General features: G+C 43.3%; 2 long non-coding RNA genes and 1 other non-coding gene across 4 annotated transcripts; 2 read left to right on the forward strand and 1 right to left on the reverse strand.

Annotated features, from left to right (window-relative positions):
- Window positions 1–4,262: 4,262 nt before the first annotated feature.
- Window positions 4,263–71,509, forward strand: LOC138752868 (uncharacterized). 2 transcript variants are annotated; one of them, XR_011350994.1, is made up of 3 exons: window positions 4,263–4,385; window positions 13,297–13,425; window positions 71,438–71,509. It is a non-coding gene; the product is annotated as an uncharacterized lncRNA (long non-coding RNA). The 2 variants fall into 2 exon arrangements; XR_011350993.1 differs by lacking the exon at window positions 71,438–71,509 and adding an exon at window positions 34,489–34,683.
- trnaa-ugc (transfer RNA alanine (anticodon UGC)) lies at window positions 28,017–28,088 on the reverse strand. Its single transcript has one exon. It is a non-coding gene; the product is annotated as a tRNA-Ala (tRNA).
- Window positions 71,510–113,209: 41,700 nt separating the features above from the next.
- On the forward strand, window positions 113,210–115,008 carry LOC138752879 (uncharacterized). Its single transcript, XR_011350995.1, has 2 exons — window positions 113,210–113,346; window positions 114,839–115,008. It is a non-coding gene; the product is annotated as an uncharacterized lncRNA (long non-coding RNA).
- Window positions 115,009–144,179: the final 29,171 nt, after the last annotated feature.

Genomic DNA, 144,179 nt, shown 5'->3' on the forward strand with positions numbered 1-144,179 from the left:
TATCATGTGCTAATGAACAAAATGTAATAATACACAAAATATGTCAGCTTTTGTTTGCGTGAAGGCCAAAAAAGAGATGCTATGTGCATTGACTGACATCCCTAGTAATAAGAGAGAGAAGCAAAAGAGAGATCCTTCAGGGACACTGAGTGTCTGTGGATTCACCTCCAGCCGCTCCTGCAACCTCTGCAGCTGCACTGACTCCTGTTCGATCCATTGGCAGCCACAGCTCCAGGTCCAAACCTCTGATACAATCAGGAAGCTTTCAGTGCTTGAGGCCCTTTGGGACCCCTTCTCGCCCTCAGCATTTTCTCAAGTCATTGTCTGAAGAGGGCGCACAAAATCATTGAGGACCCTTTCCACCCTGCACACAGCATCTTTCAGCTGCTCCTGTCAGGGAAGAGAGACAGGAGTATCAGAACCAGCACCACCAGGTTGAGGAACAGCTTCTTCCCATGGGCAGTGAGAAAGCTGAACGATCAAAGGAACTGCTCACACCAACCATCTGGGACTCTCCTAAGCACAAAACAACATTTATTTATTTATTTGTATGGATAAAATACTTGTCCTGCATATGTATTGTTTGTCTGTATGTATGTTATGTCTGGTTGTGTGTCTGCAAGTTTTGCTTCGAGGACTGGAGAACACTGTTTCATTGGGTTGTACTTGTACAATCAAATGACTATAAACTTGACTTGACTTGAAATTCCAGTTCCAATACCTGGTTCCCATGAGCCAGTCTCCAGCAGTCCACAGCCTGGCGTGAGTCTTTTGACTGCAAGTCACCAAAAGTACGTTTCAGCTGCTGACCCCGCTCTGGTCCACTGCCATTGTCTCCTTCCCTGTAGGGTCAACTCCCATTCTTCACCTTCTCAACAAGGGGTGTTCTCCCTTTTCTGGTGCCCGGCATTGGTTGCTGCTCTCCCGGAGTCTGCGACCCCTTGTGGTCTTGGGTCATTACAGGATGTTTAAAAAAAAACACCATTTGCTCCTCTAACAGGCTATTACAGGCCTGTACGGAGCCATCAGCATCATGACTGCGCACCAGATCATCGCTCGCTTCCTCTCTCCGCATTCCCAGGTCCACATAAGCCACAAATTGTTATTACAGTAGCTATCTTCACCTCTGGTTCCATTTGCTTGTTTTTCACCTGTTATCTGCTTGCCTCTAGCTGCTAACACCTCCCACCTGGCTTCCATCTGCCTACCATCCTTTATTCTCGTCGATCTACCAGTCACTTCCTGGCCCCTTTCTCACCCTTTCCTCCTTACACTGGCTATCTTCTCTCTCTCAAATCTGTCCTGATGCAGAGTCTCAACCCGAAAAGTCGATAATTCTTGCCGCTGCCCCCGTCCCCTCCCCCCCTCACAGATGCTGCTGGTCCCACAGATTTCATCTAGCACATTGCTTTTGGCTCCTGGTTCAAAATGGGCCTCTTGCATCAGCCACTCCGCTAGTCCTTTACAAGAGAACCATGTAATTTGGGTTAATTTCACAGATTGTCCAGACAATGCAGACTGTGGCATTTTCTATTGAAAATGATAACCATATATTAACTGATAATCCAGGAAATTTCATGCCTTTTACAAGTGCCAAAAACCTCAAAACTACCAGATGTAAATTCATTTCACAATCATTAGTATCATTTTTAAGCTTGTATATAAGTTCACAAAACTATTGTACCATATATGTAATTTTCCTCAACCAGTGGAAGAATGAATACTCTCGTTCAATTCCTTTGCAAAGAAACTCCAATGCATAATGGGGTGTGCAAGTTAGTTGGTGTTTTTGGACACCAATGAAAAATGAAATGAAAGATCATAACATTTAACTGTAGTTGGTCTAAGGCTTGCCAGAGAAGAGTGCATCATAGAAGCTTTGCTGCAACACTGTGAGGATTTTAGGAGTTATGCACCATTTTGCGTGCTCAGACGACGGAGTCCACACTTGCACATTCGTTACATTTCAGCTTACTTGATGTAAGAGAAGCACCGTTTTCATATTTTTTTGTAAACAAACTTTGTACTTATAAATATCTTCAGGATTTTTGAAAGATATTTTATTCAGTGGCTTGCATTTGAGATGCATTGGAATCCTTGCTGTGCAGGAGAAAGGTGACGATTTTTTTTGGTGCTGTCAATGACCTGTTGTGAAGGCAGTGCAGGACATGTGATAAGATTTACTGCGAGAAATGATCCATGTCACAGCAGAGAAGGAGTATTTACTCAGAAAATGGCAAACATTGATGATTCCTCTGGCAAAATGAAACCGTTTGAGATTAATTAGAGATATTGTATGCATTACATCAATCTCCATCTGTATCTTCCACTGTCTTGGGAAAGTTGCCAACATATCAAAGGACCCATCCAACCTCTGTTCTCCTCTTCTGTTGGGCAGATGTTATGTGAACTTGAAAACACAAGGACAGTTTCATTACCACTGCCATCAGATGCTTAAAGAGATGTCTGACTGGTAAAGGATGATGCCCCTGCACAACTTTACTGTATTTGTTCCTATTCCCTGCACTTTGACCTTGTCATGCAATACCCTGCACTCTTTGACTTGCTCTAACACTACCCCCTAAACTTATTTTTTATTGCTCTCTGGCTATACATATGTATGGGTTGACTTAGAACATAGAACATGACAGAGCAGGCCCTTCAACCCATAATGTTGTACTGAGCTATGGAAACTGACTCCACAACAATTTAATCCTTCCTGACCTCACACCCATAACCCTCTTTTTCTTACACCCATGTGTTTATCTAAGAGTCTTTCGAATGCCCCCATTGTAGCAGCCTCCACCACCACCCTCCAACAATGCTATCCAAGCAACTTACCACTGACATCTCTGTTAAATTTTCCTCCATTCACTTTAAACAGATGCCCTCTGGCATTTGCTATTGTCACCTTGGGAAAAGGTGCAGACTGTCTACCTGCTCCAAACTTGTCATAATCTTATTAAGTCACTTCTCACCCTTAGTTGCACCAAAGAGAAAAGCCCTAGCTCTGTCAACCTAGCCTGGACAGTACACAAAACAAAGCTTTTTCCTGCATCTTGATACACATGACAATAAACAATTCAGTTAAAGATTCTTAGTCATTTACAGTAAGGTGCTATTCCAGTACAATTAATGTGGATGTTGCCCAACCATCTCCTCCCTTGACAGGACTCTAGTACTGGGATTGCCTGGAAGTGATGTCTACACTGATCAGTTAAAATTAGTTAAAAGAATTGGAATTGAAGCCAGGACATCCACTCAGCTACTTATAAAAACTCAAAAGATTCCAAAAAAACTATTACCGTTAAACATTCTATAAAATGATTTCTACATTGAATTTAATAAAAATTATGTCAAGTCAAGTCAAATCAAGTTTATTGTCACCTGATTGTACAAGGACAACCTGATGAAACAGCGTTCTCTGGTCCTCAGTGAAAAACATGCAGGCAGACAACCAAACATAACACACATAAAGACAAATAATACATTTGCAGGACAAATATCCATCAATATTGTTTTGTAGAAATGAGAGTCACTGATGGTTAGTGTGAGCAGTCCCTTGGGTTGTTTAGAATTCTCTCTGCCTGTGGGAAGAAGTTGTTCCCTAGCCTGGCGGTGCTAGTTCTGATACTCACGTCTCTCTTTCCCGACAGGAGCAGCTGAAAGATGCTGTGTGCAGGGTGGAAGGGGTTCTCAATGATTTTGTGTGCCCTCTTCAGACAACGATCCCAGTCGATCATGTCGATTTGGGGGGGTGGGGGGGAGGGGAGGAGAGGAGGGAGTCTCCAGGGATCCTCTCTGCCTCTCTCAAGGTCCTGTGGATTGACCTCCGATCCATTTCTCTGCAGCAACTATTATGCAGCCAGTCAGAAAGCTCTTGAAAGAGTTTCTATAGAAGGTTGACATAATGGTGGCTGGTAGCCTTGCCTGCTTCAGGCTTGTCGCTGTTGCACTTTCCTGACAAATGAGGAGATGTTGAGCATCCACGATAGGTCATTAGTTAAATGAACCCCAAGGAACTTGGTGCTCTCAACTCTCTCTACTACAGAGTTGATGATGTTTAGTGAAGGGTGGCCAATCCTGGTCTTCCTGAAGTCCATGATCATCTCCTCCGTCAGGTTGTTACTCTTGCACCATTTCACGAGGTTTTCCTCTCCTCTCTGCAGGGTGATTCATTGTTGTTGCTGATGAAGCCAACTATTGTTGTGTCATCTGCAAACTTGTTGACACTGTTGGAGCTGGATCTGGTGATGCAGTAGCATGAACAGGAGCGGGCTGAGCACACACCTCTGAGGTGTGCCAGCGCTCAGCGTAATGGTGCTGGTCGTTCTGGTGCTGACCGAGGACTTCCATTAGGAAGTCCAGAATCCAATTACAGAAAGGTGTGTTCAGTTTCGGCAACTTCAGTTGAAAACATCTTTGTGGGAATTTAGTCATTTAGTCTTTGTTTTTAACGATTGTGCATCACATGAAAACATTTTTAAATCATTCAATACAATTTTAATTACTTTATGGGGAAAAAATCCTAAATGATCTGAAATTGCCCTCTCTCCTTTGCATTTTACTCTTGCAAATTTCTACAGGTATATTGTGGAGAGCATTCTGATTGGTTGAATCAATGTGTGGTTATGGAGGTGGCAATTCATAGGACAGGAAAAGGTAACGGACAGGTGAACTTGGTCAGTGCCAAGGTGAGCGGAAAGCCAGAGGACTGGGAAACTTTTAAAGAGCAACAGGAGAGAACTAGTAAGGCAATATGGGGTGGTGGAGGGGGGGAAGATGAGGTATGAAGGTAAGCTAACCAAGAATATAATGGAGGATAGTAAAAGCTTCTTTAGATATGTGAAGAGGAAAAAATTAGTTAAGATCAAACTTGGGCCCCTGAAGACAGAAACAAGGAACATTATTATGGGGAACAAAAAATGGCAGATGAGTTGGGGAAACAGAGGAACTGAAGGAAATTCACATTAGGTAAAAAATGGTGTTGGGTTAACTGATGGTTGATAAATCCCCAGGGCCTCATGGTCTGCATCCCAGGGAGGTGGCTCTAGAAATAGAGAATGCATTGATAATCATCATGTTCCATAGATTCAGGATCAGTTCCTGTAGATTAGAGGATAGCTAATGTTATCCCACTTTTTAGGATAGAAGGGAGAGAGAAAACAGGGAATTATAAACCAGTTAGCCCGACATCAGTGGGAAGATGCTGGAGTCAATTATAAAAGATGAAATAGTGGCACATTTGGATAGCAGTAATAGGACTCGTCTGAGTCAGCATTGATTTACGAAGGGTAAATCATGCTTGTCTAATCTTTTGGAATTGTTTGAGGATGTAACTATGAAAATGGACAAGAGAGAGCCAGTGAATGTAGTGCACCTGGGCTTTCAGAAGGCCTTTGATAAGGTCCCACATAAGAGATTAGTGAACAAAATTAGAGCACGTGGTATTGGGTGTAGGGTACTGACATGGGTAGAAAATTGGTTGGCAGACCAGGAAACAAAGAGTACGGATTAATGAGTCCCTTTCAGAATGGCAGGAGGGGTAGAATGACTAGTGGGGTACCACAAGGCTCGGAGCTGGGACCACAGCTATTTACAATATATATTAATGATTTAGATGAAGGGGTTAAAAGTAACATTAGCAAATTTGCAGATGACACAAAGCTGGGTGGGGTGTGAATATGAGGAGGATGTTATGAGAATGCAGGGTGACTTGGACATGTTAGGTGAGTGGGCAGATGCATGGCAGATGCTGTTTAATGTGGATAAATGTGAGATTATCCACTTTGGTGGCAAGAACAGAAAGGCAGATGACTATCTGAATGGTGTCAAGTTAGGAAAAGGGGAGGTACAATTAAATCCTTGTTCATCAGTCTCTGAAAGTAAGCATGTAGGTACAGCAGGCAGTGAAGAAAGCTAATGGCTTGTTGGCCTTCATAACAAAGGGAGTTGAGTAAAGGGGCAAAGAGGCCGTCTGCAGTTGTACAGGACCCTGGTGAGACTACACCTGGAGAATTGTGTGCAGTTTTGGACTCCAAGTTTGAGGAAGGACATTCTTGCTTTTGAGGCAGTACAGTGTAGGTTCACGAGGTTAATTCCTGGGATGGTGGGACTGATATGTGTTGAAAGATTGGAGCTACTGGGCTTGTATACGCTGGAATTTAGAAGAATGAGGGGTGATCTGATTGAAACATAAAAGATTATTAAGGAATTGGACACGCTAGAGGCAGGAAACATGTTCTTGATGTTGGGAGAATCCAGAACCAGAGGCCACAGTTTAGAACTAAGTGGTAGGCCTATAGAAAGGAGATGAAGAAGAACTTATTCACCCAGAGATTTGTGGATCTGTGGGATGAACTGCCTCAGAAAACAGTGGAGGCCATGTTTTCAAGAAAGTATTAGATAGAGCTCTTAAAAATAGTGGAGTCAAGGGATATGGGGAGAAGGCAGGAATGGGGTACTGATTGTGGATGATCAGCCATGATCACAGTGAATGGTGGTGCTGGCTCAAAGGGCTGAATGGTCTACTCCTGCACCTATTGTCTATTATCATGGTCACTTCAAGCAAAAGTTCAAGAACAGTGGAGCCCCCAGAAAGAGGTTCAATGTTGGAAACTTGCAGTCAGACGTAATGAGAGGAAACTTCCAGGCAAACCTCAAAGTAAAGCTCGAGGATGCAAACTGCCTCACGGACACATCTCCTGAAACCCTCTGGGATCAGCTGAAAACGGCAATACTGCAATCCACTGAAGAGGTACTGGGCTTCTCCTCCAGGAAAAACAAGGACTGGTTTGACAAAAACAACTAGGAAATCCAGGAGCTGCAGGCAAAGAAGTGATCTGCCCACCAGGCTCACCTTGCAAAGCCTTCCTGGCCAGAGTAAAAACGAGCCTTCCGTCTCGCATGCAGCCACCTTCAGCGCAAACTCTGGGAGATCTAAAATAAGTGGTGGACTAGCCTCGCCAAATGAACCCAGCTTAGCGCCGACATTGGCAACTTCAGGGGTTTTTATGAGACACTAAAGGCTGTGTACGGCCCCTCACCCCAAGTCCAAAGCCCTCTGTGCAGCACAGATGGTGAAGTCCTCCTTAGCGACAAGATCTCCATTCTCAATCGATGGTCAGAACACTTCCAATCCCTTTTCAGTGCCAACCGCTCAGTCCAAGAATCTGCCCTGCTCCAACTCCCTCAACAACCCTTGAGTCTAGAGCTGGATGAGGTCCTTACCCGGGAAAAGACATATAAGGAAATTGAACAACTGAAAAGTGGCAAAGCAGCAGGTATGGATGGAATCCCCCCCCAGAGGTCTGGAAGGCTGGTGGCAAAGCTCTGCATACCAAACTGCATGAGTTTTTCATGCTCTGCTGGGACCAAGGAAAGCTGTCTCAGGACCTTCGTGATGCCATCATCATCACCCTGTACAAAAACAAAGGCGAGAAATCAGACTGCTCAAACTACAGGGGAATCACGCTGCTCTCCATTGCAGGCAAAATCTTCGCTAGGATTCTCCTTAATAGACTAATACCTAGTGTTGCCGAAAATGTCCTCCCAGAATCACAGTGTGGCTTTCGCGCAAACAGAGGAACTACTGACATGGTCTTTGCCCTCAGACAGCTCCAAGAAAAGTGCAGAGAACAAAACAAAGGACTCTACATCACATTTCTTGACCTCACCAAAGCCTTTCACACCGTGAGCAGGAAAGGGCTTTGGCAAATACAAGAGCGCCTCGGATGCCCCCCCCCAGTTCCTCAACATGATTAACCAACTGCACGAAAACCAACAAGGTCGGGTCAGATACAGCAATGAGCTCTCCGAACCCTTCTCCATTGACAATGGCGTGAAGCAAGGCTGCATCCTCACACCAACCCTCTTTACTATCTTCTTTAGCATGATGCTGAAACAAGCCATGAAAGTCCTCAACAATGAAGACGGTGTTTAGTAGTCTCTTCAATTTGAGGCGTCTGCAAGCTCACACCAAGACAAAAGAGCAACTTGTCCATGAACTACTCTTTGCAGATGATGCCAAGTTAGTTGCCCATTCAGAGCCAGCTCTCCAGTGCATGACGTCCTGTTTTGCGGAAACTGCCAAAATGTTTGGCCTAGAAGTCAGCTTGAAGAAAACAGGTCCTCCATCAGCCAGCTCCCCACCATGACCACCAGCCCCCCCCACATTTCCATCGGGCACACAGAACTCAAAATGGTCAATCAGTTTACCTACCTCGGCTGCACCATTTCATCTGATGCAAGGATCGACAAAGAGATAGACAACAGTCTCGCCAAGGCAAATAGCGCCTTTGGAAGACTACACAAAATAGTCTGGAAAAACAACCACCTGAAGAAACACACAAAGATCAGCGTGTACAGAGCCGTTGTCATATCCACGCTCCTGTTCGGCTCCGAATCATGGATCCTCTACCGGCATCACCTACGGCTCCTAGAACGCTTCCATCAGCGCTGTCTCCGCTCCATCCTCAACATTCATTGGAATGATTTCATCACCAACATCGAAGTACTCGAGCTGGCAGAGTCCGCAAGCATTGAATCCACACTGCTGAAGACCCAACTGCGCTGGGTAGGTCACGTCTCCAGAATGGAGGACCATCGCCTTCCCAAGATCGTGTTCTATGGGGAGCTCTCCACTGCCACCGAGACAGAGGTGCACCAAAGAAGAGGTACAAGGACTGCTTAAAGAAATCTCTTGGTGCCTGCCACATTGACCACTGCCAGTGGGCTGATATCACCTCCAACCGTGCATCTTGGCGCCTCACAGTTCGGCGGGCAGCAACCTCCTTTGAAGAAGACCGCAGAGCCCACCTCACTGACAAAAGACAAAGGAGGAAAAACCCAACACCCAACCCCAACCAACCAATTTTCCCTTGCAACCACTGCAACCGTGCCTGCCTGTCCCGCATTGGACTTGTCAGTCACCAACGAGCCTGCAGCAGACGTGGACATACCCCTCCATAAATCTTCGTCTGCTCAGTCAAGCCAAAGAGAAGAGTCTTCACTCCATTAAGGACATCTACAAGAGGCGGTGACTCTGGAAAGCAGCCTCTATCTCCAAGGAGCCTCACCATCCAGGCCATGCTCTCTTCTCACTGCTACTATCAGGAGGGAGATACAGGAACCTGAAGACACAAAAACACCTTCCTTCCCCCTGACAACGGCCAATGAGCCAAAGACACTAGCTCGCCTTTTCTCTTCTTTTGCACTTATTTATTTTATTTTTTTAAATGTAATTTATAGTAATTTTTTCACCTATGATGCTGCCACAAAGCAATGAGTTTTGTGTCACATGTTCATGACCATAAATTCTGATTCTGCATCTCTCCATTGAAATGAATACAGGAACTGATCCTGCAAAAGGTTTAAGTGGTGAACAGAATTCCCAATATAAGAGGCTGAGAAAGTGCAGGAAGTTGTCGTTTCTCCAGTTGACCCTATGGAAAGCCCAGTGTCTGACTACATCTGGAGCAAGACTGGCAATGACCTATCAATAAGTTCAAGATTTCCACAAAGAGGCACACTTATAACCTCTTGCCTGTTAGTCTGTGCGTCTTCCCCACCCTTTCTTCCCTCCTTTCCTCTCCCCACCTTTTTATTCAGACACCTGCCTACTTTTTGCTCATATCTTGACAAAGGGCTCAGGCCCAAAATATTAGTGATGTCAACTCGGTGAGAGATCACCTTTGGTCTGACTGAGAGTTATTTGTCTTCCAGCACACAAAGGGAATGCTGCAAACTGGCGCATTCCAGGTTGTAAAGTAGGTACCGAGGCTTGATTTAGCCATCGTGAGGGTGCCATGGTGAAGGACTGCAGTCTAGAGTCATTGAGGGGCTCAGACCGAGGGGAAGCCCCTCAAACAACAGTGGGTAGTAACGAGAAGTTGCCGCAGAGATGACAATGGTGTAAATAGAGAACGAATGTAACAATATACAATGTATGGATATGACACAAAGCATGTGAAAAGACTTTTTTTTGATAAAAAAATTATTATGAATAAAGTTTATTTTTGGAAAAAAACAGTTGGTTTTATCCCTTTGCTTCCGATAGATACTATACATCCTGTTGATTCTCCAGCACTTTTGCATATTACACTACAATCACAGTGTCTGCAGTCTTTCCTGTTTAACTACAAAGATAGAGGTCTGGTTTAGTGTCAGTAATTGAAATGATAATTTGAAGAAATTAAATTGGAGAAACATGACAACCACACTGCCCCTCCTCCTCTCCTGCTCACCTTCCCTCTACTTTCTCAGTCCTGAGGCAGGGGTTTCACCTGAAACATTCCCTCCACAGATGCTGCCTGACCTGGTGAGTCCTTTTAACTATTTACTTTTTGCTCCAAATCCCAGCAACTGCAGTCTCCTGTGTCTCCTCAATCTCAGTAACACTATTGGTGGAAAACCAACCATTATCATTCTTCAATGGTTTCTGTTCCCATGTTCCTTGATGGTCCCTGCACTTACATTCACTAATGACCTGCACCCACTCTCTCAGCTGACCTCTGCACCCACATTCAACAGTGACCTGGGTTCAACCCTGACCTCAGGTTTACCCATTCTCCCTGTATGGGTTTCCTCCAAGTGCACCAATTAACATATCAAACAGCTGTAGGTTGGAAGGTTAGTTGGCCTCAGAACATTGCCCCTCGTGTAGAATCTGGAGGAAGTTGATGGAAATGTGGGCAAATAAAATGGGATCACTGAAGGATTGTCAGTGGGATTGGTGGACCAAAGGGCCTATTTCTGACTCTTAAATTCTGCAGCTTGCAACCTTCATATGATACAGGGGAGCAGGTTGGGGACACTTTACAGCCCTGGTGTGGAAGTTTCCCCAACTTGGTGAATAAAAGGGACTTTCGTACCCTGGAAGGTTGGGAGTCCCTGATGATGATTTCAAATTTAAATTTTATATTTAGACATACATCACGATAACAGGCCATTTCGGCCCACGATTTTGTGTCTCCCAATTTGCACCCAACTAACCCGGTACATTTTGAAAGGTGGGAGGAAACCAGAGCTCTGGGGAAAACCCATGCAGACATGGGGAGAATGTACAGGCAGCGCAGGATTTGAACCCTGCGCTAACCACTACACCAAATCCCATCTTTTACCCCTTTTCAATTGGCTAGAGTTTAGATTGGAGAAAGCAATAGTAGGGAAGTAACAACAAATTGACTGACTGCTGTGCGGTTCCAACCACATCAACTAACTGTTATTCATTTCTGTAGAAATCAACATCAATTAACAGCAACTAGGAATCACCCAATGAATTGCCCATTTATTGCATATCTGTGTAGCTATTGGTGTTACCTTGTGTTTAAGCAGAGCCTATGAATGACTATAAGAATGAAATGACAAGCTCGATGCAAATTATTTGTGCGCAGTGAAGTTAAATGTTATTATGACCTTTTGTGCTGTTGCATCTTCAAAGACCAATCAGTGTCACCTGGTTTCACACAGGATTGTTCAGTTGTAAGAAATACTGAAGTTTTAAGTTAATTTGTCACATTATGCCGTGTACAGTCAGAAGGGTTCTTCTGAGAGCAGTCTGGCAGATGAAGTTGAATATTCATACAGCCATATGGAATGGCAGAGCAGAAATTACAGAGCATGGAGTTACAATGATCAGGAAAGGGCAGCATGAGAGCAGTGTGTAGGGTTCATTCAAGATCCTGATGGCTGAGGGGGAAGAAACTGTTTTAAAGCCTGTTAGGGTTGCTTTCATGCTCCTGAATTTTTTTCCATGCGGTGAGAGGAAGGTTTAGTGATGTGTGCAGGGTGTGATGGTTCTTCTGTATGTTGGCTGCCAGCCTATGTCCTCTGAACTATTACCATTGCTGTAGCAGTGTAGTAAAAATATTGTGATTCCACTTGTTGTACATTTTGATGACTGTTGATACCCTGTGGTGAAGGTACAACTTCATTCTCAGGATTTCAATGTTTTGATTCGTGTTTGTACAACTACATTTCAAAATGTTGCTGTGCCTATATTGTGAATTGCTTCACTTCTCATATCTCATGGTTGTAGTTCTGTGGAGCTTGTTGAGTCATTTGGTCTAGTCCGTCAAATCTATTCCAAGTTGTGAACTTTACATGCAGCAAGTTATGTTTCAAAATCTGTATGGTGACTTCTTCTTAAAAATATCAATGGATTTCGTTCATAGAAAAGTACAGAACAGCAGCAAGCCCTTCTGTCCACACTGTCTGGGCCAACCAGGATGTCAAATTAATCTAATTCCATCTACCTGCACATGCTCGATATCTTTTCATTCCCTGACAGTTCCCTGAATGCCTCTGGTTGCGTTGTAGTAGTCTATTGCATTGTAATAGAATCATAGTGTCACATCGAAGTAAAGCCTACTGCTTCGTAATTACAGGCTTCTAGTTTGATGCCAGATTTTGCAGAATTAGCAGCTTGAAAGTGGGATGAAAGCAGCAGTCTTTCAGTTGACCTTGCTGCATTTCAGTGAAGGCAAATCATGGTTTGCAGTCCTGATTCCCCCACACAAACTGCCACTCATCACCTGGCTAGATTCTGAATCAAAGAAGGAAATAGAGACTGGCCAAGATGTAAGTGGATCAGGTTAAAGACAGTGAATGGCTTAATCCCGGTCTTGTGTTGCCTTCTTGGGTGAAAGACTTCTACAATTCCACCAACTCCCACCTTAACGACACCCCTTCATATCCTGTCCCTTGTAAGGATTCTATTCCTTTCGCTTATTTCTTTCATCTCCTTCGCATCTGCTCTCAGGATGAGGTCTTCCAGTCCAGATCATCCGAGATGTCCTCCTTCTTCACAAAACACGGCTCACCCTTCACCACCATTAACTCAACTCTCACCTGCATATCCTCTAGAACCTGCACATCTGCCCTGGCCCCCTGCGTCCCCACATGCAACAAAGATCGAATGCAGACATTCAAAGTTGTATTCCTTTGGGAAAAAAAAATACATTTTTATTTGAGAAATAAATATGCTATATTTCTATAAACTTGGTGCCCGTTTACTCAAATATTACATTTAAATTTATAATGTTGTGCTTCCTGTGCCTCTGGACCTACGAGAATCTCTTCTAAATTGTATTAAAGAATTCTGTTTAAATATGTGTGTCAGATGACATCCCTCTGTGCAATCCTGGAAACTTCTTTCTTTTACTTTATATAACTGTATTATATCTTTATATTAACTATTTAGCGGGGTGGGGGGGGGGGTGACAGATTGTGTTATATTTTATATTGTATATAGATATGTTTTAAAGGAGAAAAATTGTGGTGTTTTTTATTTTGTAGGTGACAAGCAAACACAGTTCACAACGCAGATCTCATTTAAAATGTCGGAGCTCTGCTCAAGCCAGACAGTCCAGGCTCCGAGTGCCTTTGTAAAGACAAAGGAAACTGCTTTGCTGAAGGACTTCACAAGTAGGTGTTAATTGGACATGCTGTGGAGTAATGGCTTATTGTTTTGGAAAGCAGCAGATGAATGGACTCAGAAGATCGGGTCCAGTGCCGCAATCTGTCTGAATGCAGTTTGCTGATCTAAGAAGCTCTTGTTGGTTTTCAGAGAGAGATTTGTTGCTCGTTGGACACAAACTGATTCCTCCCGATCAGCAACTTCAGTGTTTTGCCGAAGAAACTTGCCTCATCTCCTTTCTTTCTTTCAGGTCACCACAAAGTTCCTTTTGTGTTTCCCTTATATCAGACAAACATTATACAGCCAGCCATCTCCTCTTGTATGGACCACAAGGGCTTTGAACAGGCTGAACTCAGAACTCACAACCTGTCTTCAAAATGGGGTTTCAAATAAGCTGCCAGCTTGTCATGCTGGAGAAACCAGTTCTCTCTCTCTCTCTCTCTCTCTCTCTCTCTCTCTCTCTCTCTCTCTCTCTCTTAGAGAAAGGCTGTTTGTTCTCTTCTCTCTGCTTGCAAACCCACATGACCTTTCTAGAATAGCAAACTGCATTCAGACAGATTGCGGCACTGGACCCGATCTTCATCTGTTGCTTTCCAAAACAATAATAAAACCTTCGTGGGGAGCAGAGGATGGGACACCTGGCAGTGAAAGAGGAGGTGGGAGAGCTTCTGGCTACTTACAGATTCCTGCCTTTGTAGAACAAGTGATTTAGAATCTATGCACTTGAAAGAAAACTCTGGCCTCTCTAAAAACTGATCCACCATTTTCCACATTGGTCTCTGCCCTCACCCCCAATCCCTACCCTTTTGATTGTGGCATCCCTGCCTACTCTATACTTCTGGGGGCCATCCCCAAGGATTGTCTCCTCTGCCCCCTGTCACTGGTCTTCTTTCATGGCTGCTTGTTAGGCTATCAATTCAGTTGTGCTGGTCTGGATGTAAAACATCAACACACGTCAAAGAGCGATACCTGCTAAGAGACCAAGCTGCACTGGTAATGTGTGTGTATTAACACAACTCTAGCGATGAAGTCTGAAATTACCTTGACTTGTAGAATTGTAAATGTTTTTAAATTCGTTTCAGCCTTTCCTTTCTCTCAAAAAGGAAATATAGTGGAATGTATGTAAATATCTGAAACATTTGTCATCTCTGTGGATCACTTTGTGTGTAGTTTGCTGTGCATACATGTACTGTTCAAGATAAATCTTGAACAAACCAAACACATTATGCAGCTCTCTGTTTCCATGTACTACTGACCTTATTATTTCAATTTGAATGAGGAATTTATGTTACTGCAATATTTGTTCAAACCTTCCCTGTCTGACTTCTATTTCGAATAACTTGTTCCCTTTCTCAATCCTTCTCATCCACATTCTTTTGCACACCTCTTCTTTCCAAACACCACCCCCCAGCCTCTGCCAGCCAGTTCGCCCCTCGCCTACCTCCTTCCCTACCTTCTACACCTGTCCATCACCCGTCTCTTCCCTAATTCCCATTTGGCCATCATCCTTTCCTTGTATAGCCCCACCAATTTCTTTCCTTCACCAACTGTTTCCACCTTTCACTGCCTGCCCCTGTTTCCCCTGTCTGCTTCCACCTCTTACTCCCCTTCCTCTGTCTCCCAACTTTCCCCTTCTCCTCGACTTGGGTCCAATAGTGAGTTATCCTTTGGTGCACCCAATACCTACTGACCTCTTTTCCTTCTCATTTCTCAGCTCCAAGGCAGAGTTTCGATCTGAAATGTAGACTATATTTCTCTCCACAAAGGTGGTCTGTTTTTATATATGTATTTATCTCTCTTTCTGTTTATCTGTCTGTCTGTTATCTTTCTGTCTATCTAGTTGTCCTGCAACTTCTACTACTGAAGACTGGTATGTTTTTCTTCTTTTTCTTCTCCAAACCCCCCTTCCCCACCCATCCACACTGCCCCCTCTATTTTTGTTCTCACGGCTTTTCCCACTGTCTTTATTGTAGTTTCTGGCACCTTTGACTATTGTAATAATGGACAGGCACTGCCCTTAAGCAGTGGCAGATTAATTACCACTTAGGCTCCCCCTGACCTTGCCCTCCACCTCCCTATTCGTTGAATAGAATAAAGTAACTTTAGGTTAAATAACATATTAGGGATTTCCAAAGTGGTCAATATCAACCCCTGGGGGGTCGATGGGACTATCCAAGGGGTATAAAAACACTGGAGGATCGATTGAATTTTTGGGGTTGAAAGAATTGTAAAGCCTGAGGTCCCTGCTCCAGCCTGAGTGCCCGACGTCCCTGCTCCTGCTGGGACCCCTCCCTTCTGGGCCCCGAGGCTTAAGACTACTCAGCCTAATGGTTAATCCCCCACTAGCCTAAGCTCAGTAGAGTTAAACAAGAAAGTTTGATGATGCTGTGGTCGAGTGCAATACACAAATGTGCTGGAGAAACTCAGCCGGTCATGCAGCATCTATAGAGTAACCAACAATTTAGGTCTGAACCCTTCAAGGTTTACTCATTTGTCCATTCTGCAGAGGGGTCTGCTGCTTTTCACCTTTCTGCTATTTGACATTTAAAGAAACAAAAAAATTGCTCATACTTGACGATGGGCCCAGGCCCAAAACATTGGTTACCCTTTACTTCCTATGGATGCTGAGTGACCTACTGAGTTTCTCCAGCACTTTTGTGTATTGAACCAATTGAGCTTTTTTGTTTGAAAAGGAAGAGTTGTTCCAAAGCTTGCGAGCGGCACTTTGATTCAAACCATGCTGTTCCTTCTTTTTTTTTAAGGTATTTTTCCAAAATAATTTTTGGGAAACTTTTGGTCCAATCTGCTGATGGGTTTTTTTTTTAATATGTATCCTGAAGCGGTGGTATCACAGCCAGGATTGTTACTGAAGCGGTGGAAAGTTTCTCTCTTCTTGCTGCACTAATGGCACAAAACAAGCATTAATGCAACACAAAAATAAGTCTTCTGGATGATTTAACACACAAGATTCCTGTTCTGTAGTCTAGAAATAAAATAGATTCTTCGATCCTGATGAGCCTATTTGTTGGCCTCCGATATTGTGGTTGGTAATAAGCTTGTATTTATCCCATCCCTCTCCCATCTCTCTCATTCCCCATTCCTATGTCTCTTCTTGTCCATCTTGCCACTCCTTGTATCTCTCTCTCTCTCTCTCTCTCTCTCTCTCTCTCTCTCTCTCTCTTTGCCTATCCCTTTGTCTCCTTTGCTCCAGCATTCACAGAGTGCCCTCCTACCCCCATCAATTTCCAGCTTTTCTCTCCTTCCCTCATATGCATGTCTAGCTATGGCCTCTTGGCTGTTGGCCTGTGACCCTCCCTCCCCTGCCCCTTCTCCCTTTTTCCTCCACCTTTTTATTCAGGCACCTATCTGATTTTTGCATGTACCTTGATGAAGGACTCAGGCCCAAAATGTTAATGAATTATCTTTGCTTTCTATAGTTAATGTGTGACCTGCTGAGATTCTCCAGCACTTTTGTGTATTTACTACAATTACAGCATCTACAAACTTTCTGATTAAAATCCTTTAATTTCCCCCAGTCTTGCAACGTCATATGGGATGTAAAATCAGGAAGGGAAAATCTGTCGTTATTTGAGGAAAGACATGCTTTAAGAGACCTATTTCTCTTTAGTGCCCTACTGACAACTCCTTGACTATAATGGCCCTTTCTGAAGGTTGAAGAGGAAGGGACCCTTCCTGGGGTACTCTGCACTCCTGCTTTTCCATCAGTGTTCGAAGGGAACACCAGTGCTGAATTCGTCTGGCCTTTGGGGTCAACATGTCATCCAGTGAGCCTTTGTTCCAAAGCCTCTTCCTGCAGCATTTCTTTTCAGATACAAGACTGCAATTGCCCGTAGTGAGGATGGGAAATCACCACATGGCCAGACTGTTGTGAATGCAGCTCAGAACATCACACAACAACCCCCCCTCTCCCACCCCCCTTTATTGACTCCATCTACACTTCTACTGCCTTGGAAAAGCAGGTAACATATTAAAAGACCATCCAACCTCAATCACACACTCTTCACCCCCCTCCCATCCTGAGTGTGAGATTGTAGTTGCAGTAATTTACCCAGTATACACACAATTTAAAGAATATACTCGCTCGTTTTTTTCAGTACAAAATGGGGTTGGTTCCTTTTATTCCTCTCAGACATAACACTCAATTCTTCATCCCACTAAATGCCACCCAGCCAAACCCTTCTGAGCATTTCATTGGCTCTCCACCACACGGGTGATCTTGACGCTCTCACTGTCCTCCTCCTGCATCTGAGATGCATCACAATGTTCGCAACCTTTTGAACTAACCTGTGCATGTGCGCTATTACTCCTGTGTGTCATCTTGGATATGTCATCAGTGGTGACTGGTAAGTACACGATTGCGACATCCCCCCATCCACCCCATCACCTTCTAAGCCATGCAAGGAGGTGACTGATCAGATCTATCCTGCTATGTAATGATCTGGAGGGCTGACAGTCCAGCCCGACATCATACGATATTGCAAGGCAGGTGGTGTGCGACTCGACTGGCAGGGGTGCAACTCTTTCTCCAACTCTGGCACTGGTGCAGAACATGCACCCTCGATATATGCTGGCTTCAATCTTTCAATGGAAACCGTGTCAGCTATCCCATTTTTGCAAATCACAGAAGTTTTCAGGTGGCGTTGTAAGATTTCAAAAGGCTTGTCGTAAACAGTCTGAAGTAGACCTACCAAGTCCAAGTGCACGTGATGGAAATGGGAACAGCAAAATCTTCCAGCCTGGATTTCTGGAGACTTTAGAGTGTTGACACGGCAAGCAAGTCTTGCCCATAATCCAACATAATGCTTAATGTGAGGCCAGCTAAAGCATTCTGTAATCAGTTTGATCAATGCTCTTCCACCAGGATGAGATAGATTATGAAGAGCCTCAAAAATGTCCCGCCACATTGTCGCCAACACAAAAGGCCTAGGTCTTCTTGTGGGGGAAAAACTCACAGGCCAGTGTTTCACCTGATTCATCTTGGCTCATATCTTGTAGGTGGAGATACCAGATGAGATTGGGATTGGTGTGTTGTGCGCAAGTCACGGCAGTGAAATTGATGACAGTAGTTGTACGTAAGACGTCAATGTTGTGTCTAGAAAGGGCATTGGCCTCGGCATTTGCCTTCCTTCGGATGTGCTGAGTGTCTGGGGAAAATTGTAACACAAAGTCCAAGTGGTGAGTAGAGATACACACTGGTATGAGCGGTATGTGTAAGAGGCTGGTGGTCAGTATAAATAGTGAAAGGGTGACCTTCCAACAAAAAAAACAGAAACTTTCACTGAGAGATAGATGGCTAGGAGTTCTCAACCAAATGTACTATACTTTGAATGGGTGATGGCTGAAAAGAATACCAGAGGTTCCAATTGCCCACCTCGTTGTTCTAACACTGCTCCTCCAGTACTGATGGAGGGTTCTGTGGTAAGAGCGAGCAAGGCATTGGACTTTTGGTACATGAACATCATTGCATTCAGAAGCACAGTCTTCACATAGTTGAAAACACGAACAGTATCATCTCCCAAACTCAATGATCTTTTGGTAACTGACTTATTGGATCCTTTAAGTTGTTTGGTAAGGGGCAATAGAGATGCTGCAGCATTTGGCAGAAAATGGTGGTAGAAGATGATCCTCTCTCAAAAATATAGTAATTGGCAAAACATAACAGGTGTGGGAAAATCTTGCACCTTTGTTTCATCAGGCAAGATACCATGCTGTGTAACTCTCTGTCCCAAAAATACAAGTTCAGCAGCACCAAAAATTCATTTACTCAGATTGATCACAATGTCAAATTCATCAAGCCTCTGGAACAGTGATGTAAGGTGGTCCTTGTGCTTCTCTTCATCCACACTCACTACAAGAATATCATCGATGTAGACAAATACAAAATCGAGGCTGGTCCATAAATCACTGGAATGTCTGAGCTGCATCCTGCAGACCGAAAGGCAGCACAGAAACTCAAACGTGTCGAAAGGAATAATGACTGCTGTCTAGGCAACATCAGAAGGCTCTACTGGAATCTAATCATGAGCACGCACTAGATCTATATTTGCAAACATTAGTTTGCCATGGAGCATGGAGGTTCGCTGAGTTGTCTTGTAAATTGAGAATGTTGTATTGGTCAGGCACAGTGGAATTGTTCAGGGCACGATAATCACCACAAGGCAGCCAATCCCCAGCAGACTGGTGATGCCCAGCAGCTGTCAGATCTGAGGACTACGTCCAGCTCCTACATGTGGTTGAATTCTGGTTTTGAGATTTTAAAATGGCCTGAGGGTGATCTACGATCCCGTGCTGCAAGCGGAGGACCCCGAGTCTCTATGTGGTGGGTTGCTCCATGTCTAATGTCTGTATGATGATACGATGGGGTCACAAGACAAGGGAAACACTTGAGCAAGGCTTGGAAATGCAGGAGCCAGGTTGGAGGCTCATCAGGCAGGTGATGACATTGGAGGGACGACAAATGCAGCTCACTTGTATATAAGTGCTGTGGTCCACGACACAGTGATTTTAAAAATCCACCAGCAACGAAAAATGTGACAGGAAATCCACTCCCAAAATGGAATTTGCCGCATTTGCAAGTGTGAAACCCGCTGAAAAGGTTTGTTGAGTCCAAAGACTAGTGTGAGTGACCTCTGGCTGTATATTTGAATATGAGAATAATTTGCGGCTGAAAGAACACATGACATATTGGGGGGTCTGCGTTCCTCAGGAGTTTGAGGGACCATAGAAATTTCTGTACTGGAATTGAAAAGAAATTGAACACCCGAGAAACGGTCTTTGAGGAAGAAACAGTGGCCGACGTGTCCATAGGCAGCAGTTGCCTCTAATGTTGGACCTGGTTGTTTCCCAGCTGCCACTTGTAGAAGACGCAAGGAGGCTGACAGGACAAGGTAGCAGCACCAGATTTTCCAGTGCTTCTAACAAATACGCTGCACGTTGCCTCTAGCACATCCTCATTCAGCACGATTCCAACCAGCTGATGGACCTGCATTGTCAATGCTGCCATTTGCTGCTCCGACTCAGTTATCTTCAGTTGATAAGGTGCAGGCGGTTGACAAGGTGCAGTAAGCAGTTGTTCCAGCTCCATCTGCTCCTGCTGACTAGGGGGAGTAGCCAATCCTTCTATCTTTATTGCAGAGGTCGAGGACATAATGAGGTCGGCATGATCCACCAACTCATCGAGGGTGGACGATTGAAAGACACTCACCAAGTGTTCTTGAACTCGACGAGGTAAACATTGGAGGTAGCTCTTCTTCCATACATCCCCTTCAATATGGCCCACCACAGCTAGCCTGCTCCATCTTTTCAGCATCTGTGATGGTTTCCTTTTGCCTAGGCTGTCGTCAGCTAGCAACTCGGCAATACGAGCCTCCTAAAATGGCTGAGCACACTTCAGAATAGCAGCCTTAAGGTTATCATATGGGGGATTATCATCCAGATAATCTAAAACATCCTCCACTTCACAGGCAATCTGCTCTGGAGTAAGAGCCACAATTGAATTTTGTCTTCTGTCTTTTCACACTGAGGGTGGAGAAATGTGAGTCGAGGATCGTGAACATTTTATTATTAATAAAAGAGGGGGAACCTCCAACTGGTCCCATAAAGGGTTTTTCCTCATCTCTTCCCATTTTAACCTAGAAGATTTTGTGAACCCATGGGTTCACCACCTGTAGCTGCAATAATTTACCCAGCATACATACAGTTTAAGCAATACTCACTAATTTTTTAATACAAAATAGAGTCAACTCTCTATTCCTCTCAGAAACAACTCAGAATTCTTTATCCCACCAAATACCACCCAGCAAACCCTCCTGACCTTTTCTTTTTTTTTTTTTAAATTTTTTATTTTTCACACCATAAATCACATTAGTCATGATATACACTATTTCTTTTTCACACATATAAAGTGACTTTTTCTCCCCCCCCCCCCTTTCCTCCCAAACCACCCCCCAATCCCCCCCTCTCATCCATTTTAGGTATACAATCTAGGTTGCATTAAGCCAGTCAGACAACGTTGTCATTCCACAAAATTACACCAGAAATTCTACTGAGTCCATTCTTTTCTTTCCTTCTCCTTCCATCAACTTAGGAAATTTTTGTCCCCGGTAGGTTTTCGCTATTGTATTTAATGTAAGGCTCCTATACTTGTTCGAATATTTCAATATTATTTCTTAACCTATATGTTATTTTTTCTAATGGAATACATTTATTCATTTAAATTTAGTAGTTTCTTCCTTTTAATTTGGTTATGTATTCCATTAATATTTAAAGACATATAGTTCAGCGTAGCCCTTTTATATTTTGTTTATCTTCTCTTTCCGTTTTTCCATCATTACCTTTCCTCCTTTTCCATTTCTGTTTTCTTATTTTCAACTCTTTATAAGACAACATTCCTACAACATCCAACATTTTCCTTATTCTCCTATTTCTATCTTATTTATCCCCAATCTCCCCTTCCCCTCCTGAGTTGTCCTTTATCCCTTGTCGGACAACCACATCTCCCCTCTCCATTTGGATTTGCGAATCCACTCGCAAGCGTCAACTGATTTTGCAGTGACCGCTATTTCCCCCCACCCCGCCTCCCCCAGAAAAGATTTCACTTTTCATATGTCACAAAGGTCACTCTTTTAATTCCCTCCTTATTCTCTCTATTCCATTACCTTCCCTTATTAATTCTTGTCTATACTATCTATATTTTCCTCTAAGCACAGATACATTCATGTATGCTCATTGTCTCTATTCACTCTTATACCTCTTTACCCGCATATATATCAATCGTGATCATTTTTACTCTCATTACCCGTCTTCATCCCTCAGTCTATTTTTGTCTTTACCCACATACATATCAATCGTGATCATTTTAACTCTCATTACCCGTCTTCCTCCCTCAGTCTATTTTTGTAATTGTTCTGCAAATTTTTGTGCTTCTTCTGGATCCGAGAATAGTCTGTTTTGTTGTCCTGGAATAAATATTTTCAATACCGCTGGATGCTTTAGTATAAATTTATACCCTTTCTTCCATAAAATTGCCTTTGCTGTATTGAACTCTTTTCTCTTCTTTAGGAGTTCAAAACTTATATCTGGATAAATGAAGATTTTTTGCCCTTTATACTCCAGTGGTTTGTTGCCCTCTCTTACTTTTTCCATTGTCTTCTCCAGTACCTTTTCTCTTGTAGTATATCTTAGGAATTTTACTACAATAGATCTTGGTTTTTGTTGTGGTTGTGGTTTAGAGGCCAATACTCTATGTGCCCTTTCTATTTCCATTTCTTGCTGTAGTTCTGGACATCCTAGGGTCTTAGGGATCCACTCTTTTATAAACTCCCTCATATTCTTGCCTTCTTCATCTTCCTTAAGGCCCACTATCTTTATGTTATTTCTTCTGTTATAATTTTCCATTGTATCTATTTTTTGAGCTAGTAGTTCTTGTGTCTCTTTAGTTTTTTTATTAGATTTCTCCAATTTCTTTTTTAAGTCTTCTACCTCCATTTCTGCTGCTACTGCCCGCTCTTCCATCTTGTCCATTTTCTTTCCCATTTCTGTTAAGGTCATCTCCATTTTATTTATTTTCTCTTCTGTGTTGTTTATTCTTTTTCTTAAATCCTTAAATTCCTGTGTTTGCCATTCTTTAAATGACTCCATGTATTCTTTAATATGAGCAAGTATATCCTTTACCTTGCCTTTCTTTTCTTCTTCTATTTCTCTGTACTCTTCCTCTTCCTCTTCTTCTTCCTCTGGGTTGACCATCTGTTGTTTCTTTGGTGCCCTTTCCTCCTCTTCTTTCTTGTTTCTATTGTCTTCTGTGGTCTCTTCTTGCTGCAGGTATTCTGCAGCTGTCGTTGCCGGCTGTGGAGATCGACTCCCCAGCTGGTCCCCCCTCCCGTCGGTGTGTTTTTTTTCATTCGCGTCGCGCACTTTTACTCGGCTCAGTGAGCCATTTTTGTAGTCCATTATTTACCGACCTGAGGGAGCGGGTTTCTCTCTCCGCAGCGGGCCTCTTCGGACAGGTAAGGCCTTCACCTTTTTCCTCCTTTGTCTTCTCTTCCTCTCTTCTTACCGTTGCTTTCGATTTTTCTTTTTTTGTCGCCATCTTCTTTCCACCTTTATACTCACTTTTCTGTAACTTTTATTTCTGTGCCTTTGTGTTTTCCTTTGTTTTTCCCGACTTTTCTGGAGAGGGCTGTAGTTCACCGTCCGGCCACTACTCCATCACGTGACTCCTCCTCCCCTCCTGACCTTTTCATTGGCTCTCCGCCACATTGGATCTCGACACTCTCACTCTCCTCCTGAGTCCAAAATCCATCACAACACATGCAACCTTCTGAACTAACCGGTGCATGCGTGCTATTACTCCTGCATGTTGCCCCAGATACATCATCAGTGGCAACCGGCACTGCTTCTGACTGATTCAAGGATAGGCTCTTTCCCACCATTATCAGACTCTTGAATGAACCCCACACGAGTAAAATAATGTTCCCTTTGCTCTGTTCTAACTCATCTCCCTATAACTGTGACTTTGCTCTCTAGTTTACTGCTATGAATGGATAGACTAACTGGACCTCTCACAAAACAAACCTCCTCACTGTACCTGGGTACACGAAACAATAAACTTGAACTTCTCTTTGCATGCAGCTAAGTCCCTGACCCTGGTGTCCCATAGATTTGGCAGGAGACCTTTTAGGCATGTATAAAAATAATTGTGTTCATTCTCTTTACTTCCTCACCCACTCCATTTTGATGAACTGAATGGAACCGTTGTTTCCACACAGACTGACCGCCTTACTGAGTTCACACCATTCATCACTATTCCATTCATGTTCGCCCCACATTCTCTTCAGCTCTCCCAGATTCTCTCGTTCTCCTACACACAAGAGGCCCTTTACAGTGGCCAAGTAACCTTCCAACCTGCATGTCTTTAGGATGTGGACACCTGGTGCTGGTGCCTCTCATCAGAGGGAGAACATGCAAACTCGACACAGTCAGGAACTGAAGTCATGGTTGAACCTCATTGCTCTGAGGTAGCTGCTGTACAATTTTCATGTTACTGTGTGCTGGCCATGTCTATCTGCCATGGCTCCCATGGAGACTTTATCTCATTTTATTGTTTCTTCCCTCAGATGAAGTGAAATGAGAGAAATCATCCAGGAATCTCTAAGTTTGGTTACTGCTGATGGTTGTAATAGAGAGAACTCCGATGATAAACTTGGACATTAGTTTTAAAAAACGAGGGGATCATTAACATGATCTGGGCAGGGATTTGTTTTTACCCTGTCTATGTGACAGTTTTATGGTGAGGGAGGCAATGCCTCACCACAAGGAACTGACCTAATTCCTGACACCCACATTAATTAATATTTTCACTCAGACTCAATGGCTAAAAGCCAGGGGGTTCTCTCCTTGTCCTGTGACCAGGTTCCTGATACTGGTGGGAGTGGTTGGAGTGTCAGGCATTTCTCTAAGAGCACTGGGTACTTTAACAAGGATTCCAAGCATTCAGCCCATACACAATGAAGGCTGCGAAGACTGGATCCAGTGGGCTCAGCCCTATCGCTGCTTCCTCTGCTCCTTCCACGTATACCTCCCTGCCCCTAGTCCTGCCACTGCTTTTGGTGTCAGCCCGGAACTCCCCTAAATTGCTCCGCCATCTGAAGGTCATTCATTCAGCAGGAAGGCAGGAGAAGGAGCTTCATTCTCACACAGGTCACGACCTGAAGCATCGACCATTCTGCCTCCATAGATGTTGCCTGACCAGTGAGGACAAGCTCCTCCTGCAGTTTATTCTTTTACTCCGGATTATAGCATCTGCGGTCTCTTGTACGTTTAGATCTTTGTTGGCCATGTTGAAATGTCACTTTTTTTCTTGCACTAACTGCAACTGTGAGTATTTATTTATCTATCCTTTAATATTTATTATCAAAATGATAATTATTCCTCCTCCACCTGGTGAGTCACCCTCCACCCTCCACCCACCTCTGCCTGGCATAACTTTTTCTCACCTTTAATAACTTCTCCTTTGATTCATCCCACTTTCTCAAAAACAAAGAAGTTTTCATGGGTACCCATGAAACAGCTATGTCTGCCTGTTTGTGGGCTTTATGGAACTATAAGCTAACACAGGCCAGGCCCCTCAGCTCTTCCTCCACTACATTGATGACTGCATCGGTTCTGCCTCATGCACCCGTTATGAGCTTGTCAACTGTATTCACTTTGCTTCTAACTTTCACCCTGATCTCAAATTCATTTGGCCCACTCACCCCTTTCTTGATCTCTCTCTTCATCTCGGGAGACAAGCTTTCTACAGACTTTTTTTTTTACAAACCCACTAACTCCTTCAACAACCTCGTCTCCACCCCAGACCCCTGCAAGGATTTATTCCTTTCTTTCAATTCCTCTATCTTCATCGTAACTGTTCCCAAGATGAGCTATTCTAATCCAGATTATCCAAAATGTCCTCCTTCTTCCAAAAACATGGCTTTCCCTCCATCACCATCAACTCAGCCCTTACCCACATCTTCTCCATTTTCTGTTCATCTGCCCCATCCCCCTCTGCCCCATCCCCCTCTGCCCCAAGAGGTGACAAATACAAGATTCCACTTGTTCTCACCTACCACCCCAGCAGCCTCCACATCCAAAACATTATCCTCCATATTTTCTATCGTCAGACACATCTTCCCCTCTCCACCCCTCTCTGCCTTCCACAGGGACCTGTTTCCTCCATGACTTCCTTGTCCACTCATCCCTTCCCATTAATTGTTCCCTTGGCACCTTTCCCCTGTGGCTGCAGGATGTGCCGCTCTTGCTGCCACACCTTCTTCCTCACCACTATTTGGGGCCCCAAACATACCCTTGAAAATGTACCAGGGCCATAGGTTAATTGGGCTATTTGGGCAGCCGGGCTTGAGGGCCAGAAGGGCCTGTTACCATGCTGAAATTAATGAAATAAATCATGTTCAAGTTCCCCTTTATTGTCAGGGTACATACATGACATCACATACAAGCCTGATATTCTCCAGGGAGAACAACTGGTCTCCATTACTCCATGCCACCTCTGACTCTCCATTCCCCATCTGTGATGCCATTCTCCTGGTCCCAGATCTGGGTCCACAGTCCCCTAGGTACCACATTGGGGGCCCCACTCCCCCAAAAGAGCCTCTTGGACCCATTCTCCCAAGGTTTCATCTGAGGCTGCTATCTGCACCTCTGGGAACCACTGGAGTTCAGTGTCCATCAGATGCTGGGATTAATCTTTGGTGATAAGGACTGTTCCAAACCAAATAGCAAGGGGTCGTCATCTTGTGTGCAGAAGTCAAACGAGGACAGAGACATAGATGAACTCGGCAGTCAAATGGTGATGGAGATGAAGGCAATGAGAATAGTTTGTTGTTTGATGCAGTGAATGGTCGAAGCGCACAAAGTCACTGCCTCTAGGCAAGACAAATTGGGTAAGAAGAAAATAGCTTTGAATAGGAATTCCAGCATCTGCAGGTCTTGTGTTTATTGGAAACAGAAATCTTGGTTGTCATGTGTGCACATTATACTCTCAATGTAAGCATTCACAAGGCTGTCAACACTGACCTAGTCTTATCTGAAGTTTACATGTGTGCTTTGGGAGAAATTAGGAGCAGATTACCTCTCCACAAAGCCACATTTCAGGTGCCAGCCCTCAGGGATTGCTTTGAGTAGGCAGGAGTTGAAGACTAATCTCCTGGAATTTATGTATAGAAAAAAAAATCAGATTTACATTCAAAAAACCAAAAAATAAATCTCAGAGCACTGTAATTGTTTAATTAAAAAAATTTAGACATACCGCATAGTAAAAGGCCAAAAGCCCATGCCCCCCACCCCGAAAATACACAAATTAACCTACTAACCCCGTATATCTTTGAAACATGGGAGGAAATCGGATGGCCCAAAGGAAACCCACGCAGACAAGATATGAACATACAAACTCCTTAAAAGCAGTGTTGGATTTGAACCCTTGCCGCTGGCAATCTAATAGCATTGCGTTAATCGCCACATTAACCATACCACCTACACAGGTCTCCTCTACATCGGAAAGACTGGACGCAGACTGGGAGATCGCTTTGTTGAGCACTTTGGCTCTGTCCGCTACAATAGTGTGGACCTCCCAGTGGGCAACTATTTTAATTCCCCATCCCATTCCCTTGCTGAAATGTCTGTCCATGCACTGCCAGACTGAGACCACCCACACATTGAAACAACTCGTCTTCCGACTGGGCACCTTCCAACTGACTTCTCTGGCTTTCATTAAACCTCCCCCCCCTCCATTTCACTTCTTCCCCTGCTCTGTCTCTCCCTTCCCTATTCCCTTCCGCACAGACATGATAAAATTTTAACTCCTCCCCCCTCCCCCACCCACATCACATCCAATTGATATCTTTTGTTGGAACTGGATTCGTCCCCCAGCCAGCAATATCTGAATTTTCAGATTTTCTGCTTCTAGATCATTCTGCCTATTCCTTGACAAAGGACTCAGGCCTAAAATGTATTTTTGCTTTTTATGGACTTTGGGAAGACCAGTTGGAATCACAGCATCTGTTTCACTCACCCAAAATTCACATGGAGATGCTGGGGATTGAACCCAGGACCTCATACATGCAAAACATACACTCTACCACTAAGCTACATCCCCTACACCTAACTTAATAGTTATAAAACTACTAGAGATGGAGAGTCACTCAGAATAGTCTGTTCAATTTACAATAATAGGTTAGGAAGGCATCCAGACTTCAGGCAGGCAGAACCCTGTTGACATTGCCTGGGTTGTGCCTGGCTGGAGCACTAACCATTAAGGATGGTACTCTGTGTAGGCGAGAAAATACAAATCGTGTCTTGTTCCTCAACATGGTTATCCAACTGCATGAAAACCAACAAGGTCGGGTCAGATACAGCAATGAGCTCTCCGAACCCTTCTCCATTGACAACGGCGTGAAGCAAGGCTGCGTCCTCGCACCAACCCTCTTTACTATCTTCTTCAGCATGATGCTGAAACAAGCCATGAAAGACCTCTAAATGAAGATGGTGTTTACATTCGGTACCGCACGGATGGCAGTCTCTTCAATCTGAGGCGCCTGCAAGCTCACACCAAGACACAAGAGCAACTTGTCCGTGAACTACTCTTTGCAGACGATGTCGCTTTAGTTGCCCATTCAGAGCCAGCTCTCCAGCGCATGACGTCCTGTTTTGCGGAAACTGCCAAAATGTTTGGCCTGGAAGTCAGCCTGAAGAAAACTGAGGTCCTCCATCAGCCAGCTCCCCACCATGACCACCCCCCACCCCCCACATCTCCATCGGGCACACAGAACTCAAAATGGTCAACCAGTTTACCTACCTTGGCTGCACCATTTCATCTGATGCAAGGATCGACAAAGAGATAGACAACAGACCCCCTCCATAAATCTTCGTCCGCGAAGCCAAGCCAAAGAAGAAAAAAAAGAAAGAATGTTATTGTTAAAGAGGAAGGAGAGGTGACTTCCGGCCTGCTCTGCATTTAAACTGAGGTCAATCCCAGAGCTCTGAACATTTTGGATTTGCTGTCTCAGCAGACACACATTTCATAGTAATTTTTAAAAAATCTATACCATCTTCAATTTGCAGTGAGATTGGATACTAACTCTGGATTTGTGTCACCAGTTTTGTGTTGCTTTGTTCTGACAAAAATGAATGCAAGGTGTGCTATTAATGTTGATGATTTATTGGAGTAACACTGGCAGTAAAGTGTGACCGAGTTAAAAAAGCACCTCAAAAGCTAAGCTACAGGCACATTCAATCAGATCATGTGGTAAGGGAACCATGAAAGTACACAGACAAAATGTTAGAATGGCCACTTTCAATTCAACGCCACCCATTGCAAATAAAACTACACTGGGAGAAAGAATGAAGAAGTCATTCACTCCAAGAGTTTTGTCACTGCATTCAGTCAAGTTGAGATGGTCTTGATCCTGTTGCCATATCAGGAGTGGTGCTGAGATTGTGCAGTGCTTTCTTGTGATTTCTTGTGCAGGGATGAAAACATATCCACTCTACCTCTTGAAGGATGGAGTCCATATTATGAAGTGACAGGAGCTCTTAGTCTCGAGAGGAGGCGGCAGTTTTTGAGGAGGATTCTTGCAGTATTATTTTCCTGTGGCAGACAGCAGTTAGACTTCTCTGTAAGCAATACAGTTGAGCTATTTCTCCTTCCTCGATCATGGCCAATGACTACAGTAGATCTGAGATCTTCCCTCATGCCCTCCTCTTTCCATGAGAGAGAGTTGGGAATTTGAACCAGGAAAACTTTAATTTAATTTACTATTTAAAAAAATTCAAACATGCGGGCCCTTCCAACCCAAGAGCTCGTGCTGCCAAAATTAACCTACAACCTCCGTAAGTTTTTGAAGTGTTGGAAGAAACGGGATAACCCGGAGGAAACCCACACAGTTATGAAGAGATTGTAGAAACTCCTTAAAGTCAGCACCAGATTGGGGAGGAGTCACGTGATGGAGTAGTGGCCGGACGGTGAACTCCAGCCCTCTCCAGAAAAGTAGGAAAAACAAAGGAAAACACAAAGGCACAGAAATAAAAGTTACAGAAAAGTGAGTATAAAGGTGGAAAGAAGATGGCGACAAAAAAAGAAAAATCGAAAGCAACGGTAAGAAGAGAGGAAGAGAAGACAAAGGAGGAAAAAGGTGAAGGCCTTACCTGTCCGAAGAGGCCCGCTGCGGAGAGAGAAACCCGCTCCCTCAGGTCGGTAAATAATGGACTACAAAAATGGCTCGCAGAGCCGAGTAAAAGTGCGCAACCGCGCATGAAAAAAACACACTGACGGGAGGGGGGACCAGCTGGGGAGTCGATCTCCACAGCCGGCAACGACAGCTGCAGAATACCTGCAGCAAGAAGAGACCACAGAAGACAATAGAAACAAGAAAGAAGAGAAGGAAAGGGCACCAAAGAAACAACAGATGGCCAACCCAGAGGAAGAAGAAGAGGAAGAGGAAGAGTACAGTGAAATAGAAGAAGAAAAGAAAGGCAAGATAAAGGATATACTTTCTCTTATTAAAGGATACATGGAGTCATTTAAAGAATGGCAAACACAGGAATTTAAGGATTTAAGAAAAAGAATAAACAACACAGAAGAGAAAATGAATAAAATAGAGATGACCTTAACAGAAATGGGAAAGAAAATGGACAAGATGGAAGAGTGGGCAGTAGCAGCAGAAATGGAGGTAGAAGACTTAAAAAAGAAATTGGAGGAATCTAATAAAAAAACTAAAGAGACACAAGAACTACTAGCTCAAAAAATAGATACAATGGAAAATTATAACAGAAGAAATAACATAAAGATAGTGGGCTTTAAGGAAGATGAAGAAGGCAAGAATATGAGGGAGTTTATAAAAGAGTGGATCCCTAAGACCCTAGGATGTCCAGAACTACAGCAAGAAATGGAAATAGAAAGGGCACATAGAGTATTGGCCTCTAAACCACAACCACAACAAAAACCAAGATCTATTGTAGTAAAATTCCTAAGATATACTACAAGAGAAAAGGTACTGGAGAAGACAATGGAAAAAGTAAGAGAGGGCAACAAACCACTGGAGTATAAAGGGCAAAAAATCTTCATTTATCCAGATATAAGTTTTGAACTCCTAAAGAAGAGAAAAGAGTTCAATACAGCGAAGGCGATTTTATGGAAGAAAGGATATAAATTTATACTAAAGCATCCAGCGGTATTGAAAATATTTATTCCAGGACAACAAAACAGACTATTCTCGGATCCAGAAGAAGCACGAAAATTTGCAGAACAATTACAAAAATAGACTGAGGGAGGAAGACGGGTAATGAGAGTTAAAATGATCATGATTGATATGTATGTGGGTAAAGACAAAAATAGACTGAGGGATGAAGACGGGTAATGAGAGTAAAAATGATCACAATTGATATGTATGCGGGTAAAGAGGTATAAGAGTGAATAGAGACAATGTGCATACGTGAATGTATCTGTACTTAGAGGAAAATATAGATAGTATAGACAAGAATTAATAAGGGAAGGTAATGGAATAGAGAGAATAAGGAGGGAATTAAAAGAGTGACCTTTGTGACATATGAAAAGTGAAATCTTTTCTGGGGGGGCGGGGTGAGGGGAAATAGCGGTCACTGCAAAATCAGTTGACGCTTGCGAGTGGATTCGCAAATCCAAATGGAGAGGGGAGATGTGGCTGTCCGACAAGGGATAAAGGACAACTCAGGAGGGGAAGGGGAGATTGGTGATAAATAAGATAGAAATAGGAGAATAAGGAAAATGTTGGATGTTGTAGGAATGTTGTCTTATAAAGAGTTGAAAATAAGAAAACAGAAATGGAAAAGGAGGAAAGGTAATGATGGAAAAACGGAAAGAGAAGATAAACAAAATATAAAAGGGCTACGCTGAACTATATGACTTTAAATATTAATGGAATACATAACCAAATTAAAAGGAAGAAACTACTAAATTTAAATGAATAAATGTATTCCATTAGAAAAAATAACATATAGGTTAAGAAATAATATTGAAATATTCAAACAAGTATTAAATACATTAAATACAATTGCGAAAACCTACCTGGGACAAACATTACCTAAGTTGATGGAAGGAGAAGGAAAGAAAAGAATGGACTCAGTAGAATTTCTGGTGTATTTTTGTTGAATGACAACATTGTCTGACTGGCTTAATGCAACCTAGATTGTATACCTAAAATGGATGAGGGGGGGGTGGGGGGGTGACTTGGGAGGGGGGGGGGGAGAAAAAGTCACTGTATATGTGTGAAAAAGAAATAGTGTATATCATGGTTAATGTGATTTATGGTGTGAAAAATAAAAAATTTAAAAAATTTAAAAAAAAGTCAGCACCAGATTGAAACCCCCATTGCACTAACCAGGCCGTCTTTCTCGGACAGGTTCTAGTACTTGAGCTGGGATCGTGACAGTTCCAGGTGTCTGGCCACTTTCCAGTAGTCAGATGACAATTTCAACCTCTTACTGGACTAAGGAAGCTTGGGAATTGTAGTAAATAGCATACTATGTGATAAGGGCAAAGACAGAGTCTTTGCTGAGGTAATATTTGTTCCTTCCTGGAGGTGCTGAATACCTCTTGGTCCTTGACATGATCTCTTCTGTTCATGATAGGCAGTGGATAGGGCAGAAGGGGTCTGTTTAGGCTGTAAGCTGGATCCGACAGTGTTGAAAAATGGCGAATGTCCTGGTTATTGGCTGGGTACTGGACCTCCTGCTATTTTTTCACCCACTATTTTATTATGGGGAGGAGGAGACACGCCCTCTCTATGTGCCATCATGCAAGAGGGAATATAGAAAAAGTCATCACCTTTGTCCATGTGTTCCACTGTAATAAGTAAATCTTCATCCCGACCAATGGACTGACCACAGACCTAACCCCATCGCAGACTGGGGTCAGGCAAAGCTACAGAAGGGAAGCAACAATTTTTTTCCATCTTTGCTGTAATGATCCACCTCTCCTTTATTCCAGCCTTCTCCTTGGAATGAAGTTAATGCACAAGACTGTTTAATGTTTGATGCATTCACTTCAGAACTAAGAACCTTCATCATTTTGTTACAAAGTTCTATTGAGTCATGAATATCTTAATTGAAGATGAAGCTCTGCTCCCAACATCATGAAGTTGCAGTACATTGACAACACATGTGTATGTGCACATAATGCAATGCTGGCATTCATTTCAAAAGGAATAGAATATAAGAGCAAGGATTTGATGTTGAGCTTTATAAGACATTGGTGAGACCTCATTTGGAGTATTGTGAACAGCTTTGAGCTCCTTATTTAAGAAAGAATAAGTAGACATTGGAGATGGTTGAGAGGAGTTCACAAGGACGATTCTGGGAATCAAAGGGTTATATATGAGGAGCATTTGACAGCTTTTGGCCTGTCCTTGTTGGAATTTAGGAGAATGGGTGGGGGGAGGGGGGAAATCTCATTGAAACATCTCAAATGTTGAAAAGCATGGACAGAGAAGATGTAGAAAAGTTGTTTCCCGTAGTGGGAGAGTCTAGGACGAGAGGGCACAACTTCAGGACTGAAGAGTATCTGATTAGAACAGAAATGCGGAGGAACTTCTTTAGGCAGAGAGCTGTAAATCTATGGAATTTGTTGCCATAGTCAGTTGTGGAGGCCAAGTCATTGGGTGTATTTAAGAGACAGATTGGTAGGTTCCTGATTAGCCAGGGAATCAAAGGTTATGGGGAGAAAGCTAAGGAGTGGTGACCGAGTGGGAAAATGGATCCAGTCATGATTAAATAGTAGGGCAGACTCAATGGGCAGAATAACCTATTTCTGCTCCTACATCTTGTGGTCTTATCGTTTTATAGTGATTGACCTCCAAATCATTGTCGATTCTCCCACTGAAGTGTTCAACAGGATGGGTCTTATACTGGACAGTCTTGAGACCAAAATCTTGTATCATCCTGTTGCTGCCTCACTTTACTGTTCCATGACAGAAAAAAAAGATCCATGATGAGATCCTAGTCAAGATGAATCACTTACCATATCCCAGAAGCCACCTGTCGACACAGCAGATATCGATGATGTCATTTACTCTCACTTCCAATGGCTTCTGATGGAAACCTCAAACCCAATGCAAAGTAGCAGTCCCTGCCGTTGAACACAATACACAACCATACTGGAGAAACTCAGCAGGTCACGCAGCATCCATAGGAAGTAAGTGGTAACCTCTCCTTCAGGCCTGGGCTTTTTGTCATCTGACGTTGGGCTCTAAAGACACAGTCAGATGTTAGAATAGATAAAATTTTGATGGGTTCCTTGGGCTCCTATTTCATTATGTGCCTGTATGTTTAAGAGAGGGATTGATAGGTTCTTGATTATCCAGGGCATCAACGGCTATGGGGAGAAAGCCAAGGAGTGGGGCTGAATGGGAAAATGGATCAGCGCATGATTGAATGTTGGGTCAGACTTGATGAGCTGAATAACCTATTTCTGCTCCTATATCTTATGGTCTTAAAATTGCTGCCCCACATCTCTTGCTTCAAAGGTGACAGAACTAGTGGGAAAGTCAGATGACGTGGAGCATGGATCTCGCACTTCACTGCCTTGGCTTCAGTGTAGAGTGATATTTTCCTTCTCAGAAAATGTAGTAACACATGGAAGAAAACTAAACTTTGCAAAGAATCTGTGAGTCACGGAGTGCTTTTAATCGGCACCTGGAAACTACATTAAATGTTTGAGACTATGAGACTTTTCACACTTGATATCTTTTTCTGGTGTAAAATATCAGTTGCAGAGACTGAGAAAATAAAGCAAATGCAGGTAAATTTTCCATGGAATATTTTGTGTTCCAATCCATTCCACATCAAAACTGTTTATCTGAATGGAATCCCATCTAGTATAATGTCTTGGCACCACTTCAATGGATCACTGCAATTAACTGAGGAAAAGGAATTTAGGTGCATCTTAGAGGGTGGTCTGGAATGTGCTGCCGGAGTAAATTGTAGAGGCGGGCACAATTTCAACATTCAAAAGATATTTGGACAGGTTTATGGATAGGAGAAGTAAAGAAGGATATGGATCAATGCAGGCATTGGACTAGCCCAGAATGTCAAATTGGTCGGCATGGATAAGTTGGGCCAAAGGGCCTGCTCCATGTTATATGACTCTATGATTCTATGATAAGGGAAACCTTACCCCTGTATGGGTTAGGTAACTATATCCCTTCATTCTACTGGTGGAAAGATCTTAACTTCTGACCTGTCATATCCCTTAATGGGCACATCTTTCGATAAGGTCATCCCTCATTCTCCTACACTCCCAATGAACGTAGATCTAAATTCTTTCGATGCTTATGATAGAGGCAGCACTTTCATGGAATTAGCCAAATAAATCTCTCATGGAACTGACTATCCTTTCTTAAATAAGTGAACTAAATCAGTATACTAACTCAAAGTATGGCCTCACTGGTACCCTGTTGGAATTGTAACAATTCTATCCATTTTTAAACTTCAACCCTCTTACAATAAGACCAATCTGCTATTTGTCTTTGGACCAAGATGTGAGAAAAGTAAAGTCGGCAGCAAAAGTGTTGAAACTTTTGAATCTTGTAGAAAGCAAACGGTGGCACCTGTGTGTCAGAAGAAGAGGTGAGAAGATCCTGAGAAGAATGAAGATATGTTTTCATTCTCCACTGATGCAACCTGACTTGCTGAGTTTTTCTTTATGTCATAGTTCCAGCATTCACGGTGATTAACTTCAGCAAAACTAGTTGTCTTGTCCCTGCTCTTCCAAAATATTAAACCAACACTCCATCTGTCCAGTCAGGAATATATTAAGGATCTCATGGCACTCTTCCAAGGGTTTCAATTCACCTTCTTTGCCAAATGTATGATGTCGTATCTTCCAAAGGAAAAACATCGTGGAAATGCAATTGAATGTGCATCATTATTGCCCTGCACTAAACAGAAGATAAATTTCAGGCCTCAGGACTTCTTTATTGTGCCCTGGTCAAGCATTATCCCTCTCAATTATCAGTGAAAAACAACATATCTAATCAGGGTTAAAAAAACAGCACTTCTGACAGTGAATTATCCCTCACTTTCACACTAAGGTATCATCTACTCTTTTATCGTTGTATCTGGTCAAAGTCTCTTCCCCTCCCCTCCTCAGCACATCTGACATCATTTCCATAAATCAACCAAATATTTGAAGTAGATCTCGTACATTTTTTCCAAGATTTAAGATTCCTTTATTATCATGTAATAAAACAGATGTAATATTATATGAGATTGCCTTTAGCCTGCTATAAGGCAGACAGACAAAGATTTGCTGTTGGCAGAAATTGTCTGGCACATCTTACAGTTAGAGAAAGAGAAGCAAAAGAGAGTCACTCAGAATCACTGAGTGTCTGTGGATTCGCCCCCAGTGCTCCAACAGTCTCTGCAGCCATGCAGGATCCAGTCCAAACCATCAACAACCCCAGTTCTAAATCCAAACCTCCGACATGATCCGGAAGCCTTCAGCACCCTCGGCACCCTCTTGCATCCCAGTTCCGATACCTAGCCAGTCTCGAGCCAGTCTGGAGCAGTCTGCAGACTGATGTGAATCCTTTGATTGCAGTTGCCAACAACTTGCAGCCTGCATGTGTTTCTCTCCTTGAGTCACCAACAGCCCAGTGCCTGTGTGTTCTACAGCCGCAAAGCCCATCACTAGTCTACTGCCATGGTCAACGTCCCATGGGTCATCTCCCCTGCTTCTCCTTCTCAAACTGGGGTGGGGGTGGGTGGATCTCCCCTTTCCTGGTGCCCTGCGCCAGTCCTCTGCTTCCCCAGAGTCTGCAACCCTGCTGATCATATCCACCATCCTGGCCCCAGACCCCGCGGTTGAATTTCAAATAAACCATCAGGTTCTTTAACAGGCTGTTTATAGCCTGTATGCATGGAGCCATTGGTTGTTGGACTGGGCGGTAGAACCCTGCACAGTAGCACTGTGTCTCCTCTCCTCACACGTCAGAAGTCCACTCCAGTGGTAGTGCTGCCATTTTTTCCTTCTTACAGTATTAAACGTGGGGTAAGAAGCAGAATTATAATCTGAAAGAGCAAATAGTTAACATTGCGTATACACAGATGTGTTGGAGAACCTCAGCAGGTCACGTACCATCTATAGAATGTTTCGGGCTGAAGCCCTTTGTCAAGGTATGAGCAAAATACAGGCATGTGCCTGAATATAAAAGGAGGCAGTAGGGAGAGAAGATGAGGGAGGAAGAGGCGGGGGTGGAGTGCAGGCTAACAGATGAGGTCATAGGTGGATGTGGGTGGGAGGGTAGAAGAGAAGAAAGCTGAGAAATGATAGGGAAAGGGGGTAGCTCTCTGAGTGGAGAACTGGAGGAAAGGAGACAGGAGAATAGGGAAAGATAGAGACATGGGAGAGGGTTTTAATGGAAATTGGGGAAGTCAGTGTTAATGCCATCTGGTTGGGGAGTGCTCAGATGGAATATTAGGTGGTGTATCTACAATTTATCTGGTATTTCAGCAGAATCAACTAGCTGGGAGTGGAATGTAAGTGTAATATTAACCTTCACAAAGAATAAATGTGGTTGGGTTAGAAAAATAAAGGGACATCAGGAAGTGACAATGAGCAGTAACTGAGGTAGAAACTGATGACAATAAATGGGAGTGATCATAATAAAACCACCAAATACCTTCATTCTCCCAGAACCAAACAGATTGGGTTAACTCAGCCTTTAACCTAAATAAGGGATTACAAGAAGCTAATAGAATAACAATGCATTTCACACAAAGCGGCGCTGTAAAAGAAAATGAAATATAATTCAATTACCACAACAAAAAGAAATCTGCCAGAATGTGATAAAAGACCTTTCAGCCTACAACAAACATATCATTTTTTAGTTATTATAGAAGCTGGAAAGGATTTTGTACTTCAAAAACCTTTGCAAACTCAATGAAACATTGGGATATAAAGTTTCTCTGTAATGAGAGTATCTGTGCCTTTGCAAGGGGATGACTCAATTTAGTTAAACATGAAGGAGGAACAAATATCATGTTATTTTTGCAGCAGTTTTCATCTGAATGAAATCAAATAAGAACTGGTTCATAAAAAGGTTGATGGAATGGAGGAATAAATGCAGTACAAATGCAGGGGCCACCCCTGCCCTGAAGGTTCCCACTGACAGCCCCTGCCCTGAGGGGTTCATGGGGGAGATGGGTGAGTGAGATGGGTCTCGGGCTGACGACGTCACTGCAACGTCATCAGCCCGACGCTTGCAGCGGCAGTACATTCAAGCTGGGTAGCGAAGTGCAGCGCTCCACTGCTGACCCTTCCCCAGAGAGAGATTGCAGTCGGTGCCTTGGAGCTGGCCAGGGCGTTTTCGTGGAGGTAAGTCTCCTGATATAAGGGCAAAGAATCTTCGCCTTTACACTTGGGCTTTTTGACTGTATGACAGGGCCTAAAATGACTTTAGTGACTTTGGACGAGCCTTGTAGCCCATTAACCAATGTTTTCAAAGAAATGAAAAATAAACAGGTGGAGTTTTGAAACTGTGTGGATTTTGTAACTTGCAGTACCCAAAAATACTGGAGAAACTCGTCATGCAGCATCCAGAGGAAATATAAGGCAGTTAATGCTTCAGGCCTGAGCCCTTCATCAGGTATGCTGAAAATCAGGTTGACGCATGTAAAATGGTGGGGGGATGGTGGAGAGAAGGGGCAGGAGAGAAAGGGCAGCGGGAAAATGTAAACATAAAAAATGCTCACTACACGATAAGAGAGTGCAATGCTTGAAATTATTAGAGCAGTACTGCCTACACAACATTTGAGTTTGTCACTGAATTTCAATGAGTTCTTCTTCATACCACGATGTTTATCTACTTTAGGATCCATTATTATAGGTTTGTCAATATGCATGTGATAAATAGAAAGATTTAAGACACAATATTATAGCATTGTCACGGCTTGATTAGTCTTTTCAAAATGGCGACTGCGTGGTCACTTGTTGATGTTGTGCATCTGTGACGCTTACGCATGTATATGCACAAAAAAGCCCGCTAAGTTTAAAAAGTTTGTGAGTTTTTGAAAAGTCTGGATTCTTGGGTGGCCTGGATTTCTGGACTTCTACTGTAAGTGGATACAGGTGGGAGGGTAAAAGAGAGAGAAGCTGAGAAGTGATAGGGGGTGAAGGCAGAGGGCTATGATGGATAGCTCTCTGATAGGAGAAGGAAGGGAAGGGTCGGGGAGCTGAGGAAGGGAGACCGAGGGATGAGGAAAACAGACCAATCGGGGAAGGGCATTAACAGAAATCGGAGAACTCATTAGTCAATGTAATTTGAGGTCCATACCCTGTTAATTGTAGCAAATAACCACACCATTGTAAGCTTTGCGACAGGGGGAAATTACCAGGCAAATAGAGGAAAAGATTACGTGATATATTCAAACCTCCTCGAAAAATGCCACTGATTTTTTTGGAATTCCTGGCCCAGGATCATTCAAATGAGCATTGGGAATAGCTCATTCATTGGAGGCTCACAGAAACCTTGTGTAAATTGTGGCACCACCTATCCACCCCTTGGGGTACCTTATCTCATGTGGAAGATACTGCAAGTCTCACGTGGAACTCGACATGTCAACTCAAATTCACACACCTAGAGCAGGAGCAAGTCATGCCCAATCACAAAGGAGTGCCTAAGTAGAAGGCTCTCTGTGTGTACCCTGTAACAATGCACAGGGAGAAGGGAGTGGAAGATGCGACCCTCTGTCGGGGAGTTGTCTGCTATGTGTACAATACCAGGGATATGTTGCATATCTCTCCTTAAGTTTCAGCAGGTTGAGGAGAAATACTGACATAAATTCAATGCCAAATTCTGAACAGAAAAATGGAAAGAAATTTTAAGTTAAAAGCGAAAAATGGACTGAAAGAAGGAGCAAAAAAAATTGTTAAATGCATGACATTTAAAAATCTCTAATAACAATTCATTATTTAATAGTTATAGAGAGTCTTTAAGGCCAGGGTTAGGGTAGATGCAACATAAAAACAGGCCCTTCACCCGACCCAATCCATGCCATTAAAGAACATGTGCTTGAGGAGGAGGAAACACGGTAAGTGAGCAGGGGTCCATGCTAGGTTGAAGGCAAACCCTGCCGCCATCCTGCTTGCCAACGACTGCTCCCTGGTGAACAAAATGGACAACATCTGACTCTGGAGGTCTTTGGAGCGTGAGTACAGGGACTGCTGTGGTTTGGTCTTCACAGAAACGTGGCTCAGTGGCAGGATCCCATACGCTGCCATTCAGCTGGATGGGCTCACTTTATTTTGGGCTGACAGAGATGTTGCTATGTGTGATAAAGCCTGTGACGGTGGCCTGTGTGTTTACATCATCACTGAATGGTGCAAGGACTCTGCATGAATCTCCGGTCAACACTGGTGGAATTTGTGACTGTCAGATATAGAGCATTTTATCTACTGTGGGAAATTCACCATGGTCCTCATAGTTGCAGTGAACATTCCCCCCCACCCAGTGCTAATGCTAAGAAGGTGATCTGGGATCTGTATGGGGCTATAAACAAACTGCAGACTGCACATCTGGACAGACTGATCATTATCGCTGGGGATTTCAACCAGGCGCTTCAGAGACAGTAGGAAGGTCATTCAGAAGGAAGTATGTAGACATTCAAAACAACAAAATGTTTGGTCCACCAGTCAGGGTGACCTAAATTCCATCAGTATGTGGACTTTGCTACAAGAGGGGAAAACGTGTTGAACCTTGTGACGTGTATCGGGCAGAGCCTCCCTACCACCTTGGTTACTCAGACCACATCTCTGTAATGCTAATCCCAGCATACAGACCTCTGACAAGAGGTTAAAACCTGGCCAGCGGGGACCAGTCATGCACTTCAAGACTGCTTTGAGTGCATTAAATGGACCATGTACAAGGAAGCAGCAACCGGTGGTGACTGCATCAATCTGGAAGAGTATACTGCATCAGTGACCACCTACATCAGTAAGTGTTTGGACTATGTCACTGTGCCCAAGACCATCATTACTCGCTCTAATCAGAACCCATGGATGACTGCGGAGGTGTGCGTGCTGCTCAGGAACTGAGGCGCTGCCTTTAGAGTGGGCGACAAGGTAGCCCTAGCTATTGCAAGAGCCAAGCCGTCTAAGGCCATAAAAGAAGCAAAACGTGAGCATGCCCAGTGCAAGCATAGTCACTTCTTGGACTGCAAGGATGCACGATGCATGTGGAAGAGCATCCAAGAAATCACCAACCACAAGACTACACCATTTGCCTGTGATGGTGATGCCTCCCTCCCAGATGCACTGAAAAACTTCTATGCGCGTTTTGAGGTGAAAAATGACATTGCTGCAAAGAAGACTGCTCACTTCAAAATAATCAGGTGCTGTGTCTTGCAGTGGGTGACGTGAAGAGAGATCAAGGCAAGGTCAACCCATGGAAAGCTGCTGGACCAGATAACCTTCCCAGCAGAGTGCTCAGGGAATGTACGGCTCAGCTAACAAATGTTCTCACCGACATCTTTAATATCCCCCTGAGAAGTGCTGTGGTCCCAATGTGCTTTAAAGCCGCCACCACAGTCCTTGTGCCAATTAGTCGTCTGTGTCCTGCCTCAATGACTACCACCCTGTCTCACTCGCGTCCATCGTCATGAAGTGCTTCAAGAGGCTCGTCATGGGGCATACCAAGCTCCTGCTGCTCCTGTCACTGGATTCCCTGCAGTTCACAAACAGATCCACTTGCTCTAAAGACTATGCCATCGCCACTACCCTCCATCTAGCCCTCACCCACCTGGAAAACTTGGACATATGTTCAAATGCTGTTTATTGACTCAGTATCTGATAAGGGTGTTGAGCCTACTGGGTCTAAACACCTCCCTCTGCAATTGTATCCTCGACTTCCTGACAGGGAGACCTCAGACAGCCCAGATTGGTAACAGCACCTCCGAGACCATCACACTGAGCATGGGGACCCACCTGGGCTGTGTGCCTAGTCCACTGTTCACTCTGCTGAACCACAACTATGCAGCTAAACACAGCTTGAACTATATCATCAAGTTCACTGATGACATGATCATGGTGGGCCTTGTTGGTAAAAATGAGGAGTCAGCGAACAGAGACAAGGTGCAGTCACTAACAGACTGATGCAGAACCAACAACCTGTATCTGAATGTTAATAAACAAAAGAGATGGTTGTCATCTTCAAGAGGGCCTGGGGGACCATGCTCTGCTGACCGTTGATGACTCGACTGATGAAGTTGTCAAGAGTATCAAATTCCTTGGAGTGTACTGGTCCCATAACACCAGCTCCATTGCCAAGAAAACCCAGCAACGCCTCTACTTCCTGCAAAGGCTAAGGAAAGTTAATCTCCCACTCTCTATCCTCACTATATTCTACAGAGGATGTACTGAGAGCACCATCTGGTTTGGAATCTGTACCTCATGGGACTGCAAGACCCTGCAGAGGATAGTGAAGTCAGCAGAAAAGATTATTGGGGGCTCTCTTCCTACCCTGAAGGACATCTACAACACTTGATGCAGGTGAAAGGCAATAAACATTGTGAAGGACTCCACACACCCTTCATGTAAACTGTTCTCCTTTCTGCTATCTGGTAGGAGGTACCGTAGCACTTGAGCCCTTTCATCCAGATTGGGCAAGAGCTTTTTTCCTTCAAGCCATCAAACTCCTGAATTTCCAGAACATATGTGGATAGAGTACCGTGGACTTTTACTGTATACGTCTTAATATTTTAATATCTCAATATGTTTTACTTCTATTCTAACTTGCATTTATGTAAATCTGCTCTGTGGTCCTGGAGAAACACTATCTCGTCTTTACCGTGCAAGCATGGTATGAACGATAAATAAAGGTGTCTTGACTTGAAACTACATTTTTATTCTCTCCGTGTTCTCCCTTTCCCTCAGATTCTACCTCTCTTCTACTTCTCATATATGGTTTCATTGAAATCGATGGAATGAAGTCTCAGAAGCACAGTGCAGCACATGAGTGATATTTAGTGCAAGTGTCTCAGAACTTATTGGACAGTGACTCAAGATCAAAGATTACTTATTTCCATTCTGGTTTTGTGGGTCTTCAAGTCAAGTCAAGTTTATTGTCATCTGATTGTACAAGTACAACCTGACAAAATAGTGTTCTATGATCCTCCGTGCAAAAACATACAGACACACAATCAGATATAACACACATACAAACCAACAATACATGTGCAGGACAAGTATTCATCTATACAAATTAAATAAATAAACAATTTTTTTTCATGAAAATGAGAATCTTGGATGGTTAGTGTGAGGAGATCCTATGGTCATTCAGCATTTTCCCTGCCCATGGGAAGAAGCTGTTCCTCAGCCTGGTGGTGCTGCTCTGATACACCTATATCTCTTCCCTAAGGGGAGCAGCTGAAAGATGCTGTGTGCAGGGTGGAAGGAATCCTCAATAATTTTGAACACCCTCCCTCTTCAGACCAATGATCCTGGTAGATCACGTCAATGGGGTGGTGGTGGGGGGGAGGGGAAGGCGGATACAGAGGGGGAAAGGAGCATCCATTGATATCTCTGCCAATCTTATGGTCTTGTAGATTGTCCTTTGATCTATTTCTTTGCAACAGCTGTACCACAATGTGATGCAGCCGGCCAGGATGATCTTGATAGATTTCCTCTAGAAGGTTGACATAATGGTGGCTGGTAGCCTTGCCTGCTTCAGTTTTCTCAGGAAGTGCAGTCACTCTTCCGCCTTCCTGACCAGTAAGAAAATGTTGCATTTTCATGACAGATCACTAGTTAATTGAACTCCAAGGAACTTGGTGCTCTCCACTCTCTATACTACACAGTTGTTGATTTGTAGTGGAGGGTGGTTGTTTCTTGAGCCCATGATCATCCCCTTCGTCTTGTCGACATTGAGACTCAGGTTGTTGCTCTTGTACCATTTCACAAGATTTTCCACCTCTTCTCTGTAATGTGACTCATCATTGTTGCTGATGAAGCTAACTACTGTTGTGTCATCTGCAAACTTGATGACACCATTGGAGTGAGATCTGGTGATGCAGTCATGGGTCAGTAGCCTGAACGGGAACGGGATGAGCTCAAGGCTTTGAGCTAATTGATGAGGTCAATGTCAGAACCACAGATCCTTCCATTGAGGAGTCAGGACAAGGTGATTCGGTGTGTATTGGATGTACACTTACGACAATTTATGCTTGCATCTATGCTCCTAATGTATGGATTGAAGTTCTCAATATCATCCTGAATGTTTCTTCTCTGAGTGTCCTAGGCCATGGATTTTCAGGAGTCAGTGATGTTGCATTTTATCAAGGAGGATTTGAGAACATCTTTTCATCTGTCCACATAGTAATTTCTTCCCATAACAGAATAAAGTATGTGCTTAGGGGCATGAGAATGATGTTCCCTACCCAATGTCAGCATCTGAGAATAGATCAGGGACTTGAGGATTGAGATATTGGTCTGTATGAAGTTGTTGATGTTGGTTCACTTATTCTTCGAGTAAACTTGGAGGTTCTTTGCATTGGTCACATTTTTCCAGTACCTTAAGATGTCTGTGGTAGTTAGTTCGGATCACAGAAGCATGTAGGGAGGGGAACCCTGCTGCTTTGCAGCCCATGGGTTTTGGGTCAGGTTCATTTGCTGATGCACTGACGTTATATTCAAAGCTTATCAGAAACAGACACAATATCAACTTGTTCCTGGTGTACAACCCTGCTCTCTGACTAAAGAAAGTTTGTGGTGAAACCACTCCTTGGGAGCATTTCTCAGTGAATGCAGACAATAACGATCCCTTTGGTTAATTGAGGAAAATGCACTGTGAGATCAAGATCTCAAATCTGGCAAAGAAAGAATTTCTATATCTGACATGAACTTACTGAATGGGGAAAGATATTTAAGGGACTGAATGAGCTGATTTGTGTTGCTATGTTTTTATCTCTCCGTTTCATTTCATGATTATTCTGGGTGCTTTGGAAAGTTATTTAATGGAACTCTGTAATGTATCCACCCACACGTACTTGTAATAGTGCAGTCATTAGACAGGGAACTGGTTGTATTTACTTGCAGAAAGCTACAAGGTGTCTGATGTAAAGCTGACGTCTTTCAGTGTGCAATTCATGAGGCGTGGACAGTTCCCATGAGGTAGGAGAGTGAGGCTACAGAGGGACCAGGAGATCGTTACACTCCTGTTCAGAACTTAACTCGAAATACCAGGTGGTACAGGCTTCAAAAGCAACAAAATGTCAAACCAAAGGAGGAGGTTATCAGTCCTCATTAAATATTTAGACCTCGGCTTCATTCTTCAATTACAACAAAGATTGGCTGAAGTCCAAATGTTAAGGGGATAAAAGGTTACAAATGTCTGTTTATTTTGGTATAATCACAGGAGGTATTAATCCATAATTTTTTCCAGAAATACCCTGAGCACGAAAGTTATTTAATTCTATACAAAATCCGGCTATTCATTTTGATCAGCTTTGAGTATCTGCCAAACATTTTGTGCAGTTGTGTGCACAGCTGGATTTACTTTCCTTTGTCCTACTTCTTGCTTTCAGATGTGCACTATGGAGTTGAAAGTATTTAAAAAAATATAAAATCTACACGTCTCTCATCCTGGTGAGAATGTGGGATGACAGAGCTGTTTCAATTGAATGGAGCATTAGAGGAACATCAGTGGGAGAGAGATGGGGATGGATGAATTGCTTTTAGAATGCCATCCTAAGGATTGTTCTCTCTTATTGTCCTGGTCAATAGTTATCTCTCAACCACAATGCCAAAGAATATTTAGCTGATCTTTACTGCACTGACATTCATGGGAGCCTTGCTTTCAATATTGACTTTGTACGAGTAAAAGTTTCTGTAAGATCTTGAAAGTCTCTGGTAACACAGTTATGTAAGGCCATGAAATCAACTGCTTGACATCAAGATGAATCTGCATGGTTGTTCTGAGTTCCTATTGCTACGGCCCGATTTTCTGTGGCTTCTGGGTGAGGAACAATGGAAGCTGAAACACTGGCCATCAGATGCTGCAGGATTATCTGGTTGGCAAGCGTGAAAATGAAGATCTCCTTCCTTCCCTTGTGGAAAGAATACCTTTAATCCTCTGTGTAGGGACTTGGGAATTGTTGGAATTGGATTCTTCTGTTCTCCTTGCAGGCTGTCCATCAGCTCCACTGGTGGACCAAACATTTTGTTGTTTTGCATGTCTACATACTTCCTTCCGAATGATCTTCCTACTGTCTCTGAAGCAGAACTCGAGAATCTGGGCTACCTTGTCCCCTACCAAAGCACTCATATCAGGGGTTCACCACATGCAGCACAGCAGAGGTGGAGACAGGGTTTAATCCTGACTATAGCCCTAGTCTGTGTGGAGCTTGCTTGTTTCCCCTATGACTGCATGGGTTTGTTCCAGGCACTCCAGTTTCCTTCACATCCCAAAGACATGCAGGTTTCCCCTGTTAATTGGTCATTGTGTGTAGATGTGTGGGAGTACCTGGAACAAATTAGTGAGAATGTGGGAAGAATTAAAAAAAAATTAATGTTGAATCAATGTAAATGAGTGGTTGACAATTCTGTATGGACTTGGAGAGCTATTTCTTTGCTGTCTATAAATATAGACAAGTTTCTGTCTATTCGCCTATTCGCTTTGTCCTCACTATCATCTCCCTCTGTACCAGCTGACTACAGTTCTTGGCCATTTTTATGGAGAATTGGATCAGGGTAGGCCTGTGGTGAAGGAGAAGGGTTGTGGGTAGGTAGGATAGGGAAGGGAAAGAAACAAAAGATTTTTCTCACACTATTGATAGCCTGTGCATCAGAAGAGATGATGCATTGAGAAGGCAATGGGACAAAGACTGGATGTGAGGACACTATCACTTTAGTGCTCTGCACCCTTCCACTGGGAAGTCCAGTTATGATGAGAACTCTTTCCTCATTGGATAAGATTACATCTATCTGCTGCTGGTGTGTTACTGCAGGCTGTGGTTATGAGCTGCCCACTCAACCATAACCAGAAAAAGACATGTCTGATTTGACCTTCCTCTTTCATGCGCTTTCTTCTTTGTTCCTGATTCCCTTACTGATGAGAAATTCATCTCTCCCAGCCTTGAGTATCCACCCCATGTCTCCCTGAGTTCCAAATATAGGCAACCAAACTGTTTTTACACAATCATTAAGGCAGAAACAGGGGTAGGTTATTTAATCCTGATGGCTGCTCCCATCAGTCAGTAGGCCCATGGGTGACCTTCTGCAGTGGCTTCATTTTCATTCAATAATCCTCATCCCCACATTCTCTTCATGTCTAAAATTCTACCCGTCTTCTATCTTGAATATACTCATTCTCAAGCCAACCATCACTCTCCAGGGTAGCAAAGCTCTCCACCACCACCAATGCATTCCAGACACCCACTACTTTCTGTGTAAAAAAAAAACTTACTCCTGATGTCTCCCTTAAACTTTACTCCCCTCACCTTAAACTGATGTCTGCTGGCATTTGCTACTGTTGCCCTTGGGAAAAGGTACTGGCTGTTCACCTGATCTAAGCCCATCATAATCTCTATTAAGTCACCTCTCTTCCTTTGTCACTCCAAAGAGATAACTCTGTCATCCTATCTTCAGATGACATATTCTCCAATCCAGACAAGATCCTGGTAAATCTCCTCTGCACTTTCTCTAACATATCCACATCCTGTAATGCAGTGACCAGAGCTGGACTCAATACTCCAAAGTGTTTTCTAACCAGAGATTTATAGAGCTGCATCATTTCTTAACATAACATATAATAACATAACAATTTACAGCACGGAAACAGGCCATTAGGCCCTTCTAGTCTGCACCGAACCAAACACCCCCCTCTAGTCCCACCTCCCTGCACAATGCCCATAACCCTCCATCTTCTTCTCATCCATATACCTGTCCAACCTTTTCTTAAATAATACAATTGACTCCGCCGCCACTATTTCTCCCGGAAGATCATTCCACATGTCTACCACTCCCTGAGTAAAGAAGTTCCCCCTCATGTTACCTCTAAACCTCTGCCCCTTAATTCTTAACTCATGTCCTCTTGTTTTAATCTTTCCTCCTCTTAACGGAAATAGTCTATCCACATCCACTCTGTCTATCCCTTTCATAATCTTAAATACTTCTATCAAATCCCCTCTCAACCTTCTACGCTCCAAAGAATAAAGACCTAATCTGTCCAATCTCTCCCTATACTCTAGATGCTTAAACCCAGGTAACATTCTGGTAAACCTTCTCTGCACTCTCTCCACTCTGTTTATATCCTTCCTATAATTAGGCGACCAGAACTGCACACAGAACTCCAAATTAGGCCGCACCAACGTCTTATACAATCTCAACATCACCTCCCAACTCCTATATTCCATGCAATGATTGATAAAGGCCAGCATACTAAAAGCCTTCTTCACCACCCTATTCACGTGAGTTTCTACCATCAGGGAACGATGTACCGTTACTCCTAAATCTTTCTGCTCTTCTGTATTCCTCAATGCTCTCCCATTTACCACGTATGTCCTGTTCTGATTCTTCTTACCAAAATGAAGCACCTCACACTTATCAGCATTAAATTCCATCTGCCATTTTTCAGCCCACTTTTCTAAGCAGCCCAAATCCCTCTGCAATCCTTGAAAATCTTCTTCATTATCCACTATTCCACCTATCTTAGTATCGTCTGCATATTTATTAATCCAATTTACCACCCCATCATCTAGATCATTAATGTATATAACGAACAACAATGGGCCAAATACAGATCCTTGAGGCACACCACTGGTCACCGGCCTCCAACCTGACAGACTACCACTCTCTGGCCTCTCCCTTTCAGCCAATGTTCAATCCATTTGACTATCTCAAAATTTATACCTAAAGACTGCACCTTCTTAACTAACCTTCCATGTGGTACCTTATCGAAGGCCTTACTGAAGTCCATATAGACAACATCCACTGCGCTACCCTCATCCACATTCCTAGTCACCTCTTCAAAAAATTCAATCAGATTGGTCAAACATGACCTTCCTCCCACAAATCCATGTTGAGTGCTCCTGATCAGACCCTGATCCGGCATTATCCCCATATCTAATGACATTTGGAAAATTACCATTACGGCTCCTAAACCCAATACCCAACTAATGAAGGCCAGCTCACCATATCCTTTCTTAACAACCCTATCAATTGGAGGAGGATAGTGTGGATGGAAATGAATGGAGTGAAGGGGAGATAATAGCCCCTACAGAAGAGGGGTATTGTAAGAGAATGGTATAATTAACTGCTGAAATGTGCAACTCCAGTGTATCCCTTGAGTGACCGGCATAGAGTGTGACAGGTCATATACACATCAAGTGTCATAAAGGACAGAGGGATGGAAATAACCCTGAACACAGGGAGTAAACTCTAACCACATTCTTGCTGCCTTTGGCATTCTTGGCACTAAATGTAAACAGCTGTTATGATGATGTAATGTTTATTGTATAGTCAAGCCAAGCTGGATGAATGCCAGAGCAGAATATGCTGCTATTAAGTGATGATGATGTGAAGGCCAAGGGTTTGCTTTCCCGGAGATGTGAAACCTTGCCTCCTTCCTTCCTTGGTGCCCAAGTGTGCCTGGAGGACTGGCTGACTGAAACACAGTGGAGTCTCTTATGACAGGGTAGGAGATGCAACAGCTCACTGATCTTCACTCAGCATCAGTTTGAACTGGGAGGGACTAGTCTTTTATGGTAACTTGAGCTTGAAATTATTGCCTTGCACACATTTGTTTTCCTTTGTTCTGTAAAGGCACACAAATAGATGCCACGAATACAGCACCACTAAGGATGAAAATAGAGTCACTTTATAGACATCAAGTGGCTGTGGATTCCACCACCTCCTCTACGCCCCTGTAACCTCCGTAGTTGCATGGCCTCCTGTCCGGTCCAGCGGTGAACCTGAGTTTGAGTTAATCAATTCACCCTCTTCAGCCCCTGGTTCCCAACCCCGATGCAATAAAGAAGCTGTCAGCTCCCAAGGCTGTGCACAATTCAAATGCCAATAACACTGTAGGAGTGTAATTTAAATATTATATCCAAAAACAAAGCAAAGACTCACAAGTTTTATAAAATGGGCACCTACCTTCCTTTATTTCACTCTTCCAACCTTTTTTAATGGTCTCCTTTCCTCCTCCCAGCAAACCCCTCGCATCACTCACCTTGCCTACCACTGGCTTATTCACACACGTGTCAACACAAGTCCTCGCTCTGACCGTGTGTACATGTTACCAATGGTGGCTGGCTTGCATATGCCCACCACCTCCTGCACATGTCTCTCTAAACAAACACTTGCGCCACCAAGTCCATATAGGTACGTGACCACGACAATACCACGGTCATTGGCTTAATCACAGATAGCAATGAGGTGGCATACAGGAGTGAGTGAGATCAGCTAGTTGAGTGGTTTCACAATCATCTGGCTCATGAGCAAAATCAAAGAGGTGATTGTGGACTAGAAGTGAACTGGGAATTCACTACTGGTGTGATGCACTAAGGACTGGCTCCTCCCCCGACTCCACCCCACCACATATCCCAATATAGACCACTGCCAAAACCCCAGTTCAGTCCACAGACCACGTGTGCCTTTCTTATTGTACTCTCTCTGGTCTTGATTGCTCTCTTTCGCGGTACCATTTTATTTAATAAAGAACTGGATGGAAGCGCTGTTAAACCCTACAATGCTCCTCATTGACCTTCTGTCCTCAAAGGCCCCGGAAGAGTTCGCGTAAGAATGGGAGGATGAGCAGATCCAGGACTCTGGTCGCTGGGGTGCGGTCCAAATGCATTTGACAGTGGTTGCTGGAGAAAGGCAATGCAGTGCTGCCTGACAACATACTGGTCAAGTTGCTGGAGATGTCCCAATTGGGAGCTGACAATTTTGAAGGTGGTAGCAACCTTCATGAAGACCTGGGTCCCGGAGTGGCACCACACGCTCTGACGGCGGCGGCCTTGGGTGCTAAGGGATGCTTCTTCTGTGGTTAGCAACAGCACCCAAGAACTCAATATCCAGCTAAAGACTCATCTGCTCTGGTTGTGGTAAGAAGGGGCACTGGGTGAAGGTCTGCAGGGCGAAGGGGAGCCCTGAGAGTTCCAATGCGTGCGTGACCCCTGACAGGCTGACTGAGGTGAGCCCAAAACCCAACCCCCAGCCTCCCAGTGCCATTGTTGCACGCCATGGCCTTCCTACAGGGCCACGTGGCGAGAGCAGCGATGTGGGAAAACCCGGAGACCACCTGTCGTGTTTCAAAACTGGCACCACCTTCATCCGATGAGGAGGGAATGTGGCTATCTTGCTGCACCACGTGGTCTCTGACATCTTGCTGGTGTTCAATTCCGCGCCATCTACAAGGGTGAAAGAAGGAGGAGGAGGGTGGCCATCTTGCCACACCTCGTCATCTCTGCCATCTTATCTGCACGAGGATCCGAATGGGGGGAACGACTCTAGCGAGGGGAACGACGGTGTCTCCTGAGTCTTGGCAGCGATGGTGTTGGACCAGGAGATATCACACCAACTGTAAAATCCCACGACAAAGGTGTGTGTTAACAGGCATAAACTGAAATACTTAATTGATTCTGTCTCAACTGAAAGCTTCATAGACACAGAGACAATCCAAAATCTCAATCTCAAAGTGTATCCCACTAATTATTGCATTTATTTAGCGTCCCATACGCAGTTTGTAAATGTTCAAGAACATTGTGTGGTTCATTTATCTTTACAGAAGGGGGAATTCTGTAAGTTCAAACTGCATGTACTTAAAAATTTATGTGCTCCGGTTTTGCTAGGTCGACTTCTTGTGTCACTTTAAAAACGTGATCCTGGAGTATTCTGGTCCTCTCCCTTCCATTACGGTTTGGAATGGAAGGACTCAAAATTCTGATGCCATTTGCTGTCTCTCCACACTGAATATAGATTCACCTCCTCTGTTCCCCAATCTGAGTGCCAACTGCAAACCAATTGCTATGAAAAGCAGGCGCTACAGCGCAGAGGACCAGACATTCATCAAGGCTGAGACACAACGACTGCTTGATGAGAACATTATTGAGCACAGTACCAGCCCATGGAGAGCACAGGTGGTTGTCGTAAAAGCGGAAGAAAAGTCCAGGTTAGTAATTGACAATATCCAAACTATTAATCGCTTCACACTCCTGGATGCATACCCCATTCCTCGCATTTCGGACATGGTGAACGAAATTGCGGGTACAAAGTCTATTCGACCATCAACCACCAGTTGCCAATCCATTCTGAGGACCATCCCTATGCCGCTTTTGAGGTTAACTGGAGACGCTATCAGTTCTGGTGGGTCCATTTGGTATCGCAAATGGGGTCTCAATCGCGAATGGTAGATGAATTTATGTTGAAAGCTACCTTCCTATACCTTGACAACTTTATTATTTGTGGCCACACTCTGGAGTACCATGACGCTAACCTCCAGAACTTTCTCCACCCAGCTAAAGACAGGAACCTCACTTACAACACCATTAAGTGCGAGTTCAGGGCTAGACACCAAGGCATCTTGGGCTACATGGTGGAGAATGGCATTATTGGCCTGACCCTGACAGGATGCTCCCCCTGTTGGAGCTCCTGATCCCAAGCACCATGAAAGCTTTGAGGAGGTGACTGAAGTTCTTCTCATATTATGCTTAATGGGTCCCTCAATATGCCGACAACGTTTGTCCCCTCCTAAAAACCACTTCTTTTCCACTGACAGCTTTCAACTACATCAGAAGCCATATTGTAAAGGCCACCATGCACATGGAAGACAAAAATGTACCTTTCCAGATGGACAAACCTTAATCAGGCAGGTAGGCCGGTTGCATTTTTTGCAGGACCTTACAAGGCCATGAGCTTTGGTATCCATCAGTGGAGAAAGAGGCACAAGCCACTGTAGAGGCCATCAGGCACTGGAGGCACAACCTGGTGGGTAGGAAATTCACCCTCCTCATGGACTAGAGATCGGTGGCTTTCATGTTCAACAACACAAAACAAGAGAAAATTAAAAATGACAAAATTGCTAGGTGGAGGATCGCACTCTCCACCTACAACTATGACATAGTCTACTAACCTGGTTCCCTCAACGAGTCTCCAGATGCCTTGTCCAGAGGAAGCTGTGCCTCTGCACACACCGGCCAGTTGCGGTCACTGTACAATGAGCTCTACCATCCAAGCATCACTCTCATGGCTCATTTTGTAAAGGCATGGAATTTACCCTACTCAATTGAGGATGTCAGGGAAATGACCAGGTCATGCCAGGTCTGCACAGAGTGTAAGCCGCATTTCTACCATCCCAGAAAGGCACACCTGATAAAGGCATCCAGGCCCTTCGAACGACTCATTGTTGATTTCAAGGGACCCCTCTCCTCCATGAATGGGAACATGTACTTTCTCACTGTCATTAATGAGTACTCTCGTTTCCTGTTCCCTATTCCCAGCCCAGACACATCCACGCCATTTGTCACTTGGGCCCTAGACTCTATTTTCACACTTTTCAGGTATCCTGGCTATATCCATAGTGACCAGGGCTCATCATTTATGAGTGAAGAGCTACGCCAGTTTCTGCTGGTGAGAGGCATCGCATCCAGCAGGATGACTAGCTATAACCCCCGGGGAAATGGACAGGTTGAGAAAGAGAACTTAAAATTGGCCCTCTGGTCCAAAGGACTTCCAGACTCATGCTGGCAGGACATCCTACCCATGGCGCTCCACTCCATTAGGTCGCTACTTTGCACTGCAACCAGTACAATCCCTCATGAGCTAAAAGTTTTTGAGAGAAAGTCAACGTCAAGGACAACTCTCCCGGCTTGCCTTACAGCACCAGGTCCAGTGCTGCTCCAAAAGCATGTGAGGAGGAGCAAATCCAACCCCCTGGTCGAGAAAGTGCACCTACTCCATGCCAACCCCACTTACATTTACGTGGTATACCGAGATGGCAGGAAGGACCCTGTCTCGGTCAGCGACCTTGCAACCGCCGGAACTGAGAGTCCACCACCTTAAGGCGGCCAGGACTCTGACCTACTCAGAGTTTCTGGAGAAATGCCAAGGGGCTCAGGTGAGCTGTCTCTAGAAGTGGTTCCAGCCATCCCTCAACCAGAGCCAGATCACCCATGCCCTGAGGCCCTAGAACCACAGGAAGGTCAGGAAGCCCAGGGCCAGCTGACACTGTGGCAGTCTGTCCACATTTCCAGACCTCCTGACAGGTTGAACTTGTAAATTTTTTTTGACCATCTGATGTTTTCTGTTTTCACCTGCAGGCTTCTTTCAAAAGGAAGAGGTGAATGTAGTAAACTGGGTATTAACTACTGGGGTGATACTCTTAGGTCCTGGTCCTCCCCTGAATTCTCCCTACATACCCCAATATAAACCCTGGACCTCCGCCAAAACCCCAGTTCAGTCCACACACCATGTGTGCCATTCTTATTGAATAAAAGCGGGTTGTACTCTCTCTGGTCTTGAGTGCTGTCTGTTGCGCTACAGGACCAGGAGGAAATCAGAACTCAAACCAGTCTTCATCGAGAGATCAGCATTGGAGAGGGTCAAGAACTTTGAATTCATGGCTGTCAACATCTCTGAAGATCAATCCTGGGGGCTCCATGTCGATGCAATCAAAAGAAGGGTAGCCAGCATTTACACTTTGTGAGGGGTTTGAGGAGATTCGGTAGGTCACCGAAGGACCTTTGCAAGCTCCTACAGGTGGACCGTGGAGAACATTCCAACTGGTAGCATCACTGTCTGGTATAGAGGTGCCAATGCACAGGATAGGAAAAATCTACAGAGAGTTGGGAACTCGGCCGGCGCCATCATAGGCATCGGTCTTCACTGCATCGAGAACATCTACAAGAGGTGGTGTCTTAAGAAAGCAGCCTCTATCCTCAAGGACCTTCACCACCCAGGCCATGGCCTCTTCTCACCGCCTCCTTCAGGTAGGAAGCACAGGAGCCTGAAGATGAGCACCCAGCAGCACAAAAACAGCTTCTGATTTCTCAATGGACAATGAAGCTCAGTCACTACCTAATTTCTCTTATTTTTGCACAAATTTATTTATTTTTAAATGTAACTGAATAGCAATATTTGTACGGTCATGCTGCCACCAAACAATGTGACATGTTCATGACAATAAATTCTGATTCTGAGCCCCAATTGCCATTGGCACCCTAACGGAAGCTGGTTGCCAGCATCCCAGGCTTCTCTCTCTTGCCAGACGGTGTTCTCATCCTCTGGTGCTCTTCGCCAGCCTCTGAAGCCCACAGCCAGCATGTAGCAACCTCACCTTCCTCAAACGATTGCACAGAGGTGTAATCAGGTGAGATTCAGCGATGACCCGTACAAGGAGCCATTGGCCTAGCAGACAAAGAGTGTAGTCAAGGAGATGATTTAAAGGAGCTGCAGACTTCGTTCCCTAATGAGGTGTCCCTTAGCTATGCTTCTGGGACTCTGTAGCCGTGTAGCTAACAGCTACAGTTCCAATCACAGTTTCCTTCTGCCTGAAATAGGATGGTTTTAAACCCTCCCAGATGTAAGATTTTGTGGCTGAGATTGGCACAAAAGAAAAATACAGCGATTCCTAGGATCCTCTGACACACCTTTTGTACATCTGTCAGGGACGATAATAACTGTCTAAATGATAACTGTCCTTTTATTGTATTACCTGTGAAGCAGGCCCTACTTTCACACGTTTTTGCTTTTGCCCTTTCCTCACTCTTCACTTTCTCTGCAGTTTGAAACATGATCTCTCTTGGATGTCTTCCCATTCTTTTGAAAGGTCAGTAAACATCCTCTGTTCCACAAAATCCTCTTGTCCCTGCTGAATATTTCCAAGACTTTTCTCCAGGTCTCCGTCATCCCCAATATTGTGGTTTTGTTTTGTCTGCTGTCTGAAGTTGTGCTGGGAGGAAAGAACAAGAGAGAAGTCTTGTGAAAGCAGGTGATGTGATAGATCTGACAGGCATATAAAAGTGTGCCAATGTAATCTGGGAGTTACTATTTTAGATTAAACAAGAAAGCCTGCAGGCGCTATGGTTGTAGCTTAATTCACACAAGTGCTGGAGAAACTTAGCAGCTTTCTTTATTGCAAAGATATATAACCAATGTTTCGGGCCTGATCAATCTTCTTCAGGGTAAGCATTCCACATAGAGACTTCACAGTTGAATAGTTGAATGGAGTTAAACAATGAATCACTGGATCCAATGGATTGTGAACACCTGGGCTAATGGAAAAGCGGGGTGGAGGCTTGACAGAAAGTTAAACACATGAATTAGAAGAGTCAAGGTTGGAAAGTTCAGAGACATTCTGCACTTGGTCATATTAAAATCACTGTTGACATCAGTGAGCATCAGTGAGTTTTGCATCCATGTGGCAGTTGATAATTAATTCTATCACAAGGCAGCAGGAAGGTCTCCATCTCCTGTCTCCAATGACGAGGCAAGTTGACACTCCATTAATTTGCAGTGTCTCTTCCTCTGTACTTGTTAACCATGAAATGTCTGAAGAACCCATGGTATTCTCTGACCCTCCCTTGCACCTTCTGTAATCTGTGGCTTGGAATTAAATTGACCTCTGGTCAGAAAGGATAGCATTCATTAACATACTAAATGGATGGGTGCAAAGCAATAATTGAGGTGGCTACGAGAGAGAGATGTCAGTGGTGTAAGAGCAGGTGGGGATTTAATCTTAAATTGAAAGGTGTGAATCTGAAAATGACATTGACATGAGGAGGAATGATGTGTTGGAACAGCCTTGCGAAGGGGGAGTGAGGCTTTGGGGTAACATGGGCATCAGGATTTAGGTGAATGTCCAAATGTGCGCATCTTTGCTGCAAAGCTTGTATCACTGAATTCCTTCCAGCATTGCACCCTGAAACATCACCCCACGCTGTTTTCCTGATCCTCCTTCCAGACCTTCACACGTATCAGCAGCACATCCAAGAGGCAGCATGGAAGTAAGGTTCTTACTTCAAATTAAATATGGCAGGAAATGTCCCTCTCCTCTTGTGCCTTCAACTGTGTCGTTGTCACCGTTATTTATCATTCATACCATGCTCGCCTGGTAAACATGAGAGCATTTTTCCAAGACCATGGAGCATATTTACATAAATACAAGTTAGAAATTAAACAGATTGAAATATTAAGACAGGTACAGTAAAAGTCCACGGTACTCTATCCACATATGTTCTTGGAATTCAGGAATCTGATGGCTTGGGGGAAAAATCTGTTGCCCAATCTGCACATAAGGGCCCAAGTGCTATGGTATCTTCTACCAGATGGCAGAAGGGTGAACCATTTACATGAGGGATGTGTGGAATCCTTCACAATGTTTATTGCCTTTTGCCTGCATTGAGTGTTGTAGATGTCCTTCAGGGTAGGAAGGATACCCCCAGTGATCTTTTTCACTGACGTCACTATCCTTTGCAGGATCTTGCGGTCCGAGGTGCTACAGCTTCCAAACCAGGCGGTTGTGCAGTTGTACAGGATGCTCTCAATACATCCTCTGTTGAATGCAGTGAGGATGGAGGGTGGGAGATGAACTTTCCTCGGCCTTCGCAGGAAGTGGAGGTGCTGCTGGGCTTTCTTGGCTGTGGAGGTGATGTTAAAGGACCAGGTGAGATTCTCCACCAAGTGCACTCCAAGGAACTTGATACTCTTGATGACCTCAAAGGTCGAATCATCAATAGTTAGTGGAGCATGGTCCCCCCTGGGGCCTCCTGAAGACAACAACCATCTCTTTTGTTTTTAAATGTTCAGATACAGGTTGTTGGCTCTGCATCAGTCTGTAATTGACTGCATCGTATCTCTGTATACTGACTCCTCATTTTTACTAATAAGACCCACCCTTGTTGTGTAGTCAGCGAATTTGATGATGTGCTTCGAACTGTGTTTAGCTGCACAGTCATGGTTCAGTGAACAGTGGACTAACCACGCAGCCAGGGGTTGGGGTGGGGGGGAGGAAGGCCTATGCTCAGTGGGATGGTCTTGGAAGTGCTGTTACCAATCAGACTGTCTGAGGTCTCCCTGTCAGGAAGTCAAAAATCCAATTGCAGAGGGAAGAGTTTAGACCCAGCAGGCTCAACCTCCTTATCATATTCTGTGGTATTATTGTGTTGAATGCCAGACTGAAGTCAATAAACAGCAATTGAGCATATGAGTCCTTATTTTCCAGGTGAATGAGTGCTAGATGGCATAGTCTGTAGAATTGTTGGATCTGTAGGTGAACTGCAGGGGGTCTAGTGACGGGGGTAGCAGGATGTGCCCCATGATGAGCCTCGCGAAGAACATGATGATGGACGTGAGTGCAAGAGGGTGGTAGTCATTGATGTAGGACATAAATGACCTCTTCAGCATGGGGACAATGGTGGCGGCTTGGAAGCACATTGGTACCATGGCGCTCCTCAGGGAAATGTTAAAGATGTTGGTGAGAACATCTGCTATCTGAGCCACACATCCCCGGAGCACTCTGCCGAGAACATTATCTGGTCCAGCAGCTTTCCAAGGGTTGACCTTGCCTAGCTCTCTTCATATCACCTCTGCAAGACACAGCACCTGATCATTTGGAGGAGAGGTGGCCTTCTTTGCTGCCACATCGTTTTTCACCTCAAAATGCATGTTGAAGTTGTTCAGTGCATTTGGGAGGGAGGCATCAGCAGCACAGGGGTAGTTTTGTAGTTGCTGATGTCTTGGATGCCCTTCCAAATGCGATGCATGTCCTTGCTGTCCAGGAAGTGACTATGAATGCACTGGGCATGGGCACGCTTTGCTTCCCTGATGGCCTTAGACAACTTGATTCTTGCAATAGGGTTACCTTGTCATCTGCTCTGAAGGCAGCATCACAGTTCCTGAGCAGCACGCACACTCAGTGCATATTTCGGGAGAACATTTCTAATATTGTTTCCTCTGGGCCATTAATAGATGTTGACATGCAACACACAAATTTGCTGGAATAATTCAGAGGGTCACGCAACATCCATAGGAAATAAGGGGTAACTAACCTTTCAGGCCTGGGCCCTTTGTGAGGTATTGATGCTAATAGATGGGGAACTCGGCCAAACTCTGATTTGCGTTTAAAACTGAAAACAGAAATATTCAGCAGCCAGGCTGCATCTTTTGAGGAGAAAAAAACATATTTAATGGTTTCTGATCTCCCAGCATCTGCAGGATTTATGCTTTTCAATCACAGTTTACTTTTCTCTGCTGTTTGAATTTTTCTCAATGGGATCATTTTTGCTCACCTCCATTTCCTTAAGGCATCACAGCCTCTCTTTCACAGAAGTATTTTTTGTATTCAGATGGTCATATTGAATTTCAGACAACTCAATTTCAATATTTTCCCCTACTTTCTCTTTGCCTTAGACTGGCCTCTTCTATCATTTCTCCACACCTCTCCTCTCCACTGCCAATTTCAATATTTTCCCCTACTTTCCTTTCCTTTCTGCTCTTTGCCTTAGACTGGCCTCTTCTATCATTTCTCCACACCTCTCCTCTCCACTGCTCTTCCTTCTCCAGGGGTCGAAGCTCCTCTCCTAACTGGGACACAGCCTGCTGCAGCCATTTCTAGTGCACATGCATTCCCACTGCATGGAATCATACTGATCAGAGATATTTCAACACCCAAAGCAGGCATTTGGCTCAGTAAATCAGAGCTGGTGTGTCCCAGTGCCACAAGTGATCACAGATGCTAGAATTATGTGCAAAAACAAAAGTGGCTGTGCTTGTGGAGGGCAGATAGGCTGTAGAAAGAAGTCAGAGGGTGGTTGAAGGCAGGGGCTGGTCATTGGGACCAGGTGAGTTGGGGGGGGGGGGTGATGGGCAGATGGAGGCAGGTGGGAGAAAGGACAAAGGAAAGCAGAGACAGATGTGGAAAGATGATGTAGAACTAAATGGGGAGGGATGATGGCAGATGAGATGAGAGGGGAGGGGAATCCTGGGGATTATGTGGGTGATAGCCTGGAATGGGGTAATTACCTATTTATCCTTTCAACTCAATCATTCGGCTTCCTGATAAAATATCCTGAGTCATTTAGGGCAGCATGGTTGGTGTAGTGGTTAGCGCAACGCCTTTACAGAGCCAGTAATCGGGACTGGACCTGGGTTTGAATCCCGGGCTGTCTGTAAGGAGTTTGTACGTTCTCCCCATGTCTGTGTGGGTTTTCTCCGGGGTCTCAGTTTCCTCCCACCCTTTAAAATGACTGAGTGTGTAGGTCAATGAGGTGTAAATTGGAAGGCGAGGACCAGTAGGGCTGAATTGGCCTGTTACAATGCTGTAAGTCTAAATTTTAATTTAAAAATAAATAAATAAACAAGCCCCCTTTCAATGGAGGGAAAGCAAAGCAGGTACATGAGATGAGTGGACCGATGCTGGAAAAATGTGGTGTGAGTGGGCACGAATGGAATCTCTGACAACTCCCTAAATTCACTACATAAAGATGTAATAGTGTTTACATCTTTATTAGCTAAGCGTCTAATTTTATTGCACTGGAAGTCTGATAGATGTCCTTCTATTGCACAATGGATTAAAGACACAATTTTCTTAATTAAACTGGAGAAATCAAATACATATTAAGAGGTCACAAATAGCAATCCTTTTGGAGTTCTTTCTCTGAAATACGAGAGCTTACAGAGTAAATGTTTGATTGTATTGTGCATGTACTCGCCTAATTGGTAACATTCTGATGATACTGTCAACAAATGAGCCAAAGTGGTCAGAGAATCGTGGTGGTGGGGGGGGGGGTGGTTGAGGGGTGGTCTGTGGGTGTATTTGAGGGTGCAATTGATTTTAAAAAGGTTTAAACCTTTTTGTTGCTTACTCTAATGTTCCAGTTATATAGGGAGAGGATTTATTTAATTTACTTTTATATTCATGTATACTGTATGTGTGTTGGTTTTTCTGTTTAAATAAAAAGAGGACATAGCATAAAGCTGTACAATGCGAACAAAGTTATTTTGAAGTTCCTAAAAAAGACAAAGAAAAACAAAGGAATGGGCTAGGTAACTGAGGGTCCTTCATGGCTCCAGTAACAACAAAGGGCGCAACTGACCAGACTTAAAAAGCAGCAAAACACTAAGGTCTGCATATGCTGTGATTGTACCTGTAGTAAAAGCAAAGAAATGCTAGTAGAACTCAGCAGGTCATGCAACTTCCATTGGAGGTAACGATATCTAACCAATGTTACAAGCATGAGCCCTTTTTCAACTATGAGCATAAACAGGCAGGCACTTGAATGAAATGATGCTTAAAAAAACATGAGGGGGAATAGCAGCTCTCCTTCAACAATCTCTCTTACACTGAGCTGTTACAATATAAAAAAAACAAGCAGGAAGTCATGGGAGGAGTAGCTCCGGATGAAATCATGAACTGATTGATGGTCTTTTGTTAGGCAAGAGCTTCAGAAGTAACACAACTGCTCTAGGGTGGAACAGAAGGAATGGAGAGGGACGGAGAAGGTCACCTCATGCTCTTCTGAATCAGAATTTGAGCCAAATGTGATAATTAAAGGAGCAGAGGACAAAAACAAATCCCCAGTGCTGGAATTGTGGTGGAAAAGGGTGTGCACAGAAAAGATTAATCTCATGCCGGCAAAGAACAGAGGGTGAGAGTTAGCAGGGAGATGCCAGCTGTAGGGGCAATGACAGATTCTCTCACTGTGCCACGTCAGAAGTATTAGCACGATAAAGAGAACAAAGTGTGCAGAGAGCAGATACAACTTCTGACGAAGGGCCTGTGCCTGAAATGTTGTTTACCCTTTACTTCCTCCGGGTGGTGCATGACAAGCTGAGTTGCTCCTGCACTTTTATGTATGCCACTTCTGAGACAGATGGGCTGCAATGATTTGACCCAGAGTCAACTCAGCATCAGGAGTGAAGGCAGGCTGAACCTTTGGACCCCGTGCAGAATACATTCTTCAACATTTCCTTATAATTATGTAAAGACTTAAAGCTTAGTGCACGGCCCCAGGGAAGACATATAATCAAAGGATATTTAAACACAAGAGAGGAAGTGATTATTACTGATTTCTAGAATGTTCTCTTCCAAACTGCTGCCTCTTTCCCTCTTCCTGTATTTCTAAACAGGAAAATAAGGAAATCTTTGTTTAGGTAAAGCAGTGTTTTCATTCGTATCGATTTTTAGTTCCAATTAAGTTACTTTAATACTTAAAGGGGAATCACCTTGCTCTGCAGATACTTTTCAGTATCATATCTCAGCTTAGTTGAAGATATCAGGAGTGTCTTTTATGTGAGGAGTTGGTGAATCTAATCCTGTAAGGTTATCCTCAGGTTGAATAAGGTCTGGGGAGGGGGGGTGTTGATAAATCTTGTTATTACTCCCAATACCATACCAGTTTCTTTGTCCCTCCACACCCATCTTGGCGATGTCGTTAAATACACTGGACAACAAAGATTTTGCTTCCTGAACACTTTTGGGACTATTTTATGGATTTGTGACTGCTGTTCATGAAAATCACCTTAAAGTTTTCCTATCATGAGCCGTTTTTTTTTAGATATAACCTATTTTTAGGATTGCCTGTCATATTTTAAATCTGTATGTATATCGCCCACAAAACAAGCTGTTTTAGGTATGCACTCTGTGAAGGAGCAATGCAAATTATGTCTTAAGCCTGAGCATGCTTAGTCAGGATAGATGCAGACAGGCTATAAAATCAGCTCACATGTACAGATGCTGTGCATTACATTGATTATAGATTGACTGCATGTTATTCAGGCAATAGCATTTAATTCTTCAGGAAGATTCAATATAGCGGAAATGTCTCATTAATGTCAAAACAATTGGAATGCATTCTGTTATATCTGTGGCACTCTGTGCTTAAGACTCAAAGACGCAGCATAACTGCACTAATTAAGGAAGCCTATGAGCTCTATTTCGGTTGTAAAATTGGTGACCAAGGCAAATGCTGGACTCCTCACATTTGTTGTGCAACAAGTTCAGTCAACCTGAGAGCTTGGCTCAACATGATTATGTGATTAAATGTGCTAAATTCAATAAAAGTTCATTTGATGTTTCTCCAACTTTCTATGTGATTCAGCAAATATGAAATGATCTTGGTGTTCAGCTTAAAAGTGTCGATCATAATCTTCAATTTTGTTTCAGAAAGCAAACCTTTTGAAAAACATTGTCCAGTGAAAAAATGGTCTTTCTATTAGAGATAATGGCATATTAGCACAGCCAATAGAGCTTTTGCCTCACAAGTCCAGTGAGCTGCATCCAACCCTGACCTCAGTCTTGTCAGGGTGGAGTTGCTTGTTCTCCCTGACAATCTGAGGGTTTTCACACATCCCATGGTTCCATTAATTGGCCACTATAGATTGCTTTGAGAAAGTAAATGAATGGTAGAACCTGCAGGGGGTTGTTGGGAAAGTGGGGAAGATAAACTGGAATGAGCTTGATGGCTGGTGCAGACCCAATGGGATGACAGTCTGTTTCTGCACTGGATGCCCATGATATAAGTGCATAGTACAGAGCAGTGTGTTATTTCTCCTTCCCTGTAAATATCCTTAATGCCTTATTATTTTCCAAGTGTTAACTTCCAGGACACACCTGAGCATTGAAGGACAGTGTTAGCAGTCCGAGGTCGATCAGGGCACTGCAGCTTTCAGGAATGAAAATAATACAAGTGACAGAAATGAACGTCAATTGCCAATTAATCATTGTCTCTGCTGACGTCCATCCCTCTGCAGATTGAATTCCATTGCCCCTAATTAGGATGTTTAATTGGATTCTTAGAATAATTAGTTCAAGTTGTGGGTAAGAACCATGTGCTTACATTAAGCCTCAGAGATGATGTAAAACACCCAAGATCTTGGCAGTAATTTTCAAACTGAATAAGGCACATCTAATAAGATTGTAGCCACTTCATCAGTTATTTGATAGCTTTTTGAATGAAACTTTGTACTCTTGAGAAATTTCTTAATGTGGGTTGTGACCTATATAATCCATGGACACCATGAAACATCCGAAGACTGAAATCCAGTGGTGAGTTCTGGAAACATTCTTTCATTTATTTTCCGCTTGTGTATGCATGATTTTAAAAAGAGGGAGTCTATTTAGATTCCATCTTGAGGTATGGGAAAGAACTGTGTTTCTGGGAGTGGGAATTCTGGCCCTTCCCATACTTTCCCTGGAGAAGGCTGCCACCTTGATGTACTGGAGGATATGTGGTCAAGCTAATCTCACCAAAGTGTATGGACAAATATTAGTACCGACAAGTCTGGAACATGTGTGACATGGTGCAGAACTTGGAGATGGAAGTGTTGTTATAGGCCTGTTGAACTCATTGTTGTAAGTGAGGGTTTTGCAGGTTTTTTTTTAAATTTTTTATTTTTCACACCATAAATCACATTAGCCATGATATACACTTTTTCTTTTTCACACATATACAGTGACTTTTTCTCCCCCCCACTCTCCCTCCTCCCAAGCCACCCCCCACCCCCCCCTCATCCATTTTAGGTATACAATCTAGGTTGCATTAAACCAGTCAGACAATGTTGTCATTCAACAAAAATACACCAGAAATTCTACTGAGTCCATTCTTTTCTTTCCTTCTCCTTCCATCAACTTAGGTAATGTTTGTCCCCGGTAGGTTTTCGCTATTGTATTTAATGTAAGGCTCCCATATTTGTTCGAATATTTCAATATTATTTCTTAAACTATATGTTATTTTTTCTAATGGAATACATTTATTCATTTCTATATACCATTGTTGTATTTTCAAATTATCTTCCAATTTCCAGGTTGACATAATACATTTTTTTGCTACGGCTAGGGCTATCTTAACAAATCTTTTTTGTGCATCCTCCAAATCAATTCCAAATTCTTTGTTTTTTATGTTACTTAGGAGAAAGATCTCTGGATTCTTTGGTATATTGTTTTCTGTTATTTTATTTAATATCTGATTGAGATCATCCCAAAATTTTTCTACTCTCTTACATGTCTAGATTGCATGAATGGTTGTTCCCATTTCTTTTTTACATCGAAAACATCTATCAGATACTTTTGGGTCCCATTTATTTAACTTTTGCGGTGTAATGTATAGTCTGTGTAACCAATTATATTGTATCATACGTAGCCTCGTATTTATTGTATTTCTCATCGTTCCAGAACATAATTTCTCCCATGTTTCCTTTTTTATCTTTATATTTAAATCTTGTTCCCATTTTTGTTTAGTTTTACCATTTGTTTCCTCATTCTCCTTTTCTTGCAGTTTAATATACATATTTGTTATAAATCTTTTGATTAACATTGTATCTGTAATCACATATTCAAGGTTACTTCCCTCTGGTAAACTCAAATTGCTTCCTAATTTATCCTTCAAGTAGGATCTCAGTTGGTAATATGCCAGCGCTGTATCTCCAGTTATATTGTACTTATCTCTCATTTGTTCAAAGGATAAGAATCTACTTCCTGAAAAACAATTTTCTATTCTTTTAATCCCTTTTTTTTCCCATTCTCTAAAGGAAAGGTTATCTATTGTAAAAGGGAGTAGCTTATTTTGCGTCAATATTAGTTTTGGTAATTGATAATTTGTTTTATTTCTTTCTACATGAATCTTCTTCCAAATATTGAGGAGATGATGTAATACTGGAGAAGTTCTATGTTGTACCAATTTTTCATCCCATTTATATAATATGTGTTCAGGTATCTTTTCCCCTATTTTATCTAATTCTAATCTTGTCCAGTCTGGTTTTTCCCTTGTTTGATAAAAATCTGATAGGTACCTTAATTGTGCGGCTCTATAATAATTTTTAAAGTTTGGCAATTGTAAGCCTCCTTGTTTATACCATTCTGTTAATTTATCTAGTGCTATCCTCGGTTTCCCCCCTCTCCATAAAAATTTCCTTATTATTTTCTTTAACTCTTTGAAGAATTTTTCTGTCAATTGTATTGGCAATGCCTGAAATAAGTATAATATCCTTGGAAAAATGTTCATTTTAATACAGTTTATCCTTCCTATCAGTGTTAGTGGTAGATCTTTCCAATGCTCTAAATCGTCCTGTAATTTTTTCATTAGTGGATTATAATTGAGTTTATATAATTGGCCTAGATTTTTGTTTATTTGTACACCTAGGTATCTTATTGCCTGCATTTGCCATCTGAATGGAGATTCCTTCTTAAATTTTGAGAAATCCGCATTATTCATAGGCATTGCTTCACTTTTATTTACGTTTATCTTGTAACCCGACACTTCTCCATATTCCTTCAATTTCTTATATAATTCTTTTATTGATAGTTCTGGTTCTGTTAAGTACACTATAACATCATCCGCAAATAGACTGATTTTATATTCCCTGTCTTTTATTTTTATTCCTTTTATATTATTATCTATTCTTATCAATTCTGCTAGTGGTTCTATAGCTAGCGCAAACAATAAAGGTGATAGTGGGCATCCCTGCCGCGTTGACCTGCTTAAGTTAAATTGCTTTGATACATGTCCATTTACTGTCACTTTCGCTAACGGTCCCTTATATAATGCTTTAATCCAATTAATATACTTCTCCGGTAAACTGAATTTTTGCAATACTTTGAACAAATAATTCCATTCTACTCTGTCGAAGGCCTTCTCTGCGTCTAAAGCAACTGCTACTGCAGGTGCTTTATTTCCTTCTACTGCATGAATTAAGTTAATAAATTTACAAATATTGTCTGTTGTGCGTCTTTTTTTGATAAATCCAGTTTGGTCTAAATTTACCATTTTCGGTACCTGTTCTGCTAATCTGTTTGCTAATAGTTTAGCTATTATCTTATAATCTGTGTTTAGCAAAGATATTGGTCTATATGACGCTGGTGAGAGTGGATCTTTCCCTTGTTTTAGTATTACTGTAATTATTGCTGTTTTACATGAATCTGGTAAGCTTTGTGTTTCATCAATCTGGTTGATTACATCTAGGAGGGGCGGAATTAATAAGTCTTTAAATGCTTTGTAGGATTCTATTGGAAATCCATCCTCTCCTGGTGTCTTATTGTTTGGTAATTTTTTTATTATCTCTTGTATTTCTACTGTTCCAAATGGTTCTGTTAATTTATTTTGTTCCTCTATTTGTAGTTTTGGTAGTTCAATTTTAGTCAAAAATTCATCTATTTTCCCTTCTTTCCCTTCGTTTTCAGTTCGGGATAATTGTTCATAGAATTCTCTAAAGTTTTCCTTAATTTCTTTTGGATTATATGTAATTTGTTTGTCTTTTTTCCTTGATGCCAATACCATTTTCTTAGCTTGTTCTGTCTTAAGCTGCCATGCTAGGATTTTGTGTGTTCTTTCACCTAGTTCATAATATTTCTGTTTTGTCTTCATTATATTCTTCTCTACCTTATATGTTTGTAATGTTTCATATTTTATTTTTTTATCCGCCAATTCTCTTCTTTTAGTTGTATCTTCCTTCATTCCTAATTTTTTTTCTATGTTTACTATTTCCCTTTCCAACTGCTCTGTTTCCTGATTATAGTCCTTCTTCATCTTGGTTACATAACTTATTATTTGCCCTCTAATGAATGCTTTCATTGCATCCCATAGTATAAACTTATCTTCCACTGATTCCGTATTTACTTCAAAATACATTTTTAATTGTTTTTCAATAAATTCTCTAAAATCCTGTCTTTTAAGTAGCATGGGGTTTAATCTCCATCTATACATTCTTGGAGGGATGTCCTCTAGCTTTACTGTCAATATTAAGGGTGAATGGTCCGATAGTATTCTCGCTTTATATTCTGTTTTTCTTACTCTATCCTGCATACTAGCTGATAACAAAAATAGGTCTATTCTTGAGTATGTTTTATGTCTAGCCGAGTAGTATGAGTATTCCTTTTCTTTTGGGTTTTGTTTCCTCCATATATCCAAAAGTTTCATTTCTTGCATTGATTAAATTATAAATTTGGTTACTTTGTTCTTTCTGTTAATTTTTTTCCCCGTTTTATCCATATTTGGATCCAAATTCAGCTTGAAATCCCCTCCTATTAGTATGTTCCCTTGCGTATTAGCTACCTTCAAAAAGATATCTTGCATAAATTTTTGATCTTCTTCGTTAGGTGAATATACATTAAGTAGATTCCAAAACTCCGAATATATCTGACATTTTATCATAACATATCTCCCTGCTGGATCTATTATTTCCTCTTCTATTTTAAATGGCACATTTTTACTAATTAATATAGCCACTCCTCTTGCTTTTGAATTATACGATGCTGCTGTTACATGTCCTACCCAATCTCTCTTTAATTTCTTGTGCTCCAATTCAGTTAAGTGTGTTTCTTGGACAAATGCTATATCAATTTTTTCCTTTTTCAGTAAATTTAGTAGTTTCTTCCTTTTAATTTGGTTATGTATTCCATTAATATTTAAAGTCATATAGTTCAGCGTAGCCATTTTATACTTTGTTTATCTTCTCTTTCCGTTTTTACATCATTACCTTTCCTCCTTTTCCATTTCTGTTTTCTTATTTTCAACTCTTTATAAGACAACATTCCTACAACATCCAACATTTTCCTTATTCTCCTATTTATATCTTCTTTATCCCCAATCTCCCCTTCCCCTCCTGAGTTGTCCTTTATCCCTTGTCGGACAACCACATCTCCCCTCTCCATTTGGGTTTGCGAATCCACTCGCAAGCGTCAACTGATTTTGCAGTGACCGCTATTTCCCCCCACCCAGCCCCCCCAGAAAAGATTTCACTTTCCATATGTAACAAAGGCCACTCTTTTAATTCCCTCCTTATTCTCTCTATTCCATTACCTTCCCTTATTAATTCTTGTCTATACTATCTATATTTTCCTCTAAGTACAGATACATTCACGTATGCACATTGTATCTATTCACTCTTATACCTCTTTACCCACATACATATCAATCATGATCATTTTTACTCTCATTACCCGTCTTCATCCCTCAGTCTATTTTTGTAATTGTTCTGCAAATTTTCGTGCTTCTTCTGGGTCCGAGAATAGTCTGTTTTGTTGTCCTGGAATAAATATTTTCAATACCGCTGAATGCTTTAGTATAAATTTATACCCTTTCTTCCATAAAATCGTCTTTGGTGTATTGAACTCCTTTCTCTTCTTTAGGAGTTCAAAGCTTATATCTGGATAAATGAAGATTTTTTGCCCTTTATACTCCAGTGGTTTGTTGCCCTCTCTTACTTTTTCCATTGTCTTCTCCAGTACCTTTTCTCTTGTAGTATATCTTAGGAATTTTACTAAAATAGATCTTGGTTTTTGTTGTGGTTGTGGTTTAGAGGCCAATGCTCTATGTGCTCTTTCTATTTCCATTTCTTGCTGTAGTTCTGGACATCCTAGGGTCTTAGGGATCCACTCTTTTATAAACTCCCTCATATTCTTTCCTTCTTCATCTTCCTTAAGGCCCACTATCTTTATGTTATTTCTTCTGTTATAATTTTCCATTATATCTATTTTTTGAGCTAACAGTTCTTGTGTCTCTATCGCTTTTTTATTAGATTCCTCCAATTTCTTTTTTAAGTCTTCTACCTCCATTTCTGCTGCTACTGCCCGCTCTTCCATCTTGTCCATTTTCTTTCCCATTTCTGTTAAGGTCATATCTATTTTATTCATTTTCTCTTCTGTGTTGTTTATTCTTTTTCTTAAATCATTAAATTCCTGTGTTTGCCATTCTTTAAATGACTCCATGTATCCTTTAATAAGAGAAAGTACAACCTTTATCTTGCCTTTCTCTTCTTCTTCTATTTCACTGTACTCTTCCTCTTCCTCTTCTTCTTCCTCTGGGTTGGCCATCTGTTGTTTCTTTGTTGCCCTTTTCTTCTCTTCTTTCTTGTTTCCATTGTCTTCTGTGTTCTCTTCTTGCTGCAGGTGTTCTGCAGCTGTCGTTGCCGGCTGTGGAGATCGACTCCCCAGCTGGTCCCCCCTCCCGTCGGTGTGTTTTTTTTCATGCGCGGTTGCGCACTTTTACTCGGCTCAGCGAGCCATTTTTGTAGTCCACTATCTACCGACCTGAGGGAGCGGGTTTCTCTCTCCACCGCGGGCCTCTTCGAACAGGTAAGGCCTTCTCCTTCTTCCTCCGTTGTCTTCTCTTCCTCTCTTCTTACCGTTGCTTTCGATTTTTCTTTTTTTGTCGCCATCTTCTTTCCACCTTTATACTCACTTTTCTTTAACTTTTATTTCTGTGCCTTTGTGTTTTCCTTTGTTTTTCCCGACTTTTCTGGAGAGGGCTGGAGTTCACCGTCCGGCCACTACTCCATCATGTGACTCCTCCAGGGTTTTGCAGGTTGAAGGTGGTGGGGGGGGGTGGTGCCCACTTTTTACTCTGTTGACAATGGTTCCTGGAGAAGGTACAACAGTCATTTATGCAAGCAGTGGTGAAAGAATTGATCATTTAACTGCCAATCAAAAAAAATATAGTTTGCAATCACAGTTAAACAAATTTCCATGCAACTTTCAGTGGATTACGTTTTAAACATGGATAGTTCCACTGTATGCATGGTAGTGTCAGCTCTGTTTTGAAAGTGACTGACTGTGGAATGCTATTATTCCTTATTGGAGTGGGTGCCCCAATGTGATCAGGAATTTCCATGAGCTGAATCATTCATTTCTGTGCAGCCCGAGTGCTGGCTCCAATACCAGAAGGGTTTTAAACCAGTGTACTTAAAAACATCAAAACCAGCCCATTGTCAGACAAAATGCTTCAGTTTAGTCTAAAAACTGGTCCAAATCAGTCTGCATTATTCTTCATGCAATCACTAAATTCTTTCAATTGATCTTTATCAAATCTCTTTTTGCATTCATTGGGCAGTCTGATGTCCGGAGAGGATAATAGCAGACAAATATGGTATGCTTTAAATCTCTTTACAAGTTGCTCTCTGCTTTCTTTCTCTTGACGTTGAAGATGGCAACTCTCACAATGAAAGGTCAGTCTCCATGCAATATACTCCGCTTGGTTACCCTTTACTCCCTATGGCTGCTGCATGACCTGCTGAGGTTCTCCAGCACGTTTGTGTTACTTCACTTGATGATCTTTTTTAACCGCGGTCTCCATGCAATTGGCTGCCTTCTATTTGGTCAGCTGAGGGGATGTTATTTTCCCCCTCTCGGGGAGCAGGAGTGGTTGTGTGCAGAGGGGTCTGTGGTGACAAACAAAACTTTGGATCGCAACTCCCTGACTTTTCTGCTGATCCTTTACTTTAGCCAAAGGGGATTCAATTATTTAGATGACTAAAAAATAGTTGAATACTGGAAAGGGAATTTTTAAAAAATATAATGAGGAAAGAACAAGGGTGTGGAATAATTCTTACAAAGTGTCAGAAACAGGCTGGTGGTTTGAATGGACTCATTCCATGTTCGCTCTTTCTTTATTTATGTGAACTATGACTCTTCTATGTTGGGTTAATTGAATTTTGCTTTTATTATCGGTGTTTTTAATGCCTTGCTAATGGTAATAATCTTTGTTTTCCAGGAAATGGAATCATACAATGGAACTAATAGTGATAGATTGTAAGCACCTCTCAGGAAGGATGGACAAAAGGTAACCATGAGAAGATTTTATAGATAAATATTTACAAGAGGATTGATATAATCTGGAACTTTAGTCTAGAGTTAACACAAAAATGCTGGAGAAACTCAGCAGGTCCCACAGAATCCATAGGGCACATATGACCAAAGTATTGGGCCTGAGCCCTTTGTCAAGGTATGAGTAAAAGGCAGGTAGACAACTGAATAAAAAGGTAGGGAGAGGAGGGAAGAAGGGGCATGGGGTGGAGCATTGGCCAACAGCCAAGAGGACATAAGAGGACTTGGATAGGGGGGGGGGGCTGGAGAGAGAAGCTGAGAATTAATCTGGGGAGGGGAGAGCTCTGTGAATGAAGAGCTGGAGCAAAATGAAACAGAATGTTAGGGGGAGGGGAGCTGGAGGAAAGAAGATGTTGTGACAGGGAAAGAGAGAGATGCAGGGGGCAGGTGGCCGAACAGAAACCAGAAATGTTAATGTTAATGCCATCTGGTTGGACGGTGCCCAATAGCTTTGCCTCCTATGGATGCTGTGGGACCTGTTGAGTTTCTCCAGCACTTTTGTGTATTAACTACAATCACAGCAGCTGCAGAATTTCCTGTTTCACTTTAGTCTACTGGCTACTTTGTGCAAAAAAAAATTCATGTTGTTTTATAAAGGAATGCAATATATGCTTTATTTAGACAGTGTCATCTCAGTCAGTGTGGTGAGATTGGAGAAAACTGGATTCAGTTCAGGCAGTTCTCTGGCATGGATTTGATAGGGCAATTGTGCTGGAATGCTCACTGATTCTGTTTAATATAAACAAGCAACATTTGATCTGAGTACAATCCTTCGTCTCATTTGATTGCAGTGGAACAGAACAGCTGGGCTTTGCTGGGAGATCTGCAGGCAACACATAGGCTTTCCCTCTGCCTCTCTCACTGACTTCATCGCCTAGCAGCCCTCTGTGATTACTGACCTACAGAGTTTGGGGCCTTATGCATTGCTCCACTGTTGGTACTGCCTTTTCAGTTGCCTCGCCTTCATCTCTGGAACACCTTCCACAAATCTTTCTAATTCCTTGCCCCTTTCCTTCTTTGAAGATGCTCTTTGAATCCACCCCATTTGTGGCCATGCTTGGATCAGCTGCACTTTATGACATTGTGGAGCCAATTTTTATTGAATATGTTTCAATGAACCACCTTGGCTGGGTTCATTATTCCCTTGATGTGACAATATATTGTGTGAAGCAGTTACCATAAGCAGCTTTCATAGTCTCTCTAACTGTCGATTGGCCAACAAAATCAGAATCAGGATTTATTGTCATGAACAAGTCATGAAATTTGGTGTTTTGCGGCAGCGTCACCATGCAAACATTCATATTATAACCATCTTACGACATTACTATATAAAAACAAATAACAGTAGTGTACGAAAAGTAAGGCAGTGTCCAGTTCATTGATTATTCAGGAATCTGATGGCAGTGGCGAAGAAACTGTCCTTGTGCCCCTGAGTTCTTGTCTTTAGGGTCTTGTACCTTTTCCCCGATGGTAGCAGAGTGAAGAGGGCAAGGCCGGGGTGGTGGTAGGGGTCTTTGAGGATCGAGGCTTCTTTTTTAAGACACCACCTCATGTAGGAATAAAGTCTGGTGCTTGTGATATCACAGGCTGAATTAACAACCCTCTGGAGTTTATTCTTGTCCTGAGAGTTGGTGCCTCCACACCAGGCAGTGATGCAACCAGCCAGAATGCTCTCCTGTAGACATTTACAAGAATCTTTGGTGACATTCCGAATCTCCTCAGACACCTCACAAAGTACAGCTGCTGGCGAGCCTTCTTTGTGTTTGCATCAATGTGGAGGCTCCAGGCCAGATCTTCGGAGATGTTGACACCCAGGAATTTGAAGTTCTTAACCCTCTTCATTACTGAGCCCTCGATGAGGACTGGGTCGTGTTCCCCTGGCTTTCTTCTAAAGTCCACAATCTAAGCGCAAAATTTCTATGGTTTGTTCTGGTCTAAAACGAGACATTACACATTGCTGCAGAATAATCCTGAAAGTACAGGGAAACAAATACAAAGATTTCAAATTACAGGTGCTACCCAGTCTGTGCACTTCGATGATATTAGTGCTAGATTTCCAGTGCCAAATGGGAGCAAGATCCCAAATGCCAACTGGCATTTAATGGCCCATTACCATCGATCACAGTACCCCAAGAGGCTGTTTGTGGGTTGTCAACCCTTACGATTAAACCTCCGCGTCTTTTTTTAACTAATCTAACCCCTGATTCTAAGCCTATAGGTACAAAGTGTAGGCTCTATAGCAAAGAGGACAAACTTTTTATTGAGAACAAAGTTGGTCATTTATTGAGAGAAAAGATCATTGAACCCAGTACAAGTCCTTGGCATGCACAAGTAGTAGTTGTCAAAAATGGCATGAAACCTAGAGTGGTCGTGGACTGCAGCCAAACTATAAACAGGTTTACACAACTGGATGCTTATCCCCTGCCACGTATCTCAGACATGGTAAACCAGATTGCACAATACAAAATATACTCCATAATTGATTTGAAATCAGCCTTCCATCAGGTGCCCATTCACAAGGATGAAAGGCTGCTTCTGAGGCAGAAGGCAGACTATTTCAATTTAAAAGGATCAATTTTTGTGGGGGGTGAATGTGATGATGTAATGGGGGGGGGGGCAGTGCATTATACTGACTGCTTCTCATGTATGGAGTTGCCTGCTATTGGCTATGGCTGTAGAGATGCTCCACCCTACTGGTATAACAGATGGAGATGTTTTCCCACTGGCCAGTTTAGTGGTGGCTGAGAGTCTGTTAATAAAAGTCCTGTATTAGTATAACACTTTTAGGGCACTTTTACATAGCCTTCCTGTGTTGCGGAGTTTGCCAGAGGGGGAACGTCGTATTCATTAGACCTGTTTCTTTCAGAGTGGCTGCGGTCTGGCCACACAGTCATGGTGCATAACGAGTAGAGCAGTGGGCTAAACTCGCATCCTTGGGGTGTGTCTGTGTTGATGATCAGTGAGGAGATGTTGTTTCCAGTCTCAAGGAAAGATCTTGACCCAAAACTTAGTCCATTTCTCTCCATGAGACTTGTGTGATCTGCCGAGTCCATCCAGCTTCTCTTTGTTTTCATCTGCGGTTTGTGTTCCTCCTGTTTCCCCACATACTCCTCTTACTGAACCCCCTCCCCCTCCCCCATCTTTCCCATCTATCTGCTTATCACCTTCCTTTCTTAACAGATTCCACGCTGTCTCCTCCGGGCCTCTATTGTTATCTCCACCCATCCGCCACCCACCTGCTCATCGATACCTCTTCACCTGGATCCACCTATTGCTTGGCCTCTTCTGCCTGACCCCTTCACTCTGCATTAGATCAAGTAGACCACAAGAGCATCAACATCAGGCAGAGAGAAACACAATAGGCTGCAGATGCTGTGATTGTAGTTAAAAATACTGAAATGCTGGAGAAACTCAGCTGGTTTATTCGCCATTTAGGATGTTTTTGACGAAGATATATTATCGACGTTTCGGGCCTGAGCCCTTCCTCAAGGAAAAAAATCAGGAAATGCAGAAGCAGGATGTATCAGAAAGTCTCAGAATTGAAACAATGGGGGAGGAATCCAGATCATTAGAAGGTGTTAAATGGATATGATAAAGGACTAAGTAGAATTTATCATGTCTATGCGAAAGGAGACTAGGGAATGGAGAGATGATGGGGGAAGCAGGGGGTGGGGGGTGGGGGGAGCTGATCTTCATGAGGCGCTTTTACACAGCCACTAAACAGCAGAAAATTTCTGCTGCGGTCACAGTGTTAAAATGTCAGGACAGAATTTTTTATGCAAATTCCATCCCGTAATTTTTACACTCGTACCCCTACACATCTTTACAGTGCAGCTGCAGTGCAAATTGACCGCAGCCACTCTGAAAGAAACAGGTCTAATGAATACGACATTCCCACTCTGACAAACTCCACAACACAGGAAGGCTATGTAAAAGTGCCCTAAAAGTGACCTGTGTAAACAGCCACATCAGGACACACAGGACATGCACAAGTATGCTAATTTTTTTGAATAATTCCGAAGTTTCTGTGCAAAAATGCCTATTGATTACAGCTCAGAAGTTAAGGTAATCAAACTGGGATCTGGGATCTGTTCCTCCCTTTGCAAATGGCTTCTCTACCTCCTCTCTGGAGCAAGATCCCAATTGGCAGCATCACCACCTCTTCACTGACCACCAGGAAAGGGGCATCTTGAGGATATGGCTTTGACCTTGTTCTATTCCCTATATAGCCACAACTGTGTACCCAAATAAAGGGTAGTGACGAGTCAAAATATAGGATGCAAGTTGTGTGGAGAAAGAGACCACATATCAGTGGACTTCTTGGGGAGAAGAAGGCCCAACAATGCCTCTCCAACTAAGGAATCTGAGGAGATTTGGCATCTCCTCAGATACTCTATGAAGCCGCTACAGATGTACTGACTGGTCGTCCAACAGCCAGGTTTGGAAACTTGAGAGCCCATGAAAGCAAAAGGGTGCAGAAAGTGGCAAACCTGGCCAAGTCCATCATGGGCACCAATCTCCCTTCCAGGATTCCATCTATGTTAGACGTTGCTTCAAGAAGGCAGCCATTGTCGTAAAGGACCCGCATCACCCTGGTCATGCTCTCTTCTTGCCAAAGAAGCCTGGTCCCACACCTCCAGGATCAAGGACAGTTTTTTTAGATGCAATATATATCTCTTCTTCTGCTGCTTTAATGTCGGATGTGTTTTAATAAGCTTTTCTCTCCTGCCATTCTCTCTACCTATGGCCTGTGCTCCTCCCCTTGCCCCTTCCTCCCTCCTTGCCCAACCTTTTTAATCAGTCATCTGCCTGCATTTACCCAGGCCTTAATGAAGGGCTCTCTGAACCCTTCTCCATTAACAATGGCGTGAAGCAAGGCTGTGTTCTCGCACCAACCCTCTTTTCAATCTTCTTCAGCATGATGCTGAACCAAGCCATGAAAGACCCCAACAATGAAGACGCTGTTTACATCCGGTACCGCACGGATAGCAGTCTCTTCAATCTGAGGCGCCTGCAAGCTCACACCAAGACACAAGAGAAACTTGTCCGTGAACTACTCTTTGCAGACGATGCCGCTTTAGTTGCCCATTCAGAGCCAGCTCTTCAGCGCTTGACGTCCTGCTTTGCGGAAACTGCCAAAATGTTTGGCCTGGAAGTCAGCCTGAAGAAAACTGAGGTCCTCCATCAGCCAGCTCCCCACCATGACTACCAGCCCCCCCACATCTCCATCGGGCACACAAAACTCAAAACGGTCAACCAGTTTACCTATCTCGGCTGCACCATTTCATCAGATGCAAGGATCGACAATGAGATAGACAACAGACTCGCCAAGGCAAATAGCGCCTTTGGAATACTACACAAAAGAGTCTGGAAAAACAACCAACTGAAAAACCTCACAAAGATAAGCGTATACAGAGCCGTTGTCATACCCACACTCCTGTTCGGCTCCGAATCATGGGTCCTCTACCGGCATCACCTACGGCTCCAAGAACGCTTCCACCAGCGTTGTCTCCGCTCCATCCTCAACATCCATTGGAGCGCTTTCATCCCTAACGTCGAAGTACTCGAGATGGCAGAGGTCGACAGCATCGAGTCCACGCTGCTGAAGATCCAGCTGCGCTGGATGGGTCACGTCTCCAGAATGGAGAACCATCGCCTTCCCAAGATCGTGTTATATGACGAGCTCTCCACTGGCCACCGTGACAGAGGTGCACCAAAGAAAAGGTACAAGGACTGCCTAAAGAAATCTCTTGGTGCCTGCCACATTGACCACCGCCAGTGGGCTGATAACGCCTCAAACCGTGCATCTTGGCGCCTCACAGTTTGGCGGGCAGCAACCTCCTTTGAAGAAGACCGCGGAGCCCACCTCACTGACAAAAGGCAAAGGAGGAAAAATCCAACACCCAACCCCAACCAACCAATTTTCCCCTGCAGCCGCTGCAACCGAGTCTGCCTGTCCCGCATCGGACTTGTCAGCCACAAACGAGCCTGCAGCTGACGTGGACTTTTACCCCCTCCATAAATCTTCGTCCGCGAAGCCAAGCCAAAGAAGAATGAAGGGCTCAGGCCTGAAATGATGGACGCTGCAGGACTTGCTGAGTTTCTCCAGCATTTTAATGTATTTTCTTTAATAATATTCTTTTTGTCTCTCCTTCTCAAGCCTTTCCTGTCAATTTAAACTTGTCAGTTCCTGAACTATCTGACACCACACAGAATGCCATCCCTTTCCCCTCTCTTGGCATCGTTTCATTAAACAATATATGTTTCATTTTTCCACTATCAAAGTGTCTCTGGCAAGAAGATAAACATGCCAACATTACAAATTCATCCTTAATGGAGACTGGACAATTCTTTGGCTCTGAATGATACAAAGAAAGGTGGGAACATGTTCTAATAGTGAATGGGAATAAAACTAATGGCTTTTAACCTGGAATGAAAAATACTATTGCCAGAGAAGATACACAGGTGATTATTTCAGTGTGGTACTTCTGTTAGGAAGGGACAATGCAAGCAGTTAATGTCATGTGAAAGAAGCTTATTAAAATACAAATTCTTTGTGCCTCATGAGATCTATTCTGGTGTTGCAGAGGTCCCAAGGCACCTTTTACCTGACGAGTTGCAATGAAATACAAAGCTGCTGGGAGTTGTTGAAAGAGACTCCTGGGAAACCTGTTGTTTGCAGCTAAGATTGTGTTTTGTTTCTCAGCTTGTTAAAAGCAATAATTGGCAGATAAAGATGCATGGTGTGTGCTATTAGCCCGAAGCAGTGGGTAGTTCTAGCTGTGTGCCTGAGTTGGTGGGGGGAGGGTGGGAGAATATGGTTTGAGTTCTAATATTACCCCTCCCCCTGATTCTATCACTTACCCATACACCAGTGGTTATTTTCGATGGTCAATGAACCTTCTACTCACATACTTCTCGGATGTGGGAGGAAATGGGAGCACCAGGAGAAAACTCCATGCGATTAAGGGGAGAGAGTGAACTCCACACAGATAGCAATGGAGGTCAGGATTGAAAGCAGGCAGTCAGTGCTGTGAGATAGCAGCTCTACTAGATGGAGCCCACATGAAGGAATGAAAATGGAGCAATAATAAATGGGGAAATAAATGAAGATAGTTACTTTACTGTTAACATTTATTTGGAGGACATTTATGCCTGTGAAGTCCTGGGAGTTGGGTGAAAATCTCAAAGGCTGCAAGAGGTAAGAGTAGAATGCAGAAGGGTGCCTTCCATATTAGAGAACGACTGAGGTTGCATTATGAAATGGTATCACTGAGGGGCAGCTGAAATGTGAGGGACAGGAAGGACTAAAGATAGATCTCCATGGGGACAGAGATACCAATGTTAAGCCTGTTCATATCCTGTTGAGAAGGTGTTGTGGCTCAGTTCATTTGCATCTGAACCCATCTTGCCTTTGTACAAATCTTTCAACACCGGGGTGGACTTATGTTTCAAAAGTCCTAATAGAATTATTTCATAGTTAATTTTGTTTGAGCATGTGGGTGTCACTGGGAAGGATGGCATTGATTTCTACCCTTACTGGCTTTGTAGTGGTGATGAGGTACCTTTTAGAATCATTGCTCTTTATTTAGTGAAAGTGCAATTACAATGTTGTTGGGTGGTGAGTTCTGGGATTTAGACCCAGAGATGATGAGGGAGCAGGTGTCTATTTCAGTGACAGGGTGGTGTATGACTTGAATTTGTGGTCTTCCCATACAGCTTCACAGTGGTAGGGTTCTATTGAAATAATCTGGGTCACTATCCTGCATTTGAATACAGTACTATAGTACACAATATGGCCACTGTTCAAAGGTCTCTTTTATTGTCACGTAATAATACATTAAGAATGTAATGTACATGATATACTTCAACTTTTGTCTGCCTTACAGCAGACAAAGAGTGGCCATGAGCATTGTCATAGGTTGCATTGTGGAGGGTCATGACTGTCATGTGACAGCACTGTTCATTACCTGTTCGGAAGACACACCATCCACTAATCAAGGTTTGGCTCCGCCCCACTTATCATGCTCCTTAAACCACTCTTGAGAGTATCCCGTAAGACCTGAACAACAGACTGTTTTGAAACTGAAAAGCAAGGTGTTGGACAAGGTGTTGGACAACTGTTGGACAAGTGCTGCCATTTGCTCCCTGCCAAGCAGGTGTCCCTTTTGAATTACAGGTCTTGGCCAGTGAGACGGTCACTGAATAGAGCCTCTGGCAGAAGATTCAAGGGTGCAGAGTCCTGCTCGGTTTCTGGACTAAATCTCTACCTGAAGCCGCTTCCTGCTACAGCCCTTTCGAACGCCTGCTATCTTATGCTCCTTGCCACTGACCATCAAACAGGCACCGACCCTGCCTCCACCTGCCTATAATGCAAAGGGTCAAATCTCCCAATTTCACCCACAAACAGGGCTGTGCCCAGTGGTCGTCTATAGTAAAATGGAAGTGGTATATTGGCGACTGAGCAGAACCTGGTCAGAAGGGGTCAGCCGCCTCCAAGAGCAGGTCATGACTTTCCCATAGGCCCAGGACCCAGCCTTAGACATACCTGAAATCTGGCCCTCCCCATGTCCTGGGGCCAGCCTTTTGACTACCTTGACCCCCTGCAAAAATTACATGCCAGTGCACAGACAGGTCCAGCTGCTAGAAAGGAAGGAAGCAATCATCCCGCCACAGAGAAAATTTTAACAAAAGAAGGGCCAGGTAAGTCCAGTCAACTTGCCAAGCTGGTGCAGTAGCATGTCCCCTATGGGACACCACTGGGCCCATCCACATTTATACCAACTTTTGAGCAGTGAGCAGAGAGAAAATATGCATGCTCATGCCCTCCTGCCTAGGCTGTAGACAAGTTGAATACACAACCCACTGGCCATGGTGGGGGGGTGGGGGGGGAGATGAATCCCCACTGACCCGCCATCTGTCACATTCCAAACCTCCCAACTTGGAAGAGACTGAGCCCCACCAAGACTGAGGACTGGGGGAGAGTATGGGTACCCATACTGAGGTCCCCCTCAGAAGGGAGAATTTGTTGCTTGCGGTTTTGGGGATACCAGTTGGGTCACGATTTCAGGACACATTAACCAGTCATGTCTGCATACCTGACACCTGACCCGAAGAGGATGAGTTTGTTCCTCATCCCGACTCCCACCAACGCTCCCTCTCATTCCTTCCCCCACACCTCCTTCCCTCCCATCCTTCATGACAATGGCATTACTCCAGTGATCGCTTCTGTTCACTGTGATGATCAGCATTGAGATATTGGCCAACACCTTCCTCAGGGTCACTTAGGAATTTGCCAGCACCACAAATAGATCTGATTGCTGGATTTGCGAGGGAACCCCAGCACGCACCAGCATACTAATGCCGATCCCACTGGATGATTTTGAAATGAATTGTCTGCATATACTTATCGGTCTTGTGGGTTTTGGCATATCTGTTTGGGGGGGCCTGAATGGCAGTCCCCCTACCCCTCCCCTCACCAATACCTTACATCACTTCCAGCAATCCCCAATGGGGGTGGGTGTTTCAGGAACTGGTATTTCCCTCCCTACAATTTGTCCTGCAGCCGAGTCTCGACTCTTAGGATCATTCCACGGCCGGTGAGCAGACTTAAGGAATGCTGGTGCGGGCTCCCAAATGAGCATGTACACTGGTGCCACTAGGTGGGTATGGTGGGGGTGTGGTGTGGACCGCATTGGGTGACACCATCAGGGGGGCGGGGGGAACACATCAAAATGACTGTCTATAAAATTTTTGTGCAGTGTTCCAGCGGAAATGTATTATTTTTTATTAAAATATCCCTGTAGTGAGTTATAACAACAGAAGCATTTTTCGTAAGTCCAGCTCACATGTAGCCTAAAACTCTTTGCTAATTTATTTTTTGAACCTTCTAATGTGCTCCAGTCAGAGTCCCCTCTCCCCGCTCAGCACTAGCACTGCCGCCTCCACCCGGGACATACAAAGAACAAACATCTGTTTCTTCTACGCTGGGTATACTCGTACACTCGATCCATGGGGGGAGGGGGTGACACCATGAGTTATTGCACTGGGTGACACCAACACTCGTCACTCTACTGAGCATGGTTCCAACTTTTCAGTTGGTCACAGTGACTGCGAGTGACACTGGTATCCGGGTGCTCCAGTGACCACTGCCGATGGTGCCGTGAAGCTGGGGGCTCCCTGGACTTTGAATAGGGCTCATTGGATTTGCGGCCACCATGCCTACCCATGGCTCTCTGTGAGCTGGTACAGTTGCTGCTTTCCAGCATTCATCGTGTTCTACATCCACTCTCTAGACAACCTTGGGGAGCACCTGGCATACAGCAGCCATCGGGCAAAAGGGCCATTATGGAGGTGGAAAGGTTTTGGATGATAGCCTTTCCCAGGTATGGCACGGCCAGATTGTCCCTTGAGGTCATCCCAATGACCAGCGTGCTCGAGTCACTGGCCAACGAAACGACAGTGGCACTGCTATGTACTGAAGACACCCTGACTCGAATGGTGACAGTGCTGATGGGGTCAGGATGGGGGGGGGGACCCTGCAGAATCGAATGGCCCTGGATTACCTACTCACTGGTGATGGTGGTACCTGTGCTGCGATTGGTAAGGAGAGATGCACAGATATCCCTGATGAGTCCAGGAACATCACCCGCTTGGCCGACCACATTTGGGACTGGGGGCCAAAATACAACAATCAAGGGACCAGTTCCTCCACCACGACACCTCATGGGGAAACTGAGGGGAGTGTCTGGGGAATAGTGGGCAACCGTCATCTACTCAGCCACTGCTCTCATTCTCGTCGTTATTGCCTTCTGTATATTATGTTGTGCTTGCCAAATTATCAAGGGCATCTCTGCCCTTCATTAGTATGGTGTATATCAGTAGCTCCCAAAATTTTCCCAGGCCACAATCATAGCAACACCCCACCGCCCCCACATACCACGAACACACACCTCTTTTTTGGTATTAGGTCTACTGCAAATTTAAAACAACAATTAATCTAACACTATAAACAAGGGTATGCTTCACAAATAAAACTTGTAGTAAACCAACTTATTTAGCAATATGGAAGGGTAAATTAACATCTCACCTGTAACTAAATTGTCTTCACAGTTTTCAGACTATATTGCCTCATTTCTTTTTTGTTTGCTGTGCTGTGGCCATATTTTATTCTGCAGTTACTCTCCCAGGTGGGTGGTTGACGTCCTGGGCAATCATTGTCTCAGGCAGTCACCATCCCGGGTAGCCACCCCCACCCTTTTCTCACCTGACAGATAATGCAAAATGAGCATTGCAGGTTGAGTTTGTTGGAAACGTTTGGGCCATTTCAGAGCCCTTGCTTTTGAGACCCATTGAATCTGTTTCAATCCTCACACATAGGTGCCTCTTTATTGAGAAGGATTGTGGCTGTCATGTAACAGCACTGCCCCCTACCTAGTCAGAGGACCACCAGCTGCCAATCAAGGTTTGGTTCCACCCCACCCATTAGTGCACACCCCACTGTTGGACACATGTAAATTACCTGGTCCGCACACCCCAACCTGCCTGTACTTGGCCTTGGGATGTTGTAATTAGATTAACCTTCCTACCACTGAGCTATGGCCCCCCAGTAAATGATAAGGGCTTGTCCCTCCAGCACTATAAAGGTGCCATGTGCTCTTTGTTCTCTCTCTTTTGCCAGCTTGGGACCACCCTGCTTCACACCAGGCCTAGAAATGTGGAAGGTTGCTGGAGAAATGGTTGGTAAGGTGTGCACTGTTAAAAGGGTTGGGAGTGTTTAATTAGTGTCCCTTGTAGCATAGTGCCGGGCCTGCACTGAGTCAAGGAGTGGTGGTGATTTTTCCATGATCATTGTATGTACCAGGTGGTGAAAATATTTTGGGGATGTCCCTCAGAACAAGATAGCCTTCCACTGATCTACTCTTGTTGTCATAGCACTTATGGCACATCAGGAACAAAAACTGCTGGAAATACACAGCAAGTCAGGCAGCATCTGTAGTGAGAGATATAGTTGAAGTTTCAGGTTAAAGAAAGCAAGATAGTTTCTGGTTGCAAAGACAGGTAGTCAAAATGAATGTTTCTGATAGCAACCCAAACTTTCTCCGATAAAATGCTTCTGATGAAATAACCTGTGGATATATTAATGAGTAAAATTGGAGAGAAACTGAGAAGACAAAGAAATGTAAAAGCCGTGAAATGCAGAGCTGCAGAAAATACATGGTAGGCTCAGCCATGCAAGTGGAAAGAGAAAGATGGAGCCAATATTATGGCACGGTTAGCACAACACAATTACAGCGCCAACAACCCGGGTTAGAATCCGACACTTTCTCCGGGTCTGTGTGGGTTTCCTCCGAGTGCTCCTGTTTCCTCCCACCCTTGAAAATATATGGAGTTTGCAGGTTAATTGGTGTATTTGAGTGGCACAGGCACATGGACCAGAAGGGTCTGTTACCATGCTGTATATACAAATTTAAATTTTGAGAGATTCTAAATGGATAACCTCTAGCAGAAGCAGCCAATTTTGAAATCGACAGAGGACATAATTGCATGAGGTTACTGAATTTGATATTGAGTACAAAAGGTTGCAAAAAAAATGTTGTTCTTTAAGCTTGCATTGATTAGATTCTAATACTAAAAGAGGCTACAGGGAGATGGGTCAAAGTGAGGGTCAGATGGAGAATTAAACAGGAAGTTCAGGTCACTATTACAACAGGTGTTCCGCAAAGTGGTTGTCTAATCTGCATTTGCTTTCTCCATCACTGAGGAGATGAGAGTGTAAACAATAAATGCAGTACACTAGATTGCAGACTGTAAGTGAACAACTACTTCATTGGAGAGACTGTTTGGATCACTGAAAGGCGAGAAATAATAGGTTTTGTACCTCCTATGATTGGAAAAACAAAAGAATTGAGAAAGTTGGTTGAGATGGAAGAGGACAAGTGTTGAAAGGGGAGAAGAGAGAAAGATGAGTCAGGGTGGTAGAATTGTGATAAAGACAGCAGAAAATGCAAAGACGGAGCAATTGAATGCAGAGGGTGCTGGGATGAGAAGGAGGGGAGATCCATACAGTAGGTGATTGGGAGGACTAATAGATTTTATTTCAACGGGGTTGGGGGAATCATATAAAAGCAGGGTAATGTTACTACAACTGTGAATTCTTTTTGGTTCCTTGGGTGGCATGGTTACCATTAGCAATAAGTGCATCGCTATTACAGCGCCAACGATCCAGAATCCAGTGCTCTCAGTAAGGAGTTTGTATGTTCTCCCCATGACCTGTGTGAGTTTCCTCTATGTGCTCCAGTTGTCTCCCACCTTTCAAAATGTCTGGAGATTGTAGGTTAATTGGTGTATTTGGGTGGCATAGGCTCCTGGGCCAGAAGGGCTTGTTACCATGTTGTGTCTAAATTCTGTTTTCTTTCACATATTCAGATATGTTACCACTGGAAGCCATTCAGAGAAAGTTCATTGGGATGATCTTTGTCAGGGAGGGATCCTCAACAATTTGGATACTTCTTGTCACTCAAGTTTCCAAACTCCAATCTCATTGAAATGCAAGTAATTCTTGGGGAGCTCTATTGGGTAAAGCTCCCTTTCCTATCCATGTACTTCTCCAAATGTCCTTTCAACATTGTCATTGTTCCCACCTCCACCACTTCTCTGACAGCTCCTTCCCACTCACCCCACACCCTCTGTATGAAGAAAGGTACCCTGAGTTTCATTTGAAATATTATTTTTTTTAGAGAGACAGCACCAGAACAGATCCCCCTGGCCCATGAGCCTGCACTGCCGAATTACAAATATGTGACCAATCTTTGGCTTGGCTTCGCGGACGAAGATTTATGGAGGGGTAAAGTCCACGTCAGCTGCAGGCTCGTTGGTGGCTGACAAGTCCGATGCGGGACAGGCAGACACAGTTGCAGCGGTTGCAAGGGAAAATTGGTTGGTTGGGGTTGGCTGTTGGGTTTTTCCTCCTTTATCTTTTGACAGTGAGGTGGGCTCTATGGTCTTCTTCAAAGGAGATTGCTGCCCGCCGAACTGTGAGGCGCCAAGATGCACGGTTTGAGGCGATATCAGCCCACTGGCGGTGGTCAATGTGGCAGGCACCAAGAGCTTTCTTTAGGCAGTCCTTGTACCTCTTCTTTGGTGCACCTCTGTCTTGGTGGTCAGTGGAGAGCTCGCCATATAACACGATCTTGGGAAGGCGATGGTCCTCCATTCTGGAGATGTGACCTACCCAGCGCAGTTGGATCTTCAGCAGCGTGGATTCAATGCTGTCGGCCTATGCCATCTCGAGTACTTCGATGTTGGAGATGAAGTCGCTCCAATGAATGTTGAAGATGGAGCGGTGACAACGCTGGTGGAAGCGTTCTAGGAGCCGTAGGTGATGCCGGTAAAGGATCCATGATTCAAAGCCGAACAGGAGTGTGGGTATGACAACGGCTCTGTATACGCTAATCTTTGTGAGGTTTTTCAGTTGGTTGTTTTTCCAGACTCTTTTGTGTAGTCTTCCAAAAGCACTATTTGCCTTGGCGAGTCTGTTGTCTATCTCGTTGTCGATCCTTGCATCTGATGAAATGGTGCAGCCGAGGTAGGTAAACTGGTTGACCGTTTTGAGTTTTGTTTACCCGATGGAGATGTGGGGGGTCTGGTAGTCATGGTGGGGAGCTGGCTGATGGAGGACCTCCGTTTTCTTCAGGCTGACTTCCAAGCCAAACATTTTGGCAGTTTCCGCAAAACAGGACATCAAATGCTGAAGAACTGGCTCTGAATGGGCAACTAAAACGGCATCGTCTGCAAAGAGTAGTTCACGGACAAGTTGCTCTTGTGTCTTGGTGTGAGCTTGCAGGCGCCTCAGATTGAAGAGACTGCCATCCGTGCGGTACCGGATGTAAGCAGCGTCTTCATTGTTGAGGTCTTTCATGGCTTGTTTCAGCATCATGCTGAAGAAGATTGAAAAGAGGGTTGGTGCGAGAACGCAGCCTTGCTTCACACTCATGTGACCAATAAATTACAAATAAATGATATGAGCATGATTCCGGTCATGAAGGAATCCAGAACCGGAGGGAATTGTCGCAGAACCAGAAGAAACTCATTTCAGATTGAGATGAGGAAATGTCTCATTCTTCAAAGACTTCTCATTCTTTGGAGTTCCTTGCGCCAGATGCTGAATACTTGAATACCTTGAAAGCGAGGATGGTGCACTCATTTATTGGTGGGGAATTGAGGATAACGTAGACAGCACAGGAAAGTGAGCAAAGACAGAAGGATCAGCAATGGATATTGAACAACGGGTGAGGGAGAAGACAGATGAATGGCCTACCCCATCCCATTTTTAATGGTCTGGCACTCATTGCAAACTGGCTACTGCTTCCTCTTTCCTGCTGGGTCCTGCTGCCTACACTGACGAGCACATTTTTGAGAGATCACTTGAGTTGCTTAATTTCCCACTGCATTTCAGGGCAGGACTTCAGAGCTGTTATTGATTTGTTAGTTGAGGGATTTCTTAGCTCAGTTTATTGTGCATTGTTTCCTGTTGAAATATTCCACACCATTCTTGTGGTCACAGGGACCAAGGCACAACCTCAGATCCAATACTTTTTCCTAAACTTGCATCCTTACACTTTAACCCTTACACTTTAACCCTTGTTTACTGAAAACATTGGATTGGTCACACAAATGGACCTTGGGGGTAATCCAAACCTATTTGCATATTAATTGTTGTTGACATGATTTCCATAACCATTTGCATTTATGCTGATGAGCAACGCCACATAGTAGTCTGTCTTGTTTTCTGAATAACTTGAATTGCTTATTGTTATGTGTACTGATATACAAGGAAATGCTTTGTTTTGTGTGCTATCCATGTAAGTGTATACTCAAGTTTGTGTAGTACTGAAATGAAAGTGCTGGGCATATGTCAAAATGCCATTTCAGGTAGTCCAAATGTTGAGATGTAAAGGTGGAGAAACTCTGCCAAAACGCATAATCACCTACCTCTCTGAATCTGCAGAGACTGTTTACAAGCCGTATTTTCCAATCCCTCTCCAAGAGGGATAATATCCACAGTGCAGCTCTCCGCCGATCAATCTTAATGTATAGCCACGCTAAGCGGCTGTTTGGGGGCAGGCTGATGATGCTGTGATCCTGCAACCCATCTCCCCACTCATCCCTCTCCCTCCAAGTTTGTGCGGTGGGGCAGTGGGAGCTGTCAGCAGGGACTATTGGGACAGCGGGAGCTGTCATAGAGAGCTGGCTAGGCAGTGGGGGTAGTCAGGGACCGCTGGGGCAGTGGGACATATCTGCGGGGATTGTCAGGGCAGTGGGAGCTGTAAGTGGGAGCCGTCAGGAGCTGTCAGAGGGGGCCATCAGGAGCTGTCAGAGGGGGCCATCAGGAGCTGTCAGAGGGGGCCATCAGGAGCTGTCAGAGGGGGCCATCAGGAGCTGTCAGATGGGGCCGTCAGGAGCTGTCAGAGGGGGCCGTCAGGAGCTGTCAGAGGGGGCCGTCAGGAGCTGTCAGAGGGGGCCGTCAGGAGCTGTCAGTGGGGGACCATCAGGGCAGTGGGAGCTGTCAGTGGGGACCAGCAGGAGCTGTCAGCCGGGGCCAGTAGGGCAGTGGGGACTGTAGGGGCTGCAAGAGCTGTCAGCAGGGGCAAACAGGACCGAGGGGACCGTCAGAACAGTTGGGACAGCAGGGACCATCGGAGCAGAGGGGGCTGTTGGGGCAGCAGGAGCTGTCAGGGGCAGCCAGTGCGGGCTGGGACAGCCACATTAGACCTTTGGCCTTCGCAGCCCCTCTCTACAGCTCAAAACATGGCAGACCAATGGCGATCTTCCCTACCTGGAATTATTCTGGAAACCGTAGAGCAGTTTCAGCTTCCTGGGGTATTATGGGTAGGGAGGACGGCCATTGCTTTTTATGTACTAAAATAGCTACACCTCTCGCTTTAGAATTAAAGGAGGATGCAATAACATGTCCAACCCAGTCCCTCTTTAATTTCAAATGTTCTTTCTCCGTCAAATGGGTTTCTTGTATAAAAGCAATATCTACCTTTATCTTCTTAATATAGGATAAAACCCGCTTCCTTTTAATTGGGTTATTCAGACTTTTCACATTAGAAATTGTAAAATTCAAATTAGACATATTAATACAATTTTAAAAAAAGGCACTTCACACAGCAAATACAACTTCCAAATAAAGGCTCCTAAAAAATACAAAAAATACTTAAAAACTACAAACAAAAAAAAACACTAAAAAAACCCCCCCAACCAAAATAATTTTAAAAAAGCCTTAAAAAAAATACTGCAAAAGCAGTACCCCCCTCAATTGACCGGGTGTGGTCAATACCACAGGTGGCTGATGACTTCGGAAACAGCAGGGTCATCCACCTCCCCCGACCGAACCACAAAAAAAAAACACTTAATGATCTTATAATCCGGACTGAACTTGAATATCCTCCTCCATATCAATCAATTGTGCAGTCTCCAACATTTTCTTCCCATTCCCATTCCCATTCTTGGTCTTGGCTATATTCACGGAAGGTTTCATTGACAAATCTTGACTCAACTTGTAATCTGGCAAAGAATTAGCAAAGGTTAATACATCCTGAGCCTTCTCAAAAAATTGAGATTGATATTGCCCATAAAACACCTTCAATATCGAAAAGCAAATTTATACCCCTTCTTCCACAAAACTGCCTTAGCTGGATTAAACTCCTTACATCTCTGAATAACCTCCTGACTTAAATCCGCATAGAAAAAAACTCTTCTACCCTGAACCATCATAAGGCTCTGGGCAACATGGGCTTTCTGAACCACAAGACACAAAATAGTCTCTTGGTCTTGATATCTCATACACCTAATTAAAACTGCTCTCAGCGGTTGACCCGGAAACGGTTTCCTTCTTAACGGTCGATGTGATCTGTCCAATTCCAAATCATCTGGAAATTATTCAATCCCCAACATTGCTGGAATCCATTAGCAAAAAAATTTTGTAGAGTCTGATTCTTCAATATCTTCCAGAAATCCAACTATTTTAATATTTTGACAGCTCTGATTTTCCAATGAGTCAATTTTCTGAAAAAAGTCTCTCTTGTGAGCTTCCCATCCTGTAAATGAGTCCTCAATTTGATCCACTCTATGTTCATTCTTTTTAAATTTATCTTGTACATCATCAACTGCTGTCAAACATTTGTTAAGATCCACTTTCATAGATGCAATTCCTCCACACACATCAGTCATTTTTCCTTTTATTTCAGCAAATTGCTCATCTATATTATGAAAGCTGTTAGTCATATAAGTTGTGATATTCTCATTTTGTTTTGTTAACTCCTCAAACATAGTAACTACATCAGGTCCAGGTGAGGGGCTCATTAAAACTGGTGAAGTAACAGATTTATAAGGTGAAGCCATTTTTGAAACCCTGGGCCATCCTTAATGGCATTTGCAGCTGCTAAGAAAAGTTCCTGGTCTTCTTCATCCAAAAATTCTAACTATTCCTCCTCTTCTTCTTCAGGCGGCCTGGCTATGGGGTTGGACCCCCCTCCATGCCGAGCCGACCTCATTGACATGGTGCAGACCGGGTCCCCCCGCAGACTGGACCCGATCCAGTACATTGTGCATGCGTGAAGTTACACACATGCTTAGAGCACCCATGGTGTGGTAGCAAATGTCTGCCAGTGTGTCGCTATGCACCTAGACACTACCGGCTGCGCTCCCAAGCTCGTGCCCCGACACAGCTCCGCAATCCTCGCTACCCTCATGTCCAAAACAAATGTTATCAATTAGTTCACACATCAGGAATTCAGTCAAAATAATACAAGGAAAAATATGGGGGCTGCAAAACAGCTACAGTAAACTTACCTCTGGAATTCCTGAAGTATATCCCTATTGGACATAACTTCACTATAGTTATGGAGAAGGATATAAACTGTCATACTGGGATGTGCTGAATTGGGGAAGGGCTAATTTATGAAGAGATGAGGCAGGAACTAGTGAAACAGATGTTTAAGGGTGAAAGCACAGAGGTAATCTGGAGGAAGTTTTTGGACCATTTGAGCAGTATTCAAGTACATTGACTCACTGAGACAAGTAAAAGATGTTAGGAAAAAGGAACAGTGTCTGATGAAACAGGTCAGGCAACGAGTCAAGAGGAACGAGGAAACATACTTTAGATATAGGAAGTCGGAGAGCTCAAAGGGGGCATGAGAAGGACTTGGCATGTAGAATTAAGGAAAACCCCAAGGCATTCTATGTGTATGTGAAGAACAGGAAGATGATGAGAATGAAAGTGGGGCCACTAAAGGTAAGGGAGGCAATGCGTGCCTGGAGGTGGAGAAGGTTGGGAGGTCCTAAATGAATACTTTGCATCAGTTTTAACAAGAGGCAAGGATCACGGTGAGGTTGAAATTGAACAAGCCTATATGGGGGACAATGGAAGATTAAGGTAGCAGAAGTGTTGGATCTTTTTAAAACCATCAAGATTGATAACTCCCGGGGAGGAGTCACATGATGGAGTAGTGGCCAGTTGGGAAAACCAGCCCTCTCCAGGAAAATAGGAAAAAAGTTAGGAAAAAGGAAAGCATAACAAAAATAAAATATAAGAAATAGAAGATAAAGATACAGAGAAGAGAGAGAAGATGGCTTCCAAGAAGGAGAAAGTAAAAATAACTGGAAAAAAAGTAGAAAAGTCGCCGGAGAAAAAAGAAGAAGGCCTTACCTGCATGAAGGAACTGGATGCTGTGGTGGCAAGGAGCGCCCGACCCTCGAGGTCAGTGCCTGCCTTGAGGAGTCATGACCCACCACCCGGTGCACTACAAAAATGGTTCTTGGAGCCAAACAAAAGTGCGCAACTGCGCAATCAAAGGAGAGAGAGGACACCGGTGGGAGGGGGGTCTCAGCAGAGGAGCGGGCTGTCACAGAACAAACAACTGAGGGACGCCCGACACCAGGGCACTCAGCTGGAGGACGAGGAAGGCTGCAGAAGAAGGAGCAATGAAGCAGACGTGAGAGAAAGACGGAGGGATGACCGACAAGAAGACCAATGTCAGGAAGCACAACAGACGAGCAGACCAGGAAGGGAGGACCAGCAACAAGAGGCCCGACAAAGAGATACAATCAGCTCATCAGGAAAAGAAGAGTCACAGACACAAAGAAGAGAAGAAGACACAGACACAGATACAGATACAGAAGAAGAGGAAGAAGAAGACCAAGATCTTCACAGAGAAATAGAAGGTAAAACTGATGGACAAAGAGAAATAGAAGGTAAAACTGATGGAGAAAGAGAAATAAAATGTAAAACTGATGGACAAATAAATAAAAGGTAAAACTGATGGACAGAATATAGATAAAGTCATTTTTGAAGAACAAATGAGATCATTAAAAGAATGGTCATCATTACAGTTTAATGCAATTGAAAGGAAAATGAAAAGAACAGAAGATAAAATGCAAAGGTTAGAACTGGTAATGACAGAAATAGGGAAAAGAGTAGAGAATGTGGAAGAGCGGGAAACGGCTGTAGAAATGGAAGTAAATGACTTGAGAAAAATTGGAAGAAAGTGACAATTAAAGAGACACAGAAGTTGTTATCTCAGAAAATTGATATGTTGGAAAATTATAGTAGGTGAAACAACATAAAAATTGTGGGCCTGAAGAAGGGTGAAGAAGGCACAGATATGAAGGAATTTATAAAAGGATGGATCCCGAAGGTCCTGGGAATGACAGAAATGCAGAAAGAAATGGAAATAGAAAGGGCACACAGAACACTAGCTCCGAAACCACAGACACATCAAAAACCAAGATCCATCTTAGTAAAATTTTTAAGATACACAACAAGAGAAAATATACTGGAACGAGCAAGGAATAAAGTTAGAGAAGATAATAAACCATTGGAATACAAGGGTCAAAAAATTATTTTTTACCCAGACACAAGTTTTGAACTCTTAAAGAGGAGGAAGGAGTTTAATACAGCGAAATCGATTTTATGGAAAAAAGGTTACAAATTCATATTAAGACATCCAGCCATGCTTAAAATATTTATACCCGAGGAGCAAAACAGACTGTTCTCGGATCCAGTGAAAGCGCAAGAATTCACAGAATGTTTGCAGGACAGGATTAGAGATGAAGAGATGTAACAAGAATGAAGAACAACGATTAAAATATATATATATGAAGATGTAAAAATAATGTAGATGTAAAGAACTAAAGAGGGAAAGGAAAAGGGAAGGAAAGGAGTAAGCAGGGAAAAAAGAAGAGAGAGAGCTTTGTTATATGTGTTTTAAAAAGTGTTTTCTGAAGAGGGCTGCATAGAGGGGGATTAACTGTCACTGCAAAATCAATTGACCCTGCGAACAAGATCGCAATCCAAATGAAAAGGGTAGTTGTGGTTGCCCGGCAAGGGATATGAGGCAACTCAGAAAGGGGGGAACTTTTGGGGTTAAGCTATTAGTGGATGTGGGAACTGGGGGGGTACTTTATGTCTTAAATGTGTTGTCGTACATTAAATGTAATAAGAGAAAACTAAGAGATGAAAATGGGGAAAAGGGGGATGGAGGTGGCGAAAAGGTGAAAAAGAGGTGTATGCAAGATATAAGATGGTCATGTTGAATTATATGACTTTTTTTCTTCTTTGGCTTGGCTTTGCAGATGAAGATTTATGGAGGGGTATGTCCACGTCTGCTGCAGGCTCGTTGGTGACTGACAAGTCCGATGCAGGACAGGCAGGCACGGTTGCAGCGGTTCCAAGGGAAAATTGGTTGGTTGGGGTTGGGGTTGGGTGTTGGGTTTTTCCTCCTTTGTCTTTTGTCAGTGAGGTGGGCTCTGTGGTCTTCTTCAAAGGAGGTTGCAGCCCGCCGAACTATAAACATTAATGGAATACATAACCAAATTAAAAGAAAGTGGCTACTAAATTTATTGAAGAAGGAAAAAATAGATATAGCATTTATGCAGGAAACGCATCTAACTGAAGCGGAACATATCAAACTAAAGAGAGACTGGGTAGGACACGTAATGGCAGTATCTTATAATTCAAAAGCTAGAGGTGTAGCCATACTAGTTAACAAAAATGTACCAATCAAAATAGAGGAGGAAATAATAGATCCGGCAGGGAGGTATGCAATGATAAAGTGTCAGATATACTCAGAATTTTGGAATTTGATCAATATATATGCGCCTAACAAGGTGGATCAAAAGTTTATGCAGGATATTTTTTTGAAGATTGCAAAAACACAAGGAAATATATTGATAGGAGGGGATTTTAACCTTAATTTGGACCCAATGTTGGATAAAACTGGACAAATGACAAGTAAAAAGAATAAAGTAGCCAAATTTATGGTTAAATCAATGCAGGAAATGAAACATATGGATATATGGAGGAGGCAACACCCAAGAGAGAAGGAATTTTCATATTATTCGAATAGGCACAAAACTTACTCAAGGATTGATATGTTTTTGTTGTCAGCCCATATTCAAGGGAGAGTTAGGAAAACTGAGTACAAAGCAAGACTACTATCAGATCATTCACCCCTATTATTAGCAATAGAACTGGAGGACATCCCACCAAGAACATATAGATGGAAGTTAAACTCCATGCTACTTAAAAGACAGGAATTTAGGGAATTTATTGAATGCTAAATTAAAGCATATTTTGAAATAAACACAGGATCAGTGAAAGACAAATTTATATTATGGGACGCAATGAAAGCCTTCATTAGAGGACAGGTAATAAGTTATGTGACTAAGATGATAAAGGATTACAATTGAGAAATAGAACAGTTGGAAAGGGAGATAGTAAGTACAGAAAAGAAATTAGTAAAAAGGGATGATGTAATGAAAAGGAGAGAATTGGCAGACAAAAAAAAAATTAAATACGAAACAAGGTGGAGAAGAACATCATGAAAATAAAGCAAAAGTATTATGAACTGGGAGAAAAAAACACATCAAATATTAGCCTGGCAACTTAAAACAGAACAAGCTAAAAGAATGATACTGGCATCAAGGAAAAAGAACAAACAAATTACATATAATCCAACAGAGATTAATGAAAATTTTAAGGAATTTTATGAACAATTGTATCAAACTGAGAATGAGGGGAAAGATGATGAAATAGAGGAATTTTTAGCTAAAATTGAACTTCCGAAATTGCAAGAAGAGGAACAAAACAAACTAATAAAACCATTTGAAATAGAGGAAGTACAGGATATATTAAAAAAGCTGGCGAACAATAAAACACCAGGAGAGGACGGATTTCCAATAGAATTTTGTAGAACATTTAAAGAGTTATTAATTCCTTCTCTCCTGGATGTAATGAACCAGAGACAAGAAACACAAAACTTGCCAGATTCATCTAAGACAGCAATAATTACTGCCAAAGACGGGGAAGGATCCATTAACACCAGCATCATATAGACCAATATCTCTACTTAACTCAGACTATAAGATAAGAGAGAAATTATTAGCAAAAAGATTGGCTGATTGTGTACCTAAAATAGTAAAACAAGATCAAACTGGATTTATTAAGAAAAGACGAACAGTGGACAATGTCTGCAAACTTATTAATCTAATCCACGCAGTTCAAGGAAATAAGAAACCAACAGTGGCTGTTGCTTTAGACACAGAAAAAGCCTTTGACAGAATAAAGTGGAATTATTATTTAAAGTATTACAGAAGTTCAATCTACCAGAAAAATATATAAATTGGATTAAAGCATTGTATAATGGACTGTTGGGGAAGGTAACAGTAAATGGATATGTATCGAATCACTTTAAATTAAGTAGGTCAACTAGACAGGGATGTTCACTATCCCCCTCATTGTTCGCCTTAGCAATAGAACTTTTGGCAGATCTGATAAGAATAGAAAATAAAATAAAAGGGATAAAAATAAAGGAGAGGGAGTATAAAATCAGCTTACTTACAGATAACATCATATTATACCTAACAGAACCAGAGGTATCAGTAAAATAATTACATAAGAAATTGAAGGAATATGGAGAAATATCAGGGTACAAGACCAATGCAAATATAAGTGAAGTGATGCCAATGAGTAATGCAGACTATACAGAATTTAAAAAAGAATCACAATTTAAATGGCAAGCACAAGATATCTGATACATAGGAATCAGCTTAGATAATAAGCCATTTGTACAAACTAAATTATCAGCCACTAATAAAGAAATTGAAGGAAGACTTAGAACATTGGAAAGAATTACCGCTAATGTTGATAGGGAGGGTAAACTCCATTAAAATGAATGTGTTCCCAAGGATACAATACTTACTTCAAACATTACCAATTCCCTGAAAAGAAAAATTCTTTAAGGAACTAAAGAGAATAATAGGAAAATTCTTGTGGAAAGGGAGAAATCCAAGGGTAGCGTTAGATAAATTAACAGAGAGGTATAATCAAAGTGGTTTACAGTTACAAAATTTTAGAAATTATTATAGAGCCACACAAATTTATCAAATTTTTACCAGACAAGGGAAAAACCAGACTGGACTAAGATAGAGCTAGATAAAATAGGGGGAAAGGCACTGGAACATATACTTTATAAGTGGGATGAAAAGCTGGTGCAATATAAAAACTCACCAGTACTGCATCATTTACTTAATACATGGAAGAAGATCCACTTAGAAAGGAAAATAATGAATTATCAAATACCAAAATTACTATTGACGCAAAATCCTCTAATCTCTTTTACAATAGACAACCTTTCCTTTAGAGAATGGGAGAGAAAGGGAATCAAAAGAATAGAAAACTGTTTTTTGGGAAATAATTTATTAACATTTGAACAGTTGAAGTACAAATATGGAATAACTCATGGTACAATGTTTGCATATCATCAATTGAAAGCTTATTTAAAGGATACATTGGGAAACAGCTTGAGATTACCTGAAGGAAGCAGCTTTGAATATGTGATTACAGACATAATGATAATCAAACGATTTATAGCCAACATGTACATTAAGCTGCAAGATAAGGAAAATGAAATAAACTATAAACCTAAGCAGAAGTGAGAAAAGGATCTAAACAAAGATAAAAAATGAAGTATGGGAAAAGTTATGCTCTTGAACTATGAAGAATACAATAAACACAAGGTTACGCATGATACAGTATAATTGGTTACACAGGGTATATATCACTCCTCAAAAATTAAAAAAATGGGATTCAACATTATCAGATAGATGTTTTTGCTGTAAGAAGGAAATGGGAACAACAGTTTGGGCATGTACAAAAGTAAATACGTTTTGGGAAGAATTAAATCAGATACTAAATAAAATTACAAAAAATAACATACAAAAAAGCTAGATATTTCTTTTAAGTAACATAAGAAGTAGAGAATTAGGCCTCAAATTGGATAAAGTGCAAAAAAATTCATTATGATAGCCTTAGCGATAGCAAAAAAATGTATAATGTCAATTTGGAAAATGGAAGAGAGCATGAGAATACAACAATGGTACATGGAAATGAATAAATGTATTTCATTGGAAAAAATAACATATAATTTAAAAAATAAAGTCACATTATTTGAACAAATTTGGGAACCATACATGAAACATATCAGAGAGAGCTTGCCTACAACCTCCATCCTCTAAAATGAGAATGAAAATGATAAGACAAAACGACTAGATTCAGTGTGTAATAAATAGATGACGTATTTTTCTTGTTTATTTTCCTTTGTGTGAAAATATTGTTTTCTGGTTTTATTGTATTGTGAATGTACATTAAGCAAACAGTGGGAGAAGAGACCACTGTGTAAATTTAATGATACGTTTGTACATATTTTGGTTGATATTGTTCACAGTGTGAAAAATAAATTAAAAAAAAAGATTGATAAGTTCCCGGGGCTGGACGGAATATATTCCAGGCTGCTGTGGGAAATGAGAAAAGAGATAGCTGGGGCAGTAGCTATGATCTTTGAATCCTCTTTGGCCTCATGGAATGTGCCAAAGGATTGGAGAATGGCAAATGTAGGCCAGTGAATCTTACATCAGTGCTGTGTAAATTAATGGAGAGGATTCTTAAGAATAGGATCTATGAGCATTTGAAGAAGAATAGTCTACACAAGGATAGTCAGCATGGCTTTGTGAAGGGAAGGTCATGTCTCTTGAGTCTGATGAGTTTTTTGAAAAGGTAACAAAAGAAATAGATGAGGCAGGGTGGTGGATGTAGTCTCCATGGATTTTAGCAAGGCATTTGGCAAGGTCCCCCATGAGAGACTCATGCAAAAAGTCATGATACATGGGATCAGTGGAAAATTAGCTGCATGGAAAAAATAATTGGCTTGTTGGAAGAAAGCAGAGAGTAGTGTGGAAGGAGAGTATTCAGCCTGGTGGTCAGTGACCAGTGCAGAGGTGCAGGGATCTGTTCTGGGACCCCAGCTCTTTGTGATCTTTATAAATGATCTGGATGAAGAGGCAGATGGATGAGTCAGTGAGTTTGCAGATGACATGAAGGGTGAAGGAGTTGTGGATGGAGCTGAAAGTTGTTGAAGGTTACAAGAGGATAAAGACAGGATGCAGAGTTGGGTACAAATGTGGCAGATGGATTTCAGTCCAGATATGTGAGATGATGCATTTTGGAAGGACAAACCAGGAGACTGAGAACAGGGTTAATTGTTGGTTACTAAAGAGTGTGTCAACCCACAGGTTGATAAGATAGTTAAGAAGGCCTATGGGGTGCTGGGCTTCATTAATAGGGGGATTAAGTTCAGGAGTAGAGAAGTCATGTTACAACTCTACAAATCTCTGGTAAGACCACACAGAGTATTGTCTTCAGTTCTGGTCACCTCATTATAGGAAGGATGTGGAAGCTATGGAGAGAGTGCAGAGGAGATTTAGAGAATGTTTCCTGGATTGGAAAACAACTCCTATGAGGTAAGGTTAGCAGAGCTGGGACTTTCCTCTTTGGTGCGTAGAAGGATGAGAGGAGACCTGATAGAGGTCTACAAGATTTTGAGACAGAGATATAGTGGACAGCCAGCACCTGTTTCCCAAGGTAGGAACAGCAAACACCAGAGGACATATGTACAAAGTTAAGGGAGGGAAGTTTAAAGGAGACATCAGGGATAAGTTTAAAAAAAAAGAGTTGTGGGTGCCTGGAATGCCTTGCCGAGGATGGTGATGGAGGCTGAAACACTGGGGCATTTAAGAGTCTCTTAGATAGACACATGGATGAAAGAAAAATAGAGGGTTATGGGGTAGGGAGGGTTTAGTTTTTTTTCTTTGGTCGGCACAACATCGACGTTTGAAGGGCTTGTACTGTGCTGTATTGCTCTATATATTCATGTTTGTCTGAGGAGTTAAAATTTATACCTGGCTTGACTTAAATGTTCCAAATGTACTTCAGAATTGGAGCTGCTGATTTGGGTCCATGGCTTTGATTGGTGCTCTAGCCTCTTGAATGTTGGGGAGGGATTTGATCCTCATCTTAAGGTGGTTATGGCAATGGAGATGGCAACAGTTATGGCTATGGAGATGGGGGTCATTACAGTGAGCACAGGGGAGGCAGTGGTCATTGGAAGAACCAAGGGGAGCAGTTGTGGCGGTGGAGGCCAGTAAGACCGGGAAGAGGATGAAGGCTACTCGGGTAAGAACTGGAACTGGCATGGCCACTGCTGCTACAGAGATTGATCCTACCCGAACTGTTTGCGACAGCACAGGGTGACTGTACCAGATTCCCATCCACTGGCCGAGAACCGAATGGCTCTTGGAAAGACAGGAATCCGCTGGGAAGGAATCAGATCTACCTGATATGTTAAATGCTGGAAATCCAGTCTGACTGTATAATTAATTCATCTTGTTACTTTGCTTTTACCATTCTTTTTGTGCATTTTAAATCCAAAGTGGTTCTGGAGTACACTGATTTCTGTATGGTGCTTGTATAGGTTTTTCACTGCATAGAACAGGAACAGGTCCTTCAGCCCACAACATCTTCACCTAACATGAGGCCTAAATAAACTCAGACTCTGCTGCTGTACATGGGCCCTCCATTCCATGCTCGAAGCCTTTTCAGTGCTAATACCATATCAGCTTCCACTACTGCTGCTGGCAGCATGTTCCAGGCAGTGACCTTTCTGTTTCTTGCACATTTTAAAGAAACTTTCACACCTCCACTCAGCCCAATCACCATAGACCCACAACCTCTAGTATTTGACCTTTTTACTCTTTGAAACCGATTCTGCCTGTCTTCCCTATCTATGCCACCCATAATTTTATGAACTTCTATTTGTATAACAATAAACAGTAAATCTAATTTTAAAAGGAAATGAATAATTTGCAATCAAGCACAAGGACCAAAGGCTCATTAGTGAAATGTTCCTTCACTTGTTTGGGTCATGGTGGTGTAAAGATTGTAACACTTGCTGAAGTGTGTGCACCTTGAATACAGCCAAGCTATTTGACTGGCAGAGATGGGACTTTCTCCAGATGTTCACGTGCGTCCTTGCAGCATGGGTTAACTGATTGTGATAAAAAATTAAGTCCCTGATCAGTTCCTCTACTACCTAAGCCAAAGTAGTACTTATTAATATCCTGGCTAATAGTTCTGTCAAACTAATATTTTGGCTGATTATATTGTAACTATCTTGGCTGACACCAGAGGTAATGAATCAATTTCTTGCACCTGGATGATGCTGCTGTCCGAGTAACATCATAACCTACCAGTTGTAATTGGGTGTTCAAAATGTGGGCATCAAACATTGGAATGAAAGAAGTAAATCACAAAATTCTGTAGACACCGTGGTTGAAATAAAAACACAAAATGCTGGAGAAGCCCAGCAGGTCAAACAGGATCCTTCATGTAGCAGTGTTAAAGATACAGAACTGACATCTTGGGCTTGGGCCCTTCATCAAGGTATGAGAAAATGCTAGCAAGTGTCAAAACAAAAGGGATGGGGGTCATGGCAAGGCAGGAGATGATAGGTGGAAAAAGGAAGGAGGGGACAGCAGCAATGAGGAGGAGGGGAGGCAGTGATGGTAGGGCTGTGTGGGTGAAAGAACAGGAAGGGCAGGAAAGGATTTAAGTGGTATGTGAGTGGAAAGAAAAAAGTTGAAAACCACTGTTTTAATCGTACCTAATTGACTTGTTATGTGCACAGTTTCATAACTCCAAAGGAAATGGGCCAATGACAATTTTTCTCAAGCAAAATATTTCAGTAACAATTGGGTCTAGAACAATGATTCTCAACCTTTTATCCCCATTCACATACCACCTCAAGTAATCCCTTACTATTCACAGAGCACCTATGGCATAGGGATTACTTAAGGTGGCATGCGAGTGGAAATAAAAAGTTTGAAAACTACTGGAATTACACACTCATTGAGGAAAGTAAAACCTTCACATTCACACAGACTAATGAAAAGGTGCACTGTCCCCTATTCAACTTTATTATCATCTGACTATATGTACAACCCAATCAAACAACATTTCTCTAGACTATAGTGCACACACAGTACGTGTCACATGAAATCACATATATACATAAAGATATAATTTAAAATATATATTAATATTTTGGGGTGATGTACTCAGTTACAGGATATGGTTCATCAATCTTACAGCATGTGGGAAGAAGCTATTTCCCAGACTGGCAGTACTGATTTTGATGCTCCTGTACCACCACCTTGATGATAATAGGTCAAAAATCCTGTGGATGGAAAAGGACCTCAATAACTTTTGAGCCCTTTTTTAAGCAACACTCCCAGGAAATGCTATCAATAGAGGAAAGGGAGATCCCAGTGATCTTCTCAGCCATTAATATATTTCCTTATGGGAATAAACGGTTTATAATTTGAGTATTCATTTTAAAATCGTTAACCAGACAAAAAGTGGTTTTTGGGTCATATAATCCAGGCAAGATACTGATCGCAATGAACAGGTGTTTCCACAGTGCTTGAAGAATCTTGTTTTAGGCTGTTATCACTGAGCACCATCTGTCATCATGCTGGTATTATAATTACTGTGCAAGTAAGAGACTGCTCTTGTGTTTCCACTATTGCTGCAATCTCCAAATAAATGCTGGTGTCACCAACAATGCCTGTATCCCATGAAGAAAGAATCAAACATAAACAAAACGCAACCACCTCATATTGTTAGCATCCAGGGATTTGCTGAAAGATTTGCTGCCAAGAATAGACCTGCAGATGGTATATTTTAAGATCATAGAAGATCTGTGAGGCAAGTGGAAGCCATTTGGCCTATTCTCTCCGTGTGATGTTTGAGAAATAGCTACTCAGCTAACTACTACCTTCCAGTATCTTGTCTGCTGATCATAGCTCTTCACAGAAACATCCAGGCACTGTTTCAATCTGAGGAGGGCTCTGCCTCTTCCACATTTTAAGCCAGTAAGTTCCCAACTCTACCTCTACACAGGTGAAAAGAAAATCCACATCTCTTCTCTAATCCTGCCAATTACTTTAAGATGAGATCCCCTGGTTTATGGTCCTGTGCCAAGGTGAATAAATGCCTCCTATTTACTTTATCTAGGCCCCTTGTAATTTCACAAAGGAAGACCTCATCATAAAGGACCCCCATAACCCTGGCCTGGTCACAACCTTTTCTCACTGCTGCTTTTGGGCAGAAGATACAGAAGCCTGGAGACCAGCTCCTGCTGGTTAAAGAAGAGTTCCTTTCCAACAGATATTAGGGTCCTGAACTTTCTTGCACCACCCTAAACAGAAGTTACTCCAGGGCCACATAAACACCAGCATTTTCTTTTCTCTTGCACCAACTGTACCTGTGAATATTTACATATTATCTATCCTTTATATTTATTATCTCCATACTGGAATAATATAGTGTCATTGTTTTTAATCTTTACAACAGTACCTGCTTGACTGCAGCAAGAAAGGATTTTGATGCAAGCACACAATCTACTTGTGTATATGATACTGAACATGAACATGATCAATCTAGTTTCCCCACCACTGTTCCAAACAAAACAACCGTGAATCAGCAACTTTTTCCCTTGTGGCTATAATGTTGCAGTCCTGGCAAACACGGTTGTCGATCTCCTCTGCACCCATCCAGTACATTACATGCTTCCTGTGAAGAGGCGACCGGAATCGTGTGCAGCATGAACTCTATTGTTTACAGTTCTACAATAACCTCTCTGCTCCATTATGTCCCTCGAATAGTACTAATGTAAAGAAACAATGGACCAATCTGTCCTGCTCCTTTTCAAGAGGTGTGGATTCCAAGGGTCCTCTGTTGCTCCACCTTACTCAAAATTTATTGTGTATTCCCTTGGCTTTGACCTTCCTCAAATGTGAGGCATCTTTTGATTTTATTTTAGTTAACTTGTCAGTTGGCTTAGTTTTTCTGGTTTCCCTTTCAATTTTATCCAGTCTGCCAGGCTGATTTGCATTCACATAGATGCTTCCAGTCTGTTTTTGCTCATTGCCAGTGGAGTAAAATCGGCTTTGTCTCAGAAGGCTGTTCTGAGCTTTCCTGCTGAACAAAGTTACACAAGGAAGTCTGCCTGTTTTTGTTTATACCTGATGAAAGGCCCAGACCCAGATTGTAGCTGCCCTTTACTTCCCATTGATGTTGAACAACCTGCTGAGTTTTTCCAGTGTGTTTGTTTATTGCACTGAGCTTTCCTGCAGACCATTTAAAAAACCTCTGTTCACACTCCATCAACAGCACTCTTATTATTTTTTTGTCTGACAATCATGTACCACAGTTTCTTGAAGGGTGGGTGATTTGGTGCTGCTACAAGAGAAGGAATTCTTCTTCTGTGTTTCCCTCTGTCAAGTGCTATCAATATGTTTTTGGGCCATTCATTTAGGAACAAACAATGGACAATATGTGCATTGACATTGAAACATGGAAGGCTTCCAATGCAACATCTTGAGGAGACTCTTCTATTAAGAAAGGATATAGTTGTAGTAGTAGATAATTATTTGTCAGGATGGAATCCGGTGACAAGCGGTGTACCTCAGGGATTGTGACCGTTGCTGTTTGTCATATATATAAATGATCTGAAGGATGGGGTGGTAAATTGGATTAGTAAATATGCAGATGATACTAAAACAGGAGGAATTGTGGATGATGAAGAGGGTTTTCAAAGATCGCAGAGGGATTTAAACTGCTTAGAGGACTGGGCAGAAAGATGGCAGATGGAGTTTAATGCTGATAAGTGTGAGGTGCTTCATTTTGGAAAGAATAATCAAAGCAAGACATATGTGGTAAATGGGAGGGCATTGAAGAATGCAGTGGAGCAGAAAGATCTAGGAATAATGGTGCATTGTTCCCTGAAGGCAGGAGCGCATGTGAATAGGGTGATGAAGAAGGCCCTTAGTATGCTTGCCTATATAAATCAGTGCATAGAATATAGGAGTTGGGAAGTAATGATGAAACTGTACAAGGCATTGGTAAGACCAAATTTAGAGTACTGTGTGCAGTTCTGGTCACCGATTTATAGGAAGGATATTAACAAGATAGAGAGAGTGCAGAAAAGATTTATAAAAATGTTGCCTGGGTTTCAGCATCTGGAATACAAGGAAAGATTGAGCAAATTAGGTCTTTATTCCTTGGAGTGTAGAAGGTTGAGAGGGGATTTGATAGAGGTGTTTAAGATAATGAGAGAGATAGATAGAGTTGATGTGGAAAGGCTTTTCCCATTGAGAGTAGGAGAGATGGATACAAGAGGTCATGGGTTGAGAGTTGACGGGCAAAGGTTTAGGAGTAACATGAGGGGGAACTTCTTTACTCAGAGAGTGGTTACTGTGTGGAATGGGCTTCCGGGAAAGGTGGTGGAGGCAGGGTCAATTCCGTCATTTAAGAAAGAGTTGGATAAGTATATGGATGGGAGGGGAATGGAAGGATATGGGCAGAGTGCTGGTAAGTGGGATTAGAGGAGGGTACTTGGATCAGTGCAGACTAGAAGGGCCAAATTGGCCTGTTTCTGTGCTGTAATTGTTTTATGTTTATATAGAGCTGATTGTTAATCATCTAGATCTTGGTGTCCTCAAAAAACCTTACCTCTAGTCTTATTCTCGTCATATAGCATCAAAATAGACCCAAGTCCATGGTGACCATCAAAGACTCAATTATTCTCATAATACACTAATTTTATTCTTCACACAGTCTCCCAGATCCTATCACTCATCTATCCACAGGTGACAATCAGCAGTGGCCAGTTAGTTAACCAACCCGCAAGTCTTTGGGATGGAGATGAAAACCTTTGATTGTGAGGATATTGTGGCCTCTCTGTCTGGAATCAGGTGGGAATGTGGATTGTGGAGAGTCATGTGACCTCTCTGGCTGGAGCCAAGTTGGAAGTCACCTCACCTCACCTGCCAGTCAAGGGTTAAATCTGCCACGATTGGTCCTTGCAGGTCATGTGGACAGGTCTTACATTGATAAGGCCGAGGATACGCAGTCTCTCTCCCTCTTTTTGTTGGCTGCTGCTGCAAGGAGACCATCACTGAACTCCAGGCTGCAGGCCATGGGCAGCTCCAGAGGACTGAATGCAATGGCTCCATACCAGATCCTTAGCCATGGGCAATGCTGGAGACCAGGTTCATTTGATATACTTGTTAGTTGTAATTCATTTACTGTTTGTTAGTGTGCTGTGCCTGCTAGAGATAGAGAGAGTTGATGGTACTGTGTGTTTAATCCTTGTGTTCCCTATTGAGAATTGAGAATGTTCAGTAGTGATTATTTGCACCTGATGTGTAGTTATTTGCATTTTATTCCAGGTTGGTATGTGTGTGTGTGTGTGTGTGTGTGTGTGTGTATGCTCTTTTGTGAATTCTCGTGAATAAATAAAGCCCACTGTTTGTTGATGACATATGTCCAGCCTTGATTCTCTTTGAACCCATCAAATGTATTCTTGAACAACATTTGGCACTATGAGCAGGGTTCAAGGAGTTTTGACTAGATCTGTGTTGTGACAATGAATTTGCACAATACTAACCAATTTCAATCTTTCCCTGTAACATCACGTGCATACAAACTCCCTGTTGTTTGGATGTGTCCCATGCCGTACCCTTACAGAGAAGTGGTCAGGTGGAGTGGCCTGTGGGTAGGTGGAACGGTCTTTGGCAGATGGAGTGTTGAATCTCATGGCTGGGTGTGTACGTGTGTCCTGAGGCATGACCCTTCTGAGAGGTGGACAGCTGGAGCAGCCTGTGGGCAGATGGAGTAGCCTGTGGGCACATGGTCAGGAAGAATTGCCTGTGGGCAGGGGAAGCATGGACTGGGAGATATGCAATGGATGGCATTACCAGGGGAAATGGGAATACCCTGGAGAGAGTGACTTTTCTTCACATCTTTACCTGCGGGCACAAGAACTGGTGATGGCAGTACTGAGCGGAGGTTAGACGCTGGATGATGAATACATTGATAGAGCCAACAACTTGAAGGCTACTGAAGGTCTGCAGCAAACACTGGATCCCTGCTGAAACTGATAACAGAGACTTTGGTGGGGGTGGGGGGTGGGGTAGGGAATCTTGCAGCTCCGCAGGATTTGATATTCCTGTGTTGGGAAGGTAATGATTGCCAACCAACTTTGCCCCACGCCAGTAACAGCATACATCCAGGTTCCCAATGGGGTGGGTGGCCAGGGGTTGGGTTTTTCCCTGTGCACAATCTGGCCAATACAAAGTCCCAACTCTAGGAGTGAGTCCCGGAATTATAAGCAGGTCTTGGGAATGTTTGTGCAGACAGTACAGCCAACACCCCTCTGAGTAATCGGTGGGAGTGTGAGCATGAGAGGGTCTGCAGCTCACAGCTCAGCAAAGGTGGGTGCTCCCTGGGACTAAATACTGAATGCTATGCCTACCCCTGGCTCCCCATGGGACAGTTCGGTGCCTGCTATCTGGGATGTGTCTCACCACATGCCTCACAAATCTGAAGGAGAGCCCGGATGAATGGCCACCGAGGTGGAGATGCTGGATAATGAGGAGGCTGCAGTACTTCGGCATTCCAGGAGTTAGGATGCCCTTGGAGTACCTGCTTGTGGATGGAGGTAGTACCGTGCCAGTCGGGGAATACTATTCACTCACCACACATGAAACAAGCTGGGAACTAGTCCTTTGGACATAATTCCCCATGGGTAGGCTGAGGGGAAGTTGGTGGGCCATCAGTGGGTATGGGTTGTGTGTTTTGTAGATATGTCAAAGGGGGTACTAGCATTTAAATAGTTTGGCATGGCATGGTGACTTCCAAGGGGTAGCATGTAATGTGAATTGTGGAGGGTCATGTGGCCTCTCTGTCTGGAACCTGGTGGGGATGTGGATTGTGGAGAGTCATGTGAACTCTCTGGCTGGTGCCTGGTCGGAATTTACCTACCTGCCAGTCAAGGGTTTGATCTGCCCACAGATGAGGCTGACACACCTTTGGTCCTCGCAGGTCACATGGATGGGTCAAGTGCAGTGGCCTATCTAGGTAAAATTGCGCCAATGGCAAGCACTGAAATTGCATCCCCATTAAAAAACTGTACTTAAAGTTGACAGTTGGGCTGGCGCTAACTGCTATACTAACCGTGCCACCCAACATAACCTTGAAAATTTCACGTGTTGCATTTTAATTTATTCGAAGAAAACCAATGGATTAACTCCCACTTGGGCACCTAGGTTGAGCTTTAGTAAGGAAAAGGCCACCCCTTCTTGCTCCCACCCTTGCTTTCCCCTCTGCCTCTCACTCACCCCCTCCCCCCCCGCCACTAACAGAATCCTCAAATGTACGCTTCATTGAACTCCGGCAGCAATACGATATCTGTGACGCTACCCCTTGACTCAGACACATGGCTCTATGCTACTCCTATGAACTAGGGACCCCAATTAAACACTCTCAACCCGTTAACAGTACAGTGCACATCATAGTACCGACAACAAGATACCAACAATTTCTCAAGCGGTGAGCGCCATTCCATGGTTCTAGTCCTGGAGTGAAATAGAATGGACCTAATATGAAGGAGGGTAATTCGAGCAGATGTGGCATCCATTACAGTGCTGGACTGCTGGGGGTGGGGGGGGGGAGGGGAAGACAGGTTGTTTACAGGCTAATGGCTCTGTGCCAGCAAGGTTTAAACAATTACAACAGCCTATAGCCCAATGCCAAGACGCCAAGTACAGGCAGGCTGGGGAGCCCAGCCCAGGTAATTTACTAGGAACCAATGGCCCAATGCCATCAAGGTTAAGCCGATTACAAAGGCCAATGGCCCAAGGCCAAGTACAAAGTAATTTAAATTGGCCGATACAAGGAGTACACTTAATGGGTGGGGCGGGACCAAACCTCAATTGGCAGTGCTGGGTAGTGCTGTCATGACCCTTCACTGCTTCACAATACAATATAGAGTGGTGAAATGGTCATTCATTTCTTCAGATTATATTACCCTTTTCAGTCAAACACCAGCACGCTTTTAATTAATGTTGTAAAGATGATACACAGTACCGTGTCAGTGTTTCCCTGGTGCTGGCACTGGCAGAGTGGTTCCAGCTGAGAGGGGGATTATGGGTAAAGAAGACGGTCATTTTTCCCATTGAGCTGCTGCCGCCGCGAGGTGCTAGAATGGCCTTGAAGCAGCTGTGGCCCTGAGATGCAGGCCCAGAGCGGCCCAGTGAGGTGTCAGAGTGGTGCTCTGGTGTCCTCAAGTGGGATGGAGAATCTGTGTTAGGCTAAGGAGTTGGATATTGGGTGGGCGAGGTGAGGACTGTAGTGCCCCTGTGCAAGTGGCACCCTGGGCATGTGCCCTGGCTGCCATAGTCTAGATATGCTTATGGTCTTGCATTGAAAAAGCCGACCACTTGCAGTCTTTGTCTCTCTCTTTGTTTGCTGCTGCTGCATGGAGACCATTACTGAACTTCAGGCTGCAGGGCACAGGCAGCTCCAGAGGGCCAAATACAATGGGCCTGTCTTAGATCCCGAGCCATGGATGATGCTGGAGACCAGGTTCATTTGATATACTTATTAGTAGTAATTCATTTACTGTTTGTTAGTGTGCTGTGCCTGCTAGAAATAGAGAGAGTTGATGGTACTATGTGTTTAATCCTTGTGTTTCCAGTCAGTTGAGAATGTTTAGTAATGATTTATTCACACCTGATGTGTCGTTATTTGTGTTTTATTCCAGGTTGGTCTGTGTGAGTGTGTGGTCTTTTGTGAACTCCCCTATGTGTAAATAAAGCCCATTGTTTGTTGATGACTTGTCCAGCCGTGACTCTCTTTGAACGTATTAGAACTATTCTTGAACACCATAGCATCCTCCATGCAAGGGAGGTCAGGATTGAACCAAGGGTTCTGGAGTTGAGAGCCAGCAGCACTACTCATTGCACCAGTAAAACACAAGCATCTGTGGACACCGAGGTTGAAGTAAAAACTTAATGCTGGAGAAACTCAGATGGTCAAACAGTACTTGGTATAGCAAAGATAAAGATATATCACCAACGTTTTGGGCTTGAGCCCTTTATCAAGGTATGAAAATATGTCGACAGGTGCCTGAACAAAATGATGGGGGGGGGAGGGGCAGAGGGAGGAGCACAGTCCCAAAGTCTGGAGGTAATAGGTGGATAAAGGAAGGCAGGGCAGGGCACAGCAACAACCAGGGGGAGGAGTGAATGGAGAAAGAAGGGGTGGAGATCTGGAGAAAGGAAGTCAAGGGGACAGGGAAGGGAGGAAGAACAGAGAGTAGGCTAGCAGAAACCAGAGGACGATGTTAATGTCATCCAGTTGGAGAGTGACCAGATGGAAAATCAAGTGGAGTTCTTCCAATTTAAGGGTGGTCTGGGTGGAACAGTACATGAGGTCATGGACAGGCATGCATGTGGGTGTAGGGCGTAGAATTGAAGTGTTCGGGAGATCCTTGTCACTGATGTGGACATAGCAAAGGTGCTCAGTGAAGCGATCTTCCAGCCTGTGCCCAGTCTCTACCATCGAGAAAGCCAAATTGACCGCTGAATTTCGGTTTTGATTCTACAACTAAGAAATTGTTGCATTGCTGTCTTACACTGAAGGACTGTTTTGGCAGCTTTTTAAAAGTTTACTAGCTTATCTTATTTCTTTCTTTCTGTATCTCTCAGTTTGCAGCAGACTGGCATTTTATGGTCTGAAAAGTAAGTGTAATGGAAGATTAATTCTCACCCAGAGTTCACAGGTCTTTAGTAGAAGAGGATTAGTTCAGAAGGGCATTGAAAATACACATGATGGAACTGCCACATAGTAATATACCTTGATGTGGGTCATTGAATAGAACTCCCTTGCTGAATCAGAGAATTCTGGATGGAAATACATTTGCATGTACCACTGGATTACCAAAAGTGTGTTCCACTAGAAGTAATACAACATCACACCCGCCTATTTAGTAAGAAGAATTGTTGCTGCCCAGTTATTTATCCTGACACTGATTAGTGTCTTTAAGGCAGATGATCATTATCACATTGCTGTTATGGGAGATGTTTGTCTGTTCTTCAAAAGGACTTTACTGGTTGCTAAACACTTCTGGCCAGTTTGTGGATGTGAAAAGTGAGTGCATGTGGGTTCTGCTCTGCCTGGAGCTACAAGGACAGACAGCCACTTAGAGAAGGGTTGCTGTGAGATCCAAGGTGCTGTTGGTTGTCTTGGTGCAGACTTTGGGGGACTCGGTGATTTGGGGAGGAGGCCGAGTAGCACTAAGGTAAGGTCAGGATAAGATTTTACTTCCTCCTTTTTCATAAGCTTGTCAGCCATTTTTCTCCCCTCAAAGATTTCAGACACAGCAGGTGATCCCAGACCCATGTCATGCCCATGCTGAGCTCAGTAGGAACTCGAGTCCTGATAAATATGTGTTCAGGATGGGTCCAGGTGTAGCTTCACATAGTAAAACTGGAACTACATGTGGGTTCACTTTGGAACATCAGAGATGCTGGGAATGTCACGGGCAGCATGCCGAGTGAATTGATCACAGCATAGGTTAAGGGTGCAAGGATAGAAAGGGATGGAGGACCAACAAACAGAATAGCAGCAGAGAGGTAACACATGAATCCCCTGCAATCATCTCCGTCCAAAGCAGGTAAACTGCCTGGGATGAAAAACACAAAAGTCTGCAGACACTCTTTCTTTGGCTTGGCTTCGCGGACGAAGATTTATGGAGGGGGTAAAAGTCCACGTCAGCTGCAGGCTCGTTTGTGGCTGACAAGTCCGATGCGGGACAGGCAGACACGGTTGCAGTGGCTGCAGGGGAAAATTGGTTGGTTGGGGTTGGGTGTTGGGTTTTTCCTCCTTTGCCTTTTGTCAGTGAGGTGGGCTCTGCGGTCTTCTTCAAAGGAGGTTGCTGCCCGCCAAACTGTGAGGCGCCAAGATGCACGGTTTGAGGCGTAAAAACACAATGCTGGAGAAACTCAGCAGGTCAAACTGTGTGCTTTATATAGCAAAGATAAAGATACATGACGAATGCTTCGAGCTTGAACCCTTCATCAAGGTATGGGAAAATATCAGCAGGTGTCTGAACAACATGGTGGAGGTGGGGGGAGGGGGAAAGGAACATGGTTCCAAAGACAGGAAGTAATTGGTGGATAAGGGAGGGAGGGTACAGCTGCAAGCAGGGGGAGGAGGGATGGCTTGGTGAATGATAGGGAAGAGGGTGGGAGCTAAGGGAAAAAAGACAAGGGGAACTGGAAGAGAGAGTAGCGTAGCAGAAACCAGAGAAGTCAGCATTAATGCCATCCAGTTAGAGAATGCCCAGATGGAAAATCAAGTGTTGTTCCTCCAATTTTCAGGTGGTCTGGGTGGGGACCATGAGGTAATAGACAGACATGAGCCTATGGGAGTGGGGTGTGTGATGCACTGTTAGCCAGAATCAGACACGCACAAAGTTAAAAACTGTACAACAGGCTTTAATCCACAAAGACTTCCACAGAGCCAGGCTGGCTCTGGCTGCAGCAACTCTGAGTGAGACCTCAGGAGGCTGGCGCAGGCTTATATTCTGGAGACTGATTGACACCCAACCGGGTGGGGCTTGATCCCTTCAGGCCGACTGATTGGCAGCTGGCCAGGTGTTGTCCTGTCCCCTTACACTCCTGCAGGAACAGAGGTTGCCCCCTGCAGTAGGCTGGTGGTTTACCACCACAGGGTGCAGAACTGAAATGGTTGGCCACTGGGAGATCCTTGTCACTGATACAGACAGAGCGAAGGTGCTCAGTGAAGTGATCTCCCAGTTTCTCTGATGTAGAGTAGGCCACAAAGTGGGCACTGAATGCAGTAGATCATCCCGTGGACACAAGTGAAGTGCTGTTGCACTTGAAAGGCCTGTTTGGAGCCCTGATTTGTGGAGGGGAGGAGGAGTGGGTGCAAGTGTGGCACTTCCTGTGGCCACAGGGGAAGGTGCTGATGGTGGGGGGAAGGGGGTGTGGGATTGGTGAGGAGAGATAAGTGCATGGAGGTGTCATGGAAGGAGCAGTCCCTACAGAAAGCAGAGAGGGGAGGAAAAGGTAAGATGCATCTGGAAGTGAGATCACGTTGTAGGTGCCAGAACTGCTTGGAAAACTTTATTCAAACATCTTCTGTGGGTGGGACACGACCGGGGCGCTCCGCTGGCTGAATGTTTGCTCCCATCTTCACCAAGGGTTTGTGCGTTGCTTTGAAGAACATTTACCTTTACAATTTTAAATGTTTATATACATTTTTATTAATTTATTTATTTCCTTGATTTTTTTTGTGGTTTGTTGGGTTTCTGGTTGCTTGAATTCTGGATACAGTGGATTTTACTGTATAATGGTGGCACAGGCAATAAATAAAGATATAAAAGACAAATAAGAATGGAACAGCAGTAGTCATGGGGGATTTTAATCTATATATATAAACATTTCCTCTATGTAGCAAAGGTGAAGATACATCACCAACTTTTTGGGCTTCAGCTCTTCATCAAGGTGTGGGGGAGCATGAGAGATGTCTGAACAATCTTAGAAGGTGAGTTTGAGTAGCCTGGGATGATTCTCAATGGAATTTTGAAGGTTGAAGGGGAAACCTATTGTGACGTATAAAATTAAGAAAAGAATATACAGGTCTAGTGGCTGTTTCCATTGGCAGGTGAAACCATAACTAGGATACATGGCCTCAAGATCTGGGGAGAAGATTTTGCACTCGTTAAGGAGGAACTACCCCTCCCAGAGTAATGAATCTGTGAAATTCTTTGCCCTAGGAAGCAGTGAAAGCTGCTGCATTAAATTTATTTAGAAGACAGATAGGTCAATTTTTGAAAAGGAGGGGAATTAAAGATTATGGGCAACAGGCAGGTAGAACATAATATACAAACTTAAAGTGGGGCTGAACCCACAGCCAAATACAGCCATGATATTCCTAAATGGCCGAGCAGGCTTGACGGGCCAAATGGCCTTCACCTGCTCCAGTTGCCTGTGATCTTGTGTAATGGTGCTATATAAATGCAAGTCATTCTGTTTCAAGTCAAGGAGTACCCACCAATTAAACACGAGACAATCTAAAGCCGCTGATTATTGCCTGTCGTAATGCTTCTGAATTTTTAAGGTGCTGATTTATATTTCTTCCCTACTAATTCAGCATCTGAGTTGTTTTCAAGGAGCTGTGCTATAGTGGAGAAGGGAATTGATACCCACACCTCATTGTTTGATAGTGCTGAGATTTCTATTGAGTTATGTGGTCACAAAGGAAATCAAAGATTCCTTTTATTGTCACGTAATAATGCATTAAAAATGTAATATATATGAAATACTTCAACTTTTGTTTGCCGTAAGCAGAGTCGGCTTAATGTTGCCAGGTGCCCCTGTAAGAGAAAGAGAAGCAAAAGTGAGTCCCTTCAGAATCACTGAGTGTCCGTGGCAGAGGCAATATGAACATCATAACTACCTTCTCAGGTAATAGGTTGTTTAGGTAAATGAATCAGTCGGTGATATCATCCATCTAACAGATGGCTTAACCTTAGGCAGGTAGGCTAGAGTCTTAGGTTAATCTGGAAAGCCATCATGTGATGGTGCTTATGCCCAGGTCTGCTGTCATTGAGTCTTTGGAGAATAAATTAGCACTGGAGCCACCTGAATCACAATATACTTCATCTGATATCCAACCCCACCATTATTTAAAACAAAAACATACAGGTTTGACAACCATCAGTGCATGCCCTTTGAACTGATCCTGAGGGCAGGTTTCACATGATCATTGAACAGACAATAAATCAAAAGGAGTCTTCAAAAGTGCACTTGGTGTTTCTGAAAATTGATTGAGCTGGCTTGGGTAGCTTGGAGAGTCATTGGCTCTTAATGTAATATTTTGGAAATAAGGGTTTGATTTTTCCATATTCTGGTGACTGGTGGGTGGTGGAATTGGAATATGGCAGGGACTGAGCTGTAGCTCATCCACGTCTTTATTGGGACTTCATGGTTACCATTATAACTGTTGCAAGCATTGCTCTCTTCACTCAAGCCCAATGGAGCAAGGATGGCCAATGTTGAGACCTCTTGGTTGATTTTTGTCCTGATACAGACCAACAGGCTGATATACAACGAAGAAAACTTTACCAACCTCCATTCATTTCCGCAATGGTGTTTCGAGTTGACTATAAATACTGACATTTCACTTCTCATTGGGTTGGGTTCCTCTTACACTGAAGTTGAGGGTGTCTGGAGGTTAAAAGGGAAGTCCTCATCAAGCTAGTGGATGTCCGCCTCATGAAAACTGTGGACCCTGTCTACCCTTTTGGATAGAATTATGGGAAGTGTTGACAACAATTCTGGGGATGAACTTCCCTCTAGACACAGAATTGTTTCTTCTGGGGAATTGGGCAGTATTAAAAGTTAATTTCTCCAGAAGAAAATCTAGACTTATTAAAATTGCATTGTCAATAGCCAGAAAATGTATAGCGTAACATGGAAATCTGATTCCCTACTTCACATTGTTCATTGGAACATGGAAATGCAAAGTTGGATTCCCCTGAAGAAGATTACTTCGAGTCTTAGGAATAGATATAGTATGTTTGCCGAAATTTGGCAACTCATTTAGATTACTTAAATGCCCATATTGTATAATTTATTTTGATATTTTTTCCAATTAGTATACTCCCTTATTAGAAACTTAATACTTTTAAAATGATGTGACTCTGAGATGTTGAACCTTGCTCTTGTAACTTATTTCTTCTCTATTTTCTTTCTTTTTTTCTCCCTCTATTCCCGGCTGACTGTCCCCTTTTCTTCGAATCTGGGAGGGGGCACTGGAAAAGAGAAACCATCATTTCCTTTTTATTTTTTTTTCAAATTTTATGAATGTTTTTCTATGATTTTATATTCAATGTATTATTGTTATATTAATTGAGTCCTATAGTCTGTAAAAAAACTCACCCATCTTTTTATTTAGGCACCTGCCTGGCTTCTGCTCATATCGTGATGAAGGGGTCAAGTCTGAAATGTTGGTTTTGCTCCCAATGGACGGTGCACGATCGGTGGAGGTTCTCTACCACTTTTGTGTATTGACGTCAGAAGTGTGTCTGTCTGCGAACCACAGATAAATAAGGGTTCTTCCTGGAACTCCAGGAGTTCTCAATAGTTCCAATAGTTGACCAACCATGGGGGGGAGGGGAGGAACAGCAAATTTCCCCTCAGTTTTATTGGTCATCAATCCCCTGTGTTTTGGCACTATATTTGTTCCTTGTGTGTTGCTTTACTGGAGATCTTTTTCTCCAAATACTTCACTGTTAAAGTGGTGGTATTCCTGACACAAAATATCCAGGGATAGCATCTTATGGCACTGTTTGGGGAATGAAGGCAGAGAGTGTCTCCTAACATCTCAACTTATACTTCATGTTTAACTAGCACCATTAACATATTATCCAATCTTTTATCTCATTGATCATTGTGGGACTTGCCAGACTTGCCATGTGTAAATTAGCAGCCTGTTTGCCTTCATTATGGCAGTAACTATACTTCAAATATAATTACCCTGTAAAATTGCTTTGCTGTTTCCTGAAGACATAAATGACTGTTAAACTTAATTGGAACCTTATTTGGCCCACATTTAGAATGCTGTGCACAGTTCAGGTTTCCATATTACAAAAGGATATGGGAGCACTGTGGGAGATACATAAAATTTAAAAAATAAATTAATCCAGAACTGAGAAGCTTTACCTATTGGGTTGGAGCTCTTTCCTTTGGAATAAAAGAACTGACGTAATAGAGGTCTTTAAAATCATGGACGGGTTTGACTGAGTACAAAGAAAGAAGATGCTTCCTCATTGGGCAGGATGGTTAGCATAGCAGTTAGCCCAATGCTGTTACAGTACCAGTGACCTGGGATTGGGCCTGGTGCTGTCTGTAAGGAGTTTGGACATTCTTCCCATGTCTGCATGGCTTTCCTCTGGGTGGTCAGGTTTCAAAAACATACGTACGGCGATTGTAGGTTAATTAGCGTATTTGGGGAGGCATAGCTGGTGAGCTGGAAGGACATTACCGTGTTGTATGACTACAAAAATGTTGAGGGCACTTCAAATCAAGGAATCAATGGTATGAGAATGTTACTAATGAATTCAATATGGGGTTCAAAATAAGTTTTTTTTGAAATCCAGAATTAGAGGTAGATAGAAGGATGCATTTATGGTGTAAGTAGTCGACACATGTGGCATGGGAAGATGCCTACGCTGAGTTGAATGGGGAAAAGTGATCAGTCCGCACACTTATTAGTTCTTTCTTTGGTAGTTTTTCTGGTAGCTGAATGGAATATTTGCATATTATAGGAGGCATGGAAGATATGTCAGAAGTCCGAATGGATATCCAGGTGTGTCGAAGTTCTCCTTGGCTGAGTTCACAGTGAAACCCATAAGATCCTAAAGGGTCCATGGTAGGATAGAGATCAAGATGTTTTCACAGGTGGGAGAACCTTGAACAAGGGGATAAGGGGCCAGTCATTTAAAGTCACTGAGATTTACAGCATGGAAACAGACCCTTCCATTCATCGCACCCAAGCAACCAAGTTTCTACCAAAGCGAGTTCCAAATCCTGTCCAAATCTTTTCAACATTGCTGTGGCACCTGCTTCTTCCTCTTCCTCTGGTAGGTTGTTCTGTACACCCACTGCTCTCAGGTCCCTTTTTAAATCTTATCTCTGGAGTTTGACACAGAAATTGCTCCTCAGAGATGCCGGTGAATCTCTGGATTTCTCTGTCCCAGAGGGTAGTGGAAACCAGATATTAGAGATATTCAAAGTGGAAGTAGATTAAATTTTGGAGGTTGGCTCAGGAGAAGTATTGTGCATTTATTGAGAATTGAATTCAAGAGTAGGGAGGTTATGATGAAATTGTACAAGTGTAGAGCTCGTCGAAAGAACCAAAGACTTGTTGATCCAAACCAAGGCTTTTATTAGCAAAAGACCGGAGCTCTTCACAGGTGGCCGACCAGTCCGGAATGATCCGACCTGGCTAGGGACACAACCCTTTAAGGCCCAAACAATAGGTGTGGCTTAGCTCTCAGCCAATCGCTGTAAGCACAGTCTAGATACAGTAACTATATACACTATGTACATTGGTGATAGATCTGTACTATCACAACAAGGCATTGGTGAGGCCAAATTTGGAGTACTGTGTACAGTTTTGGTCACCAAATTATAGGAAAGATATAAACAAAATAGAGAGAGTACAGAGAAGGTTCACAAGAATGTTGAGAGGATTTCAAGGTTTGAGTTACAGGGAAAGGTTGTGCAGACTAGGGCTTTTTTCTCTGGAGCGTAGAAGATTGAGAGGGGACTTGATAGAGGTGTTTAAGATTTTAAAAGGGACAGACAGAGTAAATGTGGATAGGCTTTTTCAATTAAGAGTGGGGGAGATTCAAACTAGAGGGCATGGTGTAAGATTGAAGGGGGAAAATTATAAAGGGAACATGAGGGGAAATTTCTTTACGCAAAGGGTGGTAGGGATGTGGAATGAGCTTCTGGCAGACGTGGTTGAGGTGGGATCATTGGTTACATTTAAGGAAAGACTGGATAGTTACATGGAGAGGAGAGGACTGGAGGGGTATGGACCGGGTGCTGGTCAGTGGGACTAGGAGGGTGGGGATTTGCTACGGCATGGACGAGTAGGGCCGAACTGGCCTGTTCTGTGCTGTAAGTGGTTATATGGTTATAAGGTTATAGAAGTATTGAAAGTGGAGGAAGATTTTTGAAAGATTGGCGAATGGATGGTGATGGGAAACTGGCAAAGAAGAGGAGTTGAGACCTGGGATTATATGGAATGGTGGGGTATGCTGGAGGGCCTTTCCCTGCTCCTCTAACTCTAATGCTTGTCTGGAGAACAGTGGCACCAACATGTCTAAGTCTGTGCAAGACTACTTTTTTAAAAATCAGAGTCACTCTGTGTAAAATGCATTTGGACATCAATTCCTCATGATGCTGTTTGTAATCCTCAAGTAACAGCATCATTGCCATGTAGTTTCCTGGAACTTCCTTCTTGAAATGTGGACACCTGATAGATTCAAAGGACCCTGGATAATTTCTACCATATAAGAACAATACAGAATTTCAAAAAGCAGCTCGTGGAGGCGACAAATGACCTTACACAAGCAAGTCTGCAAATTCTGGAGTCAAATACCTCGATGAAGGGCTCTAGACTGAAATGTCGGTTATGTATCTTTTATGTTTTTTACACAGCTGCTGCATTCCAGGAAATTATTCCCAATTTCCCAGAACGCAGTCTGTGTAAAAAGATCGGAACGGGAATAAGGGACTCAGTTCTGTTCAGACATTTTACCTCCTCAACCCCTAGATATTTTCATGGATAACCTGCAGTCTAAACTGATCTGCAGGCAATCCATGAACAACGGGCTAATGAATAGGACATGAATGATGACATCACTGCACTGGTGCTGTTTGGTGCACATATGTTATACGTCACAGTTGACATCGACACAGTGGTGTCTCACATCCCACCTCTTTACATACCTTTACAAACTTGTGGACAGATACAGATCTTTGGTGTTTTGGTCGTTCCTGTGTAAAAGACCACTGCCAGAGGTAGGGAGACAGTTCACCTAAGGTCTATGTTAAAAACCTATTTATCTTTGCTATATAAAGAACACTGTTTGATTTGCTGAGTTTCTCCAGCTTTGTGTTTTTACTCCAATCACAGTGTCTACAGACTTTCATGTTTTACTTCTGAGGCAAGAATGTTAGTGACACTGTCACCTTCCTTCACTTTGTCATTTGGGTAAAGAGGAAGAGTTAAGGCCTGGGGCATATCAGCCATGATCATATTGAATATCAGAAAGGTCTGAGGAGCTGAATGGCCTACTGGTACTCCTAATGTTCTTGTGATTTCCTGGAGAACAGTGGCATCATTATGTGCGTAAAGCTATGCAAGACTTTGGTGCTGGAACCACCGAGGATGCAGTTTAGCCAGAGGTTAATGAGGGAGACTGGGGGGAGCTCTGTTATTAGGTGTTCAGGTGAAAGTTGGGGAATGATGTGATGGGAGGAGTTGGGGGCTGGTCAAAATTGAGGCATTCAGGGAAGAGCCCAGTTACTCAGTGCCAGATTAAGGTATTTCATGGCCTGTAGCATTTATTTTAAAGGGGCCCTAAATTGTGCCAGCTGGTGCATGCACTGTCCTAAATAGTGCCGGCTGGTGGATATGCAGTGAGGGGGAAGTGTGACTGGGGCACCACAACCAACCCCCTCCCCGAGAGAGTTTCAGATGCTGACCCTGCATGTCCGTCTTGGTAAGTTTGAAATAGTCTTAATTATTTTTAACAAAATGGTGCTAGCTTTCTCAGATCGCTATCAATTCAGTGATTATCTAGGGAACATGGCATCTCTGGCAAGCACTGAAATTGCGCCCCCTGTTAAAACTTACTTGCACATTTTGCCCTAACACTTACACTGAAATTCCCTTTCCCGTTGAAACTCACTGACAGACTTTGTTAAAATAAAGCTTACGGTGGCGGCAGCAGCTGGCAGCGGCTGGATCACAACTAGCACATGTAACATTGTTATATGTAACTGTTCATATGGTTCATTCATTTTATCACATTCTCCATCAAAACATTTCCCATTGCTATCTGCAGCATGCAGCTCCCTGATATGTAAACAAACGAAACCAGCCATCTGACTGAGGAGCTGAGGTGAAGGTTATTTTTTGTTCTGCTAAGACGTGTTTCCATTTCCATTTCCATTTTCACCTTTGTGCAGCGGCTATGAGGCTATTAAAGGTGATAATTGGCTAAAATCACTAACCAAATTTAAAGTTAGCGATTTTTGTCAATTATCACCTTTAATTGGGGTTTATTAACACAGACTATCAGTGTGGTATCTCATAGCCACTGCACAAAGGTAAAAAAATAAAAGTTTCTCATAATTCATAGTACATTAACGCAGCGACCCTTGAAAATCCAGGGCCTGCACTTTCGCTACTAAGTTAATCTGGCCCTGCAGTTATTGAAAAGACAGAGAAATGCTCTCAGCTGCAGACTAGGAAGTGGGACAGATTCAGCATGCACCTTGTGGATTGTGTGCTATTTGACACCACTGTTCTGGTCTGGGCCTCTCCATGAATCATCATGTCAATTGCATTAAGGACCCAGGAGGGAAACCTCAAACTCAGTGGAACCCGGGGTGGTTTACAATTTTTCTTTGAAGTTATTGAATTACAGCCTTCATGCTTGCAGGCAGTGGATCACAACTAGCACATGTAACATTGTCAGATTCAGTACCAAACTAAGACCTTTTGTTACACACACACACACACACACACACACACACACACACACACACACACACACACACACACACACACACACACACACACACACACACACACACACAGCCCCTTTGGCAAATCAGCCTTTGCCAAAATATTATTCTGTTGAGTCCCACTGATCTGAACTTGGATTATATCATTCCATATCCCTTCCATCCATGTGTCTGTCCAGATTTTTCTTAATGTCAAATTGGAGTCCGGATTCACCATTTCAACTGGCAGCTCGGTTCCATGGTCCCACCTCTCTCTGTATCAATAAGTTCCCCCTAACGTTCCTCAGTTTATCCCCTTGGACCCTTAACCCACGCCCTTTAGTTTTTATCTCACCTAACCTTAGTGGAAAAAGCCTGGTTGCTTTTCCTCTATCTATGTCCTTCATCATTTTGTATACCTCATCTTAATTTTGGGGCCATTCAGCCCATTAGACTCATGACGATTCCTATAACTGCAATCTCAATGGTCCTATTCCCTTTACCTGTTGTCTACTCTTACCTGCCCATCAACACCACTTGGGTACTTTTGCCATTCACCATTATTAAGGGGTAAATTACTGCTGTCTATTAACTGCCAACACTTCTTTGAGATGTGGGAGGAATCTAGATTAGTTTTGTTGGACAGGGCCTCTTTGTTGTTCATCTGTTTAACATACTCACCTGCAATGGGGAGAACATGCAAATTCCATACAGACTACATCCAGGGTTGGGATTGAACTGAGGTCTCTGGAGTCAACAGTGGAACATCCTGCGTCACTCTACATTCCCACGTTGTCTTCAGCAAGCTGCCGCAGTGAGTAGGTGAACTCTTTAATAGCTGAAAAGGTCACAGATGACTCTCCAATATTGTCAGAGGAGCCTACTGTGTTAGCAATTTTTGAACATCTAAAAATGGAACTTTGACAATGCTCGACTTCCCTGGGATAACACTGAAGCGACTGCATGCTGCGGCTGTGTTGCTTAAGTGCAGTTTGTCCACTTTGAGACAAGAATGGCTCAGAGCCAAAAAGGCCAAGAACAAAGGAGCAACCTCAAAAGCAAAAGAAGGAAAATTAGGAGTGGGAACTGAAAGCTCATATGCAAAGACTAACAATGGCAGATTATGAAGTGAAGGAAATAGGTGGCCTCTGGAGTTGAGACAGGGAAGTAGCAGCTGATGGAACTTCAATGTTAATAAATCAGTAATAAAAGTTTAGTCAGTGGTGGTGAGCTTAAAACTGAGATTTTTTGAAAACAAATAAGAGGCTTTATTCACAATAAATTTGTTTCAATAAGAAAATTGTTTCACCCTTAGTGTCCATACATTTGCATTTTCCATTTAGCAGCATTCCCTTCACTGAGGCACCTTGTCATTACACCCCCTTCTGTTGCTTGAGTGGCTTCCCCTCAGTCTCAGCCCCTCAAGACCTGGTAATGGAAGAATGCAGACTCCTGCAGCTTGGAATGTGCCAGTCGGCAGCATTTCCTCACCGACATCTTGGTGTGTTGAAAGATTGCCATAACAGCATTGTCCTTTCTGGAAGGAAGTAGAGGGGACCACTGTGTTATGTCAGGTCAGATAACAGGAATTCACCCTTATAGAATTGACAAATCGTTACCAAAATACCTAGGAAAACTGAATAAATATAGGCTCATGAGAATTGTGAGGTGAGCGGGAAGAAAATCTACTTTATTTTTCTGAACTCATGTGCAGATGCCTCAGCTTTGTGTAATGAAATATCGCAATACATAGTTCTTCTGAGGAACGTGAACCCTCCACTTTAATGTGGGGAATTTAGGGCTCCACCAGAAATGACATGGTAGCCATCTTCCTGGGATATATTTTTTTCAGGTTTGGATTTCCTTTGAATGGGAACATGCAATGTCCACGGGAACCATGGAGGGGATCTGGGAGCAAGGGATGGCATGTGAAGAACACTGCATCCTACAAAGGGATGGCAATATTTTAATATAGTTGTCCTGTAATTAATGTTTTAAATTAATTTGACATTGAGTTGATGTACTTGTGTCAATTAAGACCTGGAGAAAAGGAGGTCTGTACTCTGTGTCTGTTTCTTCTGGTGGATGAATGACTTCCACTGTGGTGGGGTTAGGGCAGGACACTAGTGGACTTGCTGCCTCATAGCTCAGTACTGAACCCGATGCCATCTACATGGAGTTTGCACATTATCCCAGTAACTGCATGCATTCTCCCCTCTCTCCTGTCTCCCCAAGCACTCCATCTTCCTCATTAATCCAAAAGCACAAGATGAAGATTTAAAAACTTGGCTGAATGGTGTACTAACAACAACCTTTCACTCAATGTCACAAAGACCAAGGAGCTGATTGTAGATGTTCGGAAAGGAAAACAGGAGGTGCATGATCCAATGATCATTGGAGATCAGAAGTGGAGAGGGTCGGCAACTTTAAATTCCTGGGGAGTGTTGCTATCTCGGAAGACCTGCCTTGGACTTGTCATATAAATGTTACCGTGAAGAAAGCAGTTAAGCACCTTTCTTTCCTCAGGAGTTTGCAGAGGTTTGGCATGTTATCGGAAACCTTGGCAAACCTCTGCTGATGTGTCATGGAAAGTGTGCCTACTGGCTGCATCACAGCCTGCCATAGGGGCATCAATATATCTGAATGAAATATTGTGCAAAAGGTGGTGGACACAGCCCAGCACATTGCAGACAAAACATTCCCCGCCATCGAGAATATCTACATGGAACGTCATCAAAGTGTGTCATCTATTATCAAGGATCCACATCACCCAGGACATGCTCTGTTCTCACTTCTGCCATCAGGAAGGAGGTACTGGTGCCACAGGACTTATACTACCTAGTTCAGGAATAGTTGCTACTCCTTAACTATCAGACTCCTGAAAACAGACTCATTCAGAGACTCATTTAAGAATTCTATTTTGCTCGTTATTTATTACTGTATATATTTACCAACATCTGCATTTGCACAGTCATTTTGTTTACATTTCCTTCTTTCTTTCCATATAGTTTACATTTACTAGTATAGAAATGACTAAGCTTAGCCTGTAGAAAAAGAATCTCAGGATGGTATGTGATGTCATGTACATATGTACTCGACAATAAATTTGAACTTTGAACATGAATCGGTTGGTTTTTTAATTGGCCACGTGTGTCAGTGAATAATAGAATCCAATGAGAGTTGATGGGAATGTGGGGAGAATAAAATGGGATCAGTGAAAAAAAGTGCTTGACATGGACTCAATGGGCTGAAAGGCCTATTGACTAATGAGCTTCTCCGTTAAAACAAAATTACTGGAGAACCTTACCAACAAAGAGAGCTGCGTCACCACCACCTTTTTAAGGGTGCTAAAGATGGACACTTAATGTTGTACCTGCCAGTGATGCCCACCTCTCCAAGAGAGTAAGAGAGATCTATTCAGTGTCACATGGCTGAGATTTCAGCTCGGCATTTGACTCCTGGACTCGCCTGTGCAGATTAATCAGCCTGTGTTTGATACTTCTGTCAATTTCCAGCCCAACTCTCTGGTAAATGATCTAATTGCACTGCTGTGTCACAATTACCACCAGGTATGTAATTCTTTTCTTACTAACTGCTTGTAAGGTGGCAATTATCCCATGAGTACAGAAGGCCGCCTGTGGCAAGGCTGATATATTAACATACCAAAGGTTCAGATGTACTGTACTGACTTTGAAATGTGAGGTCACCACAGGCAGCAGAATCATTTGTGTATCTGGTAATGTGGGAGTGTTGATGGAGTGTCCAATGGATCAGCAGCATGGGGGTGGGGGGGGGGGGTGGGGGGGAGAAGGGGATAAAGGGAGAATTGCTTAGAAATAATCCTGATTCATTTGACCTGCCACTACATCAATCAAAAGAAAAGTACAAAGACAGAAGGGGTGGCATAGTTAATGTCACGGTTCACACTACGCTATTAGGCACCAATAACCTAGATTCAACATCTGGCCGTGTGATAGCAAGAGCTTCCTCCGGTTGTGCCAATTTCCTCCCAAGTTCCAAAGTTGTACGGGAGTGAATCATGAAATCTGTAGACACAGTAGTTAAAGTTAAAAGACAAAATGCTGGAGAAGCTCAGCAGGTCAAACAGTCTCCTTCGTGTAGCAAAGGTTAAGATACCGAACTGTCGTTTCTGGCTGGAGCCCTTCATGAAGGACCTTTGCTACATGAAGGACAGGGCTGGAAGGCCTGTATCTCTAAATTATATAAACATCAAAAATTGAATTAAAAATTAAATTAAAGTGCGCAGATGCTGGAATCTTGAGCAAACAGTTGCTGGTGGAGCTCTCAGTGTGTCAGACAGCATCCTTGGGTACAAATGGTTGGTCAATGTTTCAGGTCAGAACCCTTCATCGAGAAAGGGTCCTGTTAGAAATTAATGTACCTTTAAAGAAATTGCTCGAGACAAAAATTGAGAACAAAGAACATTTATTACTACAACAATGCAAAGTTGGGTGCTTCCCCTTACCCTGGGAATACACACACATACTGGGGCTCACCCAACTTTTATACAGTCAATTTCAGTATCAGAGTGCCCTCCCCCTTACATTCTTCTGCCCCCTGGATGGGTTTGGCATAGGTAATTCTTCCTGCCTACGTGCAGTTTCAGTACACTTGGAGGACCAGGGGGTATCCTGTGGGTGCCCCATCATGTCATTGCCCTTATTCACACCTTCCTGATTCTCGGGGCTACAATCTCTTGGTATGCGGAGTTGACTCATTCTATCTAGGGTTGGCTAATTTCATATGTATAAATCTGTGTATGGTTAGCTAATTAGATATGTAGGACTTGGTACTTCTGTCCAGGGCTAGGAGACCTTTATCTGATCCAGACTACCTCAACTTCCTACATTCTATTGTTCCTTACCACTCCTTATCTTAGTCTTATGGTCTTGTCACAAAGACTAGAAAATTCTTATGTTAATCGTGCTGACTCTGCTTTCCTGCATCCTAACCCCCAAGCTTATCCTGTTTGTACTGGTTACAGCCATGAACTTTAGTTTCTTCCATGTTCATAATTTTAGATCAATTTTCCCATCTCTCACAGTCCAGACCTGCGACATTACACTGGCCATTTCTACCTGACCTGCTGAGTTCCTCCAGCAGTTCAGTGTTTGTTATATATAACAATATCTGTAAATTTCATCCTTTTACTGGCATTATACCAAATTGACTGTTGAGAAACACTGACCAGCTGTTGTGCCCACTGTCACAGATAAGATTTGATTGAAATGAAAGAACAAGATGATTTTGTTTAAACCATTTTAATTTGAAAGCAGGTGTCATTGTCGAAAGCTTGTTGCTGAATAGCTGAAGACATTTCAAAACTGGAAGATGCATATGTGTGGCAAGAAGTGTAGGTAAATCATTGGTTCATCGATTCGGACAGTTGTGTCTCTGGTGGATAGGGTGTCGTGTAAGGGGACATGCTGCATTTCTGCAGTGGAGCTCTGAAAAAGCACAAGGTTGGTGCAGAAGTGTGGGGTGGGGGGGTAGGGGCGGCGGTGGATGAGTGGAAGCAAGAGATGCAGAGGGAATGTTCTCTTTGTTGTGGTGAACGCATGGTGGGATAATAATGGCAGAAATTATGGAGGATGGTCCATTAAATGCAGAGCTGGTGTGTAGAACCCAGCCCTTGCTCTGGGAGTAGAGGGAATCAGAGTAGACACGCAGGAAATGGAGGAGACCTGTTTTCAGAGCCCTATCAACCATGGTGGAGAAAAGCCACAGTCAATGAAAAAAATATACTTTAAAGTTACGTGTCGAAAGTCTCATCATCAAAACAGATCCATTCCCTCTCAGTTTTTCCATCTCCCTTGGATCTGTTCTGGAGGACGTGTAAGCTGAAAACTCGTGGCAGTCAATGAGCTGGTAATTGGCACTGGTGGACAACCATCTCCTGAGAAGGAGATTATGATAGCAAGAAAAGAATCTGGAGTAGACTGTGTGAATGTGAGAGCAGGATGCAAATTGGCGGCAAATGTGATGAGATACCAAGTTGTATCTGAGTAAATAGTTGAATTATCCCTGGTCTGCAGGTCCACAATCAACACCCAACCAAAAGTACATTATTTTGTCGTGGACCAATGGAATTCTTTGTTTTTTTTAAGATTCTCCATGATGTCTCCCCAGCAGATCTAGGACTCAGTTTTGCGATTGCTTTTTCATATTTTAAGCTGGCATTCATAATGAATTCTCAGCTGTCTGTGAAAGTGATTTTTTTTGGTCACTTGTGTTGAATAAGGGACACATTTGACCAGTATTTTATTATATCTGTATTACATCTGTGGCATTTATTTTTACTGTTACTTTGCTTCATTCTGATACTGGAAATGCTCTCACAGGAATGAACTCTTAATAAACTGCAACTTCCTGCAATTTTATTGATGGTTCATAAATTAAAATCTCCCACTTTTTTTTTGCACCCTCACCACCATTCGGGACCCCAAACAGTCCTTTCAAGTGAAGCAACCCTTCATTTAATGCATCCAGTGCTCCTGAGGTGGTCTCCTCTACATTGGAGAGACTGGATGCAGACTGAGAGATTGCTTCATTGAGCATCGCTCTGTCCACTGTAATAACAAGGACTTTCCTGTGGCCAAATATTTTAATTCTGCACTTTTCCATACTGACATGATGGCCTCATGCGCTGCCAAACCAAGGCTACATGTAAATTGGAGGAACAACACCTTATATTCCATCTGGTTCTCTAACCAGAGAGTATTAACATTGCCCTCCAATTTCTGTTAAACCCCACCCTGAGTATCTCTCTTTCCCTATCCCTATGTTTCCTTTCTCTAGCTCCCCACCCCTTCTTTCTCTTATCAGGGAGACACATTCCCCCCCCCCCCACTTCACTGCTCAGCTTTTTTCTCATCTCTCCTCCCACCTGAATCCACCTATGACCTTTTACCTGTCATCTTTTTGCCGCACCCCCTGCCCCTTCCTCCCTTCTCCCCCATCCCTCACCATTTTATTAAGGTGCCTGCCTGCTTTTGCTCATATCTTGACTGAGGGTTCAGGCCCAAATTGTCAATTATCCTTCACTCTCTCTGGATGCTGTATGACTGCTGAGTTTCTCCAGCACTTTTGGTACATTGCTCCCATTTTTTCACGCTGTCCACTGAAACAGTTTCGGTCTTCTGAATTCGGTGATTCTCACCAAAACGTGAACACTTTCAAAATGTGAAATGAAATGAATAAAATCTATCATTTTTATAAACCAGGCTCATTGCTACACCGAAATGTATCATGAGATTTATCAATCTCGTGATAATCTTCAGACTGACGCTCTGTCACCAGGCAACTGTCACAGTTAGTGGTGTTCCCAGAGGGAAGCAGGAACTGACTGAGGGGAAAAAGTGTTTATTAACATATGATGTGCCAATTAGCATAATAAATAAATAAAGAAAGGAAAACGCAGTTAAACTTCACAGTAATAACGGACACCGGGAAAAGCAACTCCCTGTTGATTTGTGTGGGTGAACTTTGATCTGCATGTGTCATTTTTGAAGGAGACAGCCACGGTGATCAAAAGACTGTGATGTGACGAGGCCCCTTTTGCTCCTGTGAGTCTGTTTTGAAGATGTCCTAAGATTTCTTTCTTGCTAGAATGACAGTACAATCTCACTGTTCTGGCTGCGATATTCAGTGTAATGATTATCCTTTCCACAAACACTAGACCCACTTCCATGTTTGTGCACTTAAATTCATTTACTCCTCCTTATTAGAAAGAGGATAGACACCGGGGTCTGGAATGAATGCCATTATTATAACTCACACAAGGGACTGACAAGCATGTATGTCCCAGTGAAGTGACGATGGATGTCTGGAATTTTGTCACAGTGGCTGATGTCCAAGAAAGGAATTCACACAAATGTTCAGTCCATACGAGGAAAAAGAGATTATTCAAAAGTGGGATGTGAGATATTGTAATAAGTACGGCACAGGGGAAAGTAGTTAAGGTTAGGATGATAATAACAATAGGATGTAATGATTTGGGAGGAGCGGTGGGGGGGATTGTGTGTGAAATAAATGGTTGTGGAGCTGATTTCAACCCTGGGCAGGGAGAGTACACAGATGGTCAAAGGAGGTGGGACACCAGTGGTCAGGAAGGCAGCGAAGGATGGCCAATTCAAACTGCTGGGTCTCAACTTAATTTTTCACAGGAGGGATCAGGAATTGAGAAGAGAGGCAGAGACAGCAGGAGACTCAAGGGAACGTCCTTGGCATAATATAATTTCACTGCTTGAGTCAAACTTTACAGTGGAAATTATCTGATGGCTCTAACCCCTGACTGTCAGTCTCCAATGCTGCTTGCAGCTTCACTTAAACGGAAGGGCTCTCTTTGATCTCTGCACCATCTCACTCTACTGCCTTATAACTGCCTATTTCCTGTGGTGATTATATCCGCCACAGATGAGTTTCTCCATCACCACTCACCACCCTTCGACAGTATCATCCCTTTCTCACGCACTCTGTGCTTCTCTCTCCATTTAAACAGATGTGACACCAGAGCTTTGATCGAGGCTAAAATGAAAAGATGACCAGCCTTGGCTTGTCTGGACCCCACCCCAGACCCAGTGCTTGACGTTTTTTAATTCCCACTGCTAATCTAACAAGAGCCAGGACCATTTGAAGGAAACCAAAAGTAAACTGACTTACAAAGTTGCCCATTCTTTACAGATAATCAGGATCAAAGAACACAAGTGGTAGGCAATACCCATAAAATATTACAAAGCTGCAGCCTAGGCCTCTGTGGCATGACCAAAGTGTCTGTCAGACCCTACACCCACCTGACCTGTACCAAAATCCGAAACCCATCCTATCTCAAATGGAGTCCCATCTGAATATCAAACCCACCCCACCTGAAGTGAAACATGGAAGTCTGCAGCCTTTAATACTCTCTCTCTCTCTCTCTCTCTCTCTCTCTCTCTCTTTCTTCTCCTTTCCCCCAGCTCTGCTTCCACAGAGCTAAATACCAACCACCCACTTCCCCAGTCAATTATCAGCTTTCCTCTTTCCTGGATCCCATCCATATCCAATTAGCACAATATGTCTGTTTGTTTATTCTCCTCCCCCCCTGCCCATTCTTCTCTTTTGCCCAGCCTTTTAATTCAGGCGCCTGCCTGCTGTTTTACTCATAACTTGGAAAAGGGCTCAGACCTTATATATTGGTTATATATATTTACTTGCTATGGTCGCTGTGAGACCAGCTGAGTTCCTCAAGCATTTCTGTGTTTTTACCATGCCTCCTGAATCCCAGTCCCACCAGAATATGCCATCAAAAGGTTTGGTATGCAGACAATGGGATAGTATTGCACAGGGCAATACTATATTTCTGAAGATGATGTGATCTAGTTATTTTAGAGCCAGAACTCAACCTGAACCTTGTCCTTCTTTGCATAAACAGGGAAACGTTACATTGCTATAGTTCCTTTGACCAGTTCAGACATCCCAATATTTCTTTCTGTCAGTGAAATAATCTTCTCAATACTTCGGCATCACAGAAGAAATAATTTATTAAGGTTCTATCGTAATATGTAAAATGTATAGTTAATTTCCTGGCACCTTTTCTTCTCATCACACTCTTTTTTGCCTCTGAATCAGCTTTAAGGAATAGTGGACAGTTTAGTAGTCACACATGTATGTGAATGAATACCTGTTTCTCAAGACAGGAGTCAGAACCATCTGCTCCAGACGACTCAGAGCACAATCACTGAGCTCATTCAAATCAGAGATTAATAAATAGTAGATGTTAAGAGAATCAATGAGGCAGAGGCTGAAGATCAACCTTTTCCTTTATCTGAGGCATTTCCTCGAGACCAAGGATGACATACGTCCATTGAAGGTCTGTGGACTTGAAGGTAGCTGATGAGGCTAACGGAGGATCTGCAGACTCTTGCCCCATCTGTGGCAGGGGATACTTAACAGGGTATCTGGTGATTAATGTGAGATATGGCACCCAGTTTCTGCTGGGCCTAGCATGCATTCCAAATGCACAGACTTCAGGTTCTCAATCCCAACCTGAATTTGCTGCTTTATTTTGAGTGATTGAATTTCTTGACCTTGTATTGTTCTAATCTTTTCATCTGCTTCTTAGAGATGTTTGTTTCTTTGTAAATTCTCCAGCTCTTCCTTATAACAAACCAGCTCTGTCTGCATGCTGTTTAAATACACAGTGTACCTTTTCCTTTCCTTCTATATCTCTGCCTGTATGCTGTACACCTCTTGCTGTGCCTTGTTCTGTTCTGCATGTATTTACCTATCAATTCCAGCAACACCACAAAAATGAAGAAAATAAATAAGAGAAAAGCTCTTTCTGCTGTTTCAAAGTTGTTGTTTTTTCCCCACACATTTTTACAAGTGAATGCATTTGATGTGCAGACTTTTGCATGGCGAATACACGACTCCTCTGGTGTTCAGAATGCCACCTCCCACTCCATTGAGCATCCTCAGTAGCCACGTAAGAGAGGCTGTGAATTGGGAATTGAGTGAGTACACGCTTGCCTCTGCTCGTCCAACATCCCGAGCAGTGAGTAACCACGTATTATGACTGGTAATCCTGTCACACTAAACAACCCAGCAACTGTCTGGCAACTGATCTTTGTACCTACGCACAGAAACACAATTACTTTTTGCCTCAATCTTTCTGTCTCTGTGCTTTGATATTTTAAATGGTTATTGGCCTGAAAGTATGAGCTGTTGCACTTGGATGAACTCAGCCCTTGGATTGCTGAGATTGCTGGCCATATGGTGGGTCCCAAACTTACCTGCTAGCAGAGACAATTGTGACTTTGAGTAAGCCACACAGAGTCTGGAGCTCTGGATGTAGAGTAATAGGACTTTATTCAGCCCAAACAGACACACAGGAGGAGAACATGTCTGGAGGGAATCTGTGAACATTTAGACACTGTAGCGCGAAAGAGAGCACTCAAGGCCAGAGAGAGTACAACACGCTTTTATTCAATAAGAATGGCACTCATGGTGGGTGGACTGAACTGAGGTATTGGTGGGGGTCCAGAGTTTAATATTGGGATATGCGGGGCTTGGAGTTAGAGGAGTAGCCAGTCCTTAGAGCGTCGCCGCAGTAGTGAATTCCCAGTTCACTACATTCACCCCGTTGAATAAAGCCTGTGATGAAAACAGAGAACATAAGATAGTCAAAAAAATGTTTACAAGTTCAACCTGTCAGGAGGTCTGGAAATGTGGGCATAACATCACTGTGTTGGCTGGCCCTGGGCTTCCTGACCCTCCTATGGTTCTGGGGCCTCAGGGCGTGAGTGATCTGGCTCTGGTTGAGGGGTGGCTGGAGCCACTTCCAGTGTCAGCTCACCTGAGCCCCCTTGCGTTTCTCCAGAAACCCAGAGTCCTGGCCCCCTTGAGGTGGTGGACTCTCAGTTCCGGCAGGTGCCAGGTCCCTGATCGAGACAGTGTCCTCCCTGCCATCTGGGAATGCCACATAGGCATAAGTGGGGTTGGCATGGAATAGGTGCACCTTCTCGACCAGGGGGTCGGATTTGCTCCTCCTTGTGTGCTTTCGGAGCAGCACTGGGCCTGGTGCCGTAAGCCAAGCCGGGAGGGTTGTCCCTGATGTTGACTTTCTCTCAAAAGAAAACAACAGCTCGTGAGGTCACATTGGTCGCAGTACAAAGTAGCAACCTAATGGAGTGGAGCACCATGGGTAGGACGTCCTGTCAGCGCGAGTCTGGAAGTCCTTTGGACCGGGGGGCCAATTTTATGGCCTTCCAAACCACACTGTTCTCTTTCTAATCCTGTCTGTTCCCTCAGGGGTTATAACTAGTCGTCCTGCTGGATGCGATGCCTCTCACCAGCAGAAATTGGTGTAGCTCTTCACTCATAAATGATAAGCCCTGGTCACTATGGATATAGCCAGGATAACCGAACAGATAGAGTCTAGGCCCTAGTAACGGACAGCGTGGATGTGTCTGGGCAGGGAATGGTGAATGGGAAAAGAGAGTACTCATCAGTGATAGTGAGAAAGTTCCCGTTTCCATTCGTGGAGGAGAGGGGTCCCTTGAAATCGACACTGAGCCATTTGAAGGGCCTGGATGCCTTTATCAGGTGCGCCTTTCTGGGACAGTAGAAGTGCGGCTTGCATTCCATGAGACCTGGCATGACCTGGTCATTTCCCTGACATCCTCAATCGAGTAGGGTAAATTGAGTGCCTTGACAAAATGAGCCATGTAAGTGACGGTAAGATGGTAGAGCTCATTGTACAGTGACCGCAACTGGCCGATGTGTGCAGAGGCACAGCTTTCTCTGGACAGGGTATCTGGAGGCTCATTGAGGGAAACAGGTTGATCCTACGCCTAGCAATTTTGTCATTTTTAATTTTGGCTTGCTTTGTGTTGTTGAACGTGAAAGTCACCGATCTCTGGTCTGTGAGGAGCATGAATTTCCGACCTACCAGGTAGTGCCTCCAGTGCCTGATGGCCTCTACAGTGGCTTGTTCCTCTTTCGCCACTGATGAATTCTAAAGCTTGTGGCCTTGTAAGGCCCTGGAAAAAAATGCAATCGGCCTACCTGCTTGATTAAGGTTTGTAGCCAGTGCTACGTCTGAAGTGTCACTTTCCACCTGGAAAGGTACATTTTCGTCCACCATGTGCATGGTGGCCTTTACAATGTGGCATCTGATGTAGTTGAAAGCTCTTTGAGCTTTGGCTGTTAGAGGAAAAGAAGTGGTTTTTTTTGAAGGGGACGGACCTTGTCGGCATATTGAGGGACCCATTGGGTGTAATATGAGAAGAAGCCCAGGCACCTCCTCAAAGCGTTCATGGTCTTCGGGATCGGGAGTTCCAACAGGGGGCGCATCCTGTCAGGGTCGGGGCCAATGATGCCATTCTCCACCATGTAGCCCAAGATGGTTAGGGATCTTCCCTGAACACTCACTTACTGGTGTTGTAAGTGAGGGTTCCGGTCCTTAGCTGGGTGAAGAAAATTCTGGACATTGGCATCATGGTCCTCCAGAGTGTGGCCACAAATAGTAAGGTATGTTGAGGTATGGGAAGGTGGCTTTCAATTTAAATTCATCTACCATTCAGTCCATCTGTGTCTGGAAGATTGAGACCTCATTCGTGATACTAAATAGGGCCCATCAGAACTGATAGAGTTTCCCATTAACCTCAAAAGGGGTGTAGGGACGGTCCTCAGAATGGATTGGCAACTGGTGGTCGATGGTCGAATAGACCTTGTTCTCCGCAATTTTGTTCACTATTTCCAAAATGTGAGGGAGGGGGTATGCGTCCAGGAATGTAAAGCGATTAATAGTTTGGCTATAGTCGATTACTAGCCTAGACTTTTCTTCCCCTTTTACGACAACCACCTGTGCTCTCCATGGGCTGGTATTGTGCTCAATAATGTTCTCATCAAGCAGTCGCTGTGTCTCAGCCTTGATGAATTCCTGGTCCTCTGTGCTGTAGCGCCTGCTTTTCATAGCAATTGGTTTGCAATCAGTGCTCAGATTTGGGAACAGAGGAGGTGAATCTATATTCAGTGTGGAGAGACAGCAAATGGCATCAGAAATTTGAGACGTTCCATTCAGAACCGTAATGGGAGGGAGAGGTCCAGAATACTCCAGGGTCACGTTTTTAAAGTGACACAAGAAATCAAGGCCAAGCAAAACCGGAGCACATAAATTCTTAAGTACATACAGTTTGAACTTACAGAATTCTCCCTCCTGTAAAGATAGATGAACCACACAATGTTCTTGAATATGATAATTAGCGGGATACACTTTGAGATTGAGATTTTGGACTGTCTCTGTGTATATGAAGCTCTCAGTCAAGCAGAGTCAATTAAGCATTTCAGTTTATGCCCGTTAACCCACACCTTTGAGGTGGGATTGTTCAGTTGGTGTGGTATCTCCTGGTCCAACACCATCGCTGCCAAGACTCAGGAGACACCGTTGTTCCCCTCGCTGGAGTCGGTCACCCCATTTGGATTCTTGTGCAGGCAAGATGGCGGGGGCCACGAAGCGTGGCAAGATGACTGCCCTCCTCTTTCTCCTTCCACTGTTGTAGATGGCGCGGAATTTGAATGCCGGCAAGATGGCAGAGATCACTAGGTGCAGCCAGATGGCCACACTCCCTCCTCATTGGTTGAAGGTGGTGCCGGTTTCAACATGTGGCAGGATGGCTGCCGGGTTTTCCCACATCACTGCTCTCACCATGTGGCCCTGCAGGAAGGCTATGGCTTACAACACTGGCACTGGGAGGCCGGAGGGTTGGGTTTCGGGCTCACCTCAGTCGGCCTATCAGGGGTTGTGCACGCGTTGAACCTCTCAGCCCTCCCCTTCACCCTGCAGACTTTTACCCAGTGCCCCTTCTTACCACAACCGGAACAGATGGAATCTTTAGCTGGACATCAAGTTCTTGGGTTCTGATGCCGACTGCTCAAGAAGCATCCCTTAGCGCCCAAGGCCGCTGCCGTCAGAACCAATGCAGTGTGTGGTGTCGCTCTGGGACCATGTCCTTATGAAGGGTGCTGCCGCCTTCCAAATTGACAGCCCCCAGCTGGACCTTCTCCAGTGACCTGGCCGTGCTGCCTTTCTCCAGCAACCACTGCCAAATATATTTGGACTGCACCCCAGTGACCAGAGTATCTTGGATCTGCTCATCCTCCCGTTCTTGGACCGTGCCATCCTCATACCTGCAGTTCCTCGTGAGTGCTTGTGGAATGAGGACCTAGTCCTCAATGGACTCAGCAGGCGCTGCTTCCACTAAGAGAGTTGATGCCTCGCTAGGATGACATTTTGGGGCCTCATGTAGCGGGCCTTCAGCTTCTCAACAGCCGCTGCATAAATCGTACAGTCCCAGATCGGGAATCCTTTAAGTCTGACGTGAGAGAGGAGCGCTGACCTCTTGAGCTCATCCATTGGTTAGACCTTTTGCATGGCTGACAGGTACATTTGGAAGCATTCCAGCCAGTACGTGAACTCTTCCGGGGCCTCCGGGAACAGGGGGTTGATGAGGAGCATTGCAGGCTTCAACAGTGCTTCCATCCTGTTCTTTATTGAATGAAATTGTAGTGCGACAGAGAGCACTCAAGTCCAGAGAGAGTACAATAAGAATGGCACACGTGGTCTGTGGACTGAACTGGGGTTTTGGCGGGGGTCCAGCATTTAATATCAGGATATGCAGGGGAGGGGTGAGGTCAGAGTCGGAGCCATTCCTTAGAGCATTGCCCCAGTAGTGAATTCCCAGTTCACTTCAGTCACTCTTTTTAGGAGTCTCTGAAAGTACTCTGTTTTGCTTCTCTTTCTTTTCTTGGTACTGGGCAGGATGAGTGGTGTCTCTGTGCGATTTTAGGGGCAAACAAAAGTAAACTAATTATGTACATGAACCTGAACCAGATTCCTGAATGAAAACTCCAAAATAGTAAAATTATGTTGTCTGTGTTCCATACCAACTGATCTCTCTGTAACTCTGCACTCTTGTGCGTCTTACTTGTATTATGTATGAGGTATCTAATTGTCTGCTCTCAATCAACCTCTATTACTGCATCTTGGAACATGTGACAAGATACTTGTGTTCAACATCTCCAAAGTTGAGGCTGCGTGCCTGACACCAGACTCCAAAGCAGGCATACTATTCAGAACTCTTGGTGGTGGTGGGTGGGGGGGGGGGGGGGGGGTGGGGGGGAAGAGATGATTAGACAAAGAAAAATAATTAAGAATGTTTCAGAAATTTTCTTGAAAACATATGTCCTCCCACTAACACCTTGGGGGTTTCTGACCATGACTATTTCAAAGTGGAAGAGTGTTCAAGATGGTAATGAGAAGCTTGTCTCCACATTGACCTCAGCAACTTGGGTTCGAACCCTGTGCTGTCTGTAAGAAGTTTATACCTTCTCCCCAAGTCTCATGAGGTTTCCTCCAGGCACTCCGGTTTCCTCCCACCCTTCAAAATGTACTGGGGTTATTGATTAATTTGGTGTAATTGGGGGGGGATGGGCTCGTGGGCCAGAAAGGCCTGTTATCATGATGTATGTCTAAATAAAAAAACAAAGAAAGAAAGATAGTTAGAACTATCTCATCACCCACAGAACTGCAGTAGAAGCAAATCATCCATGATCCTCAATGGCTACATACAAAGATCTTTGGATCTGTTATTTTCCTCTGCACTTGACTAATCTGATATATTTTCAATATTATAATTGCATTTATCTACTAGGTCATCTCATCATCCAATATCATATTCACCTCTTCTTTGTAAACACCAAAGTAAACTATTTATCACCCACAAGGCTGTTTTTACGGACTGTCCCAAGCATTAAAAGAAAGGTGATTTTGCATTAGTCTACCTTCTTCACAACCTCAGGAGAACCCACAAGTGAGGTGCTTTTGAAGTGCACTCGTTATTGAATGCTGCAAGCTATGTGTCCTACTAATTTGGCAGCCAGTCGAAAAGATAAGTGCTAGAAATGTAACAATAGCCTCAAGGATGTGGTCAGAAGGAGCTGAATTGAAATATAAAATGACTTCGACCAATAGTGACATATGCCTACAAAATTAAGCAAGTATGCTAAACATGGTGGCTCGTAATAGGAGTTCGGTTGCTTTAGTTTCATTTAGGGGAATTTGTACAGGTAGTTGGCCCATCTTTGAGAGCACTGACTTAAGGTAATGCCTTCAGTGTAGACAAAATACTGTACTTTGTACAGTGTATACACTGATGTCATAAGTATAGGTGATCATACTTGCTAGTTTTTTGAATTTGATGTTTGCAATGTAAGCTATTGAGTGTGTTATTTTCATATTGATCCCATCAAGAACCAAAAGTGGTTCAGTGAAAGATTGTGCTGACTTCCAGTAATTTACCTCTGACCTCAATTCTCACGACAGTTCTTTTGTACCTACCTAAGCCAGCACATATTAGGCACACAGGTGCACCCACATTTGCAAAGACATATGTCCATGCACAAACAGCCACATTCACAAAGATGTACACAAAAAAGGAAAGGCCACAAATAAATATCCTCATACACTCACACGTGCACAACTATGCGTACACAAAAACACAAGACATGCAAATATTCTTGCACGCACGTGCATGCATATTTTTGGATATGCTTGCTTGCAGACACACAACACAGACACATCCTGAGTTCAGGAACACAAGCAGGAGGTGAATGCTCATTGCCTCCCCCTTGACTCCTCCATTGCCACCAACTTTCCCCTTGGTCACCCTCATGGTCAGGAGAATGGCACTGGAGAATTAATAACAGGAATAAATGGATATAGTGAAAACACAGAAAGGCTGGATGAATTCAGCAGGTCTCACAGCAACCATAGAAGACACAGATATATCAACGTTTTGGGCCTGAGCCCTTCCTCAAATTATGAGCAAAAAGCAGGAATGCACCTGAATAAAAAGACTGGGGGAGAAGGGAGAAAGGGGCAAGAGGAGGAGTGCAGGCCAACAGACAAAATTTTACTTTTTTTTGTAAATTTAGTCAAACAGGAGAGTAACAGACCCTTCAGGTGCACAAGCCCTTGCTGCCCAATTACACCCAATTCACCTACAACCCCTATACATTTTTGAAAGGTGAGAGGAAACTGGAACTCCCTGAGGAAACCACGCAGACATGGGAAGAACATGCAAACTCTCTACAGACAGCGCAGGATCTGAATCCAGGTCACTGGCACTGTAACAGCGTTTTGCAAGCTGCTATGCTAACCATGCTGCCCTGAGGTGATGAATTGGACATGGGTAGGAGGACAGGAGAGGAAAGATGAGAATTGATCAGGGGTAGGGGTGGCTCTGTAAATGCAAGAGGGAGGGAGACAGCTAGAGGAAACAGGAAGGGGAGCGATTAGCTGGGGTGGGGGTTGCCTGACGGAAATCAGAGAAGTCAATGTCGATGCTATTTGGTTGAAGGGTGAAACGAATAAGTTTGTTGTAATCCACCAAAATTCTTTGAATTCTGGGGAGGTCCCAGAGGATTGAAAAACGGCCTCTCCTCAAGAAAGGTAGGAGACAGAAAGCAGGAAACTGGATCAGTTAGCCTCACATCTGTCATTGGGAAGTTGCTGGAATCTTTTGAAAGGTGAGAGGAAACTGGAACTCCCTGAGGAAACCACGCAGACATGGGAAGAACATGCAAACTCTCTACAGACAGCGCAGGATCTGAATCCAGGTCACTGGCACTGTAACAGCGTTTTGCAAGCTGCTATGCTAACCATGCTGCCCTGAGGTGATGAATTGGACATGGGTAGGAGGACAGGAGAGGAAAGATGAGAATTGATCAGGGGTAGGGGTGGCTCTGTAAATGCAAGAGGGAGGGAGACAGCTAGAGGAAACAGGAAGGGGAGCGATTAGCTGGGGTGGGGGTTGCCTGACGGAAATCAGAGAAGTCAATGTCGATGCTATTTGGTTGAAGGGTGAAACGAATAAGTTTGTTGTAATCCACCAAAATTCTTTGAATTCTGGGGAGGTCCCAGAGGATTGAAAAACGGCCTCTCCTCAAGAAAGGTAGGAGACAGAAAGCAGGAAACTGGATCAGTTAGCCTCACATCTGTCATTGGGAAGTTGCTGGAATCTATTATTGAGGAAGCAATAGCAGATCATTTGTAAAATCATAAGGTTTGAGGAAAGGGAAACTGACAAATTTTCTAAAGTTATTTGAGAATGTAACAAACCTTGTGGTTTGGTTTGTGTGGGTATATACTCTGATCGATCATGTACATCCTCTTCTCCCTTCACTCATCACACAATTCCTTGTTGGAATCCGCCCACTCCCGATTTTTCCTGCAACTGATCTTCCCCAGCTGCAGGCCACTATTCCTGTCAACCAGCACAGGCTCCTGAACTTTTCACACTAAGCCTCAGAAAAAAAACCTGCTCTCCCAGTGCTGTCTGTGGTCAGTGCCAGGCACAAAGACCCGTCCAATTATCACCACCGCCTGCTCCTAACATCCACTACAACCACTGGTCCGTGTTTCCCACAGCCCCTACACTCACCAGATTGTGCCTCCTACAGCCCCTACACCCACCGGTCTGCATCTCCCACAGCCTCTACCCCCCACTTGACAATAGACTCCCAAATCGATATTCAGACTGGAAAAGATCAACTTTATCAAATCTTTTGCAAAGGCAACTGAGTGAGGAGACAATGATAACTCATCTGAATTTTCAAAAAACTTTCGATAAGCCACTTGTTAGTAGACCAATGACTCAGTTCAGAGAAAGTGGAGGCAGGGGCAGATAATTGCTACCTGGCTTCAAGATTGAAAGCAGTGAGTGGCAGAAGGTGGGAAGTGGTTATTCTGCAGGAATCAGTGCTGGGGACAATACTGTTCATGATTCACATGGACAAGTTGGAATCAGGACACTTTCCAACTTTGTAGATGAATTAATGGGGTGGGTGGGGCAGGGGCATAATCAATAAGGAGGATGGGGCCAAATAATCAGAGGAGAATGATTGGCTATAGAATTGACAAACAGTAATCAGGTGAAGTTCAGTCAATAAATGCCAACTGGTCCATTTTTCTAAAGAAGAGGGGTGTCACATGACTTGGAAGGTGTGTCGAGGAGGGCAATAGAAATTAAAAGACTTCAGTACAAATGTACCAGCAGCTGAAAGTAGTGCCACAGGTTAACAAGATCATAAGAAAGCAAACCAAGTCTGAATTGAAAGGTGGGGAAGTTATGCTGAACAACAAACAAAAAAAACATACTTGGAAATCCCAAGTTAAAAAAAATGAGTCAGTGTTCCAATCAGTCAGGCAGTGACTGGAAAGGGAGATATGGACTTGAACAGACCTGAAATGCTAATTCTGGTTATCTCTCTATTACTGCCACCTGACCCTGGCAAGTTTTCTACAAATGTGTGGTGGAAAGAGTGCGGACCGGCTGCCTCACAGGACACCAATGCCTTGGAGTGTAAAGCCCTGCAAAAGGTAGTAGACATAGCCCAGGACATCACAGGCAAAAGCCTCCCAACAATCCAGAACATCTACAGGCCGTTAGAGAGCAATTGTCCAAGATCCACACCACTCAGCGCACGCTCTGTTCTGGTGGCTGCCATCAGGAAAGAGGTACAAGGGCCTTAAGACTCACATCATCAGGTTCAGGAGCAGGCTGCTTCCCCTCAACCACAAACTCAATCAGAGACTCATTTGAGGACTTCTATTTTCGCACTTTGTGCAACGCAGAGAGAATAAAAAAATAATCAGTTTATTAACATTTCTTTACCTGTTTACATTTCTTTATTTGTTTACATGTGTACATTGTGTATAGTTTTATTTGTTTGTATTACTAATAAGTGGTAATTCTGCCTCACCTGCAGGAAAAAGAATCTCAAGATTGTATGTGATGTCATGTATCTTTCTTTGGCTTGGCTTCGCGGACGAAGATTTATGGAGGGGGTAAAAAGTCCACGTCAGCTGCAGGCTCGTTTGTGGCTGACAAGTCCGATGCGGGACAGGCAGACACGATTGCAGCGGTTGCAAGGGAATTCTTTGAGCCCAATTTATGCAACCCTTCTGGTAAATATCATCAATAGAGGAAAGTGAGACCCTGTGATCTTCTCGGCCGTCTTGACGATCTTCTGCATTGACTTCTGGTCTGATGCTTAACAGCTACCATACCACACAATGATGCAGCCAGTCAGGAAACTAAATTCTGCTCCTGCAAAAAGTTATCAAGATGGGTGCTGGGAGCTTTGTCCTCCTCACCTCCTTAGAAAGTGTAGGCAATCCGGCTCCTTCCTGACTAATGAAGGGTTCTGGGTCAAGAATATGTCGTCCTTTATATGCAAAAAACCTTGTGCTCTCCACTCTCACCATGACAGAACTATTGATGAAAATTGATTAACCTTTGTTCTCCTAAAGTCCACAATCATCTCATTTGTCTCGTCTACATTGAGACTTAAGTTGTTCTCACACGATTTTACAAACTCACTAAAACTCATCTTTTTTGCCAATGAGGCCAAACTACTGTTGTATCATCCACAAAGTTGACGATCCTGTTGGAACTGAATCTGGTAATGCAGTCATGAGTCAACAGCGTGAACAGTAGCAGGCTGAGCACATAGCCCTAAGGTGGCCCAGCTTGAGGCTTTGCCACCAACCTGGACGGACTGTGGTCTTTCAGTCAAGAAGTCCAGAATCCAGTTGCAGAGAGGAGTGTTGAGCCCCTGCAAGGACACCAGCCTCTGAGATATAATTGTGTTGAATGCTGAGCTGAAGTCAATGTAGAACCTGGTGTATGAGACACCATTTGAAGGTATTCTAGACTTGCTCTGAATGCTAGTTAGAATGCTCTTGAAGTACAGTGTATTGTCACTTGTTAAAAATACATGGAGGCACTTGAGACAATAGACTTGAAGAACTGTAATGATACACTTATCAGGAAAGTATGAACAGTCTGGGTTTCTTTGAGAAAAGAAGGCTGGGACCTTTGCCACAACTGAGAAGGAGAGAGAAGAAGAGAGAAGAAAGAAGTACCTTGTTAAGCAGTAGGTGGGACGGACTGGGGAAGGAGAGAGGTAACCAAGAGGATAAGAGATAAGCGAAGTTATCTGGTCAATGTTGAATGGAATCAGTCCGAGAATGAACTAAAGAATGTGGGATTTGTGAAAAGCAGAGCAGAATGGGCTTGTTCTTTGCTTCCAGAAGGAGGTGTTTCGAGGTTTGTTGGGTTTTGAGGGAGGGGAAGGGAGTGATGGGAAGCAGGTGGAGCTAACATCACAGATGGGCAACAAATACTGAAGTTACCTGAAGTAAGTTGACCTGCCTCCAGGGGTGATAATATTTTCTGGTTCCACAGGAATGTCCAAACTTTTTCAAACCCACCCAACAATATAATATTATGCTGGCTTGTGCAGTGTGAGGTTCAGAGATTATAAATTAAAATCAGAACTCATGATTTTCAAACCAATGGGTTTCATAGTTCAACTGTAGATGTTTTGTGATACAACTTTGTTTCTTTCATTGATTTGCTACAAAATGGGTTACTTTTGTTCCTGATATAGTAAATGATTCTGTAATGGCCTTGCAAATGAGGTAGGTAGCTGCAATCCACAGTGGAACATGACATCTGTCAGTCATAGACATACATATAGCATGATACAGGCCCTTTCGGCCCATGAGCCTTTGCCGCCCAATTACATCCAGTCAACCTACAACCCCCCAGTACATTTTTAAGGGTGGGAGGAAACCAAAGCACTTGGGGGAAACCCATACAGACACAGGGAGCACTGGATTTGAACCCCGATCGCTGGTGCTGTAACAGTGTTCTTCGAAGCCAGTGTATGGAAGAGTTTAAATATAGAGGGATTTCTACAGGAATTTCCTGTCAGCCTTGTGTTTCTCCCTCTTATCCTCCCCCTTCCTATCCCCTACTCCCCCACCTCTTTATTCAGGCATTTGCACAATATTTGACACTCCTGAAGAAGGTCCGAAACGTTGACTGTCTTTTATCATATATAAAAGTTGCTGGTGAATCGCTGTATTTCTCCAGCACTTTTGTGTACACTGCACCAGACCACAGTGCCTGCAGATTTCTTGTTTATTGTCACATGTACCAAGAAACAGATTTCATTAAAACGTGGGAAATTCTGACGAGTTTGGAGGGCCTTAATCCTATTGCACGCTTTGGTGGTTAGTTAATTCTGTAAGTGATGGACACAATTAACAGATTAGACAGTAAAAAAGCAAGAACTACTGGAGTACTAAAACAAGTTGAAAGGTACCTAAGAAACTTAAAATTAATGCTTTATGTAACAGATAAAAGTCCATCAATCTTATAGGGAGTGAACTGGACTTTTACACACTTCCACTAGTCAAAATAAGTTGCCTATATTTCAATAATATAACAATAATCTACTGGTTTTGGGATGGAACTTCCTTTGTCTGGTACATTTCAGTTATAACAAACTTGTTATGTTCCATCTGTGTTTGGGTGACTGCCATGTCCCAGCTAGAACAAGCTGTTAAAACTCAGCTGTGGCTGGTTGCTAAATCACTGTTAATTGTGAAATCCAAATTAATTCTGTTAAGTTGTGACTGTATCTGACTGATAAATTTGATTAATTCTGGGTAGTTGTTATCTAATTTAAAGAATTTATTCATGCTATTGAATATGTTCTCAGTGACTTTAAAGAGAAATAGCCTCCCTGGAAGTGAATGTTATTTTGGAATACATGGAACATGTATGAAATAGTAAGTTGAAACAGCATTCACTGCAGGCTGAATCTTTATTTCAGTCCTTTGAAATATCCTGTTGGCTTCTGAGTTATCCCCAGGAGAAGGCTTACAAGATCATCCAGTTACATTCAATTATTCTGGATATACGTGTTGTATTTCAGGACCAATTGCAACTCTTGGGATTTCACGGAGAAGAAGATTAAAAAATATGAAATTCAGTGAACTTCCGACCTCAGCACAGATAAACGTTCCTGTGCTGATTTAATCTCTCCTGGCATTCACCGCTTGGTTTATATATCTAGCTGATGCATTTGCACAAATCAATATCAGGGTTTTACTGGACCAAAGTGCAGTATTTAACAAAGATCCCAGCATTTAAAAAAAATTGCCCATGGTTGTTATTATCCCCAGTCATCAATAGAATAGCCATGAGAGTGATAAACATTGGTCAGGTATGTTGACTAAATCACTTGGGCTTTGAAAAACGTCTAAAGGTATTGTGCAAGAGGCCTCTTTCCTGCTTTGTGCAAAGCTTGATTGTGCACCATTCTTCAACTGATTTAAGTTCTAACTTTAAACTCGCATTATCTATCTTCCATACAAGATTGCTTTAAAACTTGTTGCAGTAACACCATGAATAACCAGCCTGTTGAAGAGAGTTATCTGACTAAAAGCTGAATCACTCGCAGACAGTGTAGTGGGCTCCCTTTCCTTTGTAAGCAGTAATGAATCTGTCAAGATTACTGGTGCATCCAACCAGAAGGGGAAGAGTTCTTTATGAAGTCTGCCTCCGCTAATGAGG

Source organism: Narcine bancroftii, chromosome 1 (genome assembly GCF_036971445.1).
Source record: "Narcine bancroftii isolate sNarBan1 chromosome 1, sNarBan1.hap1, whole genome shotgun sequence".
In the NCBI taxonomy this organism is placed as follows: Eukaryota; Metazoa; Chordata; class Chondrichthyes; order Torpediniformes; family Narcinidae; genus Narcine; species Narcine bancroftii.